The following is a 119,052-nucleotide window of genomic DNA, read 5'->3' on the forward strand; positions in this document are numbered from 1 at the left end:
TTTAAAAGATTTTGTGTATATTTTTGTTTTCTGGTGTTACTGCTTCATTCGGAAGTACACTGCGTTCTTCATCATCGGTGTCTCTACGACCATGTTTGAAGTCAGGAAACCAACGTTTAATTGTTGTTTATGATGGTGGGGAGTCCTTGTAACACTTCAATGCAGGTTGGTTGTCCTTGTTCATCTTTCACTGCCTGAACCACTGTGCATGCTGTTTTTGGCAATTGCAGTGGCTTGGGATGTGGGGGTTGAGAAAACCGGCCATTGGTTGCTTGTTCCAAGTAGCCCCGCTGGATACGGGAAAGAAATAATTACTTGTGGCTTAATCTTAAGGTGTGTGTATCCGTGCCGAGGGGATGAATGACACTGAGCCTATCAGGTGTATCTACGGAACCTTCGAGATACCGGGTGCCCTCTCGGCGTAGCATCGCCTTGTCACGGTAATGCGGAGCTCTGCCGTGATTGACCTTCTTTCCCTAGCTACTCGTGGGACTTTTATGGACAGAGTAAACTAAAAATTCTTTCTGACGCTGAGTCTACAGAGGAGATGGATGTCGAGCTTATGACTCCAACTGACCTTCCTGTGAATTTAGATCAGGAGCGAGAGCTTCTCATTTCTTCAACTCCTGATCCAATAACTGAACCTAAAAAAGGTTTGGTGGTGCAGCCAGAAAACGACTGAGTGGTCTCCTCAAGAGCGGGGTACCTTAGGAAACCGCCTTGCACCAAATTCTTGAGCGGCGTACGCTGAATCTATTTCAGGTGGAGGAACAAACCCCCCATGAGCAGGTTAGCTAACGTTTACGCTCAAGTGATGATTCACCAAAACAAGAGGCGGAAACACCCTGCACGGTTGAATCTAAGGCATCGTCAGGTGTAGCTGACTTGCAAAAACCCTCATATGCGAAGGTTGTCACGGGTATCAAGGTGAGAATCTTGCAATTACCATCTGACCTGGAAGACCACTCAACATGCAAATTAATCAGCCAGCAGAAGCTGGGTTTATTTGGTCGAGTGTGAATAGGTGTGAGCCACAATAAACCCTTGCAGGTTGCGAGGGAGGGTCGAATAGACCCACTCACTCTTTGGGCCAAATTTAACTTAACAATATTCAAACCATTGCTTCCCTGCAATGGAAGTTTTCCCATCAAGAAGCAGTATAAAATCAAAACACAACTTTCTTTTGAACGTTAATTCTAACTGAAATAGCAGTGAACGCAATAAGACTATCGCCATCTATGTTTTAGGCCCGAGGCTTCTCACCCCTGGTAGTAATTGTTTATAACGAAGTAGTCAGTTTGAAAATACTTTTATTCCGTGTAATTCAATATTCATGTGAGAGTCGTTGTTTCGGAAGTACTTTTTTCCCATTTCGTATCTGGAAGTAACTTCAATGCATGATCTATACATCTTTCCAGAGTTTATCTCTTACCTTAATTGATTTCTTCTTTCATTTGGTCAGGAAATTTCTTAAAAATATTTCTTCTCGAAAACTAATCCTTCTACCATACAATTTGGAGGGAACAAATTTTTAGAAGGACTTTTTCGAATCAGTTCATTCGATATTTGGAGAAATAATTTCACTTTTGCAATCGCTTTTAAAAAATCTGAAATTTGAGAAATATTGCAAATCGTGTGACTACTTTTCTTCTGATTATTTTTTATTAGTGAAAGATGACCCACTTACAGTTCAGACTAGGCCATGAAATGTCATTTTCAATCAATCAAAAACATTCATTTCTAATTTCACAAACTACACTTAAACGATTTGATCTCCACTAACTTTATTGAAAATAATCATAACATGTTTCGCTAAAACATTAGCTTTTTCAAATGATTAATCAATGATTAATCAATTCAAATGATTAATCATTTGAAAAAGCTAATGTTTTAGCGAAACATGTTATGATTATTTTCAATAAAGTTAGTGGAGATCAAATCGTTTAAGTGTAGTTTGTGAAATTACTATGGATCTTCATCAAGTAACGGCCGAATCAATCAGAACATTCATTTCTTGTAGTTTTATTCAAAATCTGTACAAACTTAGAATGTTTATAAAGTATCTACTACAGTTTCGACAATAAAATAATACAATTTACATTTGATCAAATTCGATGAATACTTGCACGGTTTAATATCATCTGACCTTCATTTCACTTAATTCAGTTAATAGCTTCGACCACAAATGTCACAACTTTTCAGAATTACTGAAACATCGGTCATCGACAAAAAATCATGTAGAGTATATCTTCAGTTTCGGTAAGCAATAAATATTTTGCAAATGATTAGTCAAAAAAGTATAAAACTAAAATAAATAATCTAATATAACATACATATCTACAAAATTCACACATAAGCTAAATCAGTACAAAAACTAAAGATGGTTTTTGAAAGCATGGAAATATGGTCTCCCATATTTCCCACATTCTTTTTCTATAACTTATCACAAATAATCACCCCAATTTTCAATTATTTATTATCGTTCATTCGACTTTTCGAATCTCAGCAGCAATTCGAAAAAACTGAAAAGTTTATCGATCACCTATCATGGTGTAAATGAATCTGTTCAGTTTCATAAACATTTCAAATTTTTTTTAATGAATCTACCAAAAGAACACTTCTAAAATTGCAGAAAAATAGCTACTTTCTGTTCAGCTACTCCAGTATATCGACTTTGTTTCTTTTTGCTGGAAGCAAAGTTGTAGGAGTATAAAAAGTACGGTTCATACAATATGTGAGGATATGAATTAACACTATTCGCGGAGAAGAAAACTGAGAACTAATAGTGTATCCTGGTTAGACTCAGTAGAAAGCCTAAATCAGGATCAACACACCTAAAATAACAGTATTATTCATCAATTCTGCATTATATTGTAGATTTGAAAATGACCGTTGTTCAGATATAACAAGAATGATAATTTCTGAGATAATTACGATTGGGCCGAAAAGTTCCTAAGCTTACATAGAAAAAAATGTTTTAATATAGTTGCCTTCGATTAGGCCTCAGTTTACTGATTACCTCTTCATCGCAGCTACATTACTTTCCAGTGGGCATTCTCTCAAGGTCCGAGAATAAAAAAAAGTCACTGGGAGCCAGATCAGGAGAATACGGTGGATGTGGTAGCAATTCATGCAGTTTTGCCATCTTTCTCATTGATTCGTGACACGGTGCATCAACTTGATGAAACAGCATTCTCTTACATCATAACCTTACCAGACGTCTTTGCACGCTTTGGAGTCGGTTCACCACGTGTATTCCACTCAGATAACGATCGTTTTGATTCTGGTGTGTGATGATGGAGCCATGTTTCATGCCTTGTTACATATCGATGCATAAATTCCGGTTTTTCATGGTGGAACAGCTTCAAATACTGTTCAGAATAGTCAAACCGTTGTTGTTCTTGGTCGATTTTGAGCTCGCTCGGCACCGTCTTTGAACAGAGCTTTCGCACGCCCAAATATGCATGCACGATATGTTCAATACTTTTTTTCAATATCTTCAGAGCCTCAGCTATTTCGATCGATTTCACTTTGCGGTCATCCAACGTTATTTTGTGGACTTTTTGATGTTTTTGTCGGTAACAACCTTTTTGGGGCGTCGTCCTCGGTGCTCATTTCACCTCATTGAAACTCATCAAACCACTCTCAACGGTTGATTTTCCTGTTGAAAAGTTCAAATGATGTTTATCGAAGTCTTGGCTTCAACAGCATGTTTTTGTCAGAAAACAATGATTTATCAGCACAAGCAATTCCTTTCATCCTTTTTTATCTCAAACTAACAAAAGTTGATCCACTCATTGTTGGTCCAACAGCTGGGAAAGAAGAATGTTAAAGTCAACTAAAAATCATATAAATTTACGGGTAGCAACGCCATCTGTGTATCAGCCTACGAATCTTTCAGCCCACCTAATATATCTGGAAATCTCAAAAACTAATTATCTAGCCTATTATTCGCTTATGAATGAAATACGTGGAAAACTAACGAGATATTCTAAATTTCAACAGCGAAGAATCAAATATGCAAATGCTTTCAAAAGTACTATTTGAATACCTGACACAATAACCACAAATACTTCAAATGGAAGAACAGTAAAGAATTTTTCAAGTAGCTATAGATATATATCATGCTCATCTATATGGTTCAGATGAACATGTCAGTATTTTTGAAGAATAAAAAATTTTCAAGTGATAATTAAGAATATGTAGGTACCAGTATATTATTCAACCAGCGACAAAAAATGTGGGAATGCTTCAAGCGAGTAAAGGCCATTTTTGTAAGAAAGATATCAAATTTTTTCTATGACATATATCAGAAATATTATTGTAATGAATATGAAGCCGACCCTGACCAATATGCCGGCCGACTCAGCGAACAAACACATGACATCACCGCGAAAGAATGCAAGCGCAGGTAAAACTCTAGTCGAGTACCGAACCGACTACAGATTTCTAGAAAGGACCGTTACATTATATATGCACGCCTTCCCGACCCAAGAGGGCAGTTCAGAATGTAAATTGAGCGGCTAAACAAGAAATTCAAATAGTGGAAATAGATTAAGCGTTAATTCCTAAGTGTTGTAAATGAATTAGTTTGTGATAAGTGAAATATTATTGAAAATAAATTCGTTCAAGACAGTTAATTCATCAAATTGTTACATTATTAAACAAAATTCATGTGTGAAAGATTTTCCGAATCAGAGAAATAGCATTCATTATTTTTTTAATTAAAACAACAATCTAAAAAAGTGTAAAGAATTTTTTTCTATTTTCATCATATTACGCTGTTTTGAATAGTTTGAATAATGAGCTGTTGAAAAAAATTTAAAAAAGTACCGTAGATCTGATTGCAATCCACGACTACTGACACTCAAACCTAGTTCAACTAACTACTCCACAAAGCTGACTTACAAATTAATGTTTGTTACATGAAACTATCTGAATTATTTCACTCCCATTTCATTATCAAGTGAAGACTGTCATCGCATTATTCAAAATTTCTGATAATGTATGTATTCGCTATATTTGCATCTATTATTATGTTTTCAGCTAGTTTTGATGTTACTTTTTCTAAAATCTTCATATTAGTTTTGTATTACCAATGTCCTTGAGGTCTAGCACCTACACGTGGAAAACGGTAAATACAATTTACTGTTTTGCTTTTCTTTGTTTTTCTAAATATTTGACTCTTGTGGTCTCCATTGACTAGATTTTTGAGACAGGCTTTATTTTTGATGAACTCATCGGGGTAAACTATAAGTTTGCCTTTTCTACACTCTATTAAGTTCTCCATTACAATTTTGCAATCCTTTTCAGATTATGGATGGTAAAAGGTACCAAAATGATTGATAAAAAATATCTTCTTCTGAATATAATCAACATCTTTGTTTTCAAAATAATATGTTGTTGATGAAAACTGTTTGATCCTGTCACGAAAATAATTATTGAAAACATACCATTTCTTTGATTCACAATATTCATTTGAAGTGAAGTGGATGTTTACAATAGAGAAAAAATCGTGTTTTGTTAGCAAACATTGGACAAATTCAAATGTTTTTGTAAGTTTATTGCCAAAACAGTAAGATACAATGAGGGCTTCAGCAAAGTCATAGAAAATAGTTGATATTCCAATGGCCAGATTTGATTGGTGTATATTTTATTAAAAATGATAGACATGAAAAATCAGAAGGTACGACCCATCATATCAACTCGTTCCTCAACAGAATATATAAACATGTTTTTCATCTCAATTTTTGAGTATGGAAAAATAAAAATGTTTATGTGTTGCAAATGTGGAAATCAAAATGTTTGTTATATCTCAAATGTGTAAAGTGAAAATACTGAAAAAGTTTGAGAAAGAAAAAAACTGATTTCCTTAATAAAAAATTACTTACCATTTCTACAGAAATATAACGCTCAAATTGATCGGGAGAGAAAAATGAATAGGTGGTGTTACCTATGAAGAAATGATTTCTCAATAAATAGATATATATCCATTGATTCGGAGATTTTCTTTGTGAATAATGAGGTCACTCATGTTTATATGAAAAACGGGTCACGATATTGATTTTCTTTGGGAATTATATCAATTCCTTATAATAGTTAACAGGAAAGGAAATACAGCTGAAGATAGAGAAGTGAATTTGAAACAAGTTTCAAGAAATATAAAAAAAATATTCCAGCAACTTCAGTCATACATCAACGATGAAAAAATTGAACAACAAGTATGAACGAAAAATACAAAGCTGTTACCCTCTGCACTTTTGATGAATTTCACCTGATACTTTTAGAACGATCAATAGAAAGTCACTTACATTTCGAATATCATTCACGTGAATTAATGCGCTCAAGATGGTGTTGAGAAATCCATCAAGGACCCTGGAGTACTTCGGACAATATTGGTAATAGGAAGTGATATGAGAATTGAGAACAAAGATTCTCTTGTCACTATCTCATTCATAGGAAAGGCAAATGAATGTGCATTTTTCACTTCTGGGTATTCAAAAGTACAGTCGTTTATATACTTCGCCATTTCCAAGCCCAATCTGTATCAGAAGAGTATTGTATTCAAGACGAGAGAAATATCACTCCCAAACACCCACAAGTTAGATGTTTCCTCTTGAACCTAGAAATAGCTGAACAGAAAGCAACAGATATCAACCACTAAGACCCTATCGCTCTTGTGATCCAGTCCACCGTATGCGCAACCCTGTGGTATATCCCAGGCTGTCCTGGTTGAGCACATGAATAGCCAGCGGATACGATTCCAATCAGGAACCACCTTCCAGTCTTCTGCAGCATCAACGGACCTCCTGAGTCTCCTTGGCAGCTGTCTCTTCCTCCGTTTTTGTATCCTGCGCACATCATTTCATCGTAGATCGTCACCGAGATGCCTTTGGACCTAGAAGAAGTAGGTTTTTGTACGTATAAAAGCCAGTCATTTTCATGATAGTTGAATATTCAAAACTCATCCAAATGGATCCAAATTTATGTTAAGACCACCGGAAACAATGATGATCCAATTGCTCTTCTTGGTTTCAACGGCATCGACTACTTTAGTCATTGGCCTTGTGTTATGTGCAATGTTAATAACTTCACGAGCCACCTAAGGATCATCATGATTTTTCGCATTCCGTCAGCGATGTAACGATGCAGAATCATCCCAACTTCAACTAAACTCAAATTCCATAATAATAGACACTACATTCTCAGAAATATTGCATTGAAAGGAAAACACTATTTTCAGGTTGTGATTCTATATATTTTACGAGTTGTTGCCCGCGGCTTTGCCCGCGTAGAATTTGGTAGTTGAAGTACTAATTAGTACTATGTTGCTGTATCGCTGCTGTTCCAATGTTTTGACAGAATCAGCTGCGTGCGCAGCGTTATAGAACAGTGCTTTCAAAAAAGTATTCTCCAGCGCCATCTAGTGGCGAATTACAGAAAAATTGATAGCCTAAAAACCTTCTCTATGAAAAATTACTTATACATGTCAAGTTTCATCACGATCGGTTGAGCGATGTAGAAGTTTGAAACATCCATATTTTTATATATTAGATCATCTGAATAACTTTGGTACAACGATTTTCGGGAAGAATAAAAATACACGTCAATAATAGAATACAGGGGGACACATTTTGACGTATTCACATTTGATGGTACTTCCCCTATCGCACCCCCAGAACATGTCACCTTTTTTTTTAAATGGATCACCCTATATTGTTTTGCATTATCAGATGCACCATGATAAGCAGATTTCAACAAAGTATAAAACATATGGTCTGAACCTTATGGTTCGGGAGCTACAAATTATTTGAGTTGAAAACGAGCCACCCTGAATAACTTTTGGAACAATGATTTTCAGGAAAAATAAAAAAAGGTCAACAATTATAGAGGAGGCCACGTTCTGAAATATTCATTCTAGAGACAAATATGGAAGCAATGAATCAGAAAAAGACATATTTTATTAATTCTTGAATCAAAATCTGATGACTGGGCAATGAGAAGGAAAAAAATTTCTGTAGTAAATATTCAAAACCGTTTTCACCAACTTCCATGCAATGGTACAAACACCTCTCCTATGGGATAGTTGCCTGAAGAGCAACAAGTAATTCTCATATAAAAATCTTAGATCAAATTCAAAAATTAACTCTGAAAATAATCACAAATAAAAAAGAAATTACCCCACAGAGGCGCTATATAAGGAAACATTGACTTCAGACATAAGGCAACTTTACTTTTTCAATGCAACATAAAAATAAACATGAACTTAGAAAAATTGAACACCATTATGCAACTCGCCACAAAATGAATTCAACCTATGTACCAAAATCAGAGAAAAATACTTTACAAAAGTGCTTTGTGCTTTGGCATTAATATGTTCAAAAATAAGCTCAAAGCTTGAATCTCTGGTTTGCCTAGAGCACAGATACACCAATATGTTGATGTGAAAAATACATATTACTACAACTGTATAAATGTCTGTAAAAGATGTATGTGATTAGAGTTATGTAATCTGTAGTCAACTTCTCCATGGTTTGTTTGTTTTTTTTTCATTTTTGAAAAATAGGGTATTTTTTGATTGATGTGTGAGGGATATTCGATATAATTTGCCTATTGCGATTGTTTCATTATAGGTATAACCTAATTTTTTTATTTATATTAACTATATATAAATTTAATGTGATATCTGTATATAACTTTTCTAGTGCTTTTTTTGTTCATGCTAAATGTTTCTATTTATATTGACTATCTATCATTTTAATGTAATATCTGTATACAATTTTTCTAGTACTTTTTTTGTTCGTACCGAAAGAAACTTTATTTTTTATATTTCATTCATTATAATCTATTGTTTATCCTTCTGTGGGAACTATATTTATTTGTCGTTAACTAAGATTATTGTGTATTTCAAATTGAATGGCAAATAAATATTATTATTATTATTATTATTATTATTATTCTATCTCATACACTTCTGACTTCAAATCACTCCATAGAAAGAAATCTACAGGAGTGGGATCCGAAGACCTTGGTAGCCATTCTGTAGTACCTCTTCTGCCAATCCAGCGACCAGAACAATGATCATTCAAAAATTGTCGCACTAGAGCTGCATAATGAGGAGGTGCACCATCCTGCTGGAATACTATTTCGTTTTCGAATAAATTTATATCCTCCTCAATTGCCCTATTAGTGCACGGTATTATTCGATTCTCCAACATATTCAAATATTTATCTAGTCAAATTATCATCGATAAAAAAGGTCCTATGATGTGGCCTGAAATTCCTGCCCAACCATTCAGTTTATGAGGATTCGTATCACTCCAATATCGAAAATTGTGCCGATTCACCTCTCCATTCAAACTTAACGTACATTCATCCGAAAAACAAATTTTATACAAGAAATTCTGATGCAAGTTGTTCCGCTCAGTGAGACTTTTACAAAACTCGATACGTCTATCGAATTCACCTTCGTTCAATTCATGAACTAGTCTAATCTTATATGGATGAAATTTGTACTTATGAAAGATCCTGAATCATTTGTACGACTGATTCCTGATTCTCAAGATAACTAATAAAGGTATTGCGAATTTTCCATCGGTCTAACGTGCCCTAAAACTGCAGTACAAATAGCTTCATAGTTGACAACTCCTGCGGTTATGCTTTTTATTGTTAACAGATCTAGTTTCCATAAATTTGTTCAATAATTCCGAAACGTATTTGTGTTGTACATTTCTTCCCGGATGATTATCATTGAACATACGGGCAGCAGCTCCAGCACTATTAACATTCTGGTAGTACAAACTCACTATTTCAATTCGGGGGTGCGATGGGGAAAGTTAGATCAAATGTAAATATGTCAAAATGTGTCCTCCTGTATACTATGTTTGACGTGTTTTTTGTACCAAAAGTTATTCAGGGTGCCTCGAAATTGAATCTACTCCGTTACTTAAATTAATGTTTTCATCATGTGAATTGCGTTTTAGTCCAGTCATTATAGTAAGTTCACCTCGGAATTCGAGATACCCAGCTGTAAGTCTGTAAATACTTGTATATTGACACCCTAAAAGTTTTCTCAAAACCTACTTATGGTAGGGTGTAAACAACTATTAAATTTCAAGGTCAAAGGTTACAAAAATCGGTTTTTTGCGCTTTTTTTGGAAATATCTAATTTCCTATGGGTTTTTTGCTATTTGTATTTGTTATCAATATAGTAGAATACAAAATATTCTACAAATTTTGTTTTAAAAAATTTTTTTATACTGTGAACCATTTTCGAGATAGAGGGCGGAGAGCACGCGGTCACAGCATCACTTCAGGTCAACCGGTGCCTCCGGTCGAAAACGCTCCATATATAGTTGATATACTATCGATAAATCAATGATTATAAATATTTGTCAATTTTTATTAACTATTATATTATATTTTATCATTTTTTTCCTAACTTATCCACTTTTTATTCAGTATTAATTTATTTAACAACACTTACCTGCCCATGTAATTGCAGAATTGTTAATGAAAATATAGGAATTATATATGAATTTTAACCTAATTAATATTTATAACTTCTTACATGATAAAAAAAACAAATAAATTATGAATTAATCTTTTTACTAAAAAATATCATTGAATACATTTATTTTTATTGAAAGTAAAGAAATGGAATAAATGGTACAAAAACTACAATTTATAATTTTAATCATCTTCTTCCTCTTCATCGTCGTCTTCTGGCTGCTGGTAAATTTCAAACTGGTCTTCATTATCGTCTTCAACGACATTTGTCTCAAGTTCTTCCATGATTTCGGGGTCAAAGGTTCCATCTTCGTTAATGTCGCTCTGATATGGTAGAGCATTGAGACAAGCTTGCCCATTACATTGGCCACAAGCTAAAGAGCATTGCAAGCCCGCTTTCCTGCATCCGCATCGCGAACCACAACCACTCTTGCAGTTGCAGAAAATTGTATTTAGCAAATCTTCTGGAGCACAGGTTTATTAAGTTTTGTAGACTTGACGTAATGCATATAACGAAGATGATCGAGACTTTTCACAGATTTCGGAGCATTATAGACTGCCAATAAGATTTGAGTTCCACTCTCTAATAATCTCTGGGCCGAACAATTTTCTTCCTCAAATGCTGCAGCTAGTTCATCCAAATTTGTCAGTTTCTCAAAAACTTTTAAAAATGATTTTTTCCCTTTTTAAAAAGCGCAAAAGTTGTGTCACAGCCACTTAATGCGTGCAGAAATAAAATATGTTTTTTAGAATGAGGATAATTATCAAAACTTTTAGTCGAGTATATCTCCGTTTTTACATTACCTTTCCCAACTTTTTTAAAGAAAATTTCTTGTTCGTAAGACAGTGTATGCCCAATTAAAATGACAAGTAAATCAATATCTTGTCCTATTATAACTGCAGTTTTTTTAGACTTTGATTCTTCAATTGCAGTTTCAACAATAAGAACATCCGCATCATCTCTGGCTTGTTTAGTAGTAATATTTGCAGCTTGTAATTTTTCAATTAACATATTAATGAACTTATCTTTGTTATTTCGATTTGATAAGAATGTTTCTTGAGTAACTGGTACAACCATTGTTTCATCGAAACAAACTTCATACGTTTTTGAAAGTGCAGCAGGTCTTCTCTGCTGCTCCATAGCTTTTACGTTCTTACTGTAGTCTTACTGTAGTATTATTGAATAGATATAGATTTAATGCATGAAGAAAATGATAAAATATAATATAATAGTTAATAAAAATTGACAAATATTTATAATCATTGATTTATCGATAGTTCATCAACTATATATGGCGCGTTTTCGACCGGAGGCACCGGTTGACCTGAAGTGATGCTGTGACCGCGCGCTCTCCGCCCTCTATCTCGAAAACGGTTCACCGTATAAAAAAATTTTTCAAAACAAAATTTGTAGAGAATTTTGTATTCTACAATATTGATAATGAATACAAATAACAAAAAACCCATAGGAAATGAGATATTTCCAAAAAAAAACGCAAAAAACCGATTTTTGTGACCTTTGACCTTGAAATTTAATGGTTGCTTACACCCTACCATATGTAGGTTTTTAGACAACGTTTAGGGTGTCAATATACAAGTATTTACAGACTTACAGCTGGGTATCTCGAATTCCGAGATTCTTACCTAATTTAAGCTTAAATGACTGGATTATTTTCCAGCATAAACTGATGCCCGATCAAATATTTTTATACAGACCTATGCCACCTCTCACACTGCCTATTTTCGATAACGGGCACGTGCACGGCCTGCAAGGTTTGCGGCCTAAGCCTCGAGCCCGGACTGAGAGCACCCCAACCTGCTGCAACTCCAACTTCTCCTAGGAAGTTCTCTCCACGCGGTGGAAGACAAATGGGTGTGATATGCGGTAAGTTGTGTGCGGGTCTGTCCAGTCGAAGAACCGCCACATCGAATCTATCGGCTTGGGGGGTGAACTTGAAGAACGGGTGGACCTGAAAACAGATTGTTGAAGTTATTCAAGAAACGAGTCACATCTGAAATAAAAATTGGTGAGAAGAATGAATGGGAAATGATTCGATGCACTAAAAATATCTGTTCAAGTGGAAAAACAAGGAAATATTACAATATGTTATTCAAAATGGTTTTTTGGGTATTGAGGAGGCATTTGACGATTCATGCTCAGATGGATTGCAAAAATAGGGTTAGAAAACTTCTGCCGGCAAAGTTTCATCCGTGGAGGTAGGGAGTCTCATCCCTAAGTGATAATCCTCCGATGTCACAAAGAAATAGCTCTGGTTGTGACGCCTTCTCTTCTCTGTGTAGCTTCTTCTGGAAGCTTGTTCTACCAGCACTTTGGAAAAACAATCCTGCTGAAAATGTCTCCTGTGACAGAGCCTGAATGCACGATCAGTTGGAATCTTGACAATTCCTCTCTTGCTTGATCGGTATTGGTTGGATTCATCATCTAGATACTGTCTTGCATGTGTTGGTTTCTGGTATTAGGATGTTTCTTACTTGTTCTTTTGTTGGAGAGGACTTAGGGAAGAGCGGGGTTGGTTGGGCACAGCGGTTGGTTGGTACATGCGTAAAATTTCAGAGTCCGTTCGGTTAACACCAGCGTTGCTGGCATCTATAGGAAGTTGTTTGAATACGCGCCAGTTGAAGACAGTTATTGTTGATGTGTGGGCATCTTTTTAGTTTTACTTGGTGCACGTGGTTTTGTCACCCGTAAGTAAATATTTATTAGTTTGAAATATTTGTAATATCAGTTTTATTGCTTTTTCGATAACAACAGAGTATATATATTAAGAAAATTTGCACTTTTGTCAATATTCACCAAATATAAAACTTTGATTTATAATGTTTTGACATTTAGTTTTGACATTTCTAACGTAAAAAATGCATTGGGGATGGTTGGTACAAACTGCAAGAGGCTGGTTGGTACAGTGTACCAAGCAACCCGGGGGCTAGCTTTACGTTTTTTTTTTTGGTTTGCTACTAGCTGGCTTCTTTAGGAAACCTTTACTTAAATGTGTACGTTCAAAAGAAAATTGGAAAAAGCAAAACTCCCCCGGATATTATGCTAAGGGCGGTCAGAGCCGTAAAATTGGAAGGAAAATGTCTAAGATCTGCTACCAAATTCCATTCAACACATTAAAAAGATATTGCTTCAAGTTTACACTAGAGGAACTGCAATCAGAAAGAGAAATGCCTTAAACAGTTGTTGGATACTTTAAAAATAGACAGGTGGGTTTTTTGAAAAATAAACTTGATGATCTAGTTTCTAGTAAAATTTTTGGTTTTAGATTTTCACCGAGCTTCAAGAGTCCCATCTCACAGATTACATAAAAAAAGCTGCCATATTTACCATGGTCTTACGCCCAAAGTGAAAATATTAGCTTATTTATATGCAACTTCTTTGCACCTGACGGTTCCAAATAGCTGTAAGAAAAATGAGATGGCAGGCCCCGACTGGTTTACATCATTTTTAAAGCGAAATGCTGGATTGGCTATAAGGACACCTGAAGCCACCAGTTTGTCTAGAGCCACAAGCTTCAATAAAACAAATGTAGACAGATTTTTCAGCAATCTAGAAATTGTTCATAGAAGGTATTACTTTAGTCCTGTGGAAATCTGGAATATGGACGAAACAGGGATTACTACAGTTCAGAGCCGAATTGTGGGTAGACGTGATGTCAAACAAGTGAGAAGAGTTACTTCGGCAGAACGCGGTATGCTTGTAACTTTAGCGTGTGCTGTTTCTGCTGCTGGAATACATATTTCCTCGTGTTCATTTTGAGCCCCATTTTCTCAGAGATGCACCGCCTGGAAGCGATGGAAGTGCCAATCTATCAGGCTGGATGGAAGAAGTTCATTTTATACAATATATCCAGCATTTTATTCAATACTCCAAGGCGTTTAAAGAAAACCCTCTCCTGATTTTGATAGACAACCACGATTCGAATTTATCTCCCGATGCAGTAAACATCTGCAAAGATCACGGCGTAACAGTGTTATCCTTTCCGCCTCACTGTAGCCATAAGCTCCAACATCTGGATCGCAGTGTGTATGGACCGTTATAGAAGTATGTCAATAGTGCTTGTGATTCTTGGATGACTAATCGTCCGAGTGCAAGATGACCATTTATGACATACCCAGTATTGTTCGTACTGCACTACTATTAGCGGCAACTCCAAACAACATTACAGCTGGATTCCAGGTTTCCGGAATTTATCCATTCAATAGGGATATTTTTCCGGACAGTGAATTTATGGCTGTTTATGTTACAGATAGACCAGATCCTGAACAAGATTTGCAAGATATTGAGCAAAATGTAAATTCTGGTGAAGTATTGGGAGTTAAAGCATAATCATATTCTTAGTTTCTGCCTTGACCAACCAACCTTAAGGTATGTACCAACCATCCCCAAATACGGGGTTGCTTGGTACACTTGCATCCTTAAGGAAAAAATTAAATTCTGGGTTTAGGATAGGTCCAAACATTATGTAATTTGAAATTTATACAAACAAAACAACACTAATCTCGAAATCAAATGTATTTTCTCACTATCTATCAATAAAAAAATTAGAGGGGCTTCAATTTGAAAAGCGAACCAACCAGCCCCGGTCTCCCCTACCAATAATTTTTATTTCAGGCCACACTATTTTGTCTCCCTCACAAACTAGTGCTAGTATATTTTCATTCATTGCTTATTCATTTTTGCTCATTGCTTTCATTTAAATCATCCTATCCGAATATTTCGATCTGGTAATTTTTGGTACTTTCAAATATTTCATTATTTTCATATCACTTGGCTTTCAGAAGATTTCAAATATTTTTTTAGATACTGGAAGTTCAGGATATTTTTCATAAGTGTTGAAGCAATTCGAGAAGTCATCCAATTATTTCATTGCATAATTAATAATAATTTCAATGAATGTATCAACCATATTTTTCATGTTCGTTATTCTATGACACATGTATAGGAACAAATGGAAAATAAATTAACAAGAATGGTGGTTTTCTATTATTCAAATAAAAGATTATTTATTATTTATATCTTTATATTTCCACTCGAAATATATCGATTGTTCTACTGAATTCATACGCAGCATCAGGCAGTTCCAATTGGTCAAAATTTCATTCATTGGAAGTAAGTTACTTGTAAGTAAGTAAGCAAGTCACTTAACTTGTTCCATCAAAGCTGATACAAAAGCGAGGTATTGCGTTGAATGTTTGCAATAGAAGTTAGGTTAGCGGTTACGAATCAACATTTTTGATCACGATATAAATATAAAATCCATATCAAGATGAAAATTTTCAACTCAATACGGTTCTGTGAGGAACTTTGCTGAAAATTGGTTTCGTTTATCTATATGGAAAATGAAAGTTATCGGTGAAGCAATAAGATACCACTTCATAAAACACACAGTGTGCATTCTTCAAGTAAATTGCGGCGCTTTCTTCATGCATTATTTATTATATATTCGATAATCGAGGATCTTCACTTTCTCCCATGATATTACGGTTTCGGTGAATAGATTATGGAAGAAGTTTTACAGTCTGTTAGTCAGTAGATGAGTATTTAATTGGGGACTTGACTGAAAACTCATTTAAAGTGAATTATGTATCAACTATGCGTTATTTTCAATTCACAGAAGAGTTAGGCTTAGGTACGTATCTCTAGTGAATCACACGATAGGATCTTCAAAATCAAATACACACACTCAACTCGTTAAGCAAAAAAAATGAAAACTAATTGAAAAATATCTAAAAACAGTAAACTCGACTATGGATTTATTCCATAGTACTTTTTCTGATGCAAAAAAATATCAATGTGAAGACTGCTGGAATTTTTTTAACAAGGTGGTTCTCCAACAATCACTGGTATTTCTCTAAAACTCGATCATATGAGAACTATACATTCAAAAAACTAGCTATCAACTTTGAAGTCGAATTTCAATCTTCATCGACGTTGTTCCACCTCCTGAATCTACGAAAACTGATCTTCAACTCACTTGTGTAACAAATCAAATTGAAAAATTTATAAGACCATGATGATCTGTCTCATCAACATTGAACGGGATGGTACGGGCTGAAACCAGACGGGACGGGAAGAGACTGGACGGGACGGGACGACCCGGAACGGAATGTGGCGGAACGCGACGGGATGCGACAAGAACGGATGCGTCGGGACAGAAGCGACAGGACGGGACAGGACGGGACGGGACTAGACGGGACGGAACGGGACGGGACGGAACGGAACTCGACGGGACGGGACGGGACGGGACGGGACGGGAAGGGAAGGGACGGGACGGGACGGGACGGGACGGGACGGGACGGGACGGGACGGGACGGGACGGGACGGGACGGGACGGGACGGACGGGACGGGAAGGGAAGGGAAGGGACGGGACGGGACGGGACGGGACGGGACGGGACGGGAAGGGACGGGACGGGACGGGACGGGACGGGACGGGACGGGACGGGACGGGACGGGACGGGACGGGACGGGACGGGACGGGACGGGACGGGACGGGACGGGACGGGACGGGACGGGACGGGACGGGACGGGACGGGATTTTACACAATTGAGACAATGATCAAAATGTTCGTGTGGATTGGTACTTGCAAGATTCTACTTGGAAACTGCAAAAATCATATACGACATTTTTATAGGAGACAAAATGTGGATATTTTCGTATGAAACGGAAATAGAGCAACAAACCTCTTTTTGGGTATTCCAAGTTGATAGAAAACAAACAGAAATGCATTCACTAATACTCCCAAGAAAATCATCACTTGTTTTTTAGCTCAATCAGTCTTTCACAAAAAACTTACTATTCTGTAAAAACTTAGAGAGGGATCCTTATATTCATTTTTTTGGATATTCGCCTCTACAAGACTTCTTACTCAGACTAATATGATCCCTCTTCGAGTTGGATTATCTCTTATTGGGGTTACGTAGTTGAACTGTTTAGCCGTAGGTCGTAACATGAAGCAGTAAAAATTACATGAAATTAATCGGAATACTAGGCAACAATGCTACCCTGGTTCTATCTGCCCTGGAGAGATGATCTGTGCAAACGACGAAAGATGCAAATGACTATCCAGTGTCGGTCGTGTTTCTAGATAATGAAATAATTACTTGACAACGGAAAAATCCAACCATCCACGAAAATTACTAGGTATATATTTTTCGAATCACATACATTTCCTGAATAGAAAGTTGTATTTATTTTTAGAATCCTCATGAGGCGAAGATTTCGATACTATACTGTCGTAATATTGATTGATCAAAAACGTAAGTTATCTTCAAAAATAGTTTTTGGCTTTCAACTACTTCACGTTTATCCAAAAACACTGATCTCCCCCAAAAACCACCTCTTTCAATTCATTTGTAATTTTCCAGTGTAAATTTACTTTTTGAAGATTATGAAAACACAGGTCAACAGTGATGTGTTTTGTTTATGTTGGCCTACCCCCATTATAAATATATAATAATTTTGTTTCAATCACATCCACTTTTTTGTGACAGCTATATATTCATTTCTGATCTAATATCCGTCATTTAGGCGGCTGTATAGCTATTGCATCAGCTAACATACATTTCATTTTCGTTAGGTACATCGTAAATATGCAACGAAAGTGTTCTACTAACCCTGACAGTTTTGTTATGTGTGTGAAGAATCATCTTTTACATTCCAGCGTCGAAATTTCACCCCATTAATTGAACAGTGCTCTGAAGACTATTTTGGATTTACTATGTAGCATCAAGATAAATTCTAGGTCCCAGATAAATGTTGTGTAAACTGTGTGAGACTCCTATTGAGTTGGGCTCTTATTTGAGTCAAACAAAAATAAAAGGCAATACAACTAAGTCCAAACATACTATCCAGTATCTAAACTTGTCTATAGCTAACACACCCGTCCTACATAGTGCCGAACAGCTTGTGCCGAAGCCTCCAAATCGACCAGAAAATCGTGATTCCTGTCCGGCAGAACTTGTTCGCATGAGGAAAATGAAGATAGTGACCCAAGTTATGAACCGCAAAATTCAAAAGAACCGCACTTATTGACACAAAGTGATTCAAACGATTTAGTACGTGATTTGAATTTGTTTAAATAAACAGGCTGAGCTTTTGAGGTCTACATTAAAGGACTGGAATTAACTTTCTCCTGATACAAAAGTTTCTTATTTTCGACATTGTGACGATGAAAGTCCATTGTAATAATGTTTATGTTGTGATGAATTTATTGAATTTTGAATATGAGCCAAGTCACTGGCGACTATTCATTGACTACTCAAAAACTAGTTTGAAAGCAGTGTTGCTGCATAACAGAAACGAACTCCCTTCAGTGCCGGTTGCTCATGGTTCTGATATGAAAGAGACTTACGAAAATACGAGATTTCTTCTTGAAAAAATTAAATACAGTGAATACGCTTGAAAAATTTGTGGCGATTTAAAAGTTATTTATTATTTGCTTGAACTATATGTTGATTACAGAAAATGTTGCTGTTTTATTTGCGAATGGGACAGCAGAGACAGAAAAAGTCACTAATGAAATAAAATGTGGCTCAAGCGTGAGGCACTTACTCCAGGCCATAAAAATGTTAAAAATAAGCTTTCACTGAACCCTGATGACATACTCTAACCAACGTTGCACTCGGTCTGATGAAAAAATTTGTAAAAGCTTTGCGCAAAGATGTCAGTGGATTTTTATATCTGAAATGAAAATTCCCCAAACTCAGCGACGCGAAAATTGAAGGGAGAATATTTGTAGCCTAACAAATACGACAACTTATGAAGGATGAGAGCTCTGAAGGAGAATTAAATGACCAGGAAAAAATCGCCTGGAAATGTTTTGTGAGTGTTGTCCAAAATTTCCTAGGAAATCATAAAGCGGAAAACACAAAGACTTGATAGAGGAACTAATGATGTCAGATAAAACTTTGGGGTGTAATGTGTCCTAAAAAATACGTATATTTCAATCTCATCTAGATTTGGGTGCTGTGAGTGACGAACACGGGAAGAGATTTTATTAGTACATCTACTTAATACAGAAGCGTTATCAATCAGATTATTGTTGGAAACTCAGAAGGGACCAACCAGAAAACAAATATTCACGAAAATCATAAATATTTATTGTACAATAAGTAATAATTTTTCTGGTTATAGTGGATTTTTGTAATTTTCACCAAAATATATGCTTTGATGTCAAGACAAAAGCCCGTTGTGACAATTTTATTTCATTGATACAATATTGGTTAGTGACTATAGTAGATTCAAAGTTTGCAATGAGTTTTCATGTGACAAAAAACAGTTAAAATTTTGGTGAATAGTGAAGTTTGTAATCATTTCAATAAATAGTGTTATTGGCATTCAAAATCCTTTCTGATAATTTTAGCATTTGAGTTTTCTGGCCCCCATACTAATACGTTTTTGGTACACAAGTAATGAATAAAACAAATCAATTATACTTCTCTTACGTTTAGTGTACAATTCGATGAACAGATAAGTTTGGGTTAGCGAATCGTTTTCAGTAATAACGATGAAATAAATAGACGATTTGAAGTGATTATCTATATAAAAAGTTGACTTCCGCACATTTGAGACAGGTAATCACTTCAAATTGAATATTCATTCTGCACTAATTGCAGAAACATTTCCCAATAGTAGAAATCGTCAAAGGTTCGTTAGTTTCTGATGTGAGTTTCGAAGAACGACTTTGGGAATGACTTAATGTCAGAGGCGTAGCCATTTTTCCAGCTTCCATCCATCTGCATCTCTTGTTGGCTCTTGAATGTTATCTATAGGAATGCCAATCAGTATATTAGGTATGATTAAATCTCAGCTTGTAGTTAATAATCTACTCGAATGTGTGTGGTTCTTGAGTTGAGAGTTTTGCAATACTGAGTGTTTTTATCTTAAGTAGTTATTAGAATAATGGTTCAGGTAGGAATTTTCTATTGATGTGGATGGAGTTCTTGTCGACTCAGTACTTGGCATGTACTCAATATTGATCAATTGATACAGCTCTACGATTGCACTAGTTGAGAGTAGGCTACGATACGGTGTGATATTTTGGGATTTATCTACCCTAGCAAAAGATATCTTCGTGGCACAAAAACGAATTTTACGATCAATGACGGGGCTTTCACAGACTGATTCATGCAAAGATATATTCAAGAGACTGAAAATATTAACATTACCATGTCTAGTCATATCAGAGTTGAGTATGCTAGTATTCGACAATAATGATGGAATGTATGTGAGGAACGAACAAAATCATAGTTTTAATACAAGACAAAAGAATTATTTTTCAATTCCATTCGGAAAATTCAAAATAACTCACCAATCTCCCAGTCATATGGCTCCTAAAATATACAATGCTTTTCCTTCAAATGTGAGGAACTGCATGACAAAACAATCAATCAAATATAATTCAAAATCTTTTTTGACAGATCAGTATTTTTATAAACTGGATGAATATTTGTCGTGGCAATTAGCGGTGAAATCAAATTTTCAGTATTAGTATTATTGTATTTTAAATGTAAACAAGTGACTTTTTCCATATGTTTCGAAAAAATAAATGACTATCACTATTTTCATTATTATCAATAGTCCAAGTCCAGAGTCCAAGAGGTCTAAAAATAATAGTAATTTCTCTTTTCTCTATACAATTGTTCTCGAAACGTAACAAAGGTGTCTACATATAACAATGTCACAATGTAAGCCAATAACGAAATATAATATTCACTGTTGATGGCATTTTCCTTTTCGAAATAGTCGATGAATATTACAACACGCACATCCCGAAATACTGAGGCCATAACCTTTTCAGCAGATCGTTGTACTGTCGGGCGCTTTGGACGAGGATCACCAGTTGCTCTCTACACAGATGACGATTGTTTTGATTCTGGAGTGAAGTGATGGATCCATGTTTTATCTGTTGTTACATATAGAGGCAAAAATTTTGGTTTTTTTTTTTTAGACATGGTTAAACACTGCTCAGAATCATCAAGACATTCTTGTTTTTGGTCAAAAGTGAGGTGGCGCAGCACCCACTTTGAACAGAGCTTTTTCATAGTCAAATGCTGATGCAATATAGAGCCAACACGTTCTTTTGATATCTTCATAATGTCAGCTAACTCACACAATTTCACTTTTCGATCATTCAAAACGATTTTGTGGATTTTTTTCATGTTTTCTGGTGTTAGTCTATTCAACGAGTTCAAAAACATGAAAAATAGAGATAAAGGTAATAAAAATATGAGCAGTCACTCATTCGGTTCGGAGTTACCTCTATAAAAAATTTTTTGAAGGATTTTGGTGCAGGTAAAAAAATTGCAATTGTTATTAACAATATAAGATTTGAAAAAAATGGTATTTAGTTTTTCGGTAATAACTCAAAAAATTTTAACATCTAGGCAATTTTGAAAAAAGCTCGTTAAAGAGGAGGAAATTTCCGATAAAAAAGTCCCGACTCACGAAACTCTATCTCCATTTTTTTATAATTTTAATTTGACGTTGAAAATAGGGTTCCGTGCGGCTGTTACGGCATGCGCGCGCTGCCGCTAAAGAGAGTTTATGAAAAGAAATATTTTTTATAACATAAAATGTCATTTTAAAAATTTGAAAAAAATCTAGTATCTTCCTAACAATGGAATGCATCGAATCCCGTGAAAAAAATTATCACCACTTTTCAAAAAGTTATTCAATTGGTAACTAACAAATTTTTTCCCAATCTCCGTTGGCATAAATAATGGGATAAAAGGTATAAATGATTGTCCTATAAATTTTAAACTTCTTGGAGCCCTTTTGATATATACTTCATGCGATCCTGCGATAAAAGTTCATTAAAATTCATTAATTCGTTAATTATGATATTTTATAACTATTGCAAAATGAAATAACTAAAAATTGTTGATAATTTTTTTTTCAATTGATATTTACTTATGTCTGTTTTCACATTGAACAATGGCAGTTATTAACATAGGATATGAATTTTTTACGTTATTTGTTTATTAAATTGTTTTAAACAAATAGAGAAATTCAATATTTTTGAAAAATTTTTTTTTGCTTTTTTGTTGTCTAGAGACTATTATGATTTTCAAAAAAAATTTTTCTTAGTTTTAATTTTTAATTGTTTAAAATCGATTTTTTTATAATTCGATTGTTTAAATAATCAGTTAAGGAATAATTTTGCCTTTGAAAATCATAATTCACACTTTTAAATAGTTTGACAAAAAAATGTTTTTATTTATTATTTAATTGTTTATTAGTTCAACAATTTGTTACAAACAAATATTGACCAACGTTATTTTTTTTTGAAGCAGAAAAAAAATCTAAAAACAGCTATATAAAAAAGTGCCATGATTTTTTTTTATTTTTTATGATACTTTCTAATATCATACGATACAATACGATAAAAAAATTTATGGCACTTTTTTATATATAGCTGTTTGTATAATTTTCTTCTGCTTCAGAAAAAAATATAACGTTGGTCAATATTTATTTATAACATTAAACTAATAAACAATTGAATAATAGATAAATTTGTTTTTGACAAACTATTTAAAAGTGTAAATCATGATTTCCAAAAGCAATATTATTTCTTAACTAATTATTCAAACAACCGAAATATAAAAAAACGATTTTGAACAGTTGAAAATTAAAATTGGGAAAAAATTCATTTTTAAAAATCATAATTATCTCTAGACAACAAAATAGCAAAAAACATGTTTTCAAAAATATTGAATTTCTCTATCTGTTCAAAACAATTTAATAAACATATAACGTAAAAAATTCATATCCTATGTTAATAACTGCCATTGTTCAATGTGAAAACAGACATAGCTAAATATCAATTGAAAAAAAATGTTTTCAACAATTTTTAGACATTTCATTTTCAATAGTTATGAAAAATCATAATTAACAAATTAATAAATTTTTATGAACTTTTATCACAGGATCGTATGAAGAATATATATCAAAAGGGCTCCACGAAGTTTAAAATTTATAGGCCATTTATAGGCCACCTTATTTATACCTTTTATCCCATTATTTATGCCATCGGAGATTGGGAAAAAATTTGTTAGTTAACAATTGAATAACTTTTTGAAAAATGGTGGTAAAACTTTTTTTTCTACGGAACTAGATTCATTCAAAAATATTTCTTTTGGTAAGCTCTCTTTAGCGGCAGCGCGCGGAACCCTATTTTCAAAGTCAAATTAAAATTATAAATAATGGAGATAGAGTTTCGGGAGTCAGGACTTTTTTATCGGAAATTTCCTCCTCTTTAACGAACTTTTTCCAAAATTGCTCAAATATTACTATTTTTTGAGTTATTAACGAAAAACTAAATACCATTTTTTTTATTTCATTTTGTTAATAACAATTGCAACTTTTTACCTGCACCAAAATCCTTCAAAAACATTTTTCTAGAGATCACTCATATTTTTAGGACCTTTACCTATATTTTTCATGTTTTTGAACTTGTTGATTAGACTATGTTACTGCCTCATTTAGACGTCCACAGCGTTCTTCATCATCGGTGTCTCTACAACCACGTTTGAAGTCACCAAAACAACGTTTCATTGTTGTTTCTGATGGAACGGAGTCCTTATAACACTTTTAAGCCATTGCTCTGCTTGAACGGTATTTTCTTCCATCAAGACAATTAAAATGAAAACAGGAAATTGTTTTTGATCCATTGTTTTGAAATAGCAAAAGTAGTGTCACTCTTAGCACAATAGCTCACGAACTTATGAGTAGAATATGAATAGAACTTCAACTGCTTCGTTTTGGAGGTTAGTACTGACTGAAATAGCTGTGAATGCTGTAAGACTTGCGCCATCTATGTGTTAGGCCCGAAACGTTTCAGCCCATGTAGTATATTATCACAGAATGTGTGGCAATAGAAGCACATGTATGAAAGCCTTACAAAACGCAAGGAAATCGGAAGAATGATATCAACAGAAAAGATCCCTAACTGAATATGCTAAAGCCCTGGGGAAATTCAAAAGGAACTCATGGAGGAAGCAATGCGAGAAGATAAATCAAACCAAGTATGTATAGTCTCAAGATATTCCCAAAAATTTCAGTTATCGATGAATACCTCAAAAACAAAGGCTGGGAAGTACACGAAAACAGGATAAAAGACAGTGTTACGATCTTCATTCGAGTTTGAAGGCCGTCATAGTTTGGAACTGGTTCCTAACGTTTCGCCAGCACAAGTGGCTTCTTCAGAAGTTTACACACCTCGATGATTCACCGATGACTGGTGATTTTTGGTTCGTAGGTTGTATTTATGTTGACTCAGGTGGCCCGCTTTTCTGTGTTGATGTGTTGCTATTGGCCGGAGTGTTTTTACCTGTTGACGACTCGTCATTACATTGCACTGTTGCCACCTCAGCATCTTTCAGTATAGGATTCCGAATCCGGTTAAGCGTTACCGCCTCCTCTTTTCTGTTGTAGTTTTCCGTATGTTTGTGGATTTCTATGGCTTCCCGTTGTCCTCATCGACTTCAGCATATTGTCAAATTTTCTGATTCATTATGTAACAGTTCGCCTTATGAGAAGACGCCCTGTATTTTATTTTTAATGTTTGTGGTCTCACATATTTGTCTAAATAGGAAAAATTGAAGTTCATGGGGAATCGACAAATGTCGGAAGATTTCCATAAGAAAACGATATCTTACTGCTAAAGGCATATTTCTTAACCACAGGATACAATGGGTTTTATTCATAGTTACTTTGTAAGGGCCAGACGAAAATACTCATTATCATTGATAGCTGGAGACACTTTGTTTGTTGGGTCTTTTGAAAAGTCAGCGATGAGCTAGGAACGGTATGCTAAAAACAAACCAAAGATGGCCGAATTACTTAACGAATCACGAAGCGACCGAAAGTGATGGAATTGAATTTTCTGATTGGATGTAACTTTCCCACTTAATTTTAAGAAGGAAAATATCCGCTGACTTGGGGAAAAATAGGTCGCGGGAAATGGAACGCGGTAGAGTGGGTGTGATGGGAAGTTGAGAGACGTCCGTCGAGGGTTCTGGGTCGTCGAAAGGTCGAGTTGAGTGCAAAGAATTAGAAGGTTTTGTTTTTGAGGTGTCCGTCGAGGGATTTAGGTCGTCGAAAGGTAGAGTTGAGTGTAAAAATTTAGAGGATTTTTTTCATTTAAGGGAAGATAAAATCGAAAAACAAATAAAGTATTCGGAAGAAAAGGGGCAAACGAGAGTTCAATAGCGAGTTATTCGGATAGTGTGATATGCGAGGTACTTTTGGGAGTTTGGGGAAAAATCCGGTTTATTTCTTTTCCTTTTTGGTTGCCAGTAAAACAGAGTGAAATTCTGGTTTGCTGTCTTGTGTTAAATTCAGTAAAACATAAAAGGACTAGCCGCTATCTATAGCTAAACGGATGGAGAAAGCTATTGGTAAGAAAGTTTTAGGATTTTTTCGTCTGTTGATGTACTTTCATTGAAATACAGTGGGTGAACATTTATATAAATAGCTTGTCTCATATAGAGTTGCCGAATAAAGGGCATGTTTATGAATATTCAATCGAATGCCGGTTGAGCATTCTCTTATGGTCTGGTTGTTAATGTGTTCCTTTTGGTAGTTACGTTTTTTCTGTTTATTTTGTCGTTTACATCATATTTGTAATTTTTGCATTTCTATATTTTTTATTATACTTATTAACTTTGAATACGGTGTATTATTTCCGATTATTATACTGGTAGGGAAAACAGGGGAAAAGGGGAGCGTAGTATATTCATATCTCACACAAATATCTCCCTAGGATAAGTTCATATAAGAGGTATCAATGGCATATCCCGACAAATCGCCTGGAAGGACTTAAGTGAAAAAAAATTCTATCCTAAAACGGTGCCTATTTGATAAGGAGAAGGTAAGCCAAACCTTTGGGGGGTGATCACTTCTGCAGGCAACATCTAAGATAATTCTCCAGTAATTATCATTTCCCATTTGTAAATTTCAAATGGTGGCAGCGGCTGCTCTAATTTTAAGTTTTGGCTATAGTTTTCCCTATCAAAACAAGACTATATTTAACCGATAAATATCAAGATCGAGGTATTTTTGTTTTCCTCGATATAAAAGTGGAGCCTAGCTTTGCTACAATAACGGCTTCGTTTGGGAAATGAATATTCCTATCAGAAGGTATCTTCCGCTATAAATACAGAGGTCAAACCCATCATAGGGGTTACAATTCTAATTAGAGATTTCCCAAAATCGATCGATGTCGTTCCTGTATAGGCCTTTAACCAGCTGTGGGGATACCAAAATCTTTGGAACTGAACCACACACAAAGAAAAACAGTCATAAATGGACTGTTCGAGAAGAGAACGGTGGGACTACGTTAACCATGCAGGGATCGGCTCAGAATATTCACAGTACTACTAACTTTTCAACTATCCATTGAGAAAACAATTGAACAGAATAGGGATGTACAACGGATATCACAGATGCAGCCAATGCAACAACGGGGAGAGACAGGGAAAACGCAGTAACTCCATGAGGCATTAGTGTTATCAGCAGACTTGGAAGAAATTGAGAAATTAGACGGCTCTTAGAAAGCGAAAAAATAGAGAAGTCCTTCAGTTATCCTGAGCTACTACACTGCTGCAGCAATTTTTTAGTTCTTTTTCAAACGCTCCCGTAATGAATGTATCCTCTTTTACTAATTTGAAAGGGTTTTATTTTCAGGAGTGACTAATTTTTGGGAAAGAATGTTTTTTGTTTTCTACTACTCCATCTTGATACAAAAAAATGTAGGAATCTACCAAAAAAACGAGGGAGGTAATCAATTTGAAAAGAAGTAACTTTATACATGATCTACACATCTATGTATGAAGTTCCTTCTTTTAATATTGATTATTTCCTTTCTTTCATTGGAAGATTCCCACATTTCTCTGTATGAAAATGCGGTAGTAGAAAGCCAAAAACTTTCTTTCTTCCTCTTTTGCTATTAGCTCATTTTCTCATCTGGTATCGTATCAATGATTTTAGTACTTCCACAACTGGTTTATGGCTATAATAGATGGAGTCAATAATCTGTGTGTAATATAATCATGAGCTTTCATTGTTTGTGATTGCTAAGTGTCATGGCATCAAAATTAGAATCAACACATTTCCGTTCATCACAGCTTTCAGTTGTTCCCACTCTTCTCGATCTGCCTCGTTTTCTGAAAGAATTTCCTTGTGCATTGCAGTATTGCATCCGAAACTCTCATTTGATATGGAAGAAAATGGGCTTGTTTCATGATATTTGGTTTATAGTTCATTCGATAGAAATTCCAAATTGATAAACAGTGCACTATGTTTCAGCTCTCTAAGTACCGTAGTTTTTCCGTAATTAATTATTAAAAACCAAATGTGATAGAGCGGTGACGTCACGGCCCTATTCCCGCTTATTGTTCGATTGTCCAATAGGAACAATAGAAATAATCAACATTACCAAATCGTAAAATTCTCATAATTCTCAATTCAATTATAGAAGTGTACATGAACCCGTTAACGTTTCAATTAATGAAAAATTTTCCACGTGGAATAAAATTAAATGAAAAATCATGTTTGGAAAAAGTTCTATATCTGAAATCAGTACACAAAGTCGGGAGATCACAAAATATTTACCTGAACTATAATTTTATGCATTATTTAATAATATACAGTTATGGAAATCAAAAAATATAGCAAAGTAGATTAAAGAATCATTTCAAATATTCAATTTATTCTATAATCCTCAATCTGTACAATTGCAATTTATTGTGAAAAAAAAGATTCATACATACAAACCTCTTTCCAATATTGCTACTAAATTCAAGCATTATAGGCTCGCTTGGGTATTCTGTTGAATCTTCCAAAATTCGAGAGGAAGGTTGAATGAAGTCAAGTATAGTCGAACTCGAACTGATCCAACAAAAGCTTCTGAGGTAAGTAAGTAAATGAGGTAAAATGTATCATACTTACTTTCAACAACTATATAATAATACAGATAATACTTTCTGTGGAGGATACTTGAAGTTGGAATAAAAAACTGTGTCATCAAATTCAATATTTTCGTTCCCCTTTCATTTATAGTCACTTTTTAAATGATTTCTATAAAGTCTTGGAATAGTAGAAGGATTGTAGTTTTTTCTTTTCAATACTGTCACTCATTTTTTTTCTCATCATTTTATCCTTGGAAACCAATGTGCTTTCTGTTTTCTTGTGCCTTTCCGCACAATTGAAATCAGCACAAGAATGCACCATATTAATATTCAAATATATCTCTAAAATACTTTAGAAACATTCTCGATTAAAAAACGAATTGTTTCTACGCGAGCTGTCAGCTAAGAAAAAGTTGAAACTCAATGTTCCGATATGACATACATTTTCAATGCCGAATAAACCGATAAATTGTGATATGGGTACTCCATTTTCCTGAGAAAATGAACGATCAATTAAAATTTCCTGTAATCATTCATTCATTTTTGTTAGGAATGAAGCCAGCAAACAAATAAATATACAATAACAAGATCATTCGAATCCACGAATCAAGCATAAAAATGGACAATAATATTTGTCTCGATAACTGATATAGTACAAGTTATATCTAAATATGATTCTGAATAGAATTTAACGAGATGTATTTTCAAATTGTTCCCGAATGTTCATGAACCCTAATAAAATAAATCAATTATGCATTCATGCCACCCTCCAAAAATAATAAATTCAACGTTACTGGTATATTAGCCATATTATCATCCAGTTAGCCAGCGCCCTCTGTAGTGTATGCGAAAATGTGCTCTTTCTAATGTCAATGGTTTCTACACATAATTTCGTATTTTTGTCAAAATAATTACAAAATGAATGTTGAGCCTAGGTTTGCTAAAGCTGACTCCGACAAATTACCAAGAGTCGATTTTGAAGTGATCGATGAATTTTACTTGAAAAATTTGCAATACTTTCGTACCGAAATGAAGAATGAAAAATTGCAACAGCAGGTGGTATATTTAGTAGGTCCCTTTTATTTATATGGCATTCATTTAAGACTTTCTTGCTTATTGAAGGATGGAAAGTTTTGATTCAATTTTTATTTTAGCTCGGCCAAGGTAGGAATGGTAAAATTCAATCCAAAAATAACCTGAGAATGTAAACTAATGACACGGAATATGCAGCCAAAGACGCACCCGCCAAGACCTACCTTTCACAAACAAACGTTCTTTAATTAGATAATTCTAACAGTTGTTTTCACACTGAGTTGACAACAATAAAAACAAAAATTGCATCTGTCAAATTGTATCATCAGATCTGTGATTGGATATTTAAAACCAATACACTTGGCAACTCCGCTCTGGACACGATCAATTTTATTGGTCAACAGATACGAGGCCAATTTAAATTCTTGCTTTTCGAATTGTTCTTTTTTCTGCAAATGTAAAGAGATCTTGGGACCGATTAGGCTTGATAAGTATAATATACTCCTAACTCGACCAGTCTATAAGCAAACCAGTATCATTTTCCATAGCATGAAACAAGTCCATTGATTATGGTCTACAAAGCCGACAAAAAATTTTATATTACACAGAACGTGAGAAAATTTGAATCTTTCTTTAAGGACAAAACACAAGCACTATAGAAAAATCCTCAAGCGCTCTCAGATCGGTGCCTGGGCGAAAGCAGCGATGGTAAAACGTTCTCAGCAAGTTTATTCCACATTGACACAGTTCTCCAGATAAAAGAGTTCTTAAACAGTGAAGTTCGAGGGGTACTGAGTTGAACCACAAATCAATAAGAAGCCACAGTTCGTCGCGTATTTCTGATATGTACCGCTTTTGGAGGAATCAAATATGCCAAGTCACTTGAACACCTTCCGTGGAAGTATCTATAAAGGAGAGACAAATCTGCAACCTTTCTACGATGTCCCAGGCTATCAAGGTTGCACTTGATTTTATGGGCTCCAACTTCAGGGTAGGGCAGAGCTCCATACATTAGAACAATACTCCAAAGAAGGTCTGATCTGAGCTTTATAAAGCATCAAAAGTTGCTGAGGTGTGTATAGTTTTCTGGTTCGAGACAGTGCTCCAAGCTTTTGAGAAGCAGCCTTTGCAATTCCAATGTGATGATTGGGCCAAGACATATTGGCGACCATTTCAAACCCCAACAAACTTATCGAAGCAGAAAACGGAATTGTCTGACTTGACATTAACATATCCGGTTCGGAGACATTTATCTTGAAGAAAACAGATGACTGGGTTTTTGTGGCATTAAATTGAACCCCAATTCGAATTCACTACCAGATCCTCATTAAGATATGCAATATCCTGCTGCCGGTGAAGACGTGCCTCCGTAGCCGATGTCCTGGAATCCAAATGGAATTGCGAGACAAGTGTGATGTCGTCAGCAAAGCAATATATTGGTTTCTGGTGTTTTTTTCAATAAGTCGTTGATATACAATAAAAAAAAGGTTGGAGACAATATGGATCCCTGGGGAACACCAGCGTTGGTGGAAGTATTCGAGATCTTACATCATCTGAATGGTTCATAGCATGACATGTCAGTAATACTCGTACTCTGCACCAATGAAAATAAATCATTCAGCAAGAAACGGACCTGAGATATTATTAAATTTTCTTTTTATTGCTTGAAGTCCACACAATATTATACTTTTCACGCCCCATAAACGAAAGCTCACGCTTTCAAGATGCTCATGTTATAAAAGCTTCAATATATCACGTTGGTCTTCGGTTATAAAGCTTTATTTCTAGGTTTATTGTTTGGTAGATGGAAACACAATTTCAAGGAGAATTGTAGGAACGAGAGAACTAGAAGAGAAATGAAATGGGTTGATATTTCTTGCTACATACATAAAATTTTTACTGGCATCCACTGTTGTTCTTTACGAGGAAATAAGTCCCATCTTTGAAATTGGAAATTCGTAATATAACTTACAATTTCGAAATTTCGAGAAAAGAATCTAAAAATATCGATATCAAAGTCGAAATTTCGAGGTTTTCTTTGAAGTTTTGGGTATGAAGTTCAAACTTTACGAGTTTATTCACAGTCCCAATTTTAGTAAAGGGAAATAGTGGAAATTTCCAGTTGAAAGTAGGAATTTCTAGTTGAGTCGAAATTATTAATGTAACAAAAATTGAAAATTCTGAGCCATCATGGAACGCCTGGCAGGTGTAGATATTGGGTACTGAAGTATTTATAAAAATATGAAATCAAAATATACATGAAAAAAAAGAATGTGGCTTTCATATAGTAAACTCAAGAAACTTAGCTGGTTATTGCAATATATCACTAAATTTCTCAAATAACAAATATCAATAATAAGTGTTTCGATATAAATTCCACCATCATAAGAATTTTTTTTTAATTGATCAATAACAAAACCTCTCTTTCCCAAATAGAAAAAACATTTCTACGCAACTCGCTATAAGCTGAAAATAGTAATTCAACTTGACAAAAAATTATCACTAACGGCATTTGCTTTCTTCTTTCTATGTACGGAGCTCCTTAAAAAACTACCTGCTTAGATAAGTATAGATATGCATGTTTCATTAAAAATACCAAAAGTAATAATCAAGTTCAATTACCATGTCTTCCTCCAACCTCAGTTGCTGCTCATCAACATATTTTTCGGGTATATTACCAAGTTCAAGTGTGGCTTGGTTATCAGCTAGACCTACAGATTGAGGTTGGAAGTTGGTCAACAATTCATTGATCCCAGTCCAAACTTTACTTTCACCTGTGCCGGAAAAACTGCTGAACACAATTTTTTGCAACTGCAAAAAGGGGTGCAGTGCTGAATGTGGTTGCAAAAAAGCCGGACTGTTTTGTTCTCTGGCATGTACACATTGTCAAGGCCGGTCGTCCTCTAATATTGAATCACCAACAGTGGAGGATCCATTTGATTCCAAGGAGGCGACATGCGATACATCGCTATTAACGCAGTTTACATGTACTCAGGATGAAGATGAAGAAGAACAAGACGAACAAGAACGAGAAGATCAAGAAGAAAAACAAGAAGAATTTGAAAGTTACGACTCGAACAATTCAATTTCACTTCTTTTTTTAACTCAAATTGCTTTTATTTTTTCACAACTGACCCGTGGAATAGGCCTACTCGGAAAACCACGTTAAAAAAACGCGCTAAGTATACTACCTCGTAGGTGAATCGTTATATCTCAGAAACGATGACTCGTAGGAAAAAATGTATTGATACATTTTTTGTAGATAATTTCATGATCTACAATTTTTGTCTGGAATATTTTTATGATAAAACTTACCGTTTTGCTGAAAATCGCGAAAAACTCATTTTTTGACTGTTGACCTTGAATAACATTTTTTCCATACAGGGAAAAGATTGGGAACATTCAAATCTTATTTTCAATCATATTTTGAACAATCTTACTGTTTTTTAGCTTGGTGGGAATTTGGGTAGCTTCGAATGTCTAAATTGACCGGACTATAAAAGTACCCAGCGAGGAGCCCGTCACTATTATTATCGTGTCGTCTGCATACATAAACACCTCTCTCCCTTCAATGACGTCAGGTAGGTCATTTATGTACAACAGAAATAAAAGTGGTCCTAACATACACCCCTGAGGCGTTCCAATACCTACATTTTCCTTCTACTACTTTGAACCAGCTCTCGAAATGAATGACTTACCTCTGAAAATACCCTGTACATTTCTTTTACTGAATCTCAGACTGATAGTATTCATTGGAAGCAAATTTTATGGGATCTTTAACCTACCTGGATGGTCGAAACTCCGAACGTATATGCAGGAAGCGGTTCCACCGCAGAGTTGATGACGTAATCGCCCAGTGTGACGTGAACTTGTCTCGGAGCGGCCCGAGCTACACAATGGCCCGCCGTTACGACATGCCGCCTGCTCACTAAGGACCCGCCACACCTGAAAAATCGATTAAATTAATTAGTGTTCTATTCAACGGAAATGGCGTCGTTTCCCTAAGAGGAAACGACGCGTAGACACGTTTGAAAGGATTTGATCTATCTATGACAAAATGAAATCAATTCCTACATAATGGAAATGTATTGAAGGAATATGCGAACAGGGCGATATTCATTTTGTGATATATTTTTCAAATAAAGTATGTGGAGATCAAATCGTAAGGTGTAGTTTATGAAATTACTATGAATCTTCATCAAGTAACGGCCGAATCAATCAGAAAAAAACCCTTTGGAAATTTCTAATAAAAAAGGGGATCCCCTTATATCTGTTCTGAAAAGTTTCTCAATTCTCAAAACAACCATCTTTTTTCTCATTTCTCTGGTGATTATATGAAAGGAAACATTTTAAATACCGAAGTTTTCGATCACAAAAATCCAATTAATGGATGGCCAGACAAGTTTTATTTCAAAAAACTGTTTTTTCACAAAACTATACATTTTCACAATAGCTATATGCCCTTGCATATTGTGCTACAGGAGTGGGCGATAGAATACTTTAGCTGGGCGGAGATAGGAGTCCTCCTCACTGATTTCGCATCATAATGTATGTGATCGGTAACAAAAGAACGTATAACTCTGAGCCCATGAGCGAGTACCATCAGCGGAACCCTCGAAATACCGGAAGCCCTCTTGTCATAGAAATGCAGGATTAGCTTTCCTCAGCTAGTCATGAGACCCTTTATGAAGCTCCATCACGCTGGAACCCACTATGAAAACATTCTACTTTTTTTAGCCTAGTTTACCTACAAACGATACTAATAAATGTAGTAATGTTCATTTTTTTGTATTCTTATCGGTTACTGAGAAACCATTATTGATATTATTCTAACTACGAAGGACGAGTAATAATGTGCCAGAAAGTTCTGAAATAGGTTCTAAATGGATTGTAGTTTATTGTAGTAACAACAAAATATTACTATATTTTATATTCCTTTGAGCTATAGCAAAAAAGCTACTATAACAAGAATACAAAACATAAAATAACAATTGTGCTCAAACTACAAACGATGAAGTTGATTGTAGCTGAAATAAAATGTTTGTAGTTACCATAAAACACATCTTTCTTGCGCATTGTTAGTCGTATGTCGTAGTTTCAATTGTATCAATAGTGCTTTCTTAGTAGCTGATGAGACTACAAGAAAATGAACACTACATTCATCAGCATCGTTTGTAGTTAAAATTTTGTTTTTGATTCACTACGAATGCACTTTCTTAAAAAATACTCGTTTTTATTTCATTCATTTTTGATGTGTTTAATGGTAACTACAAACATCTAATTTCAGCTACAATCAACTTCATCGTTTGTAGTTTACGGACAATTGATATTTTATGATTTGAAGTCTTGTTATCGTAGCTTTTTTGCTATACTCCAAAAGAATATAAAATAAAGTGATATTGTGTTGTTACTACGATAAACAACAATCAATTCAGAACCTATTTCAAAACTTTTTAGTGCATTATTAATTGTATTTCGTAGTTTGAATAATATCAATAGTGCTTTCTCAGTAACTGATGTGACTACCAAAAAATGAACTCTACTACATTCATCAGCATCGTTTGTGGTTAAAATATTGTTCTTGATTCACTACGAATGCACTTGAAAAATACTCGATTTTATTTCATTCGTTTTTGATGTGTTTAATGGTAACTACAAACATCTAATTTCAGTTACAATCAACTTCGTCGTTTGTAGTTTGAGGACAATAATTATTTTATGATTTGCAGTCTTGTTATAGTAGCTTTTCTGCTATAGTTCAGTAGAATATAAAATATAGTAATATTTTGTTGTTACTACAATAAACTACAATCCATTTAGAACCTATTTCAGAACTTCTTGGCAGAACTTCTCGTCCTCCGTAGTTACAATAATGTCAATAATGCTTTCTCAGTAACCGACAAGACTACAAAAAAATGAACATTACTACATTTATGAGTATCGTTTCTAGGTAAAGTAGGCTAAAAAAAAGTAGATTTTTTTCAAAGCGGGTTTCAGCGTGACGGAGCTCCTTTATGAGTAACCCAGTTCCGGAAACCGAATTAGGTTTGTTGCTCGCAACGGCTGCAAACTTAGAAATAATTGAAAAGAAATAACTTCACAATCAGAGAATTAGTACTTGCCAGTCCCAACGGGTCTAGATTCTTCTCGTCGGTAGCTGGAGCTGTTAATCAAAACTTTACAAAATCAACAACTCCACCACTAACAGATGGGAATGTTTCAATTTCAGCAATAGCCACAGTAAAAGCAAATCTACAAACTGAAAAATTTGCGTTCCACTCCACAGTCGATTTCCTGGGAAAGGCACCACCCACTATTCCCACACCAGAATCCACAATTCCGAAAATTTCTTCTCGACAACATGTACCCAGGCGAATTTTGAAACAGCTCAATATCAACATGGCGGGTAGTCCTGTTGAAGTACCCGTCATCGTACTTGAAAAGTGCGCAAATGAACTCACACCAGTATTTTGCTGCTGCTGCTTCGTTAAGTTTGTTGAGGGATTGAAATATACACCAATATACCTTGGCACAGTAATATAGCTGGAATTGCAAATGCTGCTTCTCAAAAGCTTGAAACACTGTTCCGAACCAGAAAGCTGTACACACCTAATCAACTTTTTATGCTTTATAAAGCTCAGATCAAACCTTCTTTGAAGTATTGTTCTCATGTATGGAGCTCCGCCTCTAAGCATACCCTGAGGCTGCTGGGTTCCAGAAAAGAGGTAACTCCCTGATTGGAGACGCGAACATCACTTGCAACCTTGATAGTCTGGAACATAGAGGAATGGTTGGAGATTCATCTCTCTTCTATAGATACTTTCACGAGAAGTATTCAGGTAACTTTTGTTCACATTTCATTCCACCAAGAGCGATACATATCAGAAATACGCGACGAACTGAGGCTGCTTATCGTTTTGAGGTTCAACTCTGTACATCTCAAACTCTGTTCAAGAACTCATTCATTTGGAGAACTGCGTTTATGTGGAATAAACTTGATCTCCAGCGTTTCAAATCCAATGTGAATCGCTACTTTTGCACCTGTACCGATCTGAGAGCGCCTTGAAGATTGTTCTTGGAAAAAAATTACGCTGATGTCTGAAAACAAAATGAACATAGAATATTTGACCACAACTGTTACAACAATAGCTTTTCAGCTCTTGATCCTAATAACGAACCCGGGAGGTTAGATAGTAGTACAGCCAGGAAGCAAGTTATCAGCTCTTCAACGGCAAAATGTTTTGAGCAGGAATTGCAGAATTCACATCAAGAAAGAAAACAAACTCCCCTTGAGCAGATTAGCAAACGCAATCGCTCAAATGCCCTAACTAACTAATGTATCGACAGGTTCAGCCGACTTTAAAATGTCATCAAATGGAAAGGTTGCTGCATCCATTGAGGTTGGAATCTTCAAACTGAAATATTCGACAACCTCAATAACGACCAATCAACTGGAAGATCTGCAGTAATTATGGCTTCCATACATCGCTTTCATTTGATATATATCAAAAGTTTAACAATTAGGCGAACTAGCGAAGGAAAACTGCCAGTGATTTTAGTTTCTTTGAAATTCTGAAGACAAAGAAAGATTGTAGCTTCCGCGATGTTGAGCAAAGTATCTATATAATTTCTCAGATTTTTTTGATAGGCAAAATTATTAGATACGACACGTTACTGATGAATAGAACATTTTTCTGTGTGATAAATTCTTTGAATTCTTTGCAGTACCTTTCTTTTCGAGGTGAAAGAAAGTGGTTGTCCTTTCTACAGTTGTATATGGTTCTCCATTATAGTTTTTGAATTTTTCAGATTGAGAAATGTGAAAATAATCAAAGAGAAGGTCTTTGAAATCAATGAATAAAAAATTGTTTCAAACCTACAGAGGCAAATCAGATTGTGGAAGGAAATCCTCATCTATATTCCATACCTCCGTGTCAGTAACTTCTTCAACATCGATACAAATCAGCTAATTCCAAAAAATTAATAGTCGTACACACTAAAATGGTACAAAATAGGGATTTCCAAAGTCGAATTGCATGAACTTCAAAAAACTTTGACAGTCCAAACTTTTCTGCTCATGATTTCTTTTTCGACTCCTAGGCTCCAATTTATCCTACTCACGACTAGTGAAATCAGTGAGAAAATTCAGTTCTCCTTGTTACTACTAAATGTTACTATTTCCATTTCGAAAATGACAGTGTTTCACGTAAGTGAAATTTATTTGGTAGTTTTTGAGAACATTTCCACTGGTGCTTTGAGACAGCCTTCCCCAAAGTTTCAAAATATAAATGCCAAAAGCAGATCAATGAAAAAATTAATCTTTCTTCATCATTGAGGCGCAAAATTGATGACCTCAAGAACTTGAATCATTTGAGGAAACACGAGAACTCTGAAATTTGTAACAATGCATATAAAATAAATAAGAAAGCTGTTGAAAATGAGATAAGAACCAGCAACAAAAGTGAAACACTTTGGCATAATAATAGCCCTCTAAAATTAATGAAACCAAAAGTATTTCTTTGAATCATGATAATAATTTAATTACTGATGAACTAAAAGTCGCTGAAACATTCGGAGAATGTTATAGATGAAAAAACTAAAATCCATTTCAAAAGAGTTCATCTAGGGATGGGAACTACAATGCCAAATGTCAACACAACAATGTTTTTCTCACCAGCTACAGGGGTAGATGTAAAAAATATGGTGGAATCGCTACCTAATAAAAAAAGTACAGGGTATGATGAGGTTTTCATTGAACTTGTCGAAGAATGTATTGATATTATATGTGAATCAATTACGCACCCAATAAACTTATGTATTTCTTCTGGAGGCTATCCTGATCTTCTTAAAATCGCACTATTGATTCCGATATTGAAAAGTAGCGATTGCACTAACATAGAGAATTATCGCCCCATATCGATTATCAGCGTCTTCTCTAAAATCTTTGAGGAGATTATATCGCGCAGAATAAATGACTACCTGAAAAGATTCGACTTGATGGCTTTCGATAACATCATTCAACGGAAACAGCAACACTCAAATTGGTTCAACAAATCCATGATTCAATCAATGAGAAAAAAGTCGTTGTAGGACTTTTTTCCGACTTACTCTGAGTATTGAAAGTGTTTAAATAATTTCTAAAAAACTCTTCAACATTGGTATCAGAGGCAATATCAATAGGCTCATTGTCTCCTTCTTAACTAATCGATATTTCAAAGTGAAACAGAATAATACAATATCTGATGAGTTTTCTGTTATAACAGGAACACCACAGGGTAGTATTCTTGGTCCACTGATATTTTTGCTGTATATCAATGATCTTCCTGATAACATAAGTTATGGTAATGTGTACCTTTATGCAGATGATACGTCTATCATCTTATCGAGCAAAACACCAGATGAAATGAATACCCAAGTCAACATCTGTACTGTAAGAATTCAGTGAGTGGTGTTTTGAAAACAGATTGATTGTTGATGTCAATAAGACTGTTTGTATTAAATTTCCATATTCTCCTCGAAGTCTACATAACTTCACCTTCAATTTTCTCAACGAATCTCTGAGATCAACAACTTGTACAAAGTTTTAAGGAACAATTGGAGAGAACACAGAGTTTACATCTTGAAAACTGAACCAATCTTATTACCTAATAAAATCACTGAAAAGTAAACTAGATACCCAAATCTCTACTAACGGTTTATTACGCAAAATTTCACTACATAGTATGTTGCAACATTGCTGTCTGGGGATTAGTCACTGAAATTGACAGAATATTCGTAAAACAAAAGGCACTGCTACGATTAATTTTTAACCTTGATCACAGAATGTCGTGCAGAAAAATATTTCAAGAGAATAAAATATTAACTGTGGCAAGCATATTCATTTTAAAACTGATGACATATATCCATGAAAATAAAAGGCACTTCGACCTACGATCGGAAGTACATAAATATAGTATTAGAAAAAACTATATGCTTACAACTCGAAAACACCTCTATACAAAATATGAAGTCTCCTGTGTTTGTTAGAACGAGTATTTATAATAAACTGCCAAACAGTGTAAAGACACTGCCACCAATTGCCTTCAAACAAAAACTCAAGTCATTTTTATCGACAAATTGCTTTTACACACTTGACGAATTTTTACTTGAAGTGGTAAATATTTAATATTTCTTACAATATTTATTATTTCATTTTATTATATTTCATTACATATATATATATATATATATATATATATATATATATATATATATATATATATATATATATATATATATATATATTTGTGAAACCACAAATGTGCGGTTGGCTCCTGTTGGTGGCTCCGTGCATTTGTATTTCTATCTTTTGGTAAACAAGTGTTGCCCATCCTTACACTTGGCTGCACCATACTGATGATGGGCCAAAAGCCCAAACACGTGTCTATGGTTTGCCACTTTCATGAGTGCTATGTCCGATATTAACTTCTGTTTCTATATCAAGACACTCAATAACTTTCATATTTGTATATATATATATATATATATATATATATATATATATATATATATATATATATATATATATATATATATATATATATATATATTGTATATATATATATATATATATATATATATATATATATATATATTACAATGTAGGTTTTCACGGATGGTAGAATATGTTTCTATATCAAGACACTCAATAACTTTCATATTTGTATATATATATATATATATATATATATATTTTCACGGATGGTAGAATATGATGTGTTGTTTTTCCGGGTGTTCATCCGTTGTGTACTATTCGATAGTCGACGTTTCGCCATCATCTCAGATGACATTATCAAGACAAGTTACTGCTTCGCTTCGTTAGTTACACCTCTCGAAGCGAAGCAGTAACTCGTCTTGATAATGCCATCTGAGATGATGGCGAAACGTCGACTATCGAATAGTACACAACGGATGAACACCCGGAAAAACAACACATCATATATATATATATATATATATATATATATATATATATATATATATATATATATATATATATATATATAAATAGAGATTTTATCGAGTGTGCATGATACAAATCAAAAATGAAACAATTCGTGGACACAACAATTTACACTTGGCTGCACCGCGCTGATGAGGCCAATAGCCAGAAACACGTGTCCGCGGTTTGCCCCCCTTTTTTGCAGTGTTATGTCCAGTTTGTGTATGAAAAATACTTCTTTGTATGATCTACACATCTTCAATGTATAGAGTTTATTTTGGAATTATTTCGTATCAAGAATGCTAAAAAAATTACCAATGTTGCGCGCAAATATATGTTGAAAACGTATTCATAATCTGAAACTGTTCCTTCGAATTGATGCAGTATTTCACAGACGATCTTCCTGTAGTCATTCAGAAGTTTTTATATGACACAGTTGAAGTTCAAGTAACAAAATCCCATTGCGAATCATCTACCGTACTTGATCCGATTGAAAAATTAACGTAGGAGACATTCCTTTGAAAACCCGCAGATTCCTTTGATACGAGCAAGACTCAAACAACTCGTGGAGGGAAAATAAATTATTTCCATGGAGACACGGCAACACTTCCAATTCCGGAAAGTTCTTTGTTGTATGGAGCGCTTCTGTAGACATTTCATTTAATTCCAAATTGACTTTGAACGGATAAATGATGATTGTCTGCAGCTCAAAGACCACTGAAACTGGATATTATTTCAAAAGCAAATATAATCATTCTCAACGAACAGCTTTTATTAAAAAGAGCGTCGTACAAGAAAAGAATAAAAATAATATGATAAGGTTCTCCATTGCAATTTTTAAATTTTTTAGATAGACAAAGAGGAAGTATTTGGAATCTACAATTGTTCCAAACTTAGAGAAGGCCTTCGTATCAATAGCTTCTTCTGCATCGCTGATATTCAGTTCATTCCAGTTTATATTTGTCCATACTAGTTGAAATAGTACAAAATAGGGATCTATCTGGTGATATAGTGAGTTTAGTAGGAACCTATTTTTCAACATATAAGAAACCCAGATGTTAAGATTTCACTGTCGCCAAAAAAATATTGATGAATTTGAAGTCAAAATTGGTGAAATTGCTATGCAGAATACACATGCAAAGGTTAGGTTTTTGGGAGTATCTCTGGATGAACATCTCTCTTGGAAATTCCAATTGCGAACAATTATCTTCCAAACTGAATTCTTCAAAATATCTCTTTATCAATTTACGATCTGTTCTAGAAGTGCAACAGGTGGTGAATGTTTATTATAATTGATGACTCACTGAACTGGTTAGATCACATAGAGCAGCTATGTGCCAAAATCTCAAAATACATATTTCTACTCTGAAAACTAAAAAATGTAATTAATGTACATCCTCTGTTATACACCTATTATGCTTTTTTCCACTCCAATATTTCATGTGATACGATTCAATGGGGTAATAGCACAAAGGCTAATGAAGTTTTTCTCCTTCAAAAATAAGCAATTAGAATAATAGCTGGTGCCAGTTACACCAGTTGGGGTGGCTTGATCCTTGTTCTGTATTTTTTTGTTTGATTCTGTTTTCTAGTTTATCTATTGTCTTTTGGGTGTATCCGTGTTCGTTCGCTTTTTGGTATATGACTTTCCGTTCTTTGTTTCGGGCTTCATTGCTGAGTGGTATCCTTAACATTCTAAATATGAATGCGTTATATAGGCAGCCAAAGATAACACAAAAAATAAACAACTATGAAAAAGAAGAAGACAAAGACCAAAACGGGATATACAGTATACAATGCTCGGACTGCAACAAATTCTATATCGGCCAAACCAAGAAAAAACTGATCCAAAGGTACAATGAGAACAAAAAGGCATACATGAATCCAATAGTATATAAATCAAAACCTCACAACACACGCCATACAAAACAAACATAATTTCCCCCCATCAGAGAATATAAAACTCATAAAACAAGTCAACAAGAGAAACCGCATGGACATTTGGGAAAACATCCATAGATTCAACAGTCATAAATCACTTATCGAGGAGCAAGTACAAATCAAAACACAACAAGACCTCACATTCAATATATTGAACAAAACCATACACATTCCTAGAGAAGATCTAACACAAAGAAGAGTACCTGATGCAGTACAAATACAGGCAAATTTACCTAAAGTATCTGAAATACCTGATTGAGACGTTCTGACCGTATAAAAAGGCAGACGCCAGGATGACAAGTTCAGTTAGTTCAGTTCATACATATATATATATATATATATATATATATATATATATATATATATATATATATATATATATATATATATATATATATATATATATATTCTACAAGAAATCCACAAAAATGAAGAAAACTATGAAATTAACTCGGAATTTCACAGTTATTTCGCCAGAGGCGGCCAGTTAATCAGACCAAGCAGAAAGAGACTGCAAAAATCCAGTAAAAACTCCCTCGACGTAAACATCCATAATGAACTATCAACATACGTAAAAATGTACCCCAAAAGTTCAAAAATTTTTGTAAAGACTTCTTGACAACGCATGCTCGCTATTCTACAAAAGAATATATGGCTGCCCTCACGGCAATGACTCATTGAACATGTATCCTTAATCCTTGATTTGACAATATGTTTATATATGTGTTTGTATGTATAAGTATATGTATATATACATGTGTAATATTTTGTAATACTGATGTTTTTTTTCTAATCTTAACTATTTTGTAAGTCCTTGACTTATCCTATCTGTATTGCACTGTTTGTACACCTGAAGGATCAATAAATATATTATATATTATATTATGCCCAAGTCGAATCGAAACTCAGATATGATATTTGCCTAGGGGGTAATGCACCATGTCAAATGATATTTTCATTGCATAAAACCGGATTTTGAGATGTATCGCGAGAGTTTCTAACAGAGAATCGTGTAGAGCTATTTTCAAAACATTTCGTGAAATAAGAAAAATAAGAACACTTTTATTAGCAAGTTTTTATAATATATGTATGTGATTTTATGAAAATTCATAATATGTGATTAACTATGTGTTATGTAAATTTCAGTGTAAGTGTATTTTAATCTTTTTATTTTTCTTTTTTGATGTAAATTTTTGTTTCATTTCAATGTACTAATTAACCTGCCAAATGAGGATTTCAATACATGTAAGCCATGTCGAAAAATGGAAATAAATATTGACTGATTGATTGATTGAAAACCATCGTCGAAAACGACTTCCCAAATGTTTTTGAATGTTTTCCAAATTCAGATAAGACTTTCTTTATACCTTTCGCACAATATTCCAAAAATCTGCCGATGTACGAAACTTTGAAAATTAATACTGGTCATATGGAAATAGAAATTATATCCAAAGACAAAATTAAAGATATTGGCATATTCATAGATGGAAAATTGAAATAGAATCACTACTTTGAACATATTGAAAAAAAAAGATCATTGATTCCCATTTTCAAGTTCATGGAACGAATGTTTGATCACAAGCAATTGGAAATGGACCACATATGAGTTATGACATTTTAGCATGAGGTGGAGTAACCAACAACTTCCTCAAAAACCTAGAGGTCACTCTAAAGTAGATCTTGAAAATTATCCATGATAAAAATTTCACCTATTTTTCAGATCTCTCATGTAAAGGGAGCAGAGTGCTAGATGCACGGCAACTATACTTCCGAAGAATAATATTGCATTTTCATAGAAATAAAACTAATTTTGAGGGAATAGATCATGTCTGCAATACGAGAAATAAAGCGATATCAACTGCAACTATACCAAAAGTCGAAAAAACATTATCACAGAGACACTTCACGTACCTAGGACCCATAATGTACTTAAAAATACCATCAAATCTCACTAAAATTCATTCACTTGGTTCATTCAAAGAACTTCCCAGAAAACGGCTCCATTCTACGCCAAGAATGGAAATACACAAATTAATAGATATGAAAAATTATTACCATACCTAGTGCCACATTTTCTCAATTTTAAATAGTTATTGTAGTACAGTTTGGTATGTACCTGCAAATGATTAATGTATATATGTGTATTTTTATATCCTTCTGTGGGTCAACTTTCATATTCACCATACATTTGTTGATTTATTCATTTATACATTTATTGTATCACAAAAGCATGTTTATGGAAATTTATTATTATTATTTATTTCTTTACGCGATAAATTTCGCCAATAATTGATGAAAATCATAATGTTTCAAAGAGTTTCACATGTTTATTGAAAATCTCATGATGAAGTGTTGACTAAATCAGTTTTTTCTGTAATTTACTGTGACGTCTATTTTATAATCATTGCTATTTTCCTTACCTTTCTTTTATTCGTATCATATTCAATATCCACCCTATCAATTACCAAAACTTTTCCAATATGCAACGACCTTACATTATAAATGAACCAATAGGATTTCTACACCTAAATAAATAATTTTCTAGTCTTCTATCGAAGCAGAATTCAATACAGTCCATTGAAATCTCCGATAAGTTCGTCTAAAGTGAGTAGGTAAGTAACCAGTTAGTGTTGAAGGACAACCCAAATAATGCAAAGTTTAGCATTATAGATCTGCTAAGTGGGAAGATTTCCAAAAAGGAGTTCAGAACTTTTCCATTGCTAGGTATTTCTTTCAAATATGATAATATTCGGTCGGTCGGTAGCCGGGCGGTTCGACATGGGTGCTTTGTTTACTCAGTCAATCGGCCGATGCGTGAGTCGATGGTTCAAGCCGCAGACTGAATGCTCGATTTTCACTTGCTATCGTCCAACCCATGTTAGGAATCACACATTTAAAGGTAAGACCTCGTTAGTCCTTAGCTCAAACAAGTTTCGACTTCTGAGGATTGTCGTACGTAGAGGTGCGATAGCTGGTTAATGGAAAAAAAAAAATTTAACATAACATATTCGTCAACATGTGCTTATGAGATTTCGAAAGTTATTCTATCAAACATGCATGTGTGAGTATATTGATTTTTGAATGTAATAACCTTCCAACAAGAAACCATCATTCAACAAAATTTGTTAGGAAACTGTTGCCGTCGCCTTTGAAAATCTCACACACCGACAGTGATAATGGCAAAAATCAGATCAGGATTCATATAAAACGACCTGTTTGTTTCGTATAATTTAAATTTTATGAGAAAGTAGTTATTTTGAACGAGTTTTTACTTCCAGAAAGGAAACTTCCGAGCATTTTTTGCAGAGAGTTCATTTTGAAGTTGATATCTTAGTTATTTACTTCAGAAGTTCCTCACATGTTTTAGAGAAAATGGAGAAGCAGAAGAGCAAAACAATTTTTCCGCAAAACCTAATATCTCTTTGAAAATTTGTCTTTTTCAATTCCGTATCATAATGAAATAACGACCCAAAAACAAAGCATTCGTGAATCAACACGAGATGGCAAAAACTTGTCATAGATCTCATCAGTAGTGCTAGGCTGAACTACAAATGTACCTATCATTGGACTCAACTGTCCGTAAAAAACAAGCTTGAGTACAATTGATAGTAAACATCTTACCTTCTGCCACTTTCTTATGAGATTGACAGAACAATCCAATCACAATGGATCACAGGCTCTGATTTTAACTAGTTGTCTTGCAGTTAAAACTGCAGAGAAAGAATGAAGACCGGTCTCTTACGTTCAAAAGAGCATACAGAGTTAACGAACTAATTTACTCGCACACATAAAAGCTGAAAATCACAAATTCTTGGAACTCTCGAAACTTCAATGAATAAAATTACGTCGAAGAATGAAACTAATAAGAAAAACAAAGGAAGGAAACATGTTAATAAGAAACTACGTACAAGGGAAACTCTTTTCATTTTGTGTAATTAATAATTCAAGCAAAAACCATCGCTAAGTTCAATATTCAACTCCATACCAACACTTTGTTTGATCTCAAACAGGATCTGTACAAATATTGAAGTCCCAACTGCGACGTTCTGCTTATCCTTTATTTGTATTATTGAGTCCCTCGCGTATTACCACAAGCTTCCGTATTTGCAGAGCAAATATAAAAGTTTTCCACTCTACGCTTGCTATCATGTGATATCTATTTTATCGACCATTCGCTGGAATAAAAGAAGTGTAAAGTAATTCAAGTCATATCAAAAGAAGAAATGAATGTAGCTATGATTTTCTCAATACTTTACACTGAAACAAATACTCTCTTTTATATCACCAAGTTGCTGAAAGTAGTAGTAATTGAACGACAAGCTTGTACACCTTTCGTTCATTTGACAATGTTGGAAATGACGAAATGGTTTAGACTTTCGCTGATGAGGTTTTCAGTGTCATTGTTTTTCGAGTTTGAAAGCTGTGGATTTTTGGTATTTCTTCTTTCGCTGGCGCGAGTGGCTAGCTTCTTCAGAGGTTTAACCATTATGGCTTGCTGTCCGATGGCTAACTTTTAGGCTTCGTTAAGCATATTTATGCCTTCACAGGTAATCAGTTGTATTGGTACCTGTATTTGCACCTGTACTTGTACCTGCACAGGTCACGGACACAATTGGAAAACTATTGGATAAACACGACATCGAAACGGTCTTCAAACCCACGAGAAAGATACAACAAAGCCTCAGGTCGGCTAAAGACAAAAGAGACCCATTATCAGCAGCAGGGGTCTATCGCATACTGTGCACTTGTGGGTAAGTATATATCGGAACCACCAAACGATCCATGGGAACAAGACTGAAAGAGCATAAAAGGAAGTCACTTGTGGCAGAACACGCGCTTAGTGAAGGAGACCACATAATTTTGTTCGAAAACACAGAACTAATTGCCCCTAACCAGGGATACTATAGCCGACTGGTACGGGAGGCAATAGAGATCCACAAACACAAGAAGAATTTCAACAGAAAAGAAGAAGCGATGAACCTCAATCGAATATGGAACTCCATTTTAAGGAATTCGAGAATAACGAACAGAATGACAACAGGCAGCAAGACTGTTAATGTTTCAGGTTCAACTACAGGTACAAGTGCAGGTACAAGTACAGGTACAAATACAGGTACTAATACAACAAAGTTAGTCATCAGACAGCAAGCCATGATGGTTAAACCTCTGAAGAAGCTAACCACTCACGCCAGCGAAACGTCAGGAAGAAATTCCAAAAATCCACGGCTTTCAAACTCGAAAAACAGTGACATTGAATGTTGAAAACAATTTTCCTAATGGGGGAGTTCAAAACGAACATATTCACCTATAACCGTGTCTGTCGTACATTTTTCCACCTATGACTTATATATGTCTCAGTTTTCATACGAATATTCAAGCAGTCAAAAAAACTATCGATTACTTTCTCTGATTTTAGTTCAGTCTGAAATTAATCGGAATTAATACAACAAGACGTAGGAATTGGGTTTTGTCCACATCGTACGATTCCAGTGAACTTCATCTGAAACTGAATAAATTGGTTGATTGATTGATCATCAATATATTATTGGCGTTGTCTTCATTGAAAACCAACTGATATTTCCCATCCAATGACTAGCAAATCAATCGTTCCACCCCTATCAACTAAAATATCTTCTTATTCAGTGAGCATGTCTTTAGAACTAGTTGACAGCATTTTTGTCTCAGTAATCAAAAAAATATGTTTTACGAATATCAAATATGTAACCATCTGGTGCCACATCATAAAGAAGTTTGACCAGGTGTGGTCCTTTTTGATTACTGAAAGACTGTCGAAGTGCATTAAAATCACTGAATTTCATCAGTTCGTACTTCCACACTCTAGTATGATTCCCATATTATTCGAAATTGAAGAAACAACAAATAAAATTAGAATGAATGGCTAAAATATCAATTAAATATAAGCAATGAATCGTCAAATGAAAATACAATAAAATGAATAAAATAAAATAATCAAAGATAAAAATGACAACAGAGTAAAGAGAAACGGAAACAATAAAAAATGAAAATAATAAAAAATAAAAAACTATAAGAAATAAAATTGAACTGAAAAAAGGTTGGTTGGGTGAATCAATTTATTCTTTAAAAAACAATTGTTTTCTTGCCAACGTTTCGAATTTAATAAAATTCTTCTTCAGACATATTAGATACATATTAAAAAAATAAAAAACATTGCAAACAAACAAATTTCCGAGACAACACCAACACAAAACGACATGTCGTTGTCAGCACGAAAAACCTACTTTTCGAGCCCTGAAAAATTATTGTATCACTAAATTATTTAACTGAATAAAAGTGAAATATTTCAAACCAAGTTACTTCACGGCATTTAGATTGTTAGTGCCGTCTTCGAGTGATGACTGGACTATTTTTCCTCTCTTCGCTTCACCGGTTTAGCAGGTGTTGATTGTCTTCCGCTCTGTGAAATACTAATTGTTTCTAATAAGGGCATCATTGACAACTCTCTATATCACTTCCTTGATGTACTTTATTTATTAATAATGGATAACAATAGTGATTGTATACAATAGCTGCACACCATCGTGATGGCTGATTGACAACTGGATTCGCTGCCGTGTTGCCACTTCTACTGAATACATGACATGCCCCTTTTCATAAAAAATAAAAAAAATGAAAGCAAAATTCTAATTATCCCATAAATGTATGTCTATAAAATTTATAAATGAAATTAGATAATAAATGGATGAATATCCATATACACACATGAATTAATATCTACACATATCACAATTAAAAATTGTTGAAGCAGTCTTATCAAATATGATGAAAAAATCGGTAGTTTCATGTGTGGAAAAAAAAAGAAAAGGAAAAAAAAAAATTCGCAAGATTAAAAAAAATGAAAGCAAAATTCTAATTATCCCATAAATGTATGTCTATAAAATTTATAAATGAAATTAGATAATAAATGGATGAATATCCATATACACACATGAATTAATATCTACACATATCACAATTAAAAATTGTTGAAGCAGTCTTATCAAATATGATGAAAAAATCGGTAGTTTCATGTGTGGAAAAAAAAAGAAAAGGAAAAAAAAAAATTCGCAAGATTAAAAAAAATGAAAGCAAAATTCTAATTATCCCATAAATGTATGTCTATAAAATTTATAAATGAAATTAGATAATAAATGGATGAATATCCATATACACACATGAATTAATATCTACACATATCACAATTAAAAATTGTTGAAGCAGTCTTATCAAATATGATGAAAAAATCGGTAGTTTCATGTGTGGAAAAAAAAAGAAAAGGAAAAAAAAAAAATTCGCAAGATTAAAAAAAATGAAAGCAAAATTCTAATTATCCCATAAATGTATGTCTATAAAATTTATAAATGAAATTAGATAATAAATGGATGAATATCCATATACACACATGAATTAATATCTACACATATCACAATTAAAAATTGTTGAAGCAGTCTTATCAAATATGATGAAAAAATCGGTAGTTTCATGTGTGGAAAAAAAAAGAAAAGGAAAAAAAAAATTCACAAGATTAATCTATCAGGAGCTCTAACTATTCGGCCACTTCTAGTTGTGATTTCACTTTGATTAGTGGACTCAGTTTTATGGATGCCAATTTCACATTTCGGTTCGGAAACTTCTTCATTGTTTATGATAATTTGTTGGGGATTTTCAGTAGGAGATGTCGATTTTCGTAATGGTCTAAGGTGTTGCCTATTTCGACGATAATGAGCATTATCAACTTCAACATTATAATCATTGGGGCCCGTTTTATTCAAAATAGTTCCCTGTTTCCATTTCCGACATTTTTCTTGAACTAATACTGGCTGATTGTACTGAAAATCGTTGAGTTTTTTGGTGCCAACATCATAGTAAGTCTTTTGGCTTTCTTGAAGACACTTTAGTTTCTCTCTTATACCCTGAATTGAATATTTTGGCGCAAGAACTTGTTGGCTTACTGGCAATGTTGTTCTTAGTTTACGTCCCATGAGAAGATCACAAGGGGCAGGTAAATGTTGTTTTGGCGTGGTATTATAATTGAGAATCGCCAAGAATGGATCCCCTCCATCTTGAATGGTTTTAGTAAGTAAGCTCTTGACAGTTTGGATGGCTCTTTCAACCATTCCGTTAGATTTTGGGTAGTATGGACTAGATGTTGACAATACGATGTCATATTTTCTACCAAATTGTTGAAATTCATATGACGTGAAAGGAGGTCCACAGTCTGAAAAAATTTCTTGAGGTAGTCCGTTTGCTGAGAATATATTTTTCAAAGTAGAAATCACGGTTTCTCCTGTCTTATTAGTTATTCTATGTACAACAGTGAATTTGCTGAAGTAATCTACGGCGACAAGAAAATCTTGGGTACCAATAGATTTAAAATCTATGCCAATTTTTTGCCATGGGAGGCTAGGAATATCGTGTGGCGTTAAAGGTTCTCTAGGGTTAGATTTTATATATGATTGACATAATGGACAAGAAAGAACAAGCTTTTCAATATCTCTAGACCAGCCAGGGTAGTAAATGGCCTCCTCCGCTCGTTTTTTACAGGCAACTACACCCTGATGAGATTGATGCATCAAGTTCAAAAACTCTTGTCTGAGGCTACGTGGAATGATAATCCGCTTTTTATAAAAAAGCACATCTTTGTGTGAAAAAATATCATCTTTGATATCCCAGTACTTTTTTATTTCACACTGAACATTAGCTTTGTGTTTTGGCCACCCGTTCAAGACATAATATTTAACTTTTTGGAGTTCAGGATCATCATTTATTGCTTCTTGTAATCTTTTTTGATTCTCTGGTCTGGTTGCTATTACAGAAAATACCTTCAAATTTGTTTCTAGATAGTCTGTATTTATAGTTTCTTCGGTTGGGTCACGACTCAATGTATCAGGAATTTGCATATTTTTTCCTTGAACAAACGTAAGTGTGAATCTGTATTGCAGTAGTTTCATAGCAAGTCTTTGAATTCGCGGTGTCATGTCATCGAAAGGTTTTTTTAGAAGTCCTAGTAGTGGTCTATGATCGCTTTCAATTTTAAATCCACTCAAGCCAAATAAATAGTATCTGAATCGCTCACAACCAAAAACAATGGCCAAGAGCTCTTTTTCGATATGATTGTATCGTTGCTGAGATGGAGTCAACGAAATACTTGCGAACTCGATAGGCTGATTATCTTGACTAATGAAAGCACCGAGACCGTATGGTCCAGCATCAACGGAAAGTACTACATCTTTCGAAGGATCAAAATAGGACAACGTTGTTGCATTAGAAATCAATTGTTTTAAACGAATGAAACATTTTTGTTCGTTCAAAGTCCAGACCCACTCATTTTTGTCACTCAAGAGTTTTCTTAATGTATTTGTTTCATTAGAGAGATTAGGAATGAATTTTGAAAGGTATACTATCATTCCTAAAAAACGTTGCAAATCCTTTTTGCACTTTGGCGGATTCATCTCACGGATAGCACGGGTTTTATCATCATCAGGGGATATTCCCTTGTCGCTGATGATATGTCCTAAAAACTGTATTTTTCTGACGCAGAACTGTGATTTTTCACGATTAAGCGTAAGTCCACTACTTTGGATTTTCTGTAATACAGTTTTAAGGTTAAGATTGTGTTCCTCAAGTGTACGACCGTATACCAAAATGTCGTCAAAATATGCTACCTGTCCTGGAATGCCATCTAGAATTTCATAGATACATCTTTGAAAAATTTCTGGGGCTGAAGATATTCCATATGGAAGTCTGAGGTATCGATATCTACCAAAACAGGTAGTAATTGTACACAGAAATGTGCTTTCTAAAGTTAATGGCAACTGAAGAAAGGCTGATGAAGCATCTAAAAGACTGAAATATTTGGCACCAACTAATTGGGAAAATAACACGTCCTGTGTGGAAATTTCAAAAATTTCCCGTTTGATGTACTGATTAAGTTTTCTTGGGTCCATGCAAATTCTAATATCGCCATTGGGTTTTGGAACAACAACAATTGGATGTACCCAGTCAGTTGGCTCAGTGACAGGTGAAATAATATTTTGAGCTACCATTTCGTCCAATTTTAGCTTAACTTTCTCTTTCAAAGCCAAAGGAATTTTTCTAGGGGCGCTAATATGTGGTATGGCATTTTTTGACAAAACTATATCATAATGTTTTTTAACTTTCCCTATACCCGAAAATACTGCATTGTATGAACTCAATAATATTTCAACATTTTCATTATTAGTTATGGATTTTTCTGGAAGAATTCCAAAAAGTTGACAGGCAGAAAGTACCAAAATTGAACTTTGAATTTTAGAATTCAATACATGGAATGAAATTTTTCCAATTTTTTCACCATATTGACAATCAAGATAAATTTGTCCTAATACATCAATTTTGTGTCCTGAATAAGAGGACAGAGTTGAAGGGTCTGAAAGTTTTTCTAACGGTATGTTCAAAGCACAAAAGTCATTTTTATTGAGAGTATTAACCATACTACCACTATCAATTTTAACTTTAGTTTTGACACCGCATACTGAAATATTTTCAAACCATTCAATTGCATTAATGTCTGAGCTCGTAATAGTCCAAATAATAGAGTCATTACTACATTCACGATAGTTTACATCATTTTGCTCAAGAATGTCATCACATCCACCCTCTACAATTTCATAAACTCGGTTTTTATTACGAGGGCAATACTTGCGATAGTGTCCTTTTTGAGTGCAAAAATTGCAGAAACGGTTTGCCGCCAAGCACTTACCCTGTTCATGTTGTTGGCCACAACATCTACAAGTTATACTACCTCTATTCTTAATAGTCTGACTGCTACCGGCTTCTTCACATGCACCCCTATATCGGCCTTGGCTGCCTGGACGTCTCTGATAACCCCTTTCTTGACTATATCTATGAGAGGACACTGCACTGTCACCTCTACTGTTATTCCAATCACACCTTTTTATTTCACTCACCGTATCTTTCGATATTTCCTTTTGAGTGGCGACACTTGCTTCCATGGATCTACAAATATTAATCGCTTCCGTTAGCTTAAGGTCAGGGCTTTGAAGAAGTTTTTCTTGGATACGTGGATCTTTTACACCCAATACAATCCGATCACGAATTAGAACATCTTTTTCTTTGAAGTCGCATGTAGATGCTAGTTGCTTTAGAGCTGTGATAAACTGGTCAATCGTTTCACACGAAAGTTGTTCCCGTTTGAAAAACTTGAAATGTTCGTAAACAAGGTTTTTTGTCGGATTGAAATGAGCTTCAAATTTTGATAAAATAGTGGCCAATTTTTCTCTTTCTTCATCCTCTTCGTACTCGAAAGTATTATAGATTTTTATAGCTTCGTCTCCAAGTAAATTTAACAGGATAGCTATTTTAACAGGATCTGCTTTGGAGGTTTTTCCACTCGCAATTAGGTAAAGATCAAATTTTTGTTTCCAAAGTTTCCAGTTTCCACTGAGATCACCACTAAAACTGAATTCTTCCGGAGCTCTGGTTTGATCACCCATTGTGTTAAAACTTTTATAGTTTTGTTTTAGGAATTTACTAAAATCCCCTTTTATTATCAACTGCCGACTTCAACGGATAACTTTGGCAACTCTATTGTTCAACAACAACTGACCTAATAATTTCCAAACCTGGCAGCACAAACACAAAAACAAGTGATTTAGAGCACTTTACCGCTGTCACCATGTGAAATACTAATTGTTTCTAATAAGGGCATCATTGACAACTCTCTATATCACTTCCTTGATGTACTTTATTTATTAATAATGGATAACAATAGTGATTGTATACAATAGCTGCACACCATCGTGATGGCTGATTGACAACTGGATTCGCTGCCGTGTTGCCACTTCTACTGAATACATGACACGCTCTATTACAGGTTTCCATATGTTGCGTATCTCTACGTTTGCTTGGCTGAATGTGTCGTTGGATAACATATATGCAACTTCTTTGAACTTTCTTCTAAACCAGCTCAGCTCAGGACCACATGGTGTTATGTTGATATGAGTCCAAACATGGTCTGCTATTCCCGATTTGCTGGTTTCTCACCAATATGGAATTTGCGTAAAAATTTCTACCACCGTCACAATGGAGAAGGAATTCCAAAACAAATTGCGATTCTTAGACGTATTGGTGAAGAGGACCGACACTGAATGGGAAACTCAAGAAGGAACTAGTCATCATCAAAAAATATCTTCAAGGGAATGGTTACCACAAAGTGGTGGTGGAACAGACTCTGACTAAAAGACAGCAATCGCCTCGCAAGGAAGAGAAGCCATCACAACCAGTGCTTCCCCTTTCCTACATCACAGGATTGTCGGAAAGGATAAGAAGAATTGGGGCTAAGTACAACATCAGATCTGATTCGTTTCCGGAAACACCATCCGCAGCAGCATCACGAAAACCAGGCCACCAAACACGAACTGCGTTTCCAATAATTGTATTTACCGGATACCTTGTCAGTGCGGTAAACTAAGAGGCCATCAACAGTTCGCATTGCCAAGCACACGTCAAGGAGAAACCAACAAATCGGGAATAGCAGATCATGTTTGGACTCATAAACAAAACATAAAGTGACCCCAAGCTGAGATGATCCACAGGGAGGAACACTGGTATAAGAGGAAGTTCAAAGAAGCTGCATCTATTTTGCCCAACGACGTATTCAGCCCAGCTAGCGTAGAGATGCGAAAAATTAGGGAGACCGTAATCGAGCGGAAAACGATCAACTCCCGCCAAACGGTCAGGTCCTGATAAACCGGTGAAACGGGGAGAGAAAAGAGGGGATAGGTGTGAGCGCTTGAATGACCTACAAATACTCCAGTCATCACCCAAAGACGATTGTTGATACTAACAATCCAAACGTCGTGAAGTAAATTTAACTTTTTCATTTCATTTTTATTTATTTTTATTTGCCAGTTTTTTATTTTTGTTGTTTCTTTTTACTTCATGGTTATATTCATCTTTTATGTTGATTATTTCATTTTAATCATTTTATTGTATTTTCATTTCACGTTTTATTGCTTATATATAATTGATATTTCAGCTGTTCATTCTGGTTTTATTTGTTTTCTCATAGATTTCGAATCATATCATAATCACATTAGACAATGAAACTACCATCAAGGCATGTCTGGAAATATTCGATTTTGGGTTATAAACTCGGGCCACTTACGATGATATTTGTTCTTGTCATTGCAACAAGCAACAAGTCCAAATCTTGAGCAGCTGAACTTGTTTTCTGTCTACTCGAACACTGGAACATAATTTTCTAATATATGATGGAATCGGCCGATACTTGATGAAAATCCATAACTAACGTATTCCAAAAACACTTTATTGTGAAATGTTCACTAGATTTAGTGAAAATCTCACAATAAAGTGTTTTTGGAATACGTTACATAATTTTCTGAAATTCGTGTGACAGACTTTGGCGTAATTAAACAAAAAACTGAGTCTTTTCTGGTGATACATGTGTAACCACCTGGGAGAGGGATTCTGTGAAAGTAGGAACACATAACCCGAAATTACTATATATTCACAGGGGAGAAAGAATCATATCCATCATCGGAAAACTGGTTTCATCATTCGACCTTGTTAGACTAATGATAACATAAGGTGCATTGGTGCTTTTGTGGAGTATAACGAACTGTATGACGAATCCAAGATCGTCAAATTGATGTCTACATAAATTTCGGAAACGAAAAAGTCTCTTGAAAAAAAATTCGCTTTGCAAACAGAACAATTTGGATCTTGATATATTGCAATTAGTTCGTTTTCAATAGATATATCAAGTTTTCCGGATTTGTACAGTTTCTGACAACTATGATTCATTCATTCTTTAGGTTCAAAAACATTGAAAATTTCAAAAAGATCGAAAAACTTGAACCGTTCCTTCTTCAAATCTATATTAACTTGTAACTTAAATATCAATATTTTGACGGAGGCGCCAAGACCATTATTCGATAAATTGGTGAATGTTATCGGTGCAATAAAAGCTGAAATTAATGAAATTCAAAAGAACAAATAAAAATGATGAAGATGAATGAAATTAATGCTTTGAATACGATTCTTTGAAAAGTTTTGTTAATGTTGATTATCTATACCCTTATCACATCCAACGAGTCTCTAACCTGACCATTTCCTCAGTGATTGACATTCAATTCCAAATTCCTATCAAAATGGCTATCAATTGATGAAGCAACTTCCATATATTCATTTCTTATTCTATGAAGTTTTCATTCAAAGTAGTTTTTGAAATAGTACAAAATTTCAATCACTCCACTGATTCAATGGGTATATTGAAGCGATTTAAGATTTCATAAACTTTCATGCACAATATTCACACGAAATTACGAACAAGCGAAGAGTAGCAATTCCTGTGTTGTCATTTTCAATCTGAAAGAATATTGAAACGGACATATTGTTTAGAGCTCATGAAAGAACATTCAAAGGCTTATTGGAGAAAGTACTTCAGTTGAAAATATTTCTAATCACAGAATACAATAAATTAATTATACTGAGATTTTCAGAAGGACACCTTGACGAGTTTTAAAAAAATGTCATCATTTCTATTCAGCCAAGCAGCCAGATCCTTGCAGAAAATGCCAAATGGGACCAATAATTTTGTCATCAGTTATCGCCCAGGTATTGATTTTCTGAGAATGCTAACTACGCTCGTTAATCATCCAGCGAGAATTATTTATATTCCAAAACGTTGCGAAATACATAATTTGCCCAAGGGAACGTGTATTCTGATCACAGAAATACATACGGGCAACGATACTGTCTCCATCAACCCTTGATGCTGTTGAAATGATAGTACATGTAACAACGAGCTTTGTTACATGTTGTCTCAATTCAACATCAAGTTTCACATTTTATTTCATTTCAAGGATATATTTCACACAACTGTATCAGCTGACCTATTTTACTTGAATCCTTCTCAGGTAACCAGTACATAAAAAACAAAATAATAATGATTTACTCAGAGAGTATGCATGGTCTGTCATTTATTTTACACCAATTTGGTGTGCGTACAGCGCCATCTGCTCGCGAATAGATGAAACAACAATATCGATAATTCTGTCAAATACAGATCCCGAGCATTCAAAGGGGAAAGAAGAGTTACAAACAAACATACATACATACAGGTGAAGCTAATAAAAGCGTGTGGAAAAATGTCATTATTCCCATTGTTCCAAATGCTGAAGTCAACGGAAACAACAACTTGGACACTGCAACCGTTACCACATCGCTTTTGATAATGTCTACCGTAGTAGTAGACGAAACGTCAGGCATAAAACCCTCCCTACCATGGCCAAAAAAATCGGAAAATAGCTTTTACAATTGCCGAATTGATATAATGAATGAACTATTTCACGATCCACTTCTTGATACAGAAAATGTAACTCATCCTGCTGCAAATTTTTTATCTAAGAGACCATGCCAAGTCACTTCACAGTTCATATTTTCTAGCAAACAGGAAAATAAACTAAAAAATCAAGACCACGGATGTCAACGAAAAAAACTAATTTGAAAACAAACCATGTGTGATCATCAATTCCCAGCAGCAAATTATCTTCTGAGACCATATCTCCAATGGTGTTCATTCAATTCTCAGTCAGTAAAATTACTTTCTGGGACCACATGTCGACTGGTTGAGTTGTCACAGAAAAAATATCTAAGAAACAACGAGAATGATCCAGAGAAAAAATGTCAAGAATACCAAAAAATAAAAACAGATTCCAAGTGTGAAATAAGGCAGTGTTTACCCGTAGGCTGCCTGTTTGAAGATTGGTCCGAAAATATATATAGTCTTTTCAGGACTCGTCTCTGACCCCAGAAAGACACCACAAACAATTATTCTCCGTTAGCAAAATATGATCTAATTGAATCAAGAGTTTTTCCTCATGGTGAGAGAGTTTCTGCCCAGTATAATATTTTTTTAAAGCAGTCATAAGTCTTGATGAGGTCAGAAAACACTAAAGGAGCTATCTACTCATCATCAGGGATCAAATGAAAATCTTCAAGTAAACTCTCGCTTTTGACAGGTAATTATATAATAACAGAACTTCCAAAATAGAACTCATGAAATTATAAAACAACAACAAAAATTAATTGGCGATCCGGGACAACTTCATTGATTCCAGTGGAGCATTTGCTTTTTCAGCTGCCGGAAAACCCGGAAAAACCTGCAGCACAACATCATCTGAAGATCTTGATCTGCCAATGTCCTCCCTCTCTCATAAAACAAAATGTAAGGTTTCTCCAGAGGCTCCAATAAATTCAATACATCTTAGTGACACTTAGTGACACGACTATCGTCAAACCTAAACCAGTTTCGTCTTTGACCAAGGCATAATAATGGCTAGATTCAACCCCAGAACCATAGTGAATAATGACTACATGAAGATTATAACAGTGGTCTGCTAGATTTAAGTGTTCATCTATTTCGAACCTTCGTAATAGTTTGGTGGTTCCGTCAGAGGTTGAGTCATGTTTGAAGATCATCAGTGTTATTGTTAGATTGACTGGCGCATGTTTGGCAAAACAGTGGATCCTCATCTATTAAAAGTTTCATTTTCAGATGATTTAACAATAAGCTTTGCACGGACCAGTTATTAGGCATTCACATACGTTTTTGCTACCTCTTGAACATTTGCTACAAAGTAAACAGGTGAGGATTTGAACAACTAATCAATACAGATTATTTGTACGATTCTCACTATAAGGGTTTTACAAAAACCGCGACACGTGTTTCCATGTCCATGAGAATCTCTGCCAGAATAGGACTAAGTGGGTTTCCCATTACGAGACCTTTGCAGGATGAGTAAAACGTTTCATTGAATTGGAAGTAATTCTGTGACAAACACACCTCAAGCAAGTCTGATATTTCATTTTTCACTACCGTATTGATAGAGTTTTTGTCCAATAGATTCTCCACCAGAGTAATCGTTTCATTCGGAGGGATACTGGGAAACAGATTCTTTACATAAAATGAAATCAATTTGGCATTATCCAATAGTGTAATATCTTGAATTCCATTGATCAAATGGTATGAATTCCTCAAACTGAATTTTGATTTAGAATTGGTGTGGTTTTGAATGATTGCAATGAGTTTTTCGGATATTTTAACTGACGGAGCTGTGACGAAAGAAACTACCAGTCTTATCGGGTAGTTTTCTTTGTGTAATTTAATCAACGAATACAATGCATATGCATGACACAATGCATATTTTTCAAAGTTTCTTTGACTCGTTTCTGATATAAATGAGTGGGATCGTTTCTGAGACTATCGTACATGCCAGCATTTAGAAAGTCTAAAGTCTTCTCCACGTATTCCTCTTTGTTCATGGCTATGACCGTTTTGACTTTATCAGCTCGCGTAAAAACAATGTTATCTTCTGCCGATTTCTCTTTTATGGAATTCACTAGTTTCGATTCCGGATTGAACCTATCTTTATGCATCTTTTCAGATTTTAAAATTTCTGCAGCAATATGTTTATTGGCGTAACATGTCCCCATCAACGCGATATCTATATCAATTCCCAAAAATTCTAAATTTGTCGAATTTATGTTGGGTTCAATATTGTAATTGAGACCTTTTTCTAATAGACGAGTTTCATGTTCTGTGAAACCGGTGTTCGTGAGATTGACAAATTTGTCAAAGAACTTATGTTGTGAAAATAGTTCACTGTCTTTGGTCTTTTTCTTTTTCTTCGGTGGCTTGCTCCGAATTGAAACATCTGATTCCTTTCTTTGTGTATAATACCATTAACTATATCACGAATATCGAAGTCTGGGACTTGAAATTCAATGAAGTGGAGTTTACACAACAGTTGTGTATGTATCACTTTAAGATAGATGTTGGCAACGTTTTTTTTTTTGCTGTACTGTAACTTTCTCGGGAATCTCCCGATATTCGTCCGATTGAAGACCAATAACATGAGCTACGCTGCATCTGAAGGAAGTAAACATAGAAAAATCAAATGGATAAAAATGGAAAGAGTTCAGGAATTAGTTCGATATATTTTCTGATAACACCAACTTGATTAGAAAAAGACACATCAACGAAATTATCACAGCTCTCGTTCGTGGGAAAGGTATTTTTGTTGGATTCTCATTCACTGAGTACACGTAGCAAGATTTGCAACCCACATATATATGTAAATGGAGTTCTATTTTCGATTTTTTCAAGGTTCAGAGTTAACGTATGTACAGTTGAAGTCTCAATAAAAAACTTACACTATCTGAAGCTGAAACGGAAAATGTATTCAAGTTGGCTGTGGCGCAATATTCGCCTGTTGAATAATTCAAACCTAGAAGTTTCATTTCGAAGTTTGCCTGTCGAAATGTTCAGCTATCGATTACATTATTCAACATGAAGTATATTCATATTTGATAATGAGCATGTCAAAGTATGGGATTTCATCCAATACTGTATCCCGCATTTTCTTTGTGATTTTCTTTATTCTATTATAGAGAAAATCATCAGTGGATGCCACAATGGAATATTAATCAAAACGTAACAGGGGTATGATATTGTTTCCAAATGAGATTTTTATTTCGTTTTGCAATAATTCTCATCAACCGACATTTTCTTCGCTATGTTCCTCATTCAATTCAGTAGAAACTGTAACAGAGAAACGATAAATTTTCGTTACACGACTTGTGTATTTCTCATTGAAAGGGGAGTTAGGAATTAAAACTAACTGTCGACTAATAATTGAAAGAAATTGGCAACACTGAACAATAGTTATTCGAAAGAATCTGCATCTGTGTCTGTAGAGTAGGGAGAGTGAGTGTAGGCCCTCAGCGCTTAGACTACATGTGACCCGTTGTACATCCTCCCGAGGAGTTGTCCTCCTAGGTCATCGTCCATTCTGTCCTTTCCAGGAAAATGGACAGGTCACTAGGAGACATCTCCTTTATATCGGCAAGTGCAGGCGAAAACTCGCCGAACACACACTCTCTTATTGACGATAACTCCGACCACTCGCATAGGACATGCCTGACAGTTCCATCTTCCTGTTGACACAGCCTGAATCAAGGTGTGTCCACTAGCCCCATATTAAGGAGATGTTTCCTTAATTGACAGTGGCCAGTCAGAAATCCTTCTGCGCCAGCTTCCCAGGGTCGCCCAGGGTAATCCTGGCAAGATTTCATCCATTGATTCCATCTCATCTCTTTAAGGATTTGGCATGGGTGTAACGTTTAGCTAGTTCCGCAATTGTCGAAGTCATCAGGCCGTAGGTCTGTCTGGGTCTTAAAATTCTTAGTCCAGCCGCTTCCTTGGCTAAAGAGTTGGCAATGCGATTACCTTCACTTCTGTCATGCCCTTTAATCCACCTCCGGATGATGTTATTATCTACCGAGTCTTTGCCTAAGTCTTGGTGGCACTCTAGTACTAACCCCGAGGTAACACGTTGTCTGTTCAAGGCTAATAGGGCTTGTCTGCTATCAGTGCAGATTTTTATGTTTTTGCCTTTACTGATTATTTCTTTTGTGGCGATCGAGATACCAGCCAGTTCTGTATGAGCAACGCTAGTTTTTTTTCCCGTTCCCCACTCAATCCTTAGGCTTAGTGATCTGAAGTACACTTCACATACTGAGCCTTCTTTGGTTTTTGAACCGTATGTATATATGCGTATTGAATTTGTAGCATTTGACTCTGTGTTCTGTTTTATTTATATTTTGTGGGGTTTATTAAATACAAACTTGGATTCAATTGCATCACTGGTTGCCTGCAGCGAAGGAAATCTGAATTATTCGATATTTCAAAACTAGATTCTATACGATATTGAATTTCCTTTCTAGTTGAGATTTTTGGATATGTTATATAATTTATATTGCTAATAATAGATAGTTACGACTTTTGGGGTACAGTAGCAATACCTAAAGACTGAAGAATAATTTTTTTTCTAACTGAATTTTAAAATATTTGTCATCAAAACACTTTGCTTTGTCACTGCTTTTATTTGACAATTGTCCTCTTCACCAATGGGATCGTCACTTCCACCGTTTATAGCTAATATATATGGAGTGGTTTGAAACTCTGTCCGTTGAAGAAGCTCATAAGAAGCCACGAGTCTGGTTGAGATTCATAGACGACACCTTCATAATATGGAACCATGGGAATGCAGAACTAGACACTTTTCTGAAGCACATCAACAACGTAAGTCCTTCCATCACTTTCACAATGGAGAAGGAAGTCCACAACGAATTGCCTTTCTTAGACGTATTGGTGAAGAGGACCGACACTAAATGGAAAACATCTATATATCGAAAACCCACTCACACAGGACAGTATCTGAACCAGAAATCCAACCACCATCAATCGACTAAGAGAGGAATCATCAAGACACTACTAGACCATGCCTTTGGGCTCTGTAATACAAAGGAAGGTCTCGAAAAGAAACTAGGCATAATCAAAAATGACCTTCAACAGAATGGTTACTCTAGAGTGGTGGTAGAACAGGCTTTAGCAAGGAGACAGCAAGAGTTCCACAAGGAAAAGAAGCCGCCACAACCAGTACATCAGAGGATTATCGGAAAGGATAAGGATTGGGTCCAAGTATAACATCAGGAACTGCTTTAGATCTGGGAACACTATCCGTAACAGCCTCACGAAAACCAAGCCACCAAACGCGATTCCAAGAATTGCAGTTACCGGATATCCTGCGAGTGCGGAGAATCATACATCGGTGAAACTAAGAGGCCATTGAAAGTTCGCATTGCTGAGCAGAAGGAACACACACAGCGTGGAGAAACCAGCAAATCCGTAATAGCAGAGCATGTTTGGACTCATCAACATAATATCAAGTGGGCTCAAGCTGAAATCATCCACAAAGAGTGACACTGGTTTGAGAGAACATTCAAAGAAGCCACGTATATGTTGTCCAACAACGCATTCAGTCAAGATAGCGTACAGATACGTAACATATGGAAACCTCTAATCAAGCGAAAAACCAAACCAAACGGTAATCTCCCGCTAAAATAAATGAAGCGGAGAGAGGGAAGAGGGGATAGGTGAAAGCACTCGAATGACCTATAAATAGTCGGATCTCGGAGGAATAAGTCCAGTTATCACCCGAAGATGATTGTGGATACTAACAATCAAAACGTCGTGAAGTAACTCGGTTTGGAATCTTTTAATTTTCATTTCTCATTTTTTGTTAATAATATTTTTTAATTTACAGCTTTTATTAATATTTAAATTTTTAATTTTTTTCGTTGTTGCTTATATGTTATTTATTCGTTATTTCAGTTTTTTTTGTTCGTTAAAATTGTTATTTTCGGTTAATCTTTTTAATTTTTTTCAGGGATTTCAAATCAATTTATATTATATTAGACAATGGAAGTCCGAACTGATGAAATACAATCAATGAATATACAAAACTTACCGAGATGATCCTATTCTGATATAAGCTTGCCAAGGAAAGGTTCCAAATCCAGCTTCTTCACCTCCAACAATTCTCCTCTGGGCCTGTCTAGGTGTCGAGACACCACAACCTGTAAATAAACCTATTTAGTATTCACACTAAAGGCATTAAGTACTCTATTTTCGCCGTATCGATGAAAACTAAGAATATAATAATAACCATATACAAAATTGTATGAAAGTATCTGTCAAAAATCAAGTCATGGCTGACGAGAAAAATATCTACTCGCCTTCAACATTATTAGAGCAATGAATATATATCATCATTATCATTATCAGGAAAAACCATTCACGGCTATACATATATTCAATTACTCTTCAACCAACCTTATTTAATAAAGACAGTCACTATGAAATGCACACCAAATTACATTTTAATACCATTCAGCTCAACTAGAATCTGGACCTATACCTAGTGGCACAGTTTGGGAACGTTCACATGTGAAATACATTTTTCTATTAACTTTATTGAAAAAAAAGCATTGGAAAGACTATGAGAAAGACTCTATTTATCATTTTGTATAGAGTCTTCTAACGACCATCCTATTGAAGCTACACCTGTCAAATTAGTTGTCATTTATTAAGTCTGTTTTGCCTAATCACCATGAACGGATATAGCATTCAACAACACATGCAAATAATAAAATTGTTTTCTCAAAACGAGTGATCGGACAACGTACCGCGCACAATCGCCATAATCGTCCTACCGATGTTTATTCGCAATGTAGTTCACATTGGTTCACTAAACGATCGACTCGTACGTCGACGAAACGCAAGATCTGCCGAAAACATCGCCTCTGTCTGTGCAGCAGTGTGCAGGAGAATCCAAAGCAGTCGATTTTGCGTCGCTCATAAGAACTCGGCTTTTCGCGGACTACAACTTGGCTAATTTTGCGACGTGAATTAGGCCTGCACCCTTACAAAATTCAACTGATCCAGGAACTGAAGGTAGACAACCATAAAATCAATCAATCAATATATGCTTTATTGACGGAAGATCATCATTTTATTGACAAAGTCTTGTAAAAAAATTAAATAAATGTCATAAAATATAAAAAATACAAACATAGGATGGGGCGACGCACTGAGAACGCATCATAAGCCTCTGGAAACCATTCAAAAAAGATTTCTGAGAATAATGCTATCAAAAAACAACAGATATCCTTCAGACCAGCTTTTTAGTTAAAGTTATATCCTTGATCCAAGGCAGTTGTACTATCTGAAAAGTGGTTTGAAATATCATACTTCGCGGAATCAGGCACACCTACCTACTCACCATTACGAAAGTTGCCAGAAAAATCAACATATAGTACCTCACATGGCTAAATCGTTTGGTCAAAGGCCATACACATACATTGCACCTAAAGTATATAATTTTATTACCAAATTAATAACCGAAATCAAAAAATTTTCACTTTCAAGAAAGAATTGAAAAAATACATTCTGAAAATGCCTAGAATAGTAGTCACTGAAATAATCGTAGGAAAATGAAAATTGAAAACCTTTTAAATACCGATGTATCACTGTTACCAAACAGGTATATAGATTATTGATATATTGTATTGAACTAAACTGTTTAAAAGTTTGATATTCGCTAAGTTGAAAATTGTGTTACTGTATTATACTATTTGTATTCATATTTTTATTTCAAAGAAAATGAAAATTGAACACCATTTCAAATACCTATGTCTCACTCTTATCAAGCAGGAATACAAACGATTGATATATTATATTAAACAGAACTGGTTGAAAGCTAAATAATCTTGAACTGTGTCTTTGTATTGTATTATAGTGTTTGTTTATTCATTTTATTTTATTTTAAGTATAATAACGAATTATAATAGCTGTACATGTTCGATTACATTTACGATTGAATATGTTCGTAGTCAAATACCTTTATATGTTATTCATTCCATGTTTTTGTTCAACTATTTCAATGTATGTATGTATATGCTCATTCACATCAAATTTGTATCTCGAAACAAGTATTCACTTACTTATCGAGCATCTCGTTATTTATTTGAACTTTCAATTTGTACTTCTCATTTCTATTTGTATTTGGATCTTGAATGAATAACATATTATTATTATAGTAATTTCACAAATAAAACATTAAGAAGACAGATGAGTTTAGGTGAACATTGAAAAATCAAGTAGAATTTACAGGTTATCATGGTAGAATTCATGAATTGAATAATAAGCTTTTTTGATTGAAAGATCTTTAACTGTACTTCGGAACTTTTCGATATCTGTGCTTTTTTTCAGAATGGTAGGAAGGTGATTATATACTCTAATACTTTCATAAATCAGAGAATGCTGAGTCAAGGTGAATTTTGGAATAGGTAAGCGAAGCATATGGTTCTGTCTGGTGTTGTGACAATTTGTTCCGGGAGTGTACATGCTAGTTTAATTTTTATGAATTGAGTATACTGTTTCCATTATGTATAAACAGGTGACAGTTAATATTTTGTAGCTGATGAATAAAGGCTTGCAGTGATCTCTCGGCTTAGACTTTGTAAGGTATCTCAAAGACCTCTTCTGTAGCACAAATATCGTATTCTGTAACAGTAAATTACAATGGCCCCAGAAAGCTATTCCTTAGCAAATATTAGATTCGATCAGTGCAAAGTAAGCCATTCTAGCTGTAGTGTACCCAAGTTCATTTGATATCACTCTAATAGCATAACATCCACTAGATACTTTTTCACTCAGATGGGATACATGTTCTTTAAAATTTAATTTATTGTCTATGTGAATACCTAGGAATTTAGTTTGCTGTTTGTTTTCTATTTAGTGGTTATCCAAATCTAAATCGTCTAGTATACATTTGAAAGTAACTAGTTTTGTTTTGTTTAAGTTGAAGCACAAGGAGTTCGCGTTACACCAGGCTTGAATTTGTTGAATATCTATTTTTGTCATATTTAATAGCTGATTAATATCTTTATTTCTCCATATAGTAGTGATATCGTCGGCAAATACAGTAAATTGTCCTGAGATATTGATGGTTATTAGGTCATTTAAGTATATTAAAAACAACATTGGTCCTAAAACAGACCCCTGAGGTACTCCATATTTTATGTCATTGAGATCAGACTGTCCACTTGATGTTTTCACATGACGTGTGTTAGCTGAATGGGCTCTAGAGCAGTTGGCAACTGACCCTAATTTTTATCAAGAATCATCTTCAACGATGAAGCCCATTTCTGGATGAATGGTGGATGAATGGGTACGTGAACAAAAAAAAATTGTCAAATTTGGGACAACACCAATTCACATGAGATCCACAAGCGTCTAATGCATGCAGAAAAAGCCATATTTCTTTGGGAACGACTTCGGCCAGGCAATCACTGTCAACGGCAAGCACTATGAGTCGATTATTACCAACTTCTTTTGGCTTGAAGTAGATGATCTGGACACCGTGAAGGATATTTGTAGGATGTTATATCCCACACACAATGGCACCAACAGGTTTTTCAAACGAATAAAAAAATGTTGATGGTATTTCACACACACTTTTTTATTTTGATTCAAAGATAGAAAGCGCTCAATGTCAACGCAAGATGCGATAAGAGAATCAAGTACACAAGTTTATAAATCTTTTGATAGTAATAAACCGTTCCTTTGCATATTCGTTGATCTGGCCAAGGCGTTCGATACTACCAGTCATAATAAAATCCTGAACGCTCTAGAAGAGTTCGTGGAACGTGTTTAACTCTCATGAGGAGTTATTTGAGTGGGAGAAAGCAGTTTGTCAAAGTAGGTGATACTTTAAGTGAATAAGAGGTGATGAAGTTTGGGGTACCTCAAGGCACAGTACATGGTACATGGTTATTGGGATGTATTCTTCACAATACATCCCAATAACCTGTTTGTTCTCGAAAGCTGAAAATTGGCACTCTCTCATCATAAGCACAAAATAACTTAAAAGCAATCATTGACTGGCTCAATTTCAAACTATTCACAGTTGATAATAAAAATTTACCCCGTCTACAACCTCTGGAAATTGGATGTGAAAACAGCATTGTGAAAATAATACAAGTTACAGAAATAAAGTATCTCGGTGTAATGATAGACACTCATCTAAAATGGAACTTACACATTGGGACATTAGTGCAAAAAATTAGAATCCTATTGTCCAAAGTCAGATACTCAAGAAACATTCTGAAAGAAAAACATCTTTCAATGCTGTATTGCGCAATAGTGGAATTCCAACTGAGATATGGCATAATAGCTTGGGAAGGGGCCTACAATAATATTATAAAGTATGTTGAAATAATTCAAAAATTGATTTTGAAAACAATATTTAGAAAACCAATTACCTACCTACCAGATGACCTTCACAAGCTTGGCAAAAAACAAATATTTTATTTGACATTGAAGCTGTTGACCAGAAAAAAACCGGAGCAAAATATTTTCAGATTACCCCTAATCCAGTAGGTCGAGAAAATTTTCCATTTTGGGTCCACATGTGACTGAAACTATAACCCAGAGGTCTAGCATGTTTCTTGGGCCAAAGATATTCAACGATCTGTCAATTGAATCGAAACAACTAACCTCATCATCTCTGTTCAAGAAGAAGCTGAAGTTATGGTTGATTTCAGGACCGAAAATTTTTACACATCGATTAATTGATGTAAAAAATACATATTACGATACGACTTAAGTTGAGGCTAACTTAATTAATAACTTTCAGACATTCGTGTCATAATTTTTTTGTGGAGATCTGAAGCACGTCATCTCACACAAATTTTACTTTCCTCAATTTGGTGGTTGCGCTTGCCCCATACTTCGTGATTAATTCATTGACATACGTTTTGAAACGAACATTTTGTAATATTCATCCTTGATCCACAATGAATGGTAGTTACAATTCGTATATCATCCTGAATAGTCTGAATGCTGAATACTATTGTATATTACCACTAAGTAATATTACCTTGAAAAAAAAGTTATATTGTTTACAGTTCTCTTGAGCCATTTTTGTTCCAACTTTGGTCTACTGCTCTTTTTATAATTGAGCTATATCTGAAAATCTTTTGTCAATATGTAATATCATTTTTTCTCTTGTTTTTTTTCCATTATTTTGACTGTATTCATTTGATCTGTCAACATGATACCATGAAACTAGGTCAAGCTGATGATATCAGCTTTTGTGGATTTTTGTTCATTCTCAGTCTCATATCAGTTACTTTCTCATATCAATTGACTTTATCTTTTCGCTATTCAAGAATTAATATACATTATTATTATTTATATTATATAAGTATTAAAAATATTCATTATGTTCTTTTTTCATCTTACAGCTAGTAAACATTAGCAAAAGTTTGTTCAGCTAAAACGAGTATCATTTACTTTCTTCTAAACAGACCGAATTACCGAAAAACCACTCTTCTCTTTCTATATCCAATCTGGACCCAGACTGAAGCCAGACTGGACCTTATATCTATCGACATCTATTTTGATAATCTTTTTAATCATCTTTAGATCTTTTCAATTGGAAAATATATTTTTCTCTCTACTTTTGTAAATAAAAAATATAGGAAAACTATAGAGCAGTCCTTACTATAATTTTTCACATATTTTGCTCAACTGAAATATATTATGTGAAACTGCCGAATGAAAATTGTCAGTCGATGATTTATTCATGAATTATTGTGAACAATGAAATACATGAGTTACATTACTGTTTGTAAAACAACTCGTAGTATACTAACTCGACTACCGGACTTATAACGTAAAATACTATTTTCGAGTAAATATAGGTATCAATCCCTTTTCGATAACGACCCTCATCAAGGTCAAAATCTATTTTCATTTGATAGAATTACTGGTCGTAATAGCAAATTGTAGTGCGGGATCTAGATCACGTTTCATAAGTTGAAATCATGAATTTGAATTTGAAAGATTCAAACCAGGAGTACGAAACAAAAATCATCATTTACTAAGAAAAAAAATTCTTAAGTGCGACCTTACATTCATTGTATGAGTAGAATTCGCCATAATGAGCCACTCATTGGAAACTCTTTCCATAAGCTCCGCATAAAAGCGATCATTATTCAGACGCCATCTCATTAAATCTCAGGAATGTACAGTCGCTTGTTTATAAAAACAAACAATTTCACTCTTCACCGAAAACGAGTTCATTAACAATTCAGAAAGTGAAAATTCACTTTCACACACAATTGCGGTGATCATTTATCACATGTCGATGACTAATACTCGACAGCCATCTCAGACAATGGCCTTTTGATGGCCGACGTATGGAAACGTGATCACGATATAAAGGAGACCATTCACTCGGCGATTACAATGTAATCTGATCTTGTGATGAGATTACCGTTTGGCACGCTGCCCACAGGCATGTGAAAACCATTGAAGTGTGTCTTCTGAAAGTTGAATATACCTGATGGATGGATATGAGCGACGTCAAGGAGAAATATTTTTGGAATTGGTCAGTTTTTGTAAAAAAATATCGACATGGAACTATATCTTCTACGGAAGCCATCTGACTTATCCATTTCTCCAATTCTCCAGGAAATGCGGCAGCCTCACGAGCCCATTGTGTTTTTCTCCCATAATTTTCATGCCACCCATTTCAACAAACGTGTTCCCTGTACTAGTCTCTACAGGTTCCTTGATGTATCTATGTCTGAGCATGTCCATAAATTGTTTGCCTTGCCGACTCTTCAGCAATGGAAGCGGCTGGACTAAGAATTTTAGGACCCAGTGACCAACTGCGGAACTAGCCAAACATCACACCCATGCTCAATCCCTAAAGAGATGAGATGGAACCAAAGGATGCAGTATTGCCAGGATCACTGTGGGCGACCCTGGGAAGCTGGCGCCGAAGAAATATCTGGCAATGACTAGGAAAAACCTACGCTTAACAGAAGGAGTTCTGACTGGACACTGTCAACTGGGGAAACACCTCCTTATTATGGGGCTAGTGGACACACCTCTATGCAGGATGTGTGAACAGAAAGATGAAACTGTCAGGCATGTCTTATGCGAGTGTCCGGAGTTATCGTCGATAAGAGAGTGTGTTCGGCGAGTCTTGGCCTGCACCTGCCGATATAAAGGAGCGACCTGTCCACCTTCATGGAAAAGACAGAATGAACGATGACCTAGGAGGACAACTCCTCGGGAGGATGTACAATGAGTCGGATGTAGCCTAAGTGCTGTGGGCCTACATTCTCTGCCTCTTTGTTTCTTTGCCTGTAGTTGAGGTGCTCGTTGTATAGCCCCATTTTATTTATGTGACTTCTCGATGGACAGTGTCCAGTGAGTAGCCGTGCAATTATTCTGATCGGATCCTTGCTTTGTTAAAGCAGTTCTCTTCTCGGACATTCCCTGTATAAAGGTTTTTCCGTATGTGTTCCTGAGATTTTTTCCCAGTACTCTCTGTTTCTCGTTGACCGTAGACCCCCCTTCAATTTGGTTTCATACCAAAGACTCTGATATCCTTTCAGATGGTTCAAGGCCTATCTGTGATCCATTTTTAGCACACTCCTCAGCTTTTTTGTTTCCTGCGAAGTCTGACTGTCCTGGCTCTCAGTACATAGTCAATATATCTCTTTTCACCAGTTTCCTCAGTTCTTGATCCACTCATTTCGTTGAAGCCTCAAATTAATATTTCTTCCGCAATGCAAGATTGCATATACTTCATCCTGAAAGACTGATTTTTATTTATCAAGTGGATAACTGAAATATGAATTTTCTCCTGAACAGCAAATTCTAGCTCCCATTCTATGTTTTTCGACTCGTCTGAATACTGGGTGTTCCTGCCGAGCATATTATCAGAAACACTGTTCATTCTCCACTCTTCGCGGATCAAAATTTCAATCGCGATATATTTCACTTTATTCATTATATTTACTTCTATTTCTATATGATTTTTCAATTCAAAATCAACAATTTTCAGTAAATGATGGTATACAAATGTCTTTCGCCTTATAGACCGCTCCGCGTACTACACTGTCACTTCAACTTGACTGTCTCGATAGGTTCGTAGGTAGCGTTTATATATTGTAACGCTCTTTACGCGTTACTGGTCACTTTGACGCCAAGTTCAGGTTACGGATTGCCTCGGGCGCCAGCTTTCGGCGTGGTGTGCTCCACGTGCTCCGGGCAGCGTCAGTGAAGAAGGTAATACACCAGGGGTCTCTATAGTATTGACTAAATCAACTGTAGCCAGTACGGCAGGCTTTAATTGCCGTCCTGGATTCGAAACCTGGGTACCATCTGTTTTTTGTCTACCGGTTTACCTTTATTTATCGGGGTTCGAACTCGAGCGAAGCTGGAATTGGAACTGAGACTAAAACTCAACTGAACTCCTGGACTGCCTTGGTAGATGCTCTCGAGATTATTTGTGTCGGTGTCCGGTGATGAGAGAGTTGTGCCCTCCATCGGTGGTACGGTGTATTAACAAATAACATATAATTTTCAAATCTCGTTGGCGAACCGGCATGCTACAGTTTCCTATCGCAATAGAGTGGCATTGGCGACGTGGGATTTCTATCGCGACGATAGAGTGGCAATTTGATCTAGGAAGGTATTCATTCAGTCTGGGTCAAATAAATAACGGAGCAATAATATAAACACAAAATACAACAAAGCAGTTTCTACCTGACGTATCACTGGGGAAAATAGTAACTCCGTTACAATATGACAATCGAAGAGCCTCGAAGATGGTAGGATATTCGCTGGAATTTCATCGAAGCCGTTAGCATGATTCTCGCCACGTCTAGAACGGCCGTGAGCATCGAACAACTGCGAAACGTCAACCGGACTGGCGCGCTCTGAGCCACGTCTCAATTGGTTCATAGCTACCAGTGGCGGCCGGTGTTATTTTATTCAGGGCATAAGGTTCTGCAGGTTGCGTATGTCCTCATTCTGTTCAAGATTGATCGATAACGTTGGTGTACCTGGGACAGTCTGAGAGAATATGATTCACTAAGACGTTGAATATGGAGTTCACTGCAAAAAGTATCTGTCGTCATGAAAGTTCCGTAAACACGTATTTAAGCATTTATTGACGCATTTATTGACCAGTATTCTATCTCCGGTGTCCGGTATACAAACAGTACTCCTCTCAAGAAACCTAACCCGAATATGCTGCTCTCCCTACAGACATTGATTCAAAACTGTAGCCCAATGACGGTGAGTATTGCTCAGTTCCACTATCTATAATCATTCATTCCGTCTAGCCCTGGAGCAATGAAGTTCTTCGAACCCAAAAGGGCTCATCGAACGTCATCCGAAGTTCTTGGTGTACGAAGTTCATAAAGCTCCGGCTGTCAAAAATGACTTCGCACTGCGATAGGATTGGAGTGTCTTACTTGAGTGGTTTCGGATGATCATAAATGTCTTGTCAGAATTCCGGTTGAGTAGAAATTGACGAATCATCTACATCTCCAGAAGATCTGCGATACTCTCCGCTCATCTAACTAGTAACTTCTTGCTAGTCAATATTATATTTAAGGCAGCACGTCTTGACTTTGAGTATATCAAATGATGTGACATCCAAGGAAATCTTGAGGTCGGAAAATGAAATGTTGAGGCAACTTCTCCAAGAAAAAGATGTGAACTATAACTTATCATTAGAAAACAACAAATTATTGAAGCAAAACAATGCCCTACTAGAAGAGAAGATAAATACACAACAAATAATACCATACAAAAAACCCAATGATAAAATGCCCAACAAAGTTTTTCATAATGAGGTGGCAAAAAATATAAATAGGACCGAACCAAAGGTCAACATGGAAAATCATCGCCAGATAGTAAACAAAGATGACTCACAAATAACATCACAGTCAGGGACGTCTTCAGCAACGAACCTTGAAGAAGTGCAAATGGCCAAAATGAATGAAATTATTGAGTTAGATAATAATGAGGTTGAAGATGAAGGTTTCCAAGTTGTATCCTATAAATATAAAAACAAAAAGAAGAAAACCAAAGTGAATTTTGGAGAAAGTGACACAAAAGAGGATTTTGGTATTGAAAGGAAAGTGTGGCTATACTTGTACAGGATTAAGAGGCACATAATATCTAAATAGATTGAAAAGTACATAAAAAATCAAACTATTTTTAATAAATTGATGGATGTAGCCGTTACTACGTGGTAGGAAATCATGATGAAAAGAGAAATGAAAATTTTTATGTTTTTTACCACTTTTATTTGTAACTAACGTTACTGCAGTTTCGTCCTTTATGGACATTTTCAAACTTGAACAATAAACTAACAATGATTCATTACATTCGCTAATATATACCATTTTTAATATATAATATTTTTAAATATGCTGACATGATTGTGAATGAACTTCCAACAGAAGAAACTAAAAGTAAATGTATCATGTTTGGTATCAATTTTGACTTCATGAAAGAAATATACAAACCTTCTGCCTGGCCCAAAAGTGTTGCTTTTGAAAGATTCAATTCTCAAAGATTTTAAAACTATCAACAAAATGAGGATTTTTAGACAAATCCCCATCTACAACCAATTACAAAAAAAATTAATATTTCTCACTATTTCACCAAAATGTACAATCCATGGGTAACAGTACTCCCAAATTAGAGAAATTTCTGGAAAAAAACGATGACATTCAATTTTTATGCATAACCGAACATTGGAAAACTGAAGATCAACTGAAAATATTGACAGTTGAAAACTTCGTTTTCAACTGTCTTTCAGTATTTTAATCATAATTTTTTAAATTATCTTTATTTATGCATCTTATATTTCTATTTACGCAAGATTATTGTATCTTGTAACCCTCAGTGACGTCATTTCATTATATGTTGTCATTATATGTTTATTGTATTGTGAACATATTCTGAAATGAAGATGATTATTATTATTGCACACGACGTAATTTGCCGGCTATTTAACGTGTGACGGTCCTGGAGCTTGATGGTCTCTCTAAAATCCATCATTCATTAATTACGAATTGCTTGTCTCACAGACTCGAGTCTTTTCAATTTGGAGAATAATTAAAAGCGTTTTACATCGTGCCAGATGGATGTAGAAACATTATAAACGTCCGCATCCAAACGAGTCAGATGTTGTGTCTTTAAGGGCCTAATTCTGTGGAGCGTCCTAGGTGTTTCACTCGTGTTTACCCGTGGAATGATGGTAATCTTCTCTCCAGCCGTGCCAACGGATTGTATATTCGCCATCCCCACCACTATTTGACTTAGTCCCCAGCCGTGTTACTGAAGATAGAATAGGTAGTCTCTAAGGTTTTGTGCATAAACGGCTGTATGTTTCGGGTGTGTTCGACATCATACGGCATTCATTTTAGCCATATTCACTCTTTGCGAGGGCTTATCAATCCCAAGATAGGACATGAGACTAAATCCTTCAACTCAAAGTTGGCGTTTGTTTACAAATCGTCGGTTTGGACTCACCGCCCTACCGTTGACCCCCTAGAGCAAAAAGATTGGTTATGGGGGACTTCACCCTATGCTTCAGAAACATCAAGATGGTTAGCCTGAGAGACTCGTGAAGAAAAGTTTGGGTTCTATCTTCTCGGTCGCTAGTCAGGTTTCGCACCATTTGCTCAGATCAGTGGTGAAGCAGCTGACCAAAGTTTTCATATGATGAACATTTCTGCTTCATCATCATTCCGATGTTTCTATTGGTAATATTGGTTATCATCAATTAAAAATGTTAGAGTGTTTCATTCGCCAGGTGAGTGGACTACCGTATAATCAAAACCATCATCTACTATTTTCTCTCATTCCAAAGTGAAACTTGTTATTCGCTCCGCCGAATCTTTCCCTTCCAAAGGTATTGAAGTAAATTTCCATCCGGCATCATCATCGCAAGAAATATCAAATCAATCAAACGTAGCCCGAAGCGTCAGCCATAACCTAACTCAATTCGGTCGCTCTCTTTCGAAACTCCAAACTTTCTTGGTAACCTTCACCTTTCACCTGGGAGAGGATATTGAGTAAGATTAATTCGAATGCCCGAACAATTTCTTCGGCAATTCCATCGCGTGATTCAATGTCTATGTTTAACAATTGAGAGTGAATTAACTTTCATTTGCTTTGTGATTCTAGGTCACGTTCCGACGATGGTTTTGACCGTGTAATGGTTCGTCAATTTGTTCCTTATGGGGTTTTAATGATAGAGGACGTTTTCTGAATGTAGATTCAAGATTTACAGAATGGGTTCAAAACAACGGTAGAGATCACTTGAATAAAAAATAATGTCAGATCAATTTATAGCTTAGTAGCATTCATTAGTGAATTTCGGTAACTTCAGGGAAAAGCAGCAGAGTTTTTGATGACAAGACGGTAAATAATTTGTTTGCAAAATATCGATCATACGATGGTTTTTGTAAGACCTCAACAAACGTCATTCTAATGACGTTTGTTGCAGTATTTTTAATATACATTTTTCCGTAATTGAAATCTTTGGTTGAACATTAATCAATAGTGCCGGCTTGAGTGTGATCACACTGTATGCACTCGAAACAACCTCACATGCAAAAATATATCGTCCTCACTTACGAACAGCGTCAAGGAGTCCGGTCTGACTTTTTCCGATTTCAGGAGGTGCCTCAAGAGTTCCTACCGCCTGACCCCCGCTTTGCCCCTTTTTAGCGACCCCACCCCTGAAACAGCATCCTCTCAGCAACCCGTCGCATGGTTGATCCAGCAGGCCTCCGGATAACCAGCAGGTCAGGAAGAATTCGCAAGTGGCACCGGGCGCGCAGAAATCTTGAGAGCCTGATGAAACCGAGAAAAGCATAGTGTTAATTTTCATCGCACATTGAGGTAGCTTGAGGTGAGTAGGATGTTCAGTTGTGTTAAAAAGCGGAAAAAGAATTCAATGTTTGCCTGATAACCCTTCTTGTTATGGAGGACAGAGGGGATAATATTGGCAGATGCGAACTAATCGAAGAAGCGTTATCAATAGGGAGCCCAAGCGGGGATTTCGGGATTTACTAAAGCGCGGCAGATTAATATACAGGGGGATACCTTGTACCCGGTTAAATACCTCCACCAAATATGAGCCCCATATGAAGTGTGACCCATTTTTAATGGAAACGCCCCCCTAAAATTTGAAGTTGTAAATCGATTTCAATAATTTTTTTTCAAATGTCAAGTACTGAAAGGTCTACCTTGGGACAAAATTTGAAATGTTTATTAAAGTTTCAGGGCATACTACGATATTTTTTTTAGTCGAGAATCGGGATTTTTTTATTGGAAAAATTTTCCATGGAAAAATATTCATTATTAACAAAGTTATGACAACTCAAAAATTCGAAAACTCACACAGCTATCAGTCACAATATAACATTTTTTTTTATGATTTCAACAATAAAGTGCCGCCAGATGAAAAAAAAACAAATAGCGTAAATATTTTTAATGAAAATAACAGAATTACATTCACACAATTCAACTAACAATGAAGCAAAAAAATTTCAATAAACGTAACTAATAACTAATTATTGAAATGTTTCCATTCAGTGAAACAATTAATTCTTACTCATATTCTAGTAGCCTCTACTAGTCCATCACGTATTTCGATACATATTTCGATACATTCGTAGCGCTTACGAATGTTTCTGATTACGTTCCTTAGTTCTTGAGGGCTAATATCTGCACATACCTGTCGAATTCTTGGACAAAGTTCATTTCTATCTCTTGAGCGGTTTTTGTAAACCTTTTGTGTAAGAAGTCCCCAGAGAAAAAAGTCCAAAACTGTGAGGTCTGGAGATCTGGGTGGCCACTCTATAAACGCACTACCACGGCCTATCCATCGGTTTGGAAAATATTCATTAAGCCATTACCTCACAGCTCTGGCATAATGAACTGAACACCCATCTGACTGGACAATTAAATTTGATCATTCATTGATTGGCAGCTCGCGAATAGCATCCCAAAACTCTATGTTTAAAATTTCTAGAAACCTCTGCGCATTAATGTTTTCCTCAAAAAAGAAAGGACCAATAATTCGTTCGTTCAATATCCCACACCAGACGTTGATTTTTTGGGAATACTGGCTTTTACAGTTTATTACCTAGTTAGGATTATCCGCTGCCCAAAAGCGACAATTCTGTGATGACACTACTCCATTTGTAGTGAAAGTGGCTTCGTCGGTATATAAAATATTTTTTAGGAAATTTCTATTGCTTAAATATTCCCCTTGGGCCCATAAACAATATTCCAGGCGTCTTGCTTCGTCGCCTTCTTGAAGTGTGTGTAAAAATTTTGGTTTGAAAGGTTTAATATTCTTCGCCTTGAGACATCTCCGAATAGTTTCTCATGGAATATTCAAATCTAAAGTGGCATTCATTATACTGGCATTAGGATTATTTCCGAAATAATCTAAAATGATTTGATCATTCCTGTCATTCCGGTTTCGTCTTTGTACAGGATTACTTTTCAACATCATTTTTGATACTGCACCAGTTTCATTGAATATTTTATTTATTTTATTTACCGTACCGCAGCTAATACGAGGACGATCTGGATGTCTCTCACAGTCTCTCTTTAAATACTCTACAAACCTCTCTAGCACTTCTAACGTCATCTCCCGAAAGGCGAACAATTTAAATTTTCTCTCTTACGCTCAATCTTGCAGCCATGACACAAAATAATTCGAAGAACTGTAAGGTGAATATTGTTGACAATAGTACACTTAAATCTTTCACATGTGTCAAACTAAGATTTAAATTGAAATATTAGGTCTTAGTTTTAGTTAATTTGCGTGAAAACTTGAATGTAATTCCGTTATTTTCATTAAAAATATTCACGCTTTTTGCTTTTTTTTTTTCATCTGGCGAAACTTTATTGTTGAAATCATAAAAAAAATATTCTCATGGCTATATCTGTTGATATAGGGTGTTTTTTGTGACTGTTAGCTGTGTGAGTTTTTGAATTTTTGAGTTGTCATAACTTTGTTAATAATGAATATTTTTTCATGAAATGTTGGTTACACCTGTTTAGAGGCACTCTGAATCCAGTGGCGTAGTGATTTTTTCAATAAAAAAATCGCTAATGAATAATATATATATATTATATAATTATATAATTATATAATTATATAATTATATATATATATATATATATATATATATATATATATATATATATATATATATATATTACCAGTATAGTAAGTATATAAGTATAGTAAGTATAGTATATATACTATACCAGTATAGTAAGAAGTGAGTTGAGCAAGGTCAACAAAACTTCTGAACACGTATTAGCACACCTAGATAATGACAAATGAGATTTTGTCGAAACGTCGGTGAAATTAGAGATAATATCACACACACGGATCAAATACCCGGAAAACCAGTTCAGCATATTGCTATCCATGAAAACTTCAGATTTCATATTCGATACCTTAACGGGGAGATGAGGTCAACCAAGAAGAAGAAGAACTCAGGTAAAACTCAACAACATTTAAGTAGTAGGTAGTAGAGAGTTTATGGACCCTCTATATCTGAACACGTAACGAATACCGTTTTACCAGTATAGTAAGAAGTGAGTTGAGCAAGGTCAACAAAACTTCTGAACACGTATTAGCACACCTAGATAATGACAAATGAGATTTTGTCGAAACGTCGGTGAAATTAGAGATAATATCACACACACGGATCAAATACCCGGAAAACCAGTTCAGCATATTCCTATCCGTGAAAACTTCAGATTTCATATATATATATATATATGAAATCTTGATTTTATTCAGTTTGAAGCCTGGCTCCCTTCCCCTTTTAACTGATGTTTGCCAGAAAGGCAAACGGGTCATGACTGATGTTTGATGGTGGCATGAAAGTCCTCAGACATCCATACCGCCCTTCGCGGTATACCCCTACCTGGCTGGGGTGAGATGGATGAAGATATTATTCATCTGTTAACGGAGGACATAGGGGCCTCATTCGACAGAGTGTCGGGGCCTTCTATATCGGGAGGGGTTGTCTACAGCGTAATCTATAGCTTCCCTGACTAACGGATTTTCGTGAGTTTCAGCGTAATCTAAAACTCGCCGGTTCCTCGACTGGATGGACTGCTGAATGGAAGGCAGCTCCAAATCTCTGCGGATGGCTTCATTCCGCACGGACCACGGAGCATTCACAATCATCCGTAGAATTTTATTTTGTAAAGTCTCCAAGATGGAGATGTTAGTCGGAGCCGCTTGTCCCCAAACGCCTGAAGCATACATGATGACAGACTTGAATATCATGTTATAGATCGTGATTTTGTTCTTTAGGCTTAACTTAGATTTTCTATTGATCAAAGGGTACAGGCTTGCCACCCGACCTTGGATCTTTGCCTTCACGCTTAACAGGTGCGGGTTCCAGGTGAGCCTACGGTCTATAAGAAGACCTAGGTACTTGACCCGCGTTTGCCAATTAATCTCCCTTCCAGAGATTCTTACTTTCATGGCCGGAGAAGCTATCGTTCTTCCCATGGTTATTGCCTGAGTTTTTTCCGGGTTCACTCAGATCTTCCACTCGAGGTACCAGCGCTCGAGGTCGCCCAATGCACGTTGCATATAGACGATCCCGAGCTCCCGACCCATGGAAGACGAGAGGAGAGCCGTGTCATCGGCGTAGAGAGAAACCTTCACATGCTCGGACCTCGGAAGGTCGCTAGTGTAAAGGGAGTAGAGCGTGGGAGAGAGCACGACCCCCTGTGGCACTCCAGCGAGGATCTCTCTGTTAAGACAAAATGAGACGTAATCCATCTTGAGTTCCTGCAGGTTGAAGACAAAATGAGAAAAAACCAAGAAAGTACTTGATAAAAATAGCTGCGTAAACGCAAGTGAAACATAAGTGGAACCACCTATTGGTGTGACATCCAAGTCAACTTGCCAAGTTTTTATGTCAGTGTTGGTGGTTTGACCAATCAACCGACAACTGCGGTAGCAGAAATTTGGGAAGCTAACCTGAAATGCCATCGGAAAACGAATCCACATGTTTCTAGAAATGATATGGAATCTAGAAAGGTCAATGCAGTCAAGCTGCTGGAAAATAATTCCATGAAAATCAAAAAGTAAATAAATAAGTACTCCTTGATCATTCCCATATTGATTTCAATTTAAGAGCCACCGGTATACAGCTGTTTCAGCCTATTGGGCATCGTCAGTACCGGGCAGGCGGTCCTCGATTGAAGACAAAATGAGACGACGACGACGTTAACCATCTTGACTTTATTCAGGTTGAAGCCTGGCCTCCTTCCCCTTTTAACTGAAGTTTGTCAGAGAGACAAATGGGTCACAACTGATGTTTGATGGTGGCATGAAAGTCCTTAGACATCCATACCGCCCTTCGCGTTATACCCCTACCTGGCTGGGGTGAGATAGATGAAGATATTATTCATCTGTTAACGGAGGACATAGGGGCCTCATACGACAGAGTGTCGGGGCCTTCTATATCGGGAGGGGTCGTCTACAGCGTAATCTATAGCTTCCCTGACTAAAGGATTTTCGTGAGTTTCAGCATAATCTAAAACTCGCCGATTCCTCGACTGAATGGACTGCTGAATGGAAGGCAGCTTCAAATCTCTGCGGATGGCTTCATTCCGCACGAACCACGGAGCATTCACAATCATCCGTAAAATTTTATTTTGTAAAGTCTCCAAGATGGAGATATTAGTCGGAGCCGCTTGTCCCCAAACGCCTGAAGCATACATGATGACAGACTTGAACATCATGTTATAGATCGTGATTTTGTTCTTTAGGCTCAGCTTAGATCTTCTATTGATCAAAGGGTACAGGCTTGCCACCCGACCCTGGATCTTTGCCTTCACGCTTAACAGGTGCGGGTTCCAGGTGAGCCTACGGTCTATAATAAGACCTAGATACTTGACCCGCGTTTGCCAATCAATCTCCCTTCCAGAGATTCTCACTTTCATGGCCGGAGAAGCTATCGTTCTTCCCATGGTTATTGCCTGAGTTTTATCCGGATTCACTCGGATCTTCCACTCGAGGTACCAGCGCTCGAGGTCGCCCAATGCACGTTGCATATAGACGATCCCGAGCTCCCGACCCATGGAAGATGAGAGGAGAGCCGTGTCATCGGCGTAGAGGGATACCTTCACATGCTCGGACCTCGGAAGGTCGCTGGTGTAAAGAGAATATAGCGTGGGAGAGAGCACGGCCCCCTGTGGCACTCCAGCGAGGATCTCTCTGTTGTCAGACAGAGAGCCCTCTACTCTAACCTGAAATGTTCGGCCTCTCAGGAAAGACCCAATCCACCGGATCAGGCCCCGAGGCAGGTCGAATGCGATTAGTTTGTGAAGAAGGCCTTCATGCCAGACGCGGTCGAAGGCCTTCGAAATATCTAATAGAACTAAATGGACTTTTTTGTTCCTGTTCAACTCCGCGATGGTGTTTTCGACCAGTCTCAGAGCCTGCAATTCAGTGGAATGCTCTCTCCTGAAGCCGAATTGCTCATCAGGCAGAACATTTCGGTCCTCAACTTCTTCGTTGAGCCTTTGGAGTACGACTCTTTCAGCTAACTTAGCCGCCGACGAGAGTAGACTAATCGGGCGATAATTCTGCGGGAAAAGCCGGTTCTGCCCCTGTTTTGGGAGCATGACGACGACCGCATGTTTCCACCTTCTGGGGAAGTATCTTAGGGCCAAGGAGCTGTTGATGATGCTCAAAAGGCTCTCAACGCAGTTTTCCGGGAGCTTCTTCAACAACTTGTTAGTTATTGAGTCAGCCCCCGGGGCCTTCTTGGCTTTTGCAGCCTTGATGTAGCCCTTCAATTCTTCCACAGAAGCCGGACGAATGACATCATCGTCATCCTCCCTGAGGATACGGTGAACCCGATCTTCGAGCAGAATATCGCGGTCGATGTCGTCATTGTCGTCAACGTTAAGTTGAAACTGACGTTCCATCGAGTCAGCAAAAGCCAACGCTTTGTCGGCGGGGGAGTAGCATACTCCGCGCTCTCCGTGAATGGGTGAGGGAGCTGTCTTCTTTCCCTTGAGTCTTTTAGTGATTCGCCAAAGCTCGTCACCTCCAGGCTCAATGGATTCCAACAGCTCCTCCCACCTGTCATTTCGGTAGTCAATGATGGCCTGTTTTACTTGATTGGCCATCCTGTTTGCCGCTGTTTTGTCTCCTGGGAAGAGTGTTCGCTGATAGAGCCTTCTCAGGCGGTTTCTCTCTCGTATCATGGCTTTGATACGAGGGGGAAACTCATTATAGCTCTTCTGCGGACACTCCTCGCTGGAGGTGGCCGTCCGAAAAGCATCATTCACGGAGATCTCGAAGCGGTGAACTGCCGCGTCGAGTTCGTTGGGAGAGCGGAGACCCTCAGGAGGGGCGCGCATCTCTCCGAGCTGAGTTGTGAAGACATCCCAGTCCGTCTTATATCTCATGCAATAATCAGGGGAAGGAAGTTCATCACCCAATACCAGGATTACTGGATTATGATCGGAGTCCAGTTCCGACTGAACGTAAATTTCGCTGGTCAGAGTGACGTTTCTGAGAAGCGCGATGTCAAGTACGTCAGGCCTATACTGCCCGCGGTAGAACGTAGGTTCATCCGGTCCCAGCACGAGATATTCGTGTCTGTCGGCATGCGCATGGAGCGCTCGGCCGTTTCGATTGGTGGCTCTGCTCCATAGTCCGTGCTTGGCATTGAAGTCGCCAGCAGCAATTGTCGGAATATCACTACCCATCAGCAATTCATCCAGTGATTCTGGGAGTAAAAGATTAGTCGGAGGGTTATAGACAGAGATTAATCTGTGACAACCCCGTCTCAGTCGAATTTCGACCCCTACGGCCTCAGTTCCGTGTAACCGAGCACTGTCAATGCCGTATTGGACACACTGGAGGGATCGTTTGACAAGAATGGCAACTCCCCCACCAGCACGTCCAATACGTTCTCTATGGAAGAACTTGTAATTTGGAATGACAACGGATTCATTCCTCAGATGCGTCTCTTGGATTAGAGCCGCATCGATGTTATGTTCAATGAGAAAATTCTCAAAGTCGAGTTTCTTAGGTAGAAGGCCATTGGCATTCCAAAAGACTATCTTCAAAGATCTAGGCAATGTCGGTTGTCTAGACATTGGCGGTTCCGGTTAGCACGTTATTATTCACCGTGGACATTTTTTCGAGCACGGGGAATTTGCAGAATAATTGCTTCATCTGCTCCAAAGCGGCACAGATGTCTGAAGCCCCCTGAGTCTGAGGTGAGGGCATAGGTTGAGAAGGAGCAGTCTTTGCCGAGCCGTTTGCACCCTTGGATGCTGCTCTGGCAAAACTAACTCCTTCCTTAACACGACCAGACCCCGCAGGTCTGCCTGGGGGAGATGGTTTTTTAACTGGCTTGCCTCTAGACTTCTGAGCCTTAGGAAACTCAGGGCAGCCTCTATAGTTGGCAGTGTGTACCCCTTTGCAATTATTGCACTTTGGGGGGTCAGTCCTTGCTTTCTTGCAGGCGTTGGTAAGATGCCTGCCGGCGCACTTGACGCATATTGGAACTGCCATGCAGTTCCTTTGGCAGTGGCCAAAGCGTTGGCAGCGATGGCACTGACCCACCGAAGTTTTGGGGTGCTGGGGTTCAACCTGCACCTTCACACTCAAGAGGTCTTTGATCTCAAATATGTCCTTTTGGTCTTTGGAGACCAGTACTAGGACCATGGGTAGTGGCTTGTTTGCTCGCCTCATCCTTGTTACTGAGGAGGGATCAAAGCCTCTGGCTTCTAACTCCTCACGGATGTCGTCGACTGAGAAGTGCTCAGGTAATCCTCTGAAGACGGCACGGATTTGCCGGTCTTCAGGGAGGGAGTACGTGTGATGGGGGATGTTCTCCGTCACAAGGAGTCTCGACAATCGACGATAATCGTCAGGAGTCGAGGGCTGAACTTTGATGCCGTCATGAAGATTGACGGCTTTGGAGAAATTTATTTTCTCCTCGGCTGCTGTTTTGATCAGCTTAACCCATTTGTCCTTCTGACGAACGACAATTGGTGGAATTTTGACTTTTTTAGTGGGAGGCTGGTTTTCCTGCTTGCGTGGGGCAGAGGGGCCAGGCTCCTGGTCCTGAATAGTTCTGACAGTTCGTTCAGAATGGTCGGAAGCACTGTCAGCTTGAATAGCTGGACTTATATCCATATTTTCATTGGAAAGGGAAGTGGCCACCTCGCGGGCCAGACTTCGTGTCACCGGACGCGACGAAACCTCGGACTCGGAGTAATATTGTTTCGCTTCGTCCCTGATGTCGTCTAAAACAACCTTCTTTTGCAATCTTTTTGCTTTTTTCGGTTGTTTGCCTTTCTTAATCCACTCGTCTACCTTGTTTGTGGACACATCTGGTAGAGGTGGAAAATCTTCGCTGATTCTTCTCTTCTTCAAAGCGGAGGAAGAGGAGGAGTGTACGCTTTCGTGATCGCTGTCACGGAGAGAATTGTCACTCGCAGGCGGAGCATTAGCCACTCCCTGATTCCCGTCTGTCAGATTTTGACAGCCGGGCCCAGAGACTGGCAATGTATTGCCCTGCAAATCTGCCTGGTTTAGGCCGAAGCACGAGATCAATTGGCAAATGATGCTAATGATCTCGGTCTTGTCCCTCCCAGCCAGATTGCGAAGCAGTTCCTCCATACTGCTTGACATTTTACTCGCTTAAAACTGACAGTAAAGCTCTGAGCAGTTGAACGCAACGAAAAATGATATATTTAGTCGTACTCACCGGAAACGTTTCTTCGTTTGCACACAAGAACCAACGAGCCACTATCACAAGCCAGAAACACCACAATACGGCTGATCATCAACCAGAAATCTTGGCGAAAACACAACCGAACGCTATGACACTTCCGCACTATGGACAAAATGAAAAAAAAAAAAAAAAAAAAAAAAAAAAAAAAAAAAAAAAAAAAAAAAAACAAGAAAGTACTTGATAAAAATAGCTGCGTAAACGCAAGCGAAACACAAGTGGAACCACCTATTGGTGTGGCACCCAAGTCAACTTGCCACGTTTTTATGTCAGTGTTGGTGGTTTGACCAATCAACCGACAACTACGGTAGCAGAAATTTGTGAAGCTAACCTGAAATGCCTTCGGAAAACGAATCCACATGTTTTTAGAAATGATATGAAATCTAGAAAGGTTAATGCAGTCAAGCTGCTGATTTTTGATTTTCATGGAATTATTTTCCAGCAGCTTGACTTCATTAACCTTTCTAGATTTCATATCATTTCTAGAACCGTTCTGCCGTTCGAACGCATTGGAAAACGTTCGTCTAAAAACGGTCTCACCCGAAAATGAAAATGTGGGGGTGCACCATCCTGCTGGAATGTTATTTCGTTTTCTACTAAATTGTCATCATTTTCTAAAATTTGTGTAATCATAGGATGTACACAGTCTTGTAACAGTGTATGTGACTCCATTGAGATTACCTTTAATAAAGAATGGTCCAACAATTTGATTACCAAGAATGCCAGCCCAGACATTCAATTTTTGTGGAGTTTGTGAATGTGTTTTTATCACCAAATAAGGATTCACATCATTCCAGTAACGAGAATATGTCCATCCACTTCACCATCCAACATGAAAGAACTTTCGTCTGAAAAACAGGCATTGTATAATAGGTTTGGGTTATTGGTCAATTTCTCGCTGAACACCCCACAAAACTGAAGTCGACGATCAGGATCTAGCTACTTGTCTGATAGATTATCGATTATCCATTTGTACATGACCTACAACTGCAATTTCGACTCCGTCATTTCTGACAGGACGGGATACTTCATGTTTTCTGTTGTGAACAGAACCTGAAGTTCGAAACTTATCCATGAACTGTTTGAGTTGTTGATGGCTCACGTTGTGGTTTGGATGATTCGTATTATAAATTCTTGCAGCAGCTTCAGCACATTCATCATTTCGATAATAGGTTGCAACAATTTCTAGTCTTTCTTCAGTAGAATAACCCACAGTGAACAAGGATGACTGAATAATGATTCGTGAAGAAGTAACAGTGGCCAACTCTCTATTTTACGTTCTGCGATAACTAGATTTAACAAAAACTACCAGTGCAGAAAAAACTAACAGTGCCGTCCATTTCAAAACGTTTACTACTAATTAAATTAATTCTACAAATCTAGAAGACAGAGAATTGTTCGAGAATGCCGATTTCTGACTCCGGACATCTTCAATAATATAAGGAACGCTTTCAAAAGTAGATTGTATTATTGTATGAAACTGGATGAAGGTCATTTTGAACACTTTATCCATTGATTGTGTTGCCATTGATACTACTTTTGTTGATTTCCTCAATAAAATGAACGACAGAGAATTTTTTGTTTTTTCTTAAATAACATTCAATTTCTTAACAGCGAATGAACCAATTTCGGGACAAAAGACGTTTCAAATGATGTATCACTCGATCCCCCATGCCATTGAGAAAAATAGGGGGGTAGTTGCTGACTGCAGGGGGGTGACGTTTATGTTGTAACGCCCTGTAGAGATACATTGTACATTATATTTTTCATTGTACTTTTCATGTAAAATGTATCTATACAGGGTGTTCCTTAAACACATGCTAATATTTAAGGAGGTAATTCTTAGACCTATTTTAAGAAAAAAACTTCCTATGGACGTATGTCCTAAACGCCTTAACTTTTGAGATACAGGGTGGCAAAGTTTTCAAAAATAATCAGTTTTTTAATAATAACTGAGATAATTTTGTGACATCTTTGGCATATTTGGTACATATATTCCATGCCTCAAGGCGCATTTTCTGATGTACACAAATTTGTATTTTTTCAAACAGTGGCATCCCTACGGGTTTCGCATTGAATATTTTTGGGGAAAAAGTACTACGCCAATGCTTTCTTTTTAAAATAAAATCATTTTTAAAATCCTCATTTATTTTTGAGAAAATTTGATCTCCTGGTATTTCTTTGTCTGACGCATGATTTTCACTCAAAAAAATAAAAATCGACAGAAAGCAAAATAAGAAATTAGATCAATTCTAAAATGAATGAGAATCTGAAAATTGCTTCATAACGCATTACCAATTCCCTAATAATATTTGAAAACATAATCTGCAAAAAAATAAATTTTTCACAAAAACGAGTTTTATTTTATTTTATGACAGTAAGTCTAAACGAATAGCACAAATTTGTTAATTAGTAATAATACCAAAACTGATAATAAAAATTGTTGGAAGTGGCCACCTGCACTTAGTATGCATGCTTCCGCCCTTCTACGCATGGAATTACGCACCCGTTCAAATATTCCCGGCGTATTTCGTATAGTTTCACACGAGGCAACTATTCGCTCTCTTAAATCTTCTAAAGTATTAACGGGAGTTTTATACACAAGAGTTTTAAGGTGACCCCATAAAAAAAAATCTAAACTGTTGGGATCGGGGGATCTTGCTGGCCATTGCTGAGGTCCACCGCGACCTATCCAACGATTAGGATAAACTGCATTTAAATGGTTTCGGACAATTACACTGAAATGCGCAGGGGCGCCATCGTGCATGTACCATATTCGATTCCTTAACGCAAGTGTCACATCTTCCAATAACCCAGGTAAGTCTTATTCGAGAAAGTGTAAATAAGAACGACCATCAAGGCGTCCTGGTAGAAAAAATGGGCCTATTAGATGATCACCTATAATTCCTGCTCATACATTAACCGAAAATTGGTGTTGGAAATGGGTTTCGGTTATTGCATGGGGATTTTCTTCAGCCCACAGATGATTGTTATGAAAATTTTGAATGGCATTCCGAGAAAAATTTGCTTCGTCTGTGAACAAAATTTGTGTCTCAAACTGCGGATTTAGTGCAATACTTTGTAGATACCACTGACTGAAGTTCACACGCTGTGTGAACACTCTGGGGAGTAATGCCTGCACTCTTGAAATATGGTATGGGTATAACAAAAAATCAACCAAAATACGCCAAACAATTTGATGACAAATATTCAGAGTTCTAGCGATCTTCCTCGTACTCGTCTCAGGATATTCCTCAATTTCTTGCAGCACCGCTTCCTCAATTTCAGGAGTTCTTACTACACGAGGTCTACCTTCCGAAGTCCGTTTCTTGGAACTACCAGTTTTCCCAAGTCGACAATGAATACGTAATGCCATTTACGTAATGCATTTGCGCCATTTCCGCATTCGTATAATTTACCATATTTACTGATATTCAGAAAAACAGCGGACTACCAAAATAACTTCAATAACACTTCAAAATCAATCAAAACGCGCTGTGACAGTTTTTAACACCAACACCTTACTTTAAACCAACATCAATATTAGCTACTGACGTTTGTATATACAGAGAATTTGTTTAGCTATGGTGGGTACGCTGTTTTTTCTGCTTTTAATCATTAAAAGAAATCACATATCGAGAAACTCCATATTTCCAAGAGGTGCAGTAAATAAATTCTGCTAAATTCTGCTGTCATTTATTCCAGGATAACTAAATTTATGTTTTCAAAAATTATTAAGCGGTGCTGCGTTATGACGTAATTTTAATTGAGAACAGTGCATCTGACAACAAACAAATACCTTTTAGATCCTCAATTATTTTGCAACAAATCTGATCTCTTAGTTTGCTTTTAATTCTAGATAAAGCAGTGGCGTAGTATTTTTTTCGCCAACAATATACATTTCAAAACTCGTACGTACGCCACTGGCAGAGAAAATTGAGAAAATTGTACATCAGAAAATGCGCCTTGAGGCATGGAACATATGTACCAAATATGCCAAAGATGTCTACAAAATTATCTCAGTTATTATCAAAAAACTGATTATTTTTGAAAACTTTGCCACCCTGTATCTCAAAAGTTAAGGCGTTTAGGACATACGTCCATAGGAAGTTTTTTCCTTAAAATGGGTCTAAGAATTACCTCCTTAAATATTAGCATGTGTTTAAGGAACACCCTGTATAACTAGAGACCCTCCTAGGGAGTGGAAAGGGTGAAAATGGGAAAGACGCGACATTAGTAGGGGAGTCAGTGGAAGGCATTCCTCACGATGGTAGTGAGAATACTAAGAACTCGTCAGTTGTGATATAGATTTTCAGTCAGCTGTAGTTCCTTGTGTCACCTCCTGCCTGAAGGTTGCGTACCACTTATTCTGAGATTGATATCAAAGTTTATCAAAGATCGACGTTCTTTTGCAGTTATTTTTTTCATAGCTGTTCGAATAGTCAAAAACGTGTCATTAAGAAAAAGATAGTCGCTGACGATCGGATTTGTGACTGAGACTCCTGGAAAAAGCGCATGTTAAAAAGCAGGCGCTTTTAGAGATACGTTTGTATCGTCTCTTCAAAACAAAGCTTTTGTGCAGTCTCATTTCTCTAGAGATACCCAATAGATGTTTCATTTTCTCCATTGTCAAACATCAAATTATTCAAAAGGTGGAACAACATTCCGTAATTGAGAAAATTGATGTCTTCCGAGGATCCTTTACTTACTGGTAGATCACTTATCTGAACAGGTGTGATTGACCCCTCGTATACAAAAGCCTGTATAACAGAAAACACATGACGAAATAATGGTGGGATTGTGCAATTACCATGATCAGGTTCATTACCCTCAGGACATAGAATTTACGGCATCTAACGGGAAAAGAACCGATCGTCGATTCTTACGAAAGACTTAACAGATGAGACAAGAGATGAATAACTGTGTAACGTTTCGAAATAATGTTTAGTATAGAAACGATGAAGAAAACAGCTTGCTGTGAAGGATCATTACACTAAGAAAGGTATACCGGTTCATGATACGAAACATTTTAGTTTTAAACGAACTTGTAGCTATTCTTTCGGAAAGTACGTTTACCAGTATCAACAGTTATTCAAGATGTAATTATCAATATGTTGGCTTTTTACTTGTAATAGAACATAGAATGTGTAAAATTCACGAGAAAAAAAGTAAACATAAACAAATATTAAATTATACTTTAAGAATATGTTTGTCATCTACCGATATCAACAATATTGAAATATAAACAAATTATTGTTTTCTTGAGGAAAACGAAAAAAATTAATCTGATAGCATCATTTAGTAACGATATTCAACGTGATACATAAAGGGTACCTATTTATATTAAACTACTCTTACATTAATTAACCTAACTTTCCAAGAGTGTTCGAAATGAAAAAATTCATATACTCAGCCTTGCAATCACTTAAAATATTCAACATCGTCAAAAACTACTCTGACAATTTCATGACAAAAATTAATAAAATGATCCCTCAACTTAAATACACTTTTAAAGATATGTGGAAATTCGTTATGCAAATATACAAATACTAACTTTTTCAATACAGGAGTGCCCAAAAGTCCGGAATAAAATTAATATCTTTTTAGCCAGTACTTTAGGAAAAGAAACGCTGAAACACGTCAGTTGATTCCGCGTTGTACGCATTTTTTGGCAATAAAATGCTTAGCTGCAACCCTCCCCAACTTTTTTTTTCAAATGCAAACCTATGTCGTGTATGGGCTCATTGAAAAGCTCGTAAAAAATGGATGCTGACCCCATACCCTCCATTTTTTTTGTGGTTACAACGAAATGAGAAAAAACTCTTTTGAAAAGTTACAAATACCTAACTTAGTGCTAGGGGTTTTTGAAGGGGTTTTTGAATAAAAAAATGTGATTTGCCGCTATGTGTATTCATTCTTGTATATGTATATTTTTTATTTGGTCCTTTTATGTATATAATGACTATATCCTATACATTTTTTGTCAATCTAAGGAAATAAATAATTTAAAATAACTGCTTTTATATGAAGATTGGATTATATAAAAACACGTTTTCTATTCAGTTTGTACTCCTTATTTTACAATGGTGTAAAGATGTATAACTATCTGCCGGTAACTCTAAAGAGACAAATATTTACACCAATCAATACAGAAAAATAATCAATGAAATGAAATGAAATGAAAATCTGAGTAGTAAACCCTATTACAGTTTGACTAAGTTCCATACTGATCATTTTTAACCTAGCATGTCTTATGTGTGTATTTGTTGCAACCATTGTTTGTTGTTTTCATTCAGTGTTTTTATACTTTAGTTTAGTGTACACTATATTTCTTTTATATTTTTATATTTATAGGTCATTTATGTATTTTATTTTATTTAATATTTACTTACTAGCTTCGTCAACAAGATTTTTTCTTCGGACAATTAAGTCTTATTACCATATAAAATTTAGGTCTTCAAATAATCCTATAATCCTATATCAACCCACAATTAATTGTTAACGCTATTGGTATATTTTTAAAAACGCTTATTTATTAGCTAGTATCGAATAATTCAGTAGATATTAGTGTAGAACTGATAACACAACTTTGAATAATAGAAGATGGAAAGAAATTAAAAAACAAGAAGACCTCAGGTCCAGATAAAATTTTTTGGTTTCTAGTGAAGATTACTTTATTCCCTACAAATCCGTCTCAACCTTATTTTGAGAATGTTTGTTTTTCCTGAAGACTGGAAAACTACCAAAATTTGTCCAATACACAAAGCTCAAGATCGAAATTGTAATTAATCGGATCTGCTTTATGAATTCGAATTTTTAACATTAGAGAAACGAAGAAATCGGGCATCAGTTTCATTTTTATATAAGTTATTGAATAGCAAAATAGACTGTTTTCACTACTATCAGAGAATAAAATCTTCATCTTAAGACTAGCATCTAGGCACAATAATAGATTTTTATGTAAGTATAAGTACCTATTAGTACAATAGATATTTTGATAGTCTGATGATGGTGGTTGATGGATTCTCGACTCGTAATGTGCAATGCTGTATAATTCAGATATAATAATTTTGCATTTATTGAAACCGTCGGAATATAGATTTTCATCTTTTAGAAAAGAAAGTTTTTGGCTTTCTACTACTCCATCTTGATACAAAAAAAATATGAGGGAATCTTCCACAGAAAGGAAGGAAGTAATCACTTTGAAAATAAGTAACTCTATACATGGATGCGTAGATCATGCAAAGAAGTAACTTTCAGACACAAACTGAAAGAAAGTCCTCCTGAAATGTGAATGATATCTGATTTTTATTCCACAACGAATGTTTGAAATACAACCGGAGTAGAGAAAAGTATCTTCTGTATAATTCAGTGTTCATATAGAAGTATTTGTTTCGAAAGATTTTTTTCTTTCGTGTAATTCAATGTTTATATGAAAGTAGCTGTTTCAGGAGGACTTTCTTTCAGTTTGTGTCTGAAAGTTACTTCTTTGCATGATCTACACATCCATGTATAGAGTTACTTATTTTCACATTGATTACTTCCTTCCTTTATGCAGAAGATTCCCTCGTCCTTTTTTTGTATCAAGATGGAGTAGTAAAAAGCCAAAATCTCTCTTGCCCAAAAATTAATCACTCCTAAAAATATAACCCCTTCAATTCAGATTTTTATCGATATGAAACTGAAACTTACTTTAGATCAACGATTTTCCACTCTACGGTGGAGGGTCGAATAGATCCACTCACTTTAGACCTAACTCCCCCACTTCCATTGAAAAAAATAGGTGTGGTATATGTATGTTGACCGCAGGGGGTGAGGATTCGGGTATGATTTTTATATCAGACTTAGTCCTCTAGAAGTAGGTTGTGAGATATGACACTTGGAGATGTCATAATAATTTTGTAATGAAGTCGTTGGTGATTAAAACTTATAAAAACTATGAGATATGCCACAGAGCTAAGGGAGGCAAACCTGAAAGTGTTTTTTTTTGTAGGCCAATAATGAATCAAAATAGTCACTCGTGCCAGTTTGTGTAAAGGTCAAGGCTATGCCAAATCTTACAATATATCAATAGAGCGTATTGAAAATTTGCTCTGCTCACACTTCAAATCTATATAGAACACATTCAATGGAGACAGGTACGGAGATGAAATATCAGCAAGCCCTGCAAGAAGGAACATTTTTAATAACATCCAAATTTCCAGACGCAATCTCGAAAGCAAGATGAAATGTGAGGACAAAAATAATTGGTCCACTAGCAAAAAACTACAACAACCTCACTCAATCCTTTAGATGACGTTGTTCAATTTGAAGACAACGACTTGATTGGATGGTCGAGTTCTTATGAATTTGTTGTTTTTACCACAGTATGGTACAAAATTCTGAAGTGTATTGATATCGAGAATAAGCTTCTCCAAAACCCCAAAACTTCACTCACATGTGAGAATTCCATAGAAGAATTGTGTAACTTCAAAATGATCCACAGTTCAAGGTGACCAGAAGCCATGAGAGTGACAGATTTTATGAGAATCATCTAAGACTGCAAGTGTCAGTTTTCAATTCAACTCGCATGAAAGAATTGGCTGCAGAATCTATCGATTTTCCTGTTGTTCACCTTCGTTAGATATTTTTGTATTGAAAAACTACTCTGTATCTGTTTTAAAAAATCTGTTTGGAATCTGTTTTTCCGTTTATCAGCTGTCTTTACTTCATATATTGCTGAATAATAAGTGTATTATTATTATATATTATCATTACATTCACATTACTAAGCTCAATGACCCAACTCAAAGAATGTCAGAAATTTCAAAGTTTCTTCCACCAATTTTAACTCTCTCATCATTCAATGAGAAACAAGAATGCCTTTTGAGCTTCAAAGAAAAGGTTGATCTCATAACATCAACATTTACGTTGAGTAACATCCAAATTCGTTAACAAGGTAAAGAATGTGCATCTGGTCATCCTTCAGGCTTTCACAAAGATGATCTGAAGAAGAACTATAATATTTTCACAAAAAAACATTAAAAAATTTTGAAACTATATGTTAGTGGTAACATTTCATCTCGCTCGAATCATCAGATATTGAAAAACTATTCCGGAATAAGTAAATACATAAATTGCATACAAGAAGACACATTTATACACTACATGGATGACTTAGGTTTGATATCTAATGAAAATAGTCCATTTTGGACAATAACTTTCAACTAATGACAATCAGCGACAATCAAACCGTCATAACTCGCTTGACAATGACATGGAATTGATAGATGAGTTAGGTTAGGTTAGGTCCAAAGTTAGTGAGTCTATTCGATCCTCCATCGCAACCCTCAAGGATTTATTGTGGCTCACACCTATTCACAGTCGACCAAATAATAATAATATGTATTTATTCACAATCTGAAGATTGTTTAAAGTAAATATACATGTACATATAGAAATGAACAGTGAACAAATAAAATACATCTTACGAGGCAAAATGATCTGCCTGTGTGTAAGGAATGATAATACTGAATCTGACAGTGGATGAGATTCATGCTTTAAATTAAGTACTGAGATATAAATTCAAAATAGCTACATTTGAAAAGAATATAAATAAATAAAGCCAATAAATCTATTGAAATAAGTACTAGATATAGATAAGAATATAAGTTTAAACTGGACAGAATACGAAGAATCAAAATAAACTAATGTATTGAATGGGTACTAAGTATGGATAAAACAGAACTTTTAACTGGACACATTTGGACATAATATAAATAAATCAAACAATCAATATAGAGATTTTAATCATGAGGATTCCAGACTACAAACTAATCAATAAACAATATATATCCACAATCGTGGAAGTAAGTATTTAAATGTATATTTGTCTATGTATCTCTGATCGTTCTTTATTCTTGACAGATAATTTAATCTTTGTCATAAATTTTTTGAGATTTGTTTGGCATCTTAAATTTTCAGGAAGAAAACTGTAGAGTTTTGGTCCTAAATACCGGAAGGATTTCTGCCCAACTGATTTGAGCATTAATGGTATGACGATACTATTATTTCGACGTGTAGCATATTATTTATGGTGATAAGTAGTTGATTCTTTTTTGTTTTTATGCTGTACAACAGTAATTTTTATAAAAAACAGCTGTCTGTGAATAAAGTAGATCACTAGGGTAGTCGTAACCTTTCCGTAGGATACATCTGATAAATCTATTCTGCATAACCTCAAGGAAATGAGTTTTCGACACTCCACCCCAACCAATTATACCATATCTCAGATGGGGCTCTACTAAACTCTTATATAACATAATTTTTTGTTTTTGATTGAGTATGTTTGCTATCCGTTTAAATTTGTGAAGTATGCAACGTAATTTTTTAACTATGTGGTCTATATGTTGGTTCCATCTGAGATTTCTGTGTAAAATTATTCCAAGATATTTTATTTTGGATATAGAATAAAGAAAATACTTTTGTCTAGTTTCTACTGTGTTTATTTATTCGTTAAGACCGGTCTCGGCTCATAAGGCCATTTTCAAGTAACTTGAAGTAACTTGAAGTTACTTGAAAATGGCCTTATAAGCCGAAACCGGTCGTAACAGATAAATAAACACACTAGAAACTAGACAAAAGTATTTCCTTTATTCTATATTCAACATGAATTTCTACAAAATAAATAAGTCATCAATCGAACGGGATATCTTATTTTCTTTATGGGTTTGATGACTTCCGTATTGGAGATTTTGATCTCATATTCTGGTAGAGAGTTGTCATGACTACTGAATGGTACGTAATAGGTTTTCTCAAAGTTGATAGATAAGAGCCTGTGGTCGAACCACAATCTGATTTGTTGAAGGTCATGTTCTAATTTCTGTTTCAAATCAAACTTAGTTTTCGTCTTCGCAAAACAGCACAGTATCATCGGCGAAACTCAGAATGTTGGAGTTGATGTCTTGTAGGAAAAGGTTGTTCAAGTAAATATTGTATAGGATTGGTCCTAACACCGTCCCCTGGGGTACACCAAATGTAATAATTTTCTCTCCACTTATATGATTGCCCACTTTAACCCTTTGCTCTCTGTGGTGAAGATAACTTTTGAAAAGGTTATTCGCTATACCTCCAATTCCCAGCTTCTAAACAAAGCCGATTAGTTTGTATGGTGAGTGGTCTTTCAGGTCAGATGGTAAGAGTACGGCTCTGCCGGTCCCCAGCGAGGCAGGCACAGAGTATGTGCTCTGCTGTTTCATCATTTTCCAAACAGAGGCGATACACAGTGTCTTCCGACAGTCCGAGTCTTTACATATGATGATTCAGATGGCAGTGACCTCTAAGAGGGCCTGTTAGACATCGTAGTTCAAACCTACTGTAGTCCAAAAACTGTTTGGTATCAAGCTTTGAAGGGTGAAGTAACGCCTTGGAGTGAGCCAATCCTGGAAGATTTTGTCAGAAGTATATGGATCTTCTTGCCATCCAGATGTTCAATCTTTGTTTGGCAAAGCCTAAAGCGACGCCAATGTTAGGTCCTAGTCCGATGAAGCTGCTTGCAATACCCTCCTTTGCAAAAGATGGGACTGGAACTCAATAAAATTTGTTCGAAATTGTCATGATTGTTTAGAATTTGAAAGCCGCAGGACATTCAGAATCTCTTGATAAGAGATCTGTGGGATATCCCAATTTCGTCACAGGTCACATACAGTGATCATGATATTTTTTGGTGAGTTTTTCCGTTTGGGAAGTGCCTGGCTGGCTCAATAGTGTACAGCCACTATCCTGAACATGTCCCGTTGTCAAAGAGGAATCACTGTTCATCTCACGTGATGACCCGATCCAAAAAAGGATCGTTCTGGTTGGACAGACCTCGAAACGTCACAATTTATGTCGATCGTTCAAATCGAGTTTTTTACCTTCACAATATGTTTCAAACCATCAAAAATTGCATGGGGACTAGTACCCAGTTCTTCCTCTTCTTATGAAATTCCTTACTATACGATATTATATCGACCTAAGACAATCTCGAGATACTTTCAGAATAAAATGGGAATAACATGTCAGTGTATCGGGTTTCATGCTGAAGAATAAACGCAATGCCGTAATATTATTCGTGACGTCCTACAATAGTGAACTGTTATGGAATTGGTAAATCTCACGGATCTTACCTGGATGTCAGCGAAACATATCCCACGAAGATGCTGACATCATCCTCAAGATGAAGTGAAGATCTAGAATAGCCTGCGGAGGTGCAAGAGCTCTTTCCCGAGAAACAAAAAGATGACGGACGTTATTTGGAAACTGCAAGATCTAGGAAAATGGGTGCTATCATAGAAGGCTTTCACTTTCTAGTGAAAGCATTTGCTAACGTGAATGAATGAGGCAGTGTGAAATTTCGTTTGTCACCCGGTATAAACAAAAAAGTTTTCTCGGCACGAGCAACGTATAAGCTGTAATTAATATTCATTTAGGAAGGCGAAATACCTCTTACGAGTGTGCTAAACATGGAAGTATTGACCAGAACGGTAATTGATTGAGGATACCATATAATTTATATTCATTCGAAATCTGACATCTAGACGTTTCAACACAAGCGAAACTTTCATAGGTTACTTTTTGAGTTTATCACGATTTTTGTGCTACTACTTTAAAAATGGTAGATCCCAATTAGCACTTCATGCATTTTAATTAGAGTTATTTCCCAACTTTGTGGCTAATTTTACAGTTGGGAACAGTTGGGAAGAGAGGTTATACCTAATTGAGGTCAAGAACTATTTGAATGCTACTCAACATTTGTTTTGGTTAGTGCATTAGTTCAGATCATTAATACAGGGTGGTCAAAAAAAATGAAACGGACCTCTTATCATACTAACTACTTCTACGTTTCAGATAAATTGTCTCAAAATAGTTTAATAAAAATTGTATAATTATAGTCATTCTCATTCATTTCCCCCCTCTAACATACAAAGTACCCACATAGGCACGTCTGACAACTAATATTTCATTGAAACATTGTAAATATACAAGGTGCTTATCAAACATGCGGCAAATATTCAAGGGACTATTTTTGGACTATTCTAAGGGGCCGTTCACTATGGGGGGCGGGGGGGAGTCTTTGCTTTGCTTATTTTGGATGACATGAGGGGTAGGGGAGTCTAGATGATGATTACGTCATCGGTAGTTATTTACTTTTCTACACAAATGGCAACCCTCACATTGTCTTTGCTTGAAAACGAAACGCATTTTCGGAGATTCCCGCAAATAATACATACGTTTAGGCACTCGCTTTAGAACCAAGTAGGGGAATTACCGCGCGCTGTTCACTGTTCTAAATTTCCTCTATCAGTGTATTGTTTCTTTTGGATACTCTAGCAAGTAGACGTATTGTAAGCATAGTAAAGCAAGTCAACATTTGTGCTATCATTGATTCCATTAACCAAAGTTCATTGATTAAATAAGATGTCGATTAAAATAGACATATCCAAGTTATACCAAAAATTGTTTGAAATTTTTAAAAAATCTCATACAAGTATGAAAGTACAAAATGTACAAAAGTTAGTTAACGAAGTGTGGCGAAATTACAAATCACAAGCAAAATCCGACAAGGAACTAGATATTATTGTATCTAAGAGAATCGAAGAAGAATAGCAAGCGGCGACTAAGAATAAATCCAATCTACTAAATTTGTTTTCTAAGGTGAGTGACAAAATCATTTTAGATACCTATGACTACTATAAATATTAGAAATCGCCAAAAAGTTGCTTTTTACTGATTATAAAATATTATGGCCTATCTCAAAGTATAGAGGTAATATTCAATATATAGATTTATTTCTTATGATTGATTCCCTCAATTGTTCACAAAATACAGGATGTTAGTTTTATACGTATATACAGAAAACTAACACCCTGTATTTTGTGACCGGAACGAATTGCTCGTTTAAAAATATTAGATTCAAAGCCATAGGGTTTTGTATTAATCACAATATATATTGCCATACTTTGTATTTATGTAGCCTTGATAAAAGAATCTTTAGCAGAACCCATAGAAAGTTTTTATTTTTAGGCAACCTGTAAACCTGCAGAATAAACACAAATTATACAGCTAGCTTCAAATATTAGAAAACAGGAAGAAGATAAAATAAAACCCGGTAATGAATCACAACAGCAATGCGAAATTAATGAAAATACAGATAAACAGAGAGCAAAACCTTCTCAGGAAGCTATGAAAAATAAGATTGCTCTACTCGAAAAAAATCCGAATGCTTTATTTTCTGCCAGAGATACTATGCTAAGCCGTGCTGAAGTTGATAAACAGATCATTAAGTTGTGCGAGGAAATAAAAACAGCAAAACAGTCTTTAAACAGAAAGGTTCAAAACGCAGTTGCCCAGAAGAAACACAGGGATTGTATAAAAAGAAAGTTAGAAGATATTTGTCATGAAAATCCAGAAATAAAAAAGACTATCTCTGAGGGATTCAGTGTGATATCCAAATCTTTAAAGCAATCAACCTTCACTATTGAAAAAATTGGCGGATATAGCTTTATTTGGGAGTGCAGCAGATGATAGAAGACGAACGGAATCAATTCGTAGCTAAAAACTCTTGATGAACTCACAGAAGAATTTCGTAAAATAGGATTTGATATTAGTCGCAGTGGGACATATCTTTGTTGGATTCCCAGAAAATCTTATTCTGCAGAGGGACGAAGACATGTATCGGCAGTCCCTGTTAAGCTCATTTGGGCTCGAACTAATCACCAGAAGGGCCACTTAGATATCAAGTTCGCTGTAACATCAATCCATTATATAGAGAACATAGCATCCAAACTTGGACCAGATCAAGTATTTTTCATATTCCAAGATGATAAAGCTCGAGTCCCTATTGGCGTAATTGCGGCAAATAAGCAGGCACCTCTTCTAATGCACATGGAATATAGAATCTAATTGCCTGATCACGATTGGGTAATCGATGAGCGTCATAAATTAATACCATAAAAAAGTAAACACGCACACTAATAGGAAAGTTAGACCTGTAAGAGTCGCTGCTCGTCGTACTGATGAACTGATGTGCATTATTCAAAATTTAGAGCACCATGATGTTGAATGAGAACGATGTAGACATTCCAAAATAGGATGAAAGCGAGCAGACTCACAACACTGAGCAGCAATCCAATGTCATCGAAAACTTGGAATCATGGATTCGGGTTTCATGACTGAAAACTGTTAATTTGAATTTAATATGTGTACCATAAATTTAAAATAAGTTTATTATGTTAGAACGATATAATTCAATCTCTATCCTAAATCTATTTTCTTATTTTTCAAATCATAATTATAACGTTATAATTATGATGTTAAAAAAAACATTACATTGATTGACAAATGTTTACGTAAGCATGGGGGGGAGGGGTAAGAGCTTCGCTTACTTTTGCTGACAAGGGGGATGGGGTGTTAAATAATTGTAATAAATCTGCTTACGTAATACTTGAACGGCCCCCAAGGATATTTTGTCCTTTGGTGATTTTTTGTAGAACGCTTTGTTTCGAAGATATGGAACAAAAAAAATTTCAACAATAACAATCAATTTATTACCAAAAATTACATGTAATGTTTTTTAAAACGACTATTGAAAACGACTATCCCCCACTCTGATGCAAGAATCCAACCTTCTCCTCATCGACTCCTGAACTCTTTCAAAAACACCAGGATCGTTTCTGATTGCGCTACATCCAGTAATTATCCGATTTCTCAAATCTTCCACAACTTTCACTGAAGTAGTATGAACTGATGACTTTAGGTGGTCCCATAGGAAATAATCCAAAGAATTTAAGTCCGGTGATCGAGCAGTCCATAAGTGAGGTCCACCTCGACCAATCCAGCGATCTCCGTATGTTACCGTTGAAAACTTTGGAGCCAATGTGCTAAACAGCATTGGTGTACCATCGTACATCCAAAAAGTCGCGGTATACCTCGCCGGTAAGTCTTCCTGGCAGAAATACTGGTTCAACTAAGAATTCACCTATAATTCCCACCCAAACGTTCAACGAGAACCGATGTTGAAAGCGATCTTCAAGCACCTCATGTGGATTTTCTTCAGCCCAAACGTGGTTGTTGTGGAAATTCCTTGTGGCATTCCTTGAGAAACTGGTTTCTTCGGTAAAAAGAATAAGCGTCAGTAGTTGAGGGATTTTAACCAATGTGTGCAAAATCCATTGATAGAATGCGATACGTGGAATCTAGAAACCTCTCAAGCAAAAGATTTTGAACACTTTTCATTACAATATAATAATTATATAGGTGATTATAGGACAAGAGGTTGAACAATTTTATATAAAAAAACTAAAATGAAAATAAAATTTTCCACTTCACAGCTCCCTGGAGTACTCGAACCACAATTTTGCTGCTGCTAAAATCTCTTTACTCTAACCTGTGATGTAGAATCTTATCTGTCGGTCATCTCCAGAGGGAGATTGAAACTCAGTAAATAGAATGTAGATCATCAAAAAAATTTATGATTTGCCTCTTTCAAACCGATAATTTTTTTTCAATCGCCATAAATGCAACACTCTCCTCGACGCGTGTTTCACCAACCAAGTTGGTGTCATCAGGAGTCCTCTTCAAAAATATCAATAATGGATAGGATACACTATAAAAACTATAAAAACACACTTTTGTCTATTTTCCATGATAGTTTTATATTTGTTGACTAGTTTCGGTCATTATACCATTTTCAAAACTAACTAGATTATATTCAAATCTGACTAATTTAAACCTACATTGCCTATACCTACCATAAATAATTTGGTACATACATTGTCTATACCTGGTATAACCTCAATTAATAGCAGTATATCGATGAACATAACATTTTTTTGATAAAATGTAGGTTTTGGTAACTGGGTTATAGGTTCAGGAGAGGACTAACTATTGATTAGATCAAGTTGTTCGTTGAGTATAATAGAATTGGAATTTTTCTTTGACTTGTTTATTTCCATAGATTCCAACAAATTCATCATTTTTTTTTTTTTTTCGCATGTGTGGGAGATTTTTAAATTTCATCTTTATCTATTTTATGTTTCGAATTTTGAAGATGTTCGTATATTAATGATTTTTCATCCTAAACGACATGTTCATGGTACTGCTAGAAATGTTGTTATAAGGTACCATAAACATGGTAACATAAAATAGATAATTTAAAAATCCTCCACACATGCGAAAAAGGAAAAATGATAAATCTGTTGGAAACTATGGAAATAAACAAGTCAAAGAAAAATCCCAATTCTATTATCCTCATCCTCAATGAACAACTTGATCTAAACACTAGTCCTCTTCTGAATCTATAACCCAGTTTCCAAAACCTACATTTTATCAAAAAAAGTTTTGTTATGTTCATAGATATACTGCTATTAACCTATAACTGGTCCGGAGCTATTATCTTACGTTAATGGTATGGCGTAGTCTCAGAGACTAGTTATTTTGACAGGCCAAGCAAAGAATAAAAATTCAAATAGATTAAATATGTTATTTACTATCGCTATAATAAACACTAAAAAGAAGGATGTATGAAAATAAACACTATTTGTGTTTTCAAAGTAGGCAATAATAAAAAAACTAGGATAAAGTTAAAATATAACTAAAAAACTTAGCTCCAGCATGTGCCAAAGTTGATTATTCTGAAATGCAGTTATTACAAACTGGCTTCATGCACAGGCTTATGACATTTTAGACATTCCTAAATATTTTCTCATACTACGCATTCTAGAAGGATATAAGTGACAAAATTTACGTTTTACCAAGACCAGAACAGCATTGTTGTCTTTCTGTTCTTCATCTGGTACTCCAAGTATTCTTCTAATAGTAGTGCGAATTTCACGTGGAATACCAGAAATTGTCATACGTCTCATCCTGTGATCTTGCACTAATTGCATGGCTAACTGTAAACCAAAAACACTTTTTACTTTCATTATTTGATTATTTTTATCACTGTCATTTGCTTCATTGAATCATTTGAAAAGAGTTTCTTCATAATTAGAATCTACCAGCCGTATTCGTTTACTTGGCCCCGCCATATTACTCTAACCCATAGTTTATAAAAACGTAAGGTAACGAGGTAAGGTCAGGTAAGAAAGTTGAAGCATTGAGAAAACACACTTGCGTTCTAGACAAGGTAAGACAAAGTAAGTAACAAAGTAGGTAAGACAAAGTAACGCAAAGTTAACAAATCGGCTATTTTCAACTTTCTGCATTGCGTTCTTACCTATTTTTAAATGATATAAACTAGGATTACTTACAAAACTATTCAAATTCAAAATAAACAGGATCATCTTCGGAATCCGAGTCGTCTTGCAGGTTAATAATTAGCGGTTGTGTCTCTACAGTCGCATCAATTATATTGTCAAGATCCCACATTTTTTGTTCTTTTTCTATTGCATGTCTTACTGCATCTCGCCAATTTTGTTCTGTAATATGTTGTAAAGACTCATATAACAATTCACGTATAGCTTGTATTTTATATGACGTATTTTTTCTAGCCACATAGCTTTTCATTTGCGCCCAAATGAGTTCAATTGGATTTAATTCGCAGTGGTAGGGTGGAAGTCTAAGGACTGTGATGTTTCGTCTTTCCGCCATTTTGTCAACTACGTATTTCTTGAACTTAGATTTGTGTTGCTGGGCAATTTTTAAAAGTTCTGTTTTAACCATTCCATCTTCGTAAGGCAGGGACTTATTCCGCAGCCAGTCAATCATATCCTGTTTCTTCCACGCAGTCGTTGGAAGTCTTTCAACTAGTCGTGAATGATAAGGTGCATTATCTAATACTATAATTGAGTTTGGTGGTATATGTTCAATCATCTGCTCAAAATACTCTTCGAAAACATCAGCTGTTATCTCCTCTTGATAGTCTTTTGTGCTTTTGGATTCAAATTCCAACAAACCATGCTTAGCAAATCCTTTTTCACTGCCAATGTGAGAAACTATTAATCTACTGCCTTTACCAGAGGGTGGGGAAATACCAGTAGACCAACCTTCCATAAAGGCTTGCCTGGAGCTTGATATATTTTTATCTGTCCAAATTTTTGTGAGAGTATGACCTGCGTTTACCCACGTTTCGTCCTGATAGTAAATTGGCCTTCCTTCAGCCCGAAATTTTCTTATAGATCTTAGATACTTTCTTCTCCAACATATTATCTCTTCCCGGTCAATCAAAAGTGATTTTCGGTATGATTTCTCCCACCGGAAATTTAATTCTTTTAAAACTTGCCACAGTTTGGTTCGTCCGACATGAGGCAAATCCGGGTCGTCTCTAACTTCTTGTAAAATTTTGTTTAAGTTGGGTATTTCTTTTTTGTAAAAAAATTCGTGAATTTTCCTTCGAATACCATTTTTGGCAAATTCATCAATTTCAATAGGTTTTCTCCCCCTCTTTAAGTATTCGTTTGTATTTGGGTTAGCTATAACTTTTTTTTTTCTTTCTGATAGGAACCTATATATTGTTGACTCCCCTACGCCCGTCATGTTGGCACAACTCTTGATTATGTTCTGAACTGTGTTTGTGGGATTCTGAGAAACCAGAGCATCGTGAACGTTCAAAACAATAGTCTTCTCTCTTGGTGAATAGACAGACTTACTGACTGTACGCAACAGTACCGGTGTAAAACTTGATGATGTTGATGATGATGACGAAGCCATCGCAAGCAATCAAACAAAACAAGCAGGAACGAAAGGTACGTATATGTTTGTAGGAATATGAAAAAAAGTTACTCACGCACTGCACAAAATTCGCAAAATAAATAATAGAGACGTTAATTACTGCCGTAGACGCCGAAACACCAACGAGCCGTAAAATAAATGCGATTAAAAAATGTACTAAACCAAAAATTATTTTTGTTCGTAACAACTTCACCCTTTCAAGGCAAGTTTCGAATATAAACTGAAGCTTTATATTTGATGAATAAACACCTCAGGAACCTCCGCCTATGATTTTACGAGTTTTACGACCGTTTTATGACTTGGGCCCTCATTTTGCGCTATCGACAAATTATGAACGGACTATATTTAGTTTTGAAAATGGTGTAATGACCAAAACTAGTCAACAAATATAAAACTATCGTGGAAAATAGATAAAAGTGTGTTTTTATAGTTATTTTAGTGTATCCTCTGTGAACATGAATTTCTACTAAATTAACCAGTCGTCAATCAAAGAAACAACCAGTCTTGTTAGCAAAACGTTGAAAGTGTCTCTAGTAGAAGCGTCTCAATAATCCCAAAGAAAAACAGCAAAAACTAATTGCCTACACTGAAGCCGGCCCTGCCTGGCAGGTAAACCGCTTTGGAACTTTCAATTTCAAATTAATCTCAAGTTTCTCAAGGTTGTGTGCTTCACTTGATTTTACACGGCTCACGTTACAAAACAGTGGCTGCGCATCGTTTTCCATTTTCTTTTTTTAAACGATGTTTTGGTATTCGCGTCACTTCTTCAAAGTTAATTACGAGAACCTAAATTTGTTTCGAAAGCCCGCGTGTGCATTGTTTGGAACTGAACAATGATGAGAAATTAGATGATACCAGTTTGTGCAACGTTTAACTGGGTAAAACGTGGTTCCGTTAATGGAGCATTGATTGATTTCCTGGTTACTGCATTGCGACAAAACTTCTGCGAAGTATACATAAGCCCAAAATCACTCGAGATACAGCGAACAGCCATTAAGAGAAAATCATTTTCATCGGTTCAATTAATCCTAGTTGATATTTCTTCGTGGATCTCTAACAACTATTTATTTATGAAATTAATATTATAAGGAGCTCATGATACATGTCTAGCACACTCATCAGCTTTTTCGTAGCCTGTGATTTCTGAGTGTTCAGGTATCCACTATAGAATCCAGTGACGTCATAATATGGACTAGCCATTGAAGGGAGAACATTGACTACAATGAATAAAAAAAGAAGAAGAGTTTCACGTTTTGGCATTTATGTCACTCATTCACTCAACGTCGGATACGTCACTTCTTTTTACGTGTTGCATAGTTTCATTGTGAAAATTTTGGGATTGGCACATGGTGTTGACCCAGTGGCTAGGTTAGGTTCACAAAAGCTTGGCTAAACGGCTCTAAGCCGCAAAAAGTGGAAGGCTTAACTTTGAGCAGGCTTAAGGCTGATTTTTATCCCAATACATATGAAATTTACGAAATGAGCGAGTTTATGGTCTAAGCCGGGCTTAATACAATACGTAGAATACGGACATATGATAGTTAGATTAACTCAGATAGAGATTTCCTCGTGCTGTTTGTTTTTTTTACCAAAGTCAAATGCATCATCTGGGGAACGACGCTCTAGATTAGGTGCATTGTTTTTTATTTCAATGCTATCTCATCAATTCTTTCATTATGTTTATTTTTATATAGGGGAAAATGATATGTTCATCTTTTGTAATTAAAATTTCAGGTAATTGCTATATTTGAGTTGATGTGTAGTTTAAACATTCGAATTTGAAGAGTTGAAAAATCAATGACAACTCACAGAGATACTAATAACCACACTAACTGACCGTCAAGAAATGAAGGTATTGACATAAAAAATAAACAGATGTCGCAAACAACGTTGAAGAGTATGCTTTGTTTTCGACTTTTAAACAGTAGGTTGTTGAACAAACTATGAAAGAGTTTTATGAATAGAAAAAAAAAATATATGAAAATGTTTAGTTCAGTCTGTTATCACTATACATCGTTCATCATTCAGGAATGTTATTTCAATAATACATTCATAAATTCAGAACGAAAGTATGTTCATCATGAATAAACTAATTGCCTTCACAACATATATTTATCTTGATCGAATATTTCAAAAAGAAATAATTCGTACCATCATTATGGTGGTTGATTGCCTATCTTTAAATTTTCTCTCGATTTAATAAAAGATATTTCAATTACACTTTTAATATTTTCCCGATATTACCAGCGACGTGGCCCGGCTTCGCATGGTAGCAGAACTTATATGTTGTCTGTTAGTATGTTTATCTGTATATGGTCATCTGTTGATGATTATTAGATATCTTCATTGACGAAATAAAACCCACAATGATATCAGAATTTTTATCTATCTGCTTGTCTGTTCGACTGTTCATCTATTCGTCTATTAGTTGGTAGTCTAGTTGTCTGTGTCTGCCATTGCCTATTCGCTTTGTCTGTTCATCTACTAGTCTGTAAGTTATTCGTTTACTCGTCTGTGTCTGTGCCTGATTATATGTTTGTCTATCTATCAGTTTGTCCCTTTAACAATTTATCTGTTTGTCTATTTGCCTGTTCGTATGACCACCTGTTCTTCTGTTCATTTGTCTGTTAGTATATTCGCCTGTGTCAGTGTGCTTCTTCGTCTGTTTTTTTGTGTGTTCGTCTGCTCCTCTGTGTACCTATTTGTTCTTTAACCTGTTTATTTGATTTCTCAACTGTCTGTTTATGCGTTTGTTCGTTTGTCGGCAAGCCGACTAACGAACGAACGCGTCTGTTCAAATTTTGTCAGTTATTCTTTTGTTCTGTTCATCTCTACCTATTCATCTGTTTCGTTTATGTGTTCATGTGTCTGTCTGTTTATTCATTTGTCATTTCATCTGTTTGTTTGTTCCTCTGATTGTCTGGTTGCCCGTTTGTGAGTTTTTCCATTTGTCTCTGTATGTCCCTGTGTCTATTTGTACGTCTGTTTTTTGTCCATTCGTTTGTTTTAATTTTTGTCTGTTTATTAGTTCGCTGGTCCATCTGTCCATTGGTTCCTTTGTTCGTTTGTCCTCTTGTTTGTTGTGTGTTCGTTTGTTTATATTTCTGTCTCCTATCTGTGTCATAGAAATATGGTAGGAAATATGATATGTCTATAAGGCTCCGGATAGAAAGGATAAGTGCTTTTCTGCCTCCTAAAGAGGACGTTATAACTTTTCAGTAAATATAATATTATTGATCTGTCTCTCACTTGAAAATAAACTACATACGAAAAATATTTATACCTTCGGTTGTAAGTAAAGAAAAATACTATACACGTTTCCGTTCACGTTAAATATTCCAGCATCTGGTATTCGAGAAATTGTCTCCATCCAAACCAATAACACAAAAATGTGTCATTGGTTTGATTTTCCCCAATTAAATCAATAACCGCAAAATAATGTCCCACGATATCAGTGTTATTAAACGTTGAACTACTTTTCGAATTACCATAGCTGTAGCTAATGGTTTTGAACGAACGATCGGCATATATGCATGATTAGTTTGAAATTAAACTCATTTTATATCGTTTCCTCCATTTAGATCGATATTATATTAGAATTTGTTCAGTGAATCGTTATAATGACCAGCCGTTTACTCCATATTCACGTGGCGTTGACAAAATCACTGACCTCCCATCACGATGACATATTATGTGATTACTGGTGAGTAAAATTCACGTGGAGCAAGAACTTTGAATGGCAAAAATTACAGAGAAGGTTGGGTGGAAGCAAAGTAGCAACATGATGGAGCTAATTATCTGAGTTAGCCCTCTTACCCCCAAAGATATAAAGGAAATAAATCGGTTTGTTTGTCTGGTCCAACTGCAATCTTCAATAAGCAGTAGGAATATACTCAAGAGAGTGATTTACTGGATGATGTATTCCGTGTACCGTCTGAAATTTTCATTTTTTGCTACCAAAGGTACATTGATAACAATTTGTCAAACCTTCCAGCCATGTTTAATTATCATCTAGATTAGATATTTCAAAAATTTTGAGTATTTGATGCATTCTTCAGTACGATAATAATAATTTGTTTATTCTCAACACATTAACGCTCACAAATAGAACAAATACAAAAAGAGAGAGGATACAAAAATCCGGAATACATGAAAGGAAAGCGAACTCAGTGTCGTGTTTTAATGCTTCTCAAAATAAAATGTTTGCTATTCTTTTAAAGAAAAAACACAAACACTACAGGAAAATATTTAAGGCGCTCTAAGAGCTGTGCCTGTGCGAAAGTAGTTATCATGATGCATATAGCATAGCTTGAACACTTTTTTAATAGCGATTTTTTCAATGAATTCGTTTTAGGTTTTCTACTGAATGTGCGTGGATTGTGATCTGAGTAAATCAAACTAGATTTGTCTTAACAAGTCACTACAGTCATTTCATTATTCAAGAGTTTGTATAAGCATATGAATGCACTTATACAATAAAATATTTTCATCTATGAAAGCCATCATAGTTGAAGACAAGAATTTTAGGCACAACAATGTGAGCGCATTACCATTTTAAAAAATTTCCCAACCAATATGACTTGGGTATATGACTGTCAAATGTAGTCAGTTGTAGAAGTTTGTAAATAAGAACAATCTTCTATGTAACTTCATAAACTACACCTCATGATTTGATATCTAGGTGGATGTGGGTTCATATCGTGAGGTGTAGTTTATGAAATTACTATGAATCTTCATCGAGTAACGGCCGAATCAATCAGAAAATCTTCTGTGATAGATAGTTGATAGAATTATTGCATGGTTAATATTCGTTTCGTTATCAATAAAATATGAAATTATAATGCTTTCAACCTTTTTTCAAATTCGTATTCGGACTTTCGTTGCCTCAAAAAGGTTTTAGCAGTATTAAGATCTGAGAAAAAACTTGTGAATGAAGAATCGAAAATGTTAATAATAATAAATATTTGGAAAGTTATTTGTCAAGACTTCGATTTTGACTAAAAAGAATGTTAGTGACAATAACTTTAATGTCAATAATATGAATAAAAATGAAATAAATGGTAAAAAAGAAGAGAAAACATTCCAAACCAAGTTCTTCGGAGTCATGATGCTTTCAAACCATCAAAGTCTAATATTTATAGTTGAACCCCGGGTTGATATTTCAAATCTTGTGCTGTAATGTATCATATCATCAATTATTTAAATGGAAAATGTGCATCTTAGTTTTTTTTAAACTTGTTTTATGTAATTCATTATGGTGAATCAGAAACATGTTGATCGGTCATGAAATCTTCGCATAACAGTGGAATGTTTTTTTTCATACAGTTCCACGATGAATGAATAGTTTGATGACCTGCAAAGTCTCCAGACCTCACCCCACTTCAGCCTTTACTACGAAAGATTGCTTTTATTTTCTGTATCGCCAAATGGTATTTCGATAAAGGTATACCGTGAGATTCAGAGCTTGAAAACATGTAGGTCGACTATTTCGGGGCCGATCCTTATCCAAGACGAGGATTCGAGAACCCTGGTGGAGACTGACCCTTGCAAACACTGTGTGGGATGGCGGAAAAACTGGGCGTCAGCTCCCATGCGGTGTTTGATGGTTTATAACGTATTGGAAACGTCAAAAAGCTCGAAAAGTGGGTGTCCCACGATTTGAACGATTAAACTGTCATAGCAGAGTCATATCGTGAAAAAACCGACGAAATGTACCGAAAATTGCGTCAGTAGGAGCCCGCACAGGTCAACATAAGAGATCCGATCCTGCTTCACCCACCATACTTTCCAGACCTATCGTCAATCAACTACCGTCTTTCCAAGCAAAAACGGCCTTCGTCGACTTCATCGAATCCCGAGCATACACTGCTGACGGAATCAATCGACTTGTGTTAAGTTGGCAAAAGTGCGCCATTTCAAATGGTGCTCATTCCGATTAAATTGAAGAAGTATTTACAAAGATATTACAGTCTGAAGTAGATTCATTAAATCGGACAAAACTTCTGAAACAACCTATTGATATATTTTCCAACACCATTTAAGTGATACTTGAAAAATTGTTTGGTATGCACGAAATAATTTTAATATAATCTTATGAAAAAACAAATTCGTCAACTGAGGTTCCATTAGAAATGGAAACGGTTGAATAGATGAGTTTTTTAAATCACTTTTGGCATAACTTCCGAGCCCAAATTATTCTATATTTTTCGAAAGTACTTTTCCGACGGAATCTGCATATGAAAAGCAATATTTAAGATTTCATTCAAAAAAACCCATATATTATTTCATCAACTTCACTCTTTCAGTTCAAACTTCTGATGTAAGACACTGTATACTTCGGAGTAAGTTGCATACACCCATGTCAACAGAAATTTCATAACAACAAAAAAATACCTCAAAAATTAATCTCTCACCTCTATCTCTGACATCCTGTTCCTGCAAATCTTGCAAAGTATTATCTCCTGCTAGAAATTCGGGCTCGGGCTCTTGGCTAGGATTTTGCACTGGGTCTCTAAATGTTACTTGATCGGATGGAAAAATCACTCTAGGTCTTCTGGATGACCACGCCGTTTGATATCGCGCTGAGGGATCAAAATATGGCTGAAACCCTTCCGCGTAGGAATCCCTGAAGCCCCTGAACCTTCTGGGGGTCCTGTATGCATCTAACTGAGACAAAATGAGTCTGGGAGATCGTGGAAATATCAGTTCACCACCTGGTGGGTTTGCTTCGTAGGCCTTGAGTTCTTTTCCTTGTACATAATCGGACGGATCTCCTGTAGGTTCGAAGTATCTTTCACCTGGGAACACAAGGGGAATTCTCTGCGGTTCAGACCTTTCTAGAGCCAGGGAGGTTAGTTTGGATCTGTCATCGAACTCGTAGGACTTGCGCATTCGGTAGTTGGGAGATCTAAGCGGAAAGGGTTTCAGTTTTTCCGGAAAAAGTGCTCTGTTGATTTGTAATCGATCTATATTCCTGTTGAAATTTACTGGCAGTATCTCTCCAATATGCTCCTGATCCCTGTTTTCCAATGAAGTGATGTCATCACGCCTAATTTTCTCGTTCTTCTCCAACGTTATTTCATTGGCGAGGCTCATGCTTTTCATCTTCTCTTCAGTAGCCTGTTCCCCCTCAATATTATGTGTCCACTTCTCCATAGCATTTCTTCGGGTAATAAATTGTTGTTTGAGTGCTTCCAGCTCATCGATGAGCTTCGTTCCTATCTTCTCCTTGTCATCAAGTTGCTGATTTCCGTTCACGTTTCTGAAATCCTTCATTTCTAGCTTCTCTATCTCATCCATCAGCACATCTATTTCTTTCTTCGACATAACTTTGAAATTACCGACATAATCCTCTTTGGATATTCTACTAGGGTGGCCATTTTCCGGTTCCTGATGGATCTCTTTCTCGTAGAGTTTCAGCAGGGGCTTAATGATATCCTTCTCCAAGAGTTCCTGGTACGGAGTTTTCTCTTCCTGAACGGTTTCTTTGATGTCATTCGGTTTGGCAATATCTGGTAAATTTTTGGATGAATCACTGTTAATTTGTTTCAAGTAGTTGTGTAAGCTGTTTAAACTTTCATCTGTTGGATAACGATCACCTTCGGTGATGGAATGGTTCGCGGAATTTCCACTTTCGAAGAGTTGATGCCCAGTTGGAGCTTGATGTATGGGCGGGTATAGAGGAAGAGAGTTGCTATCAAGGTCCATAACGTTTCCTATGTCACTCTGGAGCGCGACTTGGTCCAAATCATTGTCTTCCACAATCGGTTGACTTGGCTTGAAGCGGATCAGGGGTCCATCTGCAATTCCGGGAGTTGGTGGGACCAAAAAATCTGGAACAAAGCGCTGGTCCGAGAATTCGAGATCTCTAAAATGAGGTTGAAAGCGAATCGGCCTAGGAGAGAGGATTTCGCTAAAATCTGGAGGTGGTGGTTGTAGATACGCGCTGAGAAATTGTCTATCTGCTATGGTACTTTTAGAATCTTCCAAATCACTTTTTTTATTTCTTTCCCTCGAAACTGATATTTCTTTCGAAGGCGATGCGGTGGAAAACTTTCTGCCTGCTTTGAAAGGGTAAAACTGAAGAAAATTACCTGTGGACGCCTCATATGGTGGATCAGTAGCTTGAATCAAGAAGATTCCCAAAACGAGAGATAGAATAGCTGTATGTATTCTGTTCATTCTGACAATGTTCCATTTATCGAAGCTCAAAGTTTAGTGAGAAATGTTCTACGGCTCCAATTATCCTGAATATTTTTTGGCGTATTCGAATAAAAAAATCACAGTCTCGTTTTGGAGGGAAGATCCTTATCACAGTTACTCACTCATCTGTTTCTTTCTCTACCATATCAACTTCAGTTTCAAAGCCATCACAGAGTCCAGTCCCGCGTATATTGGCGAACAAAAACAAAACACGATTCACTTAACACATCACCAATGAAGATCGGGGGACGACTGAAGCATCAAGACGGCCATGCTTAGAGAGTTTAACTTTCACACACTTACCACTTTCACTTGGAGTGTGTTCAGACGTTGCAAGCGAGCAAAAGATGGAAGAACGTCGGATGCATAATAAATGGTAATTTGTTTTTATTGGAGAAAAAATACTGTTTTACAAGACTGCTGTTTTATATTTTAACAAACCGTGAAATAATTATTGTTTGCTTCGGTTTATTTATATAATGAAAAACTCCAGATGATGGTTATTTTTTTTTGTAATCATTGGAAATGCTTGTTATTATAGTTTGAACTGACAGGGAAAATAAGGTTAGTGGAGGAGTAATTTGTATTGTAAGAAGGAAATCATTTCTACGTTTTTTTATGTAATGCAATTCTGCAAAATTAAATGATGGTATTTTGAGTAGTTATGCTCCTGTTGTTGTATAAGAAAAACCCTTGTTGAATCACTTCAGTGTAATTAAATTTACTCCAAACATATTTTGAGACTGAACTTCCGAAGAAAAAAAAGATGAATCAAATATTAAGGTAAAATTATGCTAAGTTTGCGTAGTTGATTAAAATTATTTGGACAAGTGTCAAATATTCTCAGTTCCATTATACAATGATTATTATACAAGCAGCTTCTTCAGTTTTGTTATCAATTTTGTCGTCAGATTTTTAGTGTTCAGATATGACAAGTTTGACTGTTGATGCTAACTTGGTTAGCAAATGCCCATCATGAGGCAGCATTTTCCTTCTACTATTTTGATGTTTTCAATAGATCATTTTCACATCACGTTAAGAACTCAATTGCGGGAAGTGTGGAAATGATTGAACTTCATTTTGCATCGAAGAACAATGGATAATACGCTCAGCTCAAGAAATTTGCCGTTGTGACCAGCGAGAGTCTTACAAGTGTCCAGCGAATATTAAAGAAGTAGAAGTTCTACTTGTATAAGATTTGATCAGTGAAAGAACTAACTGACGACGACTTCAATCGTCGTATGTATTTTGCGAATTTATGACTGGATGGGCGTAATTTCCTATTCGATGTGTGTTTTTTGTACGAGAATGGTGTGGTTGATTGCCAGTATTGTTGTTATTGGTCTGATAGCAATCCCAGGGTTATACTCGCGCTACATACACAACATACTCAAAAACTGAACGTGTGGGATAGTATTTTTGAAAAGAAAAATCATAGAGTTACCCTGCATATATAAAAGAGGAAATGATATTTCAACAAGACGGTGGTCCTTGACATAACTCAAAAAATGTGCTCAATTTGATAGTTCGATAGTTTCAAGGTCGCTGAAGTTACACCGCAAAATGCTCCAAAATGTAAGATAGATACAAAACCCATACTATCACCTTTGTTAATGAAATTGGTTGGCTGAAAATTGCAATAGACGTGAGCACCACTTAATAAACTTTGTTTTTAGACTCCTTAATGATGAAACTCCGAAATATCCCATGAATGAACTTGATTCCAGAAACCTCATAAATGGCCGACAACTTCAGGTGGAAACGTAAACCTTCATGAATTGAGGATGAAGGGCTACTTCACCTTATAGGTTAGGTTAGATCCAAAGTGAGTCCGTCTATTCGACCCCCCACTGCAACCCGCAAGGATTTATTGTGGCTCACTCCTATTCACACTCGACCAAATAAACCCAGCTTCTCAACGAAGCCGATTAGTTCGCATGATGAGTAGTCTTTCAGGTCAAATGGTAAGAGTACGGCTCTGTCGAACTCTAAAAACCTAATTCGGTCCCCAGCAAGGCAAGCACAAAGTATGTGCTCTGCTGTTTCATCATTTTCCAAACAGCGGCGAAACACACTGTCTCCCGACAGTCCGAGTATCTGCATATGATGATTTAAATGACAGTGACCTGTAAGAAGGCCTGTAGTTGGACTGTAGTCCAACAACTGTTTGATATCAAGCTTCGAAGGGTGAATAAACGCCTTGGAGTAAGCCAATCCTGGAAGATCCTGCCAGAAATCCATAAATCTTCTTGCCATCCAGGTGTTCAATCTTTGTTTGCCAAAACCTAAAGCGATGCCAAAGAAAGTTTCTGGTCTGATGAAGCTGCTTGCAGCACCCTCCTTTGCAAGGGCAGTCAGCAGCCTCATTGCCTTCAAGGCCAGTATGGACAGGAATCCTGACCAGAGACAATCTGTAAAGTCTTCCTATCGGTGAGAATCGTTTTTGGCAATTTGCTAACAATTTAGACGTTTTTCGGTAGGAGCCAAGAGCTTCCTACGCCGCTTTTCTATCCGAGAATATTTTTATTGATTTGTGTATGAGGTTGGATTCTTCCAATCTCTCCGCACACAATTGAATAGCGTAATTTCCACCTGAAAGACAGTCGTATATGTTCTTAGGCAGGTTGATATCTCTGTCCTGGGTCTGCGACTGCAAAACACCTGCACCAGAACCGGAAGGTGTTTTTGATCCATCTGTGAACCAACAACTATCTGCTCTTAATATTTCCTTCTCCCGGAGGATCCAGTCCTTTCTACTCGAGAACAGTACTTTATAAGGCAGTTTGTAGTTGACAGTTGGAGGCATAAAGTCAGAGGTCATTTCCAAAATGCTGTGACTTCCAGTGTCAACCAACAGTCTGTTGCAGTCTGCGTTAAATTGATTTGTGCAATTGGCAATGTGCACAAGTCTATACGCAGTCCATCTAGCCACTCTCTCCAGAAAAATATGGAGAGGAGGTAGATCTAGAAGGATCTCCATGGCAACTGACGATGTGGTACTGATGGCACCACTGATAGCCAGACAAGCCTGTCTTTATATGCCAGAGAGCTTCGCCTGGGTCGTTTTGTGTAAAGCTCTATACCATATAGCTTCCTTGATCGTTTTCCGATGATCTGAGATGTCCCCGAACGTTCCAACTATTCCCAAACATTCCAGAATGTTCCAGGATGTTTCGCAATGTTGTGGAAAGCTTTCGAATACTCTCGATCGTTCCAGAATTTACTGGAAAGCAAAAATTCTAGCCTTTATATCTATCACGCCTTTCAGATAATAAAGGAAATGTTTTTCTTGGGTAGGGGATAGAGGGCTAATACTCCTCAGATCTGTGAAATTTTCCCAATTAGCTTGACTTTTACGTTTCAAATTCTAAGTTGTTCATTTCACTTCATCTCATCCGTCATCTGACACTTTTGATTCAACTATTTACATTCCTCATTTCATATTTATAGTTTCCACAATTCACCAGTCCTCCATTTACATTCAATGTTCATCAATTATCATTTATTTGTGATTAGTTCAAAATGAAAAATGTTTGTCAACAGAAACATATGCACAGTAACTCTATTTCAATTTTACTGATGTTGCAATTTCTTCAACTTTGATACTTTTATGAAATACTTTATAATCTACTCATTTCATTCTACTCAAATGACTTCAATACAAATTCGTTTTCCCTTCATTTTCCTTTTTTCTACGGACAAAGTAACCTCTTCTATTCTACACTACCTCACCTACCTTATCCTGCCCTACCATATCATCACCTACCCTTTTCCAGCCACCCCACTTACTTTCTCTTACCCGACCACAGAACACATCCTTCCCTATTCTGTCCTACCCCACAATACCCTATCCTTCTCCACCACTCAACACCCGGCCCTACCTTGCCCAACCCTAGCCTATCCGAACCCCACCCTTTCCTACCCTAACCCTACTCTACCCTACCCTACTTTTTTCTTCTACTCTATTTCGTTTCATCTCATATCACCCGGTTCTAAACTATTCTATTCCAATCCATTCTATTCTTTTCCATTTTATTCTACCTCATTCTATTCTTCAACAAGTAAAGCTCTCATTCTGCCTTTTTCTTGTATTCAGTTTGTTTTCAGTCTATTGAAACTCCTCATATTCATCAATTTCCTGCGGCAAAAATATGAATCATTTGTATTTCGTTATTGCAAATGTAATTACCGAAGTAGATATTCAATATAAATATCAATTTGAAGAGACAGGAACTTTCCCAATTTACAATGTTTTCTCGTTGAATTGCGAAACGCTATTTGGGTTGTGATTTCTTGCAAAGTTCGTAATTGAATATTTAGCAACGTTATTTGGAAACATGAACAGCAAACATATATTCCCAAGTAATAGTCCATTGTAACATCAAATTGTCATCAAGAAAACCTCACTTATATTAGAATGATTCAATTTCCCAATATCAATTCCGAAACAATGGAAATGACAATAATCCAGTGCATTTTGTAGTAATGAATGTATTGAACAATCCTTGCAAAAGTATCATGATTGAAACTAATTCAGGATTCTTGTTGAGTTAATAATTCATGACACACATTTGAAAGGTTATTGATTTACAAATAATATATTTTCAAAATTTTAGACATGTGAAGTCATCTGAGATTTGAAATTGTAATATTCATTAAACGTGATGATTTTCAACGAAAAACAGAAATAGAAACATGGACGCTGGTAACCATGTCACTGGTCACCAGTGGTCACTGGTGACCAGTGACACTGGTGACCAAATTATTGAATGAATACTTCATTGTGCAATTTAACGATAGCTACCTAAATGAAAACGTATAAAAACACTTGAAGACGCTATTGTGGCAAATCAATGAATCAATTGTCTCAAACAAACCGTGTTAGGAATCGCACGTTAAAAGGTAAGACCTCGTTAGTCCTTGGACCACAAACTAATTTATTTATTATAGCACTTATCAACTAACGCTTAATTTATTTCCACTACTTGAATTTCTTGTTTAGCCGCTCGATTCACTTTCTCAACTGCCCTCTTGGGTCGGTAAAGGTCCTTTCGAGAATTTTGTAGACATTCGGTACTCGACTAGAATTTTACCGGAGGTTGCATTCTTTCGCTGTGAGAGCATGTGTTTGTTCGATGAGTCGGCTGGCAAATCGGTCAGGGGCGGCTTAAGCAAAACACGTATTGCGATTTCGTAAACTGATGTCTAGTGAAAATCTCACGATGGAGCGTTACTTGGAAAAGTTTTCGATTTTCGTTTTCATTCAAGAATCGACCAATTCTATCACTGGAGTTTTTTCCCAACACCAAACCGTTATTTTAACACCTTGATACGTGTTTCAATCACCAAGTGATTATCTTCAAAAAGAAGATCCAACAAATCATATTTACAAAGTTATTCTTATTTATATCATAGATACCTGTTCTAGGTACCTGCGTCTTATGGGTCTTAAATCAATTTTACAATGTGTCTTTATGAAATAGTCAGGTAAATCTAATAATTAAAATATTATTTTAACAAGGTATATAGTATAACCATCGTTAATGTATTTACATATTTCAACACTGTCATAGGCATCTAGATGCCTGGTGTTGTTAAATTGTT

The 119,052-nt window shown here is 36.0% G+C and overlaps 2 protein-coding genes across 3 annotated transcripts; both read right to left on the reverse strand.

Moving 5' to 3' along the window:
• Nucleotides 1-2,006: 2,006 nt before the first annotated feature.
• On the reverse strand, nt 2,007-113,689 carry LOC141487240 (uncharacterized). Of its 2 annotated transcripts, XM_074186085.1 has the most exons (6): nt 111,660-113,689; nt 76,373-76,591; nt 63,813-63,921; nt 33,260-33,419; nt 12,226-12,479; nt 2,007-6,898 (listed from the first exon to the last, which is right to left on the reverse strand). In XM_074186085.1, the coding sequence occupies exons 1-6, from the start codon at nt 113,425-113,427 to the stop codon at nt 6,661-6,663; spliced, it is 2,748 nt and encodes a 915-aa protein (XP_074042186.1). In that variant the 5' UTR covers nt 113,428-113,689; the 3' UTR covers nt 2,007-6,660. The 2 variants fall into 2 exon arrangements, with proteins under 2 accessions (XP_074042186.1, XP_074042187.1); XM_074186086.1 differs by lacking the exon at nt 76,373-76,591.
• Nucleotides 52,683-53,990, reverse strand: LOC141487304 (uncharacterized). The gene is made up of 2 exons (XM_074186230.1): nt 53,364-53,990; nt 52,683-53,298 (listed from the first exon to the last, which is right to left on the reverse strand). The coding sequence occupies exons 1-2, from the start codon at nt 53,907-53,909 to the stop codon at nt 53,293-53,295; spliced, it is 552 nt and encodes a 183-aa protein (XP_074042331.1). The 5' UTR covers nt 53,910-53,990; the 3' UTR covers nt 52,683-53,292.
• Nucleotides 113,690-119,052: the final 5,363 nt, after the last annotated feature.

This window comes from Leptinotarsa decemlineata, unplaced genomic scaffold, assembly GCF_025532065.1.
Source record: "Leptinotarsa decemlineata unplaced genomic scaffold, Ldec_3_MD MMD2_tig00078422_RagTag_RagTag, whole genome shotgun sequence".
Taxonomy (NCBI): domain Eukaryota; kingdom Metazoa; phylum Arthropoda; class Insecta; order Coleoptera; family Chrysomelidae; genus Leptinotarsa; species Leptinotarsa decemlineata.

Coding starts and splice junctions, on each gene's coding strand:
- LOC141487304 (XM_074186230.1), bottom strand. CDS start 53,909: ATGGGTGATCAAACCAGAGCTCCGGAAGAATTCAGTTTTAGTGGTGAT.
- LOC141487240 (XM_074186085.1), bottom strand. CDS start 113,427: ATGAACAGAATACATACAGCTATTCTATCTCTCGTTTTGGGAATCTTC. Junction 12,480..33,259: donor TCGGAGTTTCGACCATCCAG/GTAGGTTAAAGA, acceptor ATCTGTTTTCAG/GTCCACCCGTTCTTCAAGTT. Junction 6,899..12,225: donor CAGTGTGAGAGGTGGCATAG/GTCTGTATAAAA, acceptor TACTTCTTCTAG/GTCCAAAGGCATCTCGGTGA.